This window comes from Callithrix jacchus, chromosome 4 (assembly GCF_049354715.1).
Source record: "Callithrix jacchus isolate 240 chromosome 4, calJac240_pri, whole genome shotgun sequence".
NCBI lineage: Eukaryota > Metazoa > Chordata > Mammalia > Primates > Cebidae > Callithrix > Callithrix jacchus.
Genome location: NC_133505.1, coordinates 138,431,995 through 138,576,173, shown reverse-complemented (window position 1 = coordinate 138,576,173; position 144,179 = coordinate 138,431,995). Strand labels below are relative to the sequence as shown.

The following is a 144,179-nucleotide window of genomic DNA, read 5'->3' as shown; positions in this document are numbered from 1 at the left end:
TGTTTCCCAGGCTGGAGTGCAGTGGTACAATCTCGCACGATCTCGGCTCACTGCAACCTCCACCTCCTGGGTTCAAGCGATTCTCCTGCTTTCGCTTCCCCAGGAGCTAGGATTACAGGTATGCAACACCACGCCCGGCTAACTGCTTGTATTTTTAGTGGAAACGGAGCTCAGGTGATCCGCCCGCCTCAGCATCCCAAAGTGCTGCGATTATAGGCATGAGCAACCGTGTCCGGTCCCCATCCCAGGTCTTTAGACAAACTCAACCAATTGTAAACCAGACAATGTTTAAATTCATCTATAACTTGGGAGTCCCCTATTTCGCACCCCCAATCTGGACCAAACCAATGTATTTCTTAAATGCATATGATGGCTCATGTTTCTCTCAAACGTATAAAACCAAGCTGATCCCTGACCACCTTAGGCACATGTTCTCAGGACCTTCTGAGGGCTGTATCATGGGCCATAGTCACTCATATTTGGCTCAGAATAAATCTCTTTTAAAAAAGTGCTATTATGGTGAGTGAAAGAAGTCAGGCACAAAAGCATTAACACTGCATAATGTCATCTTTATGAGACTGAAGAGGAAGCAAAACTAAATAGTGATAAAGTCAGGATAGTGGTTACTTTGGAGGTGGGGGCATGAGAGAAGTTGGCACACGTTATTAAATGTATATTTCAATTAAAAATTTTTAAATTATATAAATGTATTTAAGCACTTTTTTTTTTTAACTTTATGTTCTGGAATACATGTGCAAAACGTGCAGGTTTGTTACATAGCTATCCATGTACCAAGGTGGTTTGCTGCACCTATCAACCCGTCATCTAGGTTTTAAGCCCTGCATACATTAGGTATTTGTCCTAATGCTCTCCCTCCCCTAGCCCCCCACCCCCTGACAGGCCCTGGTGTGTGATGTTCTCTTCCCTGTGTCTATGTGTTCTCATTGTTCAATTCCCACTTATGAGTGAGAACATGCAGTGTTTGGCTTTCTGTTCCTGTGTTAGTCTGCTGAGAATTATAGCTTCCAGATTCATCCATGTCCCTGCAAAGGATGTGAACTCATCCTTTTTTATGGCTGTGTGGTATTCCATGATGTATATGTGCCACATTTTCTTCAGCAGTTTTAGAAAAGAATTTCACCAAAATGTTAAAAGTGATTATCTAGGGGTTACTTTTCTCATCTTTACTACATTTCATACTTTCCAAATTATTTTCAAAGAGTAGTTATTCCTTATAATTAGAAAACAAATGTATTTTTAAATATTTCAGATGACTTCCTGAAAAATAACACATATGCACATAAGAAGTTTCATTGCATAATTAAATTTCTACAGCACTGTATACATGGGAGATGAGAAGGACTATTTAATGAGGGTAGAAACTCAAAGATAAAAGAACCTATAAGAAGAAATTCCCTCAAAATGTACAAATGTCTTAGGGGTCACTGAATTTCCCATTTAACATCAGATGTGTACTCATGTTCATTTTTATTTAAATATGAGAGGATGGATTGATCTCTTTCAACATTCACATTTGTATTAACTTATCAACAGGCTTATTCATTAAGTCATAGTTCCAAAGTAAAACTAATGATAGAAACTATTGAAACTATATATTTATGTATATATAATGGGATTCAATCAACATCATTTAATTATAAAGCGTGACAAGATTTTAAGGTTTCTGGCGTCCCATGAGGAAAATAACATCTCACTATGTATGTTCCACTTCAGCAATAAGGGTTATCAACACATTACATCATGTGTGTGTATACTTTAGTAGGATACCCACAGGCAAATACATAGAAAATACCACTTTTTGGAAACAAAAACTGCTCTTATCCACTCTACCTTTACCTAGTTAAAAAAAAATACAAAAACTAACAAAACCAAAAACTAGAGACACTATTTCATGAACTTCCTGGAACAGAGCAGGAGAAGCCAAAAGAAGGGAAGAGATAACACTTTCAGTCATTTTTACTCACATGTGAATAAATATTTTAAAGCAAATTCAGCTTTTTTTTCTTAATTACTCTGCATAGACTCACTTTCATACAAGAAACTAGGTTTGTTGAATGTCACTTAGGGCATCTAGGTCCCTTCCCTGCAAAAGCTGGGCTATAAATAAATACTGTAGTGATTACACTTTTAGTCCAAGATACAATAAAGACAAAGAGAATGATAATAAGGCCCACAAATCTAATTGACTGAGTACCATTTTGTATTCAGTATCTTGTGTTTTCAAGTAATTTACAGTCTATCATCATCTTTATAAAAATAATACCAAAAACGCTGAAAGTGTCCCAATTTAAGTGCTGCTGTGCTCCATGAAAAAGTTGGAATTTCAGAAACACAGACACGTAACACAAACCACATGTAATCCAAGAGTCAAAAAAGCAATTTGATTTAGGAAATTTTGATCAACATTTTAAACTTAAAAATCTTCATTCACCACCAGCAATGTTCTCCATTTTTCAATCCAATATATATTCTTGGGACTGAAGTCCTTTAAAATTGAAACAGTTAGCATTAAAAAGGAAAAGAGAAACTGTAATTTTTTTAGTTTTTTAAAAAAATGTCCTTTTATGTCATTCCAGAGGGATTTATTTTTAAATGAGAATAGGACGAACTCCTTATTTTTCTCCCCAATCTGAATTCCTCCCTAGCTAAATTCTTTCTGCTCTGTGTCATCCTTGTTCAGTATTTGTTATACCCTCTCGAGGGAGGTAGCATCAAGCTCTAAAAATGACATTAAATCCAAGGGCTCAGAAAATGTTTTCTACAATGTAAGACTGGTTTGTGGGTGTTTTTCACATTTTATTTATTTGTTTGTTTTTAATCTTTAACCATAATTTGGGCTGATGACTCCCAGTGTGAGGATTGTTTTATGTCACTCATAATTTTATACTCAGCGTTATTAGGCAAGCTTGCATATTTATGTTAAGGAGCCCTGGGAGGTCTGGGCCAATTTCCAGGACTCTGTTTACATAGATGCCTCAATATCAATATCCGGATGTGGTTAGAGAAAGGAGGCATGTGGGGCATTAGCCAATGCTAGGCTTCCTTTGCTTTTGCTATTTGGGGGAAGAAGATATGTGCTTTCTAGTGTGATCTTTGGGAGACAACTTCTAGGGAGGACAGGAGCTCTGCCTGAGCACTGGGAATGTACATTCCTGTGTTTGGCCTTGGTGAACAGCAAAAGAAAGTGGGAAGGGCAACTAGGAATGGGACCCCAGATGACATGACACATACTCGTAGTCCACTACTAAGACTTCTTGTTGGCATTTATCCTTTTTAGTTTGAGTCTGTCGATTTTATATCCGTGGTATTAAAATTGTTGCACTGTCCCTAACATGTTTGTTTAGTGGCCACCCATATGCAGAAGTGGTTCAGCTAACCAGAGTACATAGAGGATCCCTTGATGAGAAAGCACTCACCAATCTTTCAAGCCTGAAGTCCAGAATGTCTGTCTATGGGATTCTTCCACCAGAGGTATGTATAGCAGCTGATGGAGATAATAAAGAACTTTGAAAAAACAGTGTGGCATTCTAACTGCCCCGCAGGGCTTCATAAGGAGCCTACTGAGACCTGGCTTGGGGGTACTGCTAGAAATCAAATGCTCCCTCTAGCTACTGAAGAAATCCAGACATTTCGTAGAGAAGATGTTTTGGGATTGAGATCCTTCAAAGTTGAAGATTTTAGGATTCACTGAATGAGATTCTAGGGGAATGGAAGTCATTAATCACTCGGAGCAGCATTCACCAGCAGGCAGATCTGCTGGGATGTGCTGCTGGTGGTAAGGACCAGGCCAATAGGAGTGGCTGCTGGAAGCTGCTGCTATGGAAATCCATGCTAACCGCTGTTGGAAGGAGCAACCAGTGGAAGCTGCCATGGCCAGGAGCAGCAGCCAAGAGGCTCTACTGGGAGACCTCTGAAAGCACCATTGGGTGTATCTAAAAGAGCTCGGTCAGGGGATCGTCTACTTGAAGAATCTTTAGGGTGGAGGGTATTGTTTTGGTTCTGTTGAAACATGCTTAGGTGAATCATCTTTGATTTTGGAGAAAAAGAAAAAGACTATTGGTCTTATTACCCTCCGCACTAAGATAGCATCATAATTTCCCTCAAAATCAGCTTCTGTGTGATCCTGCATTTCTACTACCAGCAGTACTAATCCACTTGTTACCCAGATAGAAACACTCCGTTGTCAACGAGTCCTCCATTTCCTCTTTCTTAGGTTTAATCATAGTTAGATTTTATTTCATTACAAATCTATCTTGAGGAAAATATAAGTTATAAAAATCATAGACCCTTTTTCAATAAAGGTAATTAATTGATTAATTCAAACACCTGTGGTATTGGGTTGGCATTAGTAGTAACAAGTGGTGAAATTTTTTAAAAGCCAGTTTAAAATAGAGATTTAAGTCAAAAAGTCTACAGTTGGCCCTTGAAGAACATGGGTTTGAATTGCACAAATCCACTAACACATGAATTTTTTCAGTAGTAGTTACACCAAGTGTGTGCACCTCTTCTGCTGCCTATGCCGCCCCAGGAAAGCAAGATCAACACCTACTCTTCTCCCTTCTCCTCAGCCTGCCCATTGCAAAGACAGTGAGGATGAAGACCTTTCTGATGATCCACTCCCATCTCATAAGTAATACATATATTTTTTCTTCCATATAATTTTCTTAAAACTGCTTTTTTCATTTCTTTTCTTTTCTTACTTTATTGTAAGAATTCAATGTCAGATACATATAACACACAAAATATACGTTAATCTATTATTGCTTGTGTTATTGGTAAAGCTTCCAGTCAACAGTCAGCTTGTAATAGTTAATTTTATGGTGAGTCAAAATTTGTATTTGAATTTTTAACTGTGCAAGGGGTCAGCACTCCTCACCCCTGTGTTTTCCAAGGATCAACTGCAATGCAATGTGGAGAAGGGGACTTTGCAATAGGGAGAATACTCTAATTACAGGAAAGTCTAAAGGTCAGACTGAAAAAGGCCTTTCTTTTATAAGGAGAAGTAAATAGGGCTAGCAGGAAGTTTGTGGGAGAGTGGAGCAAGCGAATGGGGTTAAGCAGATGGCATGAGGGTGGCATTTTGACAGTAAATTTTTATTCTCTTTGGTCACTAGGTTCTTGAAGCGAGCCATTGAGAAGATATTCTGTACCTTAGCACTTGCTGAAAAGCTTGGGTGTAAGATAAAATTCTGGGGCTTGTGGGGAGAAGCCTTACTAACATTTGGTCAAACCAAGTCAAGGTAAGTAATGAGCAATTGTGAGGGCTTGGTTTTAATATATGTATACATATACACAGAAACAAATATAGAATGTGTTTATATATCCAAGTAGCTGTATGTGCATTTTCTAGCTCTGTCAACTGAGCTGTAATCAATCCTAGGAGCTGTGACACCCCCAGAACAATTAACATATATAGAACCCAGATTTCAATAATGTCCAACAGAAGGCACTAGGGCCTTTTGGAAAAATGGCTGATTTCACAGCTCAGGCAGAGAAAATACAAGATAAAGCTGCAAAAACTTGTGGCACCAGCAAGTAAGAAATTCTTGAAAAAATATTAGTTTCATACTGAAAAGACAACTTAAAGGAGCTCCCAATAATTAAACCTGAGACAATTTAAGCAAAAAAATATATAGTAAAGACTTACAAGTATCAGAATAACTCCATTTCTCTTTCACCAACACACAAATATTTGAACTTCAATTTAGAGATTGATTTATATAAAAAGTGGTCCCAGAAACAGTCATGTGCCCCCTTTCCCTCCACCCACACATGTTTTGGGGAGTTTTATCTCTCAAAATAGTGGGAAAAAATTTCTTTGCACTTCCAGTAGTAAGAGGAGGAAAGTAACAATTTTGAAATACATCTGAGAACTCTTTTTTGCAGGTCCTACCCGCTGCAGAAAGTATTTTACTAGAGCCTAACCTATTTTACATGGGTTTCTTACAGACAATAATTAGTTGGGTCTTGCTTTTCTGTTTGTTTTTGAGACAGGGTCTCCCTACGTTGCACAAGCTGGTCATGAACTCCTAAGCTCAATATCCTCCCCACTAAGTCTTCCAAGTAGTTGGGGCTGCACAAGTGCACCATCATGCCCGGTGTGTTTTTAATCTACTCTCACAAGCTCTGTCTTTTAATTGGCGTATTTAGATCACTGCCATCTAAAGTGATTATTGATACAGTTGGCTTAGTATCTACCATATTTGTTACCATTTTCTACGTGTTGCCCTTGTTCTTTGTTTCATTTTATGTTCCACAGGGTTTTTGTCTTTTGTGAGATTAACTGAGCATTTTACATGATTCCATTTTGTCTCCTTTCTTAGCATATCAATTCTACTTTTTTTGTAAAACTTTTCTTAATGGTTGCCCTAGAATTTGCAATACACATTTACAACAAATCCGGGTTTATTTCATATAACACTATATGGCTTCATGGGTAGTACAAGTACTTTACAATAACAAGTAATCTGAATTCCTCCCTCTTGTCCCTTGTATCATTGTTGTCATTCATTTTACTTATACATGAACATGCATAAATATATATATATATATATACACACACACAAATATATGTAAACATACATAACTGCTCTAAAATATAGAGTTTATTAGTTAAACAGTAGTCTCAGGCTGCAGTACCAACAAGGCAACTGGTGGGAGGAGATGCAAACAGTCTCTGGAGGAACACACCCTCATCTCATATCCCACCTCCTTCCTCTTCTACGTCTAGTGCCTAAGTGTCAAAGGGAGCCTGGAAGGGTAACAGAAGCAGGTTTCTCCTATGTATCATGTCACATGTAACTGGGAAGGAAGGCATTCCTGGTTTCACTTGGGATGATATGGCTGCTGCTAACAGCTCCTACCGATGAGACTGTGTAAATGTTGGGTCTAGTTTCCTTGGGTTGGCGATCACTTTCTTCTTGCCTGCTCAATCATTGGGAAACCCTTCCCAGAGGGACAGACATGTCTCTCTTTACCCCCACGATCTATCCAGATAGGCAAGCCTAAGTGTGGCTTCCTAAGGAGGGCCGATCACTGCTTAGTCCTATCACCCCTGCCCTTGCTCTAATCCCTCATGAGCTTCAGTGAGCAGTGGATACTGAAGTCTTCTTTCCTATTTCTTGGCTTCCTAAAGTGAGACTGAGTTGGGCTTTCCCCATCTCACTTCCAGGCACAAGGTCCCTTCTCACCCTGATGAGGGAAGTTATCATTGCTGGCCATCCTCTCTTCAGAAATTTTTAGACAACAAGCAACTGCTAATCTTTATTCACATATTCACATAACTGCAAACTCAGAGAATCTCTTCTAAATCATCTCCAACTTTCCATTTCCATAATGGAAATCTTGGACATATCTTTTATTAAAAAAAACCAAACTGGACTTACTCATACTTCCTAAATAGTTTCCACATTTAACTTCACTTAATCTAGTCTCTCTGCCTGAAAAATCCTTCCCTTGATCTTTTCATAATGTGTGTGTGTGTGTGTGTGTGTGTGTGTGTATAAGCACATATACATTTATGTATAAGTCAACTTAGCCCTTCTCAGAAGTCACTTTCATGATTTTTGAATTCTACCCTGAATCCCATAACCTCCTAGTAGCCCTCTTTCCTTTAAGATGCTCTAATAAATACTGTTTATAACTTTATTTTATCATTTACATCAGTTTCACTCATATTCTAGTTGTTGGCTTTCCATAGTAGCCAATAGACAAATGTGGCTATTAAAATGAAATGAACTAAAAGGAAATACAATGTAAAGTCAGCTTCTTTGTCACAGTAGCAATATTTCAAACACTCAGTAAATGTTTGAAATATTGTACGTGTGGCTAGTGGCTTCCATACTAGACAACACAGATAGAGAATATTTTCATCATCACCAAAAGTGACATTTGAAAGCCCTGTTCTGGTGTTTACTGAAGTTACTTTATTCCTCCTCCTTTCAGCTCTGGTTAAAAAGGAGTGAGTGTTCAGAGATGAGGCTGGTAGGGTTAAGGAATTCTAGGTCCTAGGGACCTTGTGAACTATGCTGAGGTTTTGTTTTAAACATAATGAGACTGTAATCCCAGCACTTTGGGAGGCTAAGGAGGGCGTATTACCTGAGGTCAGGAGTCCGAGACGAGCCTCGCTCACATGGTAAAACACTCTCTCTACTAAAAATACAAAAATTAGCCAGGTGTGGTGATGCATGCCTGTAGTCCCGGCTACTTGGGAGGCTGAAGCACAAGAATTGCTTGAACCTAGGAGGCAGAGGCTGCAATGAGCCAAGATCGTACCACTGCATTCCAGCCTGGGTGACAGAGGGAGACTCTGTCTCAAAAAATAAATAAATAAAAATAAATAAATAATAAACATAATGAGAGGTCATGGGAGGGTTTAGATGTTAGAAAGACCATTCTGGCTGCTAATTGAGAAAGGACAGTAGAGGACCAAGAGGGAGGAGGGAGACTGGGGAGGCCACTGGAGAAGTTCAGGTGAAGTCCATGGTGATGGGTGGGGGCTATACTGGTGGAGGTAGATGGAGTGGTCAGATTCAGTGATATTCTGCACATGGAACTTACTGATAGGTTGGCTGTAGGATGTTAGCAGGAAAAGAATTGTACCACCTCAGTTTTTTGCCTAAATGAATGGATAAACTGTGGTGCTATTACTGGCATTGGAAAGACCAGGGAAGAAGTAGATTAATTTTTCTGAGGAGAGATGTGTGATATTTTAGCATGTGCAAGTGTTATATCTAGAAGCAAATGACTTGATTCTTGGGCTGCTACTCTTCATAGGCTTGCTACCATGAAGGCTGTCACCTTTCCTCCTGGGTTCCAAGCATTGCAAAAGCCACCACCTGGACACTCAGTAGACCATTTTAATTTGAGGTCTGGTGAACTTTGGAAGAAAAAGAGCCTTCTAAAGTCATCTGCTATGGCTCTTATTACAAAGAGAGAGAAAAGCTAAAGACCCAGAGAAGCCGGAATATCTATATTATTCCATGCATGTGGTGGACATTTGTTGCTTGTTTTTATTGCCTGACTTCCATTCTGATAACGGTACTTAATCTCTCTCTAGTGCAAGGGTTGGCAAACTATGGCCTATCATCTGAATCTGGCCTGCTCTCTGATTTTATAAACAAAGTTTTATTGGCACACGGGCATGCCCATTTTAAAAAATAGAGTATCCATGGCTGCTTTTGAGCTACAATGTCAGAATTGAATGACAGATTGTATGGCTCACAAAGACTAAATTAATATTTACTATGGGGCCCTTTTCAGAAGAAAAAAAAAATGCTGATTTTTGCATTGGTGGAACCATTATTCCCCAAGTTTCCACCTATGAGCTTCGGGTAAAGCCGACCCCACTCATGGATTCTAAGGCTTGCTGGGCTAAATCAATCTGCACATTCACTCCCACTGTCATGAGTAATGGGTTCAGAGGTAAATGTTGGCCTCAGCTTGTCTAAACCATGAAAACTCAAGAGATTTGTTGGGACTTCGGCAACAAAGACCGCAGCTTTTTGCGCTGGTTCTGAGTCCAGAAAAACCTAGCTCCGGGAGTGCCGATAACCACCTTGGAACAGCTTATCTGAGGCTGAACTTAACACAAGGGGGAAAGAAGAGTTATACAGAGATATAGAAAGTACTCAGTCCTGGTGATATGTCTTCAGCTCCTTTATCCTTCTGTCACAGTAGCAATATTTCCAAAACTCATAAGTGACATGTGGCTTCCATACTAGACAACAGATAGAGAAAATCTCCATCATCACCAAAAGTGACATTTGAAAGCACTATTCTGGTTATTTACATGATGATGATTATTATTATTGAGACTGAGTCTCGCTTATTGCCCAGGCTGGAGTACAGCGGCGTGATCTCAGGTCACTGCCACCTCCACCTCCCAGGATCAAGCGATTCTCATACCTCAGCCTCCCCAGTAGCTAGGATTACAGGTGCACACCACTGTACCCAGCTAATTTTTGTATTTTTAGTAGAGACAGGGTTTCACCATCTTGGCCAGGTTGGTCTCGAACTCCTGACCTCAAGTGATCAGCCCACCTCAGTCTCCCAAAGTGCTGGGATTACAGGCGCAAGCCACTGTGCCTAGCCTATTCTTGTTGTTTATTGAAGTTACTTTATTCCTTCTTCACATGGGATAATGTAGAAATGTTCAGAATAGTGCAATAATCCCAGGCTTCCAAAGAATGACAATCTCTCTGTTTAAAGTTTCATTGCCTGGTCAGATAGTTGCACTAAAAACACTTAAAAGTAGCATTCAATCAATCAATCAATCAATCAATTGATCAAAATAAACCAGAAACAACAAAATCTTAACAGTTTATACTTTGCTATAATTAATAAAAGGTTATGTTCTTCTGAGTCAAGGTACTTCATTTATCTAAGCTCAGTGAAGAGAGAACAGATTCACACCATATGGAAAGAAGCAGTGTGCTAAATGAAGCAGTTGGGAACTGAATTAATTTATTTAATGCTGATTTTCCATGAAGTGCAGAAAGTACGTTGCAAAGAATTCCTAACACTAGCAAAATTGGCAACAAGAATATTTCACACTTGTAAATGCAAAATGCAAATTGCCTACATCAATAAATCCCAGAAGGTGTAATTAGGGACAAAAAAGTAACATTATTGGCTACTCAAATACCTCTGTGACTTCACTCCCAGCATCTGACATGGAACCTTATGGCACTGTGACGGGATTAACTTTATGTGAACTCTTTAATTCTGTTAAAGTGCTGGTTACTGTAAAGGAGGCACAATGCTATTCTAGGAGAGTGGAACATATTTTTTAATCACTGATTAATGCAAAAAGTCCTCTTTTTCAAATTAAATCAATAAAAGAACTACTGGAAAGCTTTCCTCCTGAGCAACTTTATTAATCGGCGTTCCTGTAGAAACAAACAGCCCCGACATTGCAGTGGTTTGTAACAACACATGTTTATTTTTTTTTTTGCACAGTTACATGTTGGCAGCTGTACCTCTGTTGCTGTGGCTTTGTTCCTTGCACCTTCTCATTCCAGGAACCAAGCTAAAAGAGTAGCACCTACTGGGGACATACCATCATTCTTGAGGCAGAGCGGGGAAAGTAAGAGGCAGAGCCAAGTCACACAATTCCCCTTCAAGCTACTGTTTGCCTGTGGCATTGCACACTTCCAATGGCTGAAGCAAGTTACACACCAACTTGACCTGGTGCAGGAAGTGTATACTGCCAAAGTGGGGCGCTACAAGGAACATGGCAATCATGAAAATGCATGATTATCTCACAGGGCTGAGGACGAATCCTTGGAACAGCAATGCAATCTACCACAAGACCAGATTTGTGCAACCAGCTTAAGTGTATCCTTCCCGCAATAGACTATACCAAATTTCATCTCTTTACATTTTTAAATTTTAAATTGACAGAGGGTTTTGCTATGTTGCCCAGGTTTGTCTCTAACTCCTGGGCTCAAATAATCTTCCTGCCTCAGCCTCCCAAATTGCTGAATTACAAGCATGAGCCACCACTCCTGGACACATCAAATTTTGTAAGAATAAGTACTTGATCTTCTGTTCAATTCTACTCTTACGTTCAAGCCTATTCTTCCACAGTGTACAAAGACTTAACCCATGTCCTCTTTTTTCCAGACTGTACAACCAACCCATGAGGTAGTGTCATCTGTAATCCTCCCAGGAAGATCTGCATATTCAAATAAATAAAAGAACAGAAAGGCCAATGAAGCTGCAAGAATTCTTTTTTCTTTTCCTTTTTCTTTTTTTTTTTTTTTTTTTTGAGAGGGAATTTCACTCTCATCCCTAGATGGAGTGCCATCTTGGTTCACAGCAACTTTGCCTCCTGGACTCAAGTGATTCTCCTGCCTCAGCCTCCCAAGTAGGTGGGATTATAGGCATGCACCACTACTCCTGGCTAATTTTTATATTTTTAGTAGAGATGGGGTTTCACCATGTTGGTCAGGCTGGTCTCGAACTCCTGACCTCAAGTGATTCATCCACCTTGACCTCCCAAACTGCTAGGATTACAGGAGTGAGCCACCATACCTGGCCGCTGCCAAAATTCTTACTGCTAGAAATTGATGTGTTCTGCCGACTCTTTTTGACACACCATGCTACCTACTATGTGCAATTGTCCTATTTGGGAAATGGAAAGGCCAGGTATGGCCTGAGTGAAGAGGGGTTTTCAGTGTCATTTTAAGCCCTTAATAAGCTCTGAGAATTCTTACTATTGGGGTTCCTCTCTACCGCATATTAAAAAATCTAAACAAACCCTCGTCCTACATTAAATGTAATTCAGGACTGTAAATTTTTTGAAAGGATGTTTATAATTTTGCTTTTGAAAGTATTTGCCTACAAGTAGCAGTGGATTTACGGTTGGCTATGATTTGTGAGATACCACCACCATGTATACTTAGGAATTCTTTCAAAGTAACAAATCCCAAATTCCAAAATTATTTTCGAATGTAGTGAAATTAGTATTCATCCTAAACTAATACAGCTGACATAGTGTTATAGTCATAGATTTCAATTTAACATTTATTACTTTCAATTTTCCCATTTCTGATATTATTTTGAGCCTATGCATATTTTTTCAGGACTCAGTCATTTTCACGGCCCTCTGAGAAGCCTCTGTGCCTATGCTGCCCAAAGAATCGAATCGCTCCAAAGATGCATTATCCCAAAACTATTCTGGATGAGAAAAAATCCATCCTAAAAATGGGATTTCAGAAATAGAACCTTAAGAAGAAACTAAAATAAAAAGATAGTTTGCAAAGAATAGAAGCTATGTGTGAAACGGCAGAACAAAAGCTAGAAACTTGAAATTAAAACTGAGGAACAGGAGTGAAGGGGAGGAAGTGGGGAGAGATGCATCTTAATTAGTAAGATGCAGACCTTGCACCCCTGTGGCCTCAGGGAGGTGGGGCCTGCTTTTGAAGGGCTTGCTTTTAAGTATTACACATTTTATGGTGATCTGGAGCCAAAAATATGCTTTCACTTTCTTGTTCCAAATAACCGCTCCCCAGACTCCAGAACTCCTGACCTGACACCATTCTCTCTCTAGTTTTCCGAGAGGCCTCTTAGCTCCCATTCCATGCTCCCTGCGAGCTGCCTTCCCTGAGTGGGACCTAGGGGTCCCTCCTTAGACATTGGGCTGTCCTAAACTGAGTTTTCAATTAAGAGTCTCTGACTCTAATCCTAGAAAAGCCTGTATTTTTTCTGATGTGTTTTTCCCTTCTTGATTTGATTCGTCTAAAGCGAATTGTCTCCCCAGTTGTTGAGGCGGATTCCTTCCTTAAGGCAAGTTGCATTTCTGCATCCAAGATTCAAAATGAAGTCTTGCTATCACTTTTATACTTATACTTTTAGCCCCATTACTGTTAGAGTCGGGTGACCTCAGTGATTAAAGGATTTCTCTGACTGTCCTAGAGCATCTCAGTCCTCTGACTTTTCCCATTTCCCACTGAATTCATATTTTCAGTCTGAAGACCACTAAGTTTCAGGTTTTGAAGCAAAGACAATTGTTATACCATCAGTAAAATTATTTCCATAGGTTCTAATAACAAAATTAGATGTAGCTTCACTCAGTCTCAGAAAGAGAACTTCTGGTATCTAATTACTGCTTTTTTTTTTTAAGTTTCTGTTGTTGCTGTTGTTGTTTTACTTTTAGTTATAATGCCCTGATTGGTGAGAAGCAAAAGTGTAAGTCTGACCCTCAAGCCTAATCTCATCCCATCTTCTTCATGGAATGAGTGGGCAAGACACAAGCAGTCTGTGATCACGGGGCCATTAGGAGCTGCTCATTCATGGTAAAGAGCTCTTGTGGAAAGATGTATCAACGTATCAACCAGAGGGGGCATGGCTGCCCGCCCCAATCTCAGGCAGGTTAGGAGGGAAGTTGAGGTGATTGGGCAGAGCACATCGCAAATGAGGCTGATGGAGAAAGAGGCCTGGAGTTGAGTGTGCTGGATGCCCCAGCACACCTGCCCACATCTGCCCTGATGGTATCAGCTGGAGGCCACTAGGAGTGCACGACAGAGTGAGTGCCATCCTTGGAATTACAGCTTGTGCCATATGCGTCATTGAACACAAAGGGCCTGACACAGGGAACGGAGCCTGGTAACAGAAATGATGTTGAAAGCAGGATAAGCTGCCAGGAACCAGAGAAGCCATCCTCTAGGTCTGTATGTGAAAATGCAATTTGAGATGCCATGGAAATCCTTTACCACTGCACTGCCCAGAACCATCACCACTAGCCACACATGGTTACTGAAATGTGTCTAGTGCAACTAAGGAACTAATTTTTTACTTATTTATTTATTCATTTATTTAGAGATGGAGTCTAACTCTGTCGTCCAGGCTGGAGTGCAATGGCACAATCTTGGCTCACCACAACCTCTGCCTCTCGGGTTCAAGAGATTCTCCTGCCTCGGCCTCCCGAGTAGTTGGGATTATAGGCACATGCCACCATGCCTGGCTAATTTTTGTATTTTTAATAGAGATGGGGTTTCACCATGTTGGTCAGGCTGGTTTTGAACTCCTGACCTCGTGATCCGCCCACCTCGGCCTCCTAAAGTGCTGAGATTACAGGTGTGAGCCACTGTGCCCATAAAGAATAATTTTTAAACTTTATTTAATTTGAATTTATTTAACTTTATAAAGCAACACTGTGTTGTTATTGAAAAAGTTTAATATATGACTAAAATAATTTAAGTATATGACTATGTTTTCAGTCATAAATTTTATAAAATCTGTACACAAATCAGTTCTTTTCAATGGAAATTTAGTCTGAGTTGAGATGTACTTTCAAAAGTATAAAAAAGTGTAAAACATATTGACACTTTTATAATGATTACACATTGAAATAACAACATTGTATTAACTTTAAATAAAATATATCATCTTTACCATTGTATTGAGTTTAAACGAAATATATCACCTTTTTTATGCATTAGCATATTAATATAGTATTAAAATATTAATAGATTAATTTAATATATATTTAAATATAAATACACTAAACATTTGTATATTTTATATAAAATATGTAACTATATAAAGGTATCTAGTAATGTATATAAGAATATAGTAATGTGTCATTGAAACTAATTTTAATCATTTCTTTTTAATTTTTTAATGGGACTCCTGAAAAATTTTAAATTATATATACGACTCATGTATTTCTACTGAACAGCACTTCTCTATTACATGGTTGGTATGTATATCCATCTAAATTGTTTAATAAATATAATTTTAATGGTTAAATACTGTACAAAGCATTTGGTAACCATTTTTTCCACTTCTCAATATGTCAAGAATATCTTGCCATAGCAATAGATATTTATCCGCAACCTTACAAAGACTAAAATGAATGAGAGATCCTTATTTTCTGGCGTGAACTTACTGCTGAGCATATTATTTGTGTTTTATCTCATTCCCTAATTAGACCTCCTCCTAAAATACTAAGGGCAGAGCAAAGAGGTAGCGGGCAGGGGAGCCCTGGAGCATGCATTGAGGGGTGTTTCCGAGAATCTAAGTAGAGACTTGGATGAAAGGAGTGTTTACGAACTCAACTTTTCATATTACATCTGCACTAGTTGTAGTAACAATAACAGACAATTATCTGTCGATAGTGTCTGTGGGCTAGTCTCTCATTCAGGTTTATGATCAGGCGATAAATACCATTTTTAGGAGGTGACTATACAGTTGACAAACTGTACAGTACCCACAGACTGCCTCCAAGCAACCAGCACAAAACAGACTGATGAGAGTTGCTGCTCTGCAAGTCTTGTAAGAGAACAGGGAGTAATAAAGTCTCAAAATAGATTCTCTAATAAGAAAATTTTTCCTTAAATGTCAACTTTTGAATTTCAACTCAACCATAGCAAATCTGGACTTTTCTTAAAGAATAATTATTCTTACATGGAAATGTACACTATTTGATATATTGAATATACTGGCACGGAAAGGCTTAATTATTTCACAAATTTTCAGATCCCAAAGGAGTAGTTCACGGCACCAATACTCCTTCTTGCATAGTAAAAATTTGTCTAGAGACAATATTCACCAACAACGCTACTTCTCAAAGATGCAGCATGGTATTGGGAAAAAATCATGGATTTCTAGTGTTTCAACAACCTGCATTTAAATCCTGGATCCACATTTACCAGTTGTATGACCTTAGAATGTAATTTAACCTTCCAAAACCTCAGTTTCCCCATCTTAAAAGGAAGCAGTAATAAATGCCCTGTATGTCAATATAAATATCAAAATTTAGCATTTCGTTCAACGGATTTTTGAAGCATTTATTTTGTGCTACGAACATAGTAGCTCATATATAAGTGCTAAGTAAAATTTTTTTTCTTTTCCCCCTTATGTTACTTAAACATCTAACCCAGCTACATTGGAGAATACACAGGTAAAAAAGCAAGTATAGGAAGAAAATAAATATGAAACATGATATCCTGCCACAAAAGACTAATAAGATTAAATACAGTTTGGGGATTTTTACCCCCTCATTTCACTTGCTCCTAATGATTTTGTTTCAAAAGACATGGCAATGGAAGTCCATGCCATGCGTCATTTGCTCTTTCTTTTGTATTACACTGACATCATGTGGCCAATCTGAAGACATCTCTAAAAATTGACAACTGTCATTTCCAGATTTTTTTTTTAATTTATTTTATTTATTTATTTTTTTAAAAAAGATGGGGTTTCACCCTGATGGCCAGGCTGGTCTTGAACTCCTGACCTCAGGTGATCCACCCACCTCGGCCTCCCGAAGTGCTAGGATTACAGGCGTGAGCCACCGAGCCCAGATTTTTAATCTTTAGCTGCAAAGATACAATATAGGTAGCTGAATCTCTACATTTGAGAACTAAATGACAAAACAAGTCCCTTTTGGAGGCTCTAAACATACTATATATGTGGATAATTCTAAGAATTCATATTAGTTGAATAATTTGACATATTCTTTTGTGCTTTAGTTAATAAAATATTTATTGATTTTTTGTTTGTTTGTTTGTTTGTTTGTTTTAGAGAGACAAGGTCTCACTCTGTCACTCAGACTGGAGCGCAATAGCGTGATCATAGTTCACAGCACCAAATTCCTGGGCTTAAGCCAGCCTCTTGTCTCAGTCTCCAGACTAGCTAGGACTACAGGCACAAAACATCATGCCTGGCTAATTTTTTTCTTTTTTGGTTGAGACAGGGTCTTGCTGTGTTGTCCCAGACAGGTCTCAAACTCCTGGCCTCAAGTGATCTTCCAGCCTCAGCCTCCCAAAGCTCTGGGATTATAGATGTGGGCCACTGTTCTCGGCCCAATAGTCTTGATATGCACTTTAGCATTTTTCTTTTGTGATTTGGATACTTTATAAACATTTTTGTAGGCCTTTAAAATGTTATGTCCATAAGCACTGCATCTAGAGTTCCTGATAGATGAACTACTGTTTTATGACAGAGCTTCACAAACTTTGATCAGAATCATCAAAATCCTTGGCACAGGGCTTGTTGAAAGAAAGATTGGTGGTCTCTATCCCCAGAGTTTTTGACTCTGGAGGTCTGAGGTGGCATCTGAAAATTTGCATTTCTTACAAATTTCCTGGTGATGCTGATACTCCTGGTCCCAGCACAGCATTTGAGAACCACTGGTGGTGTGTTTGCAACTGCTAGAATTCAGTGCAGACCATGAGCAAGGCAAACTCCACTTAGAGGAGCAAGGGTATGTGTGGCTGTATAGGAGATATTTGGTTTTGACCTCAAGCTGCTTACCATGTGGCAAGAGGTACTGTCCAAAAGACATGGTGGTGGTGCAGCAGGCGGTGGAGTTCCAGCTTCTCTATTAATTTGTAGAACTCTCCTGGGAAGGTCACTGTCCCTCTCTGGGCTTCAGTGCTGCCTGCATAGAGTGGGTTTTGAGGATCAAAAAATTATAAGATAGCAAGGCACTGTATCCATGAGAGTTGTTACTTTTATCAGTATTAAGTGAGAAGTGAAAAGAATGTGGAAGCAAAATTTTCTTTCTTTCCCTTCCTTCCTTCTTTCCTTCCTTTCTTCTTTCCTTCCCTCCTTCCCTCCTTCCTTCTTTCCTCCCTTCCTTCCTTCCTTCCTTTGAGATGGAGCCTCACTCTGTCACCCAGGCTGGAGTGCAGTGGCATGATCTTAGCTCACTGCAACCTCCTCCTCCCAGGTACAAGTGATTCTCCTGCATTAGCCTCCTGAGTAGCTAGGATTACAGGTGTGTGCCACCACTCCCAGATACTTTTTTAATTTTTGTTTTCACTTGTAGTAGAGCCAGGGTTTCACCGTGTTGGCCAGGATGATCTCGATCTCCTGACCTCATGATCCCCCCGCCTCGGCCTCTCAAAGTGCTGGGATTACAGGCATGAGCCACCACGCCCAGCCTGAAGGCATAATATTCTTGAAATAAATATATGCAGTCACAACACTAATGCAATGCAAGAGAACAGGAAAACCTAAGTGAGAAAGAGGTTGTTTGGCACAGCATTGGTTATGGCTAAAAAGCGCTCAGGACCAGCTACTCTGCCATAGCTGCAGAATAAAATTGCTAAAAATCTGGAGTGAACTAAAGACGGTAACCTCATTGTGTAAATGAGGGAGGAGTAAAACTGCAAGGGCAAACTGACCGCTGAACCTAGCAAGATAAATGTCCAACAGCGACACCTTGTGGCAATAACTGAGATAGCTGCATTGAGGGACAACAGACTCCAGTTCTCTCTGGGCCTTGGAAGAGGACCAACTCCTTTTTATTTAATAATCCTTAGGAGTTCTTCAATAATTTGGGGAAGAAAGTAAGACCTAGAAAGAGATACACTGTATTCTTTCATAAAGCATAAAATCCAGGCATCTGGATTTTTTTAAATTACACAGAAAAATTGTGACCATATTTATTAAAAATCAGTGATATGGATCATCCCTGTAATATAATATTTGTTTCTGCTGTGGGAGAGTCAGGCAGGACTCAGTCTTCTATATCTAGACCTGTAAAGGGCTCAAATAAGCAGAGAAAGAGCAGCTGTCACTCGTCCTACTCTGTTGTTAAATGTATCTATGGGTGCTTAGGACTGCTTGAGTGAAAGACCTTAGGTGTTAAGAATTTGCTGGATAGATTTATGTTTCTGAGCTGTAGATAAACTGAACATTCTCTGACCACAAACAGAAATTCTGGGTAAAATATAACCAACATTATTTAAAATGCATTGTTGAACTCACAAGAAAAAAAAAAGAGGAATTCTACGGCCTACAAATAAGAAATTTAAAACTATGGCTATGAGTGCCAAATAACACGGTGGCCACCCTGGGAGGTAGGAGGGTTTCTAGTCCCAGTAACCAAAAGTCTGCAGTCTTAGTACCCACATCAGCGCAGAATGTAAAACCCTGAACCCAGCAGATGAAGCTGAAACTATGACCACCACCCAGTGGCCATCCCCTCAGTCAAGCCAATGAACCAAAACCTCATGGAAGGGTGGCCTAGAAAAAATCCACCCACTCGCACAAGGAGAAACAGTTTGAACTGTCTGGATAGAAAAACACTTTCCCCCAGCATCTGTGTCTGAATCTTCCCACAAAACTGAGGTTTGAAATAGCACTATCTATGTAGTCTGAGAACCCCCAAGCTGGGAGATAAATATAAAAGCCCCAAGTTACTAATATCTCCAAGTGTCTGACTAAAGTGAACTGGAAACCTCTTCAGAGAGGCATATTTCCAAGTCAGGTTGTAGAGATTTCCACAAACGAAGCCTAAGATGAGTTCACAATTCAAAATTACAAAACATATTTTAAAATGTTATTTTAAAATAACACTTTAGTACCTCAACATTTATGAGAGAATGTTGGGGTACAAAAGAAGGAATAATAGACCACAGCCCAGGAGTTAACAGAAAGGAGGAGCCAAACATCAGTTAGGAATGGGGACAGGATAAGGACTAGGTCTCCACTCCATGCAAGTGGAAAATGACTGCTAGTGGCTCTCCTGAGCTCTGTGTTAGGGTATTCTGAGGCCTTTTCCATAGAGCCTGGAAAAGCTTCATTGTCATATTTACTGTTCTCTTCCTATTGGAAAAGTTTGTTTATTTTCTCTTTCTTTATTTGTCAATCTTCCCAGAAAAATGAAAACAACTCACTTTACCCAAAGCGCTAAAAAAACAAAAAACAAATCCACACATATTTATCTTTGTGTCTCTCCTCCTTACCCTCACCAACACCTGTGACTGTTTTTGACACACACAAGCTGCTCACCTGTTTTTTTTTTTTATTTATTTTTGTGGGTACATAGAAGGTATATATATGGAGGAGGTACATAAGATGTTTTGATACTGGCATGCAATGTGAACTAAGCACATAATGGAGAATTGGTTACCCATCCCCTCACGCATGTGTCCATTGAGTTACAAAGCATCCAGTTACACTCTTTAAGCTATTTTAAAATGCACAATTACGTAGGTCTCATTCATTCTTTCTATTTTATTGTACCCATTAACCATCCCTACCTCCCTTCTAGCCCCCTTCTACCATTCCCAGCCTCTGGTAACCATTCTTCTACTCTCTATATTCATGAGTTCAATTGCTTTGATTTTTAGATCCCACGAATAAATGAGAACATGAAACGTTTGTCTTTGTGTGCCTGAATTATTTCATGTAATATAATGATTTCCATTTCTATTCATGTTGTTTCAAACGGCTGGATCTCATTCTTTTTTATGGCTGAATAGTACTACATTGTGTATCTGTACCACATTTCTTTATCCATTCATCTGTTGATGGACACTTAGGTGGCTCGCAAATCTTAGCTATTGTAAACAGTGCTGCAACAAACATAGGGGATATGTTGAAATCCCTTCAATATACTGATTTCCTTTCTTTTGCATATATATCCAGCAAAAGTGAGGTTGCTTAATCATATGGTCAATTTCTAATTTTTTGAGGAAACTGCAAACTGTTCTTCATACCGTTTGCACAAATTTACATTCCCATCAATAGTATCCAAAGGTTCCCTTTTCTCTACATCCTCACCAACATTTTTTATTGCCTTTCTTTTAGATATAAGCCATTTTAACTGGGGTTAATTGATATCAGATTGTAGTTTTGACTTGTAGTTATCTGATGATCGATGTTGAGCACCTTTTCATATGCCTGTTAGCCTTTTGTATGTCTTTTTATAACTTTTATTTTAAGTTCGGGGGTACATGTGTAGGTTTATTACATAGGTAAACTTGTGTCACGGGGATTTATTGTACAGACTGTTTAGTCACTCAGGTATCAAACCTAGTACCCATTAACTATTATTCCTGATGCTCTCTCTCCTCTCACTCTCTACTCTCTAACAGGCCCCAGTCAGTGTTGTTCTTCCACACATGTCCATGTGTTCTCATCACTTAATAAATAAGAGCATGCAGTATTTGGCTTTCTGTTCCTGCCTTTGTTAAGGGTAATGGCCTCCAGCTCCACCCATGTTCCTGAAAAAGACATGATCTTGTTCTTTTTTATGGCTGCATACTATCCCATGGTGTATATGCACCACATTTTCTTTTTCCAGTCTATCATTGAAGGACATTTAGGTTGGTTCCATGTCTTTGCTATGATGAACATATAAGTGCAGGTGTCATTATAACAGAATGGTTTATATTTCTTTGGGTATATACCCAGTAATGGCATTGCTGGGTAGAATGATATTTCTGTTTTCAGGAAATCACCTGTTTTGAGTAATCACCACACTGTCAAACACAATGATTGACCCAGTTTACACTCCCACCAACAGTGTAGAAGCATTGCTGTTTCTCCACAACCTCGCCCACATCTGTTACTTTTTGACTTTTTAATAACAGCCATTCTGACTATTGTGAGATTGAATCTCATTTTGGTTTTTATTTGCATTTCTCTGATGAGTGGTGATGTTGAGTTTTTTTTCGTGTTTGTTGCCTGCATGTATGTCTTCTTCTGTTCATATTCTTTGCCCATTTTTTACTGGCTTTTTTTTGGTAAATTTGTTTAAGTTTCTTACAGATGCTGAATCTCAGACCTTTTTTGGATGTAATGACAGTTTGCAAATACTGTCATTCTGTAGGTTGTCCGTTCACTCTGTTGATCGTTTTCTTTGCTGTGCAGAAGCTCTTGAGTTTTATTTCTATCAAACTTGTCAATTTTTGCTTTTGTTGCAATTGCTTTTGGTGTCTTTGTCATGAAATCTTTGCCTGTTCCTATGTCCAAGATGTTATTGCCTAGGTTGTCTTCTATTGTTTTTATAGTTTTGGGTTTTACATTTAAGTCTTTCTTCCATCTTGAGTTGATTTTTGTGTATGCTATAAGGAAGAGGCCCAGTTTCAATCTTCTGCATATAGCCAGTCAGTTATTCCAGCATCATTTAATGAATAGAGAATTATTTCCCCAACTGCTTGTTTTTGTTAGGTTTGTCAAAGATCAGATAGTTGTGGTGTGTGTCCTCATTTCTGGGATCTCTTATCTGTTCCATTGGTCGATGTGTCTGTTTTTGTACCGGTACCATGCTGTTTTGGTTATTATAGCCCTGTAGTATAGTTTGAAGTTGGGTAGTGTGATCCTTCCAGCTTTGTTCTCTGTGCTTAGGATTGCATTGGCTATTCAGCCTCTTTTCTGGTTCCATATGAACTTTAACATAGTCTTCCCTAGTTCTGTGAAGAATGTCAATGATATTATAATAGGAATAGCATTGAATCAACATATTGCTTTAGGCAGTGTGGCCATTTTTATGATATTAATTCTTCCTATCCATGAACATTGAATGTTTTTCCATTTGTTTGTGTCATTTTTTATTATTTTGGGCAGTGTTTTGTAGTTCTCCTCATAGAACTCTTTCACCTTTTTGCTGAAGACTGGGTGCAGGGTTCTGCTGGAGATGGTGCTGGCTTGGCGGCAAAGCACTGATGGGAGCACATCTGGGTGCCTTCTCTGTGCCCTGCAAGCAGAAGTGATCACTCAGGGAGGGAGGAGGATCCACTGTTCTCTGCACAGTATTATCACAAGGGCCAGGTGCTGGGGTGAGAGTCAGGGGAGCTGGCTGGCTCTGTGCCCACCAAGACTCTGTCTTCAGTGGCAGTCAGAAGGGGCAGAGGGGGCAGACTACATGCCCAAGCACTGGTAGGGTAAGGAAAGCAAAACCTGCATGTGCAGACTTGTGCTAGCAAAAAGATATGAAGAGTTTCCTGGGCCAAGGGAAGCTGCAGTATGGTGACAGGTGGATGGGCTGGTGTGTGGCCTAGGGGCAGCCTTGCCGGAGCTCTCCACCAGTTAAGGACTGTCTGTCAGCACAGAAGCTACAGTGCAACCTCCAGGGCACCCAAAACTGCCCTGCAAGCAGGTGTGGCCAGGCTGGGGCCCCAGAATGGCCAGCAGATCAAGGGGTGCTCAGGTCAAATCAGCCCTGTCTGATGGACAAGACCACCCTGCAGAGTTCAGGACAGGCAGTTCCCCTAGGACTAATGTCTCCTATTGGAGCAAGTCAGACCTGGGGACATGGCCATCCCTGGCTGTGCTCCACTGCAGGTGCTCCTGCTTCAAACCCTTCTGGCTCCATATCAGCTGGCTTGCCATCCTACCACTTCTCTAAGGAGCTCTTCCTGCCAACTTGAGTGTCCACAGTGACCCAGGGACCTCCTCCTGCTGTGGTCCAGAGGCCCATGGTGAGAGCAGGTTGCTCCTTGTCAGTTTAACTCACCCATTCCCCTGGAGCTTCTGTGGTCCAAAAGTCAGTCCCAGAGAGCAGTAACTCCAGGCACCATTCCCAGATTTCTTCTCCTGCAGCCCAGCTTGTGTCTTCCCCCTATCCACTCTCAGTGCCTTCCCTCTGAGGATCTGTTAGGAACATGAGAGTCATCTGGGTCCCTCTGTGGGAGCTGTTCCACTTGGCTGTGTCTGCCTGGCTATGTCTAGCCATATTTTGCATTCCCCCCACTCCCCCAGCCATATCTGCATGTCTTCTTTTGAGAAATGTCTATTCAGATCTTTTGTCCATTTTTTGATCAAATTATTAAATTTTTTCTTATAAAGTTGTTTGAACTCCTTATATATTCTGGTTATTAATCTCTTGCCAGATGGTGATTGGTAGATCATGTTTCATGAAACCAACTTTCTGTTCCTCTTTGCTAAGCCACCTGTCTCCCTGAAACCTTCAGCCTGAGTAGTGACACCAGCTGGTTACAGGCATCAAAGGCAGCAATCAGCCCTCAGAAGACAGTCCCAGTGGGGCACAGGAAGTCAGCTAATGAAAGGGCTAGCCGCCGAACCTCCTCTTCTGCCACTTAAAAGCCGCTATTTTTACTCTTTGCAAGGTATTTTCCACTTCAAAATTGCTGCCTTTCCCCCCTTGATATATCCCTTACTTCCCAATTAAATTTCAGGCATGCTTTATTCCAGTTTGAAGCCAAAATTCCCTCTGAAAAGCTATCTCTCCAAACATGGTTTTATGAGGAACGCTAACAGACCTGGACTGTGGGGTGTTGAGAGCACCTTTGATATGGCCCAGAACACAAACAGCCCTGTCTCCTCCAGGGAGCACTGCCAAACAGATGACCACTTTAAATAGACAGAACCCCACGTCGGCCAGCCTTGCCCTCCTCCCCTTCACAACCCACATCCGAAATCTCTATCATCCACACTCTTCTGTTCGGTCTGGACGAGGGAGTGACTTTGACAAGGCTCTCAGAATATTCTCCATGAACGCCAGCATTCCTCTTTGCGGTCTGGTTAACCACAGTGGATGAGTTTAGTTTCCCCTTTTCACGGAATTACAGAAGTTAGTGGACAGATGCAAGACTGTAGAGATCTGATTACTTAGAGTGGCAGAATCAAAAGGAAAAGGAGAAAATAGCTTCACAGAGAAAATGGCATTTGAATGAGACCCTAAAGGAAATGGGAAAGGCAGCCCGTGGGGAGGGAAGAGCATACACAAAGATGGAGAGAGAAGATGTGAGGTGGATATGAGGCAAGCCAAGGGTCACCACCTGAGAAAAATATAACAAATGTCATGAGGGTGAATAATAAAAAAATAATGTTCATAGGTTGGTTGGGGTCAGATCGTGGAACAAAAAAGAACTGGAAAATCATTCTGTGGCAATAACAAAAACCACAACCATTTAATGAGCATCTATCTACCATCTGCCAAGATCTAACATAGCCACTAAGGCTACCATGAAGTCTCAGACACAGGCCTCAAAGTTCCCTCTAGGAACACATTGGCTAATGTCTAGCCACTAGGCTCTTGAGAAACACATGTTATAAAATAAGAGTATTTTACCCTGTGACATAAGAAACTGTTTTAGGAAACCAGGGGCAAGGGGAGAAGAGGTGGTGAGGGGAGAGTGGTCAAGTTCAGTGTCACTGCAGGGGAAGAAGAATTTGGACTGAACTTTGTAGAGTGAGATGATGAGAGGCTTGGGGATTGATGGTGTATTAGTCCATTTTCATGCTGCTATAAATAACTACTGAGACTGGATAATATAGGAAGAAAAGATATTTAACTCACAGTTCTGCAGACTTCATAGGAAGCATGACTGGGAGACCTCAGTAAACTTACTGTATTAGTCTGTTTTCACACTGTTAATAAGGACATACCCAAGAATGGGTAATTTTTAAAGAAAAAGAGCTTTAACTGACTCACAGTTCCACATGGCTGGGGAGGCCTCACAATCATGGCAAAAGGCAAAAACACATCTTACATGGTGGCAGACAGGAGAGAATGAGAGCCAATTCAAAGGGGAAACCCCTTATAAAATCATCAGATCTCCTGAGGCTGAGTCACTACCTCAAAACCAGTATAAAGGAAACCACCCCATGATTCAGTTAACTCCCACCAGGTCCCTCCCACAACACATGGGAATTATGGGAGCTATAATTCAAGATAAGCTCTTAGTGGGGACACAGCCAAACCAAATCACTTACAGTCATGGCAGAAGGTGAAGGGGAAGCAAGCATCTCTTCATGTGGTGGCATGAGAGAGAGAGTAAAAGGGGAAGTGCCACACACTTTCAAACCATCAGATCTCATGAGAACTCACTCAGTATGATGAGAACAGCAAGCAGGGAATCCACTCCATGATCCAGTCACCTCCCAAAGGCCCCTCCTCCAAGTCAACATGAGGTTTGGGCAGGGACACAAATCCAAACCATATCAGATGTGATATATGGGCAGGAAAAGGGATATTGCTCAGGGAGAAAGCAAGTGTGCTTAGATCAGTGTAATATTACTAACTACTGAATGAATAGCTGGAGGTGAGGGAGATCTTGCTTGGTAGAATTACAAGACTTCTATTATAAATGCTTCCACTGTGGATAATTTCAGACTACAGTGTGAATTCAACCAGCTTGCAAAACCTCTGACAATTTATCTATTGACTCCCATGAGTAGGTGGATGTTGGCCCCTGCACGCCACCGATGGTTCGAATATGCCGAATTCGAGGTGACTAGTAAGAATTACAGGTGTGTTGTTCCACCGAGAAGCTGAGCCAAAGCAGGGTCTTCAAAGACTCAGTGGTTGGCTGCATTTGGGGAAGATGGCATTGAGTAGGTAACCTCCAGGTCTAATGCCCTCATTTAACGGAACCAGCCCTGCTGTAAAATCTGTTTATGCTCAAACAGTATGCACCACTTCACCCTTTTAGAGGCACCCAGTAAAACAGTATTACAGTTGATACATAAACGAAAAGCTAACTTCAGATTCGCAGAATGTTAACTAATCCTTCCAAGTAGTCCTGAGTATACTCCAAAGGCGCTTACGCTGATGCTTGGTTCTTGTAATCGCTTACTGCCACCTGCTGGACAAAGAGATGTAGCGCTCAAGGACAAATTGTATCTCAAGAACAAATTTAACCCTAAGCCGTTATAACGTCCAGTTCTTGGTCCTGAGGTGTCACTACAGTTGTGAAGACAGAAGCCGTTGAAAAATGACAGTCTAGACAGTTCAGAGAAATGTCCCCAGAGGCAGCTGCAGCCATTGCAAGTCATTCTGAGAGCTTCACCACTGGTGAAAGTCCCACTGATTGACCCAGACTTCGGTGACCCCTGAGGTATAAGGAAAGGCATTTTCCCGCATATGATGCACCTCTCAGTATTCAAAGATCCCAGTGGATGCTCCAACACACAGGCCACGTCCTGGTTCCCCCAAAATTCCCATGGTAGTTGTGTATCGAGTTCATGAGCACTCTTACATCAAATACCCCTAACATTTCCTAACCTAAAAATATCCAAGGATGATACTTCACTGAGATCTAATATTTAAAAGACTTTGTATTATAAATTAAAAAAAAAATAGCCAGGTGTGGTGGTACACACCTGTGGTCCCAGTCACTCAGGAGACCGAGGCAGGAGAATTCGACATAATTGCAAGGGCTAAATATAGTTGATGACTTACTTTTCTCACTTCACAAGGAAGAGGACTTCATTATAAGAAAGAAACAAAAACACTCAAAAGAAGGCACAAAAGAGATTTTAAACTTACTGATGGGCTAATTATTACTGTGATCACCACTTTTCATATAATTACTACATGGTGAAATTTACGATTATTTATGAATATGCTGCTAATATGGATATTTAAACATTTTACCAGGAGTGCAAGTTTTTCTTTGTATTATTTATTATTTTTTCTAGGTGTGTGTTTTTAAAAAAAATAACTAGCATCTAGTGTGATTCTTTGGTGAGTCACCTACTCAACATCACATGACACCTATGGTTTGAATGTGTCTCCCAAAAATCATGTACTGGAAACTTAATTCCTAACGCAACAGTGTGAAGAGGTGAGACAATGAAAGAGGTAGTTAGGACACGCTCCACTGTAACGAGTGGATCAAGGCCATTATCTAGGGAGTTGGTTTGTTCTAAAAAGGTTAGTTCATTCTTTTCTCACTTGCCCTCTCTCGCCCTTCACCTTCCTCTATGGGATGACATAGCACAAAAGTCCTCATCAGCACTGGCACCTCGATATTGGACTTCTCAGCCTCCAGAAATGTGAGCCAATAAATTTCTGCTTTTTATTTTAAAAATAAAATAGCTACTGTTTAATCCAAAAATGGAAACATCATAAACATAATAACTAACATTCTGATTTACCTTGAGAAAAACTAAATAGAGTAGAGTTTCTAGTACCTTCGAGTGGTGGATAAATTCAGATGCTACATTTGTTTCCAAAAACAGAGAATACTAATATCAACCAAAAAAAGAAAAAAAAACTCTCCAGCTAACATCATTCTTCAGGATGAAAGACAATACATTCTTGCTAGAATCAGGAACAAGGCAAAAATGTCCACTCACCACTGCTTTGCAACATAGTACTAGAAGTTCTAGCCAGTGCAATAAAGCAAGGAAAGGAAATAAAAGGCACACACATTGGGAAGAGAAAAACAAAACTGTCCCATTTTGTAGTTAGCATGATTGTCTATCTACAAAAGTCCCAAGGAATCCACCAAAAACACCTCCTAGAACAAAATTAATTGTATTTCTATATACTAGCAATGGAAATGTGGAAGCTAAAATTTTAGATACAGTAGCACTTATAATTACTAAAAATATTCTTAGGTGTAAGTCTAATAAAAGCATGCAAAAGCTACAAAACAGCAATGAAGGAAATCAAAGACCTAAATGAATGAAGAGACATCTGTGGTCATTGATCAGACAACTCAACATAAGTAAGAGGTCGATTCTCCCCAAATTGATATATAGGTTTATTGCAATTCCCATCACAATCCCAGCAAGAAATTTTGTAGATGTGGACAAAGACAATATTATTCTAAAATTTATATGGTGCTGGGCACAGTGGCTCATGCCTGTAATCTCAACACTTTGGGAGGCCAACCTGGGAGGATTGCTTGAGCCCAAGAGTTCAAGACCAGCCTGGGGAATGTACGAAGACCTTGTTTTTGTTTTTGTTTTTAAGAGACTGAGTTTCTGCCACCAAGGCTGGAGAGCAGTGGTGCCATCTCAGCTCACTGCATCCTCCCGCCTCCCAGGTTCAAGCAATTCTCCTGCCTCAGCCTTCCCAGTAGCTGGTATTACAGGCGCACATCACCACACCAGGCGAATTTTTTGTATTTTAGTAGATCCTGGGTTTCGCTGTGTTGCCCAGACTGGTCTCGAACTTCTGAACTCAGGCAATCCACCTGTCTTGGCCTCCCAAAGTGCTAGGATTACAGGCCTGAGCCACCACGCCCAGCGGAAGATCCTGTTTCTATAAATTAAAAAAATAAAAAAAAAAATAGCCGGGTGTGGTGGTACACTCAGGATACCAAGGCAGGAGAATCTCCTGAGACTGGGAGATTGAGGCTGTAGTGAGCGGTGATTGCACCACTGCATTCCAGCCTGGGTGATAGAGTGACAATTGTCTCAAAAATAAAATAAAATAAAATTTATATGAAAAGGCAAAGGAACTAGAATAGCTAAAAATAAATTTGAAAGAGATGAATCAAGTGGGAAGACTCACTCTACCCAATTTCAAGACTTACTTTGTTGACACAGTACCCAGGTTACATAGTAGTGGTGGAGGGACAGTAGCATACATCAGTGGAACAAGATAAAGGACCCAGACCCAGGAAAATACACTGAACTGATTCTTAACAAAGGTCAGAAAGCATTGTAATGGAGGAAAGATAGCCTTTTTAATAAATGGTGCTGCCAGCTACCGTAAATTCATAGATAAAGATGTAAATCTCAACCTAAATCTCACACGTTATGTAAAAATTAACTTCAATTTTTGAGTCATAAATTTAAAAGTCAAATGTAAACTATAAAACTTCAGAAGAAATCACAGGCAAACCTTTTCAGGATCAGGGGTTTGATGAGTTCTTAAACCTGACCCCAAAAGCATGCTTCCTAAAAAAAAAAAAAAAAAGAAAAGAAAAGAAATGATAAATTAGACTTCATCCAAATTTTAAAAGGTTTGTCTTGCAGAAGACCCAATACAGATGTGAAAATACAAGCTGCAGACTAAGAGGAAATATCTGTAAACCACATATCTGATAAAGGAGTCGTGTCCAGAATTTATAAGAACTCTCAAAATGCAACAGTAAAAAATTAAACTATTCACTTAGAAAACAGGCAAAAGACCTGATGAGGTATTTCACCAAAAAGGATACATACATGTCAAATAAGCACATGAAAACATATACAACATCATAATTCGATTGCGAAATGCAAATTAAGATCACTATGAGCTATCACTGCATACCTATCAAGTCAAATCAATGAAAAACAATAACAACAGTGAATGCCGGCAAGAATTTGGAAAAACACAGACGTTTCCACATCGCAAGTGGTGATGTTAAGTGTGATGGCCGCTCTGAAAAATAGTTTGGCAGTTTCTCAAAAAGAACTCAACATGCACTTACTAAACAACCTAGCAATCATCCTCCTGGACATTTAACTGGACATGCAGTTGTATGGCCACGAAAGAACCTGCATACAGTTGTTCAGAGCAGTGTTAGATGTAACAGATAAGAACTGGAAGTAACTGAAAATGTCCCACAGTAGGTGAGTGATTCGACGAACTGTGGACATCCATACCAGAAATACAACGTGGCTGTAAAAAAGCAATAAACTACTGATACATGCAGAACTTGGTTTGATTACAAGGGAAGTGCACTAATTGGGGGGAATAAAGGCAATCTCAAAGGGTCACATACAGCATGATTTCATTTATATAACATTGAAGTTACAGGCTACTACAGGTTACGAGCTTATTCTCTGCATTAGATTTGCATGATTTAATTGTCTGTGTCTCTTTATTAGATGGCGTCTCCAGAACAGTTGCCAGAGTTTAACGGTGCTAGAGCGAGAGGGTTAGTAGTATTGTAAAGGGGGAGCCCTGGAGATCCCTATATTAATGAAATAGTTCCATATCTTGATTGAAGTGGTACTTATCAACTCTTAACATACGGTAAAAGGACATAGAATTCTGCATATGCTTTTTATCATTATCAATCAACTCCTTGGTTTTGATGATGTAATCACTGGGGAAACCAGGTAAAGGACACAGAGAACCTCTGTACTATCCATCTCTGCAATTTCCTGTGAATTTGTAATTATTTCAAACTAAAAGTCTTTTGAAAAATACAACTAACAAAATAGAGAGAGAATGTCCTTGGACAATTAATATATTTGTGTGCTATGCATGATCAAATTACCACTTCTTGGTAAATTCAAAGGGCAGGAAGGCCAGGCATGTGGCTCACATCTATAATCCCAACACTGGGGGGCTGAGGTGGATGGATCACCTGAGGTCAGGAGGTTGAGACCAGCTTTGCCAACATGGTGAAACCCCGTCTCTACTAAAAACACAAAAATTAGCTGGGCGTGGTTGCAAGTGCCTGTAATCCCAGCTACTTGGGAGGCTTAGGCAGGAGAATCGCTCAAACCTAGAAAAGGGAGGTTTGCAATGAGCCAAGATCGTGTCACTGCACTCCAGCCTGGGTGACAGAGTGAGACTCGGTCTCAATAATAATAATAAAATTTTAAAAGGGCAGGAATCCAATGTATTAATTACACTCCTGGTGAATCCTTTTACTGCCTCCTTTATGCTCCAATTCTTATACTCTAGTACACAGATGGCTTCTTTTACACTTACAACTCTTTACTGAATTCAATTGAATGATTTACAGTCTATCTCCCTCTATCAGATATAAAACCTGGGTCTGCACCAATGTCACCTTTGAAATCCCAGTGTTTAGCACAGCAGTGATGTTAAAAATCAAATACAGGTTGGTGAATGAGTGAGCTATAGTCAAATAAATTGTATATTCATTTTCAGAAGTGGAAGAATTTGGTTTAATCATTCCACAATGTCTACACATATCAAAACTTTACATTGCACCCCGTAAATATATACAATCTGTCATTTGTCAATTAAAATTTTTTAAAGAAATACATGGAAGAATTTATGAGTGAATAACTTCAGATAATAGCTATGGGAGTTTGGTGTCTTTCCAGGAAATATTTTGATGAATAATAGCAACTATATTTTAATGGAAGTTCTCAGGCTAGCTGTCCTTGTTCCTTCCCCAAACTGAACAATTCCAACACTTACCAGCAGGGGGAGGACAACTCTTTAGAGTTGACTTCTAACTATACACTACTCTGCAGCTGCAGGAGTTTCCTATGTTCAATTGTATCTGATGTACAGAGTTAACAATGTTTCTAAAGTGACAATTGTATTTACTGCTGTTCTTTTTAGTATTGCTGTGACAAAACAGTCAAAACAAACTCGCAAATTCTCCATCTGTAATCAGGATTCACCATTTATGTTCTCAACACGACCTCCTCTTCCTCCTCATTCTCCTCTTTCTTCTCCTCCTCATTAAAAAAAAAATCAAATTGTGGTTAACCACAGTTAAAAAAGCAAGACTCACATAACATAAAGTTTCCCATCTTAAATATTTGTAAGTACGTGTTTAGTAGTGTTAACATCGTCGTTCCACAGATCTGCAGAACTCTTTCATCTTGTAAAAGTGAAAATCTATACCCATTAAACAATTCCTCATTCCCCCAGTTCCTCATAAGCACCAATTTACTTTCCATTTCTAGAACTACGACTCCTTTGGATGCCTTATGTAAGTGAAATCATACATTGTCTTTTTGTGAATGACTTATTTTACTTAGCATAATGTCCTCAAGGTTCATTTATGTTGTAGCATGTGTGAGAACTTCCTTCTTTCGTAAGGCTGCATAATAGTCCATAAATATCCCATGTTTTGTATATTCATGTATCTGTTGATGGCCACTTGGGTTGTTTCCACCCTCTGGCTACTGTGAACAATGCTGTGAACATGGGTATGCATCTACTGTGTTCTTTTAAATATGGAATCAATATGCACACCCAAATGACTTCTGTCCCAATTTTTTTTTTTTTTTTTGAGACGGAGTTTTGCCCTTATTGCCCAGGCTGGAGTGCAATGGCACGATCTTGGCTTACTGCAACCTCTGCCTCCCGGGTTCAAGTAATTCTCCTGCTTCAGCCTCCTGAATAGCTGGGATTACAGGCATGTGCCACCATGCTCGTCTAATTTTGTATTTTTAGCAGAGATGGGGTTTCTCCATGTTGGTCAGGCTGGTCTTGAACTCCTGACCTCAGGTGATCCACCCACCTTGGCCTCCCAAAGTGCTGGAATTACAAGCATGACCTGTTGCACGTGGCCTCCAATTCTTTATTTTTTATTTTTTTGAGACAGGGTCTCACTCTGTTACACAAACTGCAGTGCAGTGGCATGATCATGGCTCACTGTAGCCTCAAACTCAAAGATTCTCCCACCTCAGCCTCTTGAGTGGCTGGGACTGCAGGTGCATACCACCATGTATAGCTAATTTGTTTTTGTATCTTTTGTAGACATGGAGTCTTGCTTTGGGGCTTAGGCTATGTCTCAGTTCTTCACAAACAACTGATGGAAAGAAGTAAAACTGGACCTATTATTTTCTGAAATGTTATATTTATGTTAATTGTATTTCTCAAAGTACAGACCATGAGTCTCAGAATTACCTAGTATGTATTTATAAGGAAGAGTTACTGACCGTCATGAGAGTGATAGGCAGGATTCTACCTATCAGTGGGGTTTGCTGAGTTTTATAGACAGTAATAGTAGAGAACACAGCCTCAGGCCAAGTTTCCCCAAGCAGACCATAATTAAGTTCATCCAATCCAAGGAAGAGTGGCCAAAGTGGGCTTAAAATGACACATTGTGTTATAAGAACGAGTGTAGCAGCAGAGTGGCTTATACTCCCTCTTAACTGGAGAAATATGTCAACCTTCTGAAATAAACAGAATATTCTGAATGCAAGAAGCAGAGCCAGAATTGACTCCGAGCTCTTTCCCCTAGCCTTTCAGAACCCTGAGTTTTCTCACTAATTGTCTCAAATACGAAGAAAAGCAAACTGACTGTATGGGTTTACCTATTGCTTTTCCTGGCTACTTTGGAATGGAAACCAGTTGTCTTATTTAGCTAATGCTGCATAACAATCTATATACCCATGTATGGGCTTTGCACAATTTTCTATTTTTCATGATTCTGTGGCTTGTCTGGGCTCATACAGGTGGTTCTTCTTATGGGCTTTTCTGGGGCCACCTGTGACTCAGCAGTCATCTGGCAGCTTTATTGGGACTGGAGGGTATACAGTGGCCTTAATCTCTCATATGGGGCCTTGGTGCTGGGTGAGAGGCTGGATCTCTCTACTGGATAGTCTCTCATCATTCATGTAATTTAACCTGGGCTTTTTTTTTCCATAGTGGTAGGAGCTCCATTTTTGGAACCTAAAGCAGAAGCTGCAAAACCCCCTAAGGACACCTTACAAAATGCAAAATGTCACTTCTGCCACATTCTATTGGCCAAAGCAAGTCCCAAGTCTAGCTCACATGAAGAGGATGGGGAACAGAGTCTGCCTGCTGATGGGGAAGCAGCAAAGTCACATTGCAAAGGAGCATGCAGATGGAAAGAGAAAACAATCAGCAACTATGGAAAATGGGGAACCTGATGGGAAAAGTGGTCAGACAAAAAAAGGGAAAACAAGGCCAGGTACAGTGGCATGCACCTGTAGTCCCAGCTATTTGGGAGGCTGAGACAGAAGGATTGCTTGAGCACAGGAAAAAAGTAATAGAAAATAGAGTTGGCAGTGATGTGACATCTCCTGGGTAGGTGATAAACAAATGTGCCAAAGTATCAAAGCACTTAACACAGGAATTATTTATACCTCAAATGAAGAGAAACTTTATATGAGACACAATTCCAGAAGATGAAAACGGCCCGGGTATCACGAAAAGTCTGAGGACAACCTTAATCCATCCTTTCTCCTACCCCTAACCTGCCTTTTGGCTTCAGAAAAGTTAATAAGTTACAAAATGTTCCTCCCTGACACTAGTTTAAAGGAAGAAATAAGCAACTCAGACACAACTGAAAGATGGTCACCTATCCACTTCAGATTAAAATAAAATGTGGATCATGAATGACATAAAAAGAAGCGGTATTAAACTCAGTAAATATACTATAGGGTTAAAACAAGGAAACAAAGAAAGGAAGAGAGGGAACAAGAAAGGATGGAATGAAAGAAGGAAGGAGGGAAGGAAGAAACAGAGGGAGAGAGGAAGGGAGAAAGGAAAGGCTCATTCTACCTGCTCCACTTAGAAGAACATAAAGGTCAAAGAATGAGAATAAACACTGAAAAAAATGCTTCATGTTATTCAACAGGTTGACAGGAAGGAACACAAATTCAATAAATAAAAAGGAGCTCAAAGAAGAAACGATAAAGAAACAGGAGATTTTAAAACAGGGAATACCAGATCCCAAGAAATAAAAATATAGAAATACTAAACTATAAATAGCAGGTAATCTAATAAGCATTGATAAAACTGAAAGCAGTGGGACATATCAGAATGTTTGAGATATTGCAGTGATTAAAATATTTTTAAAAGAGATTAATGTAATAATCAAGAAGCTAACAAAGAAGGCAGAATGTTAACTGTTGTGGGTGGCCTGAATGCTTGTTATTTTCTTCCTTATACTTTATGGTATTTCTTTTTAATTTTCAAAATAAAAATAAAATCTATACATAGGAAAATCACTATTATTTTTTAAAAGGGAGGCGGGGAGGTGGGGAGGTGTTGGGAGGGGTCAGAAACTGACACATAAAAAACGGAGAGCTTAGTAAGGAAATAAAGACAGGAAATATAAACCAAACACTTATTCGTCCCCTTCTGCAGTGAAAAGAGCTGAGAGCCAGAGGGAGCAAAAGAAACGGGGTAAAGACAACAGAAAAGTGGAAAGACAAGAGCATATTCAAGAAGAGAGGTGGAAGCAGTACAGAGGTAGGAATTACAGGGGTGTGTGTGTGTGTGCCTGTGTGTGTGTGCGTGTGTATGTGCGTGCGTGCGTGTGTGTGTGATTTGAGAAACAAAGCCGTGTAGGAAGTGATGCATCTGGTCTGAAATGAAAAGGGACTAGAAAGAAGATGGGCAGGTTAGAACTCAGAAATGCTTGAAAGCGGAAAGGAAGATGATAAAAAACCAAATGTCTTGTGCTGTACAGCAGAATTCAAGTCAGAGTGAGTCTACTGGAAATCTGTTAACATCGCTGTAGCAAATACCAATATAATGAGGGGATGTTACATATTCACTCTTAAACTGCACCTAATCAGTATCCTTAGGTACTCGATTTTTTTTTTCTTTTTTTTTTTTTTGCTGTTTGTACACTTATTATCACATATATAGAGATGGGTAAAGATACTTCAAGAATTTTAGGACATTAAAAAATATATTTTGCCTAAATGAATTTTACTGATGATTTTTTTCCAGGTTATAAAATTAGTTCATTATAGAAGAATAAGAATGTGAGAATCATTCCAAATCCCACTACTCAGATGTAATAACTCTGAGTATTTTAGTGCATTAAATTCCAGAAAGAAGAATAAGAGGGAAGAAACTGAAGACGAGAGATAAGGAAGCAGAGAAAGAGAAGAGAAAGGAAGTAAGCAAAGAAGAAAAAGTGATTCCATTTGTTCATTCCCCAAAATGGACATATTATCATAAGCTATTATAAGAGATATCATTTTCAATTAAGATATTGTGAAGTTTCTTACTTTAGAAAATTAGATAAACATCAAATGTTCTAATGTATTGTTATGTGAATATACTATGTTGTTACCATTTCTCTAATAAGAATAAATCATTTTGATTAAACATCACTTTGCATTTTTGTAAAACTATACAATGGTTTCTTCAGAATAAATCTGAAGAGCTGAAATATGAGTCATAGTTGAACAAGTGTTGGAGTGTTGGAAATCAATTATCAAATTGTCCTCAGATATGTCATAGTACCTTGTGCCACAAGATGTCCCCAAAGTATGACTGTCTATAATTCCACCTTCATGACACTGGAGATCTGCATCTTTTAAATCTTCTCCCGTTTGGTAAGCACAAAATCATGTCACTTGCTTTTCTTTGAAAAAGAAACATTTTAACATATCTGTTAGTTCTTTGCATTTGTTTCCTATGAACGTCTTAATCTCATCTTTAGCCCATTTTTCATTCGAGAGTTAACTTTTCTGGATTGTTTTTCTTTTTGGAGACAAAGTCTCACTCTGTTACCCAGGCTGGAGTGCAGTGGCGCAATCTCAGCTCACCGCAACCTCTGCCTCCGAGGTTCAAGCAATTCTGCCTCCGGCTCCTGAGTAGCTAGGATTACAAGCATGCACCACCACGCCCAGCTAATTTTTGTATTTTCAGTCGAGATGGGGTTTCACCATGTTGGCCAGGCTGGTCTTGAACTCCTGACCTCATGATCTGCCCGCCTTGGCCTCCCAAACTGCCGGGATTATAGGCATGAGCCACCTCGCCCAGCCTGGTTTTAAGTGCTCTTTTTTACTGGTAATACTTCATGCTATTAGTACACTACTAATATATTTATTTCAATAACTGTTTTAGAATGCAACTACTGATGGAATAGAACTTATTGAAAGAACAGGAACATTTTCAATGTGCTTTCAAAAAAGACAATATAACATATTGTTTAAATATATGAGCTTTGCCAGGTCCTGGGTTCAAATTCTTCCTTAGATAATGTAAATCATTTAGCACAATGTCTGAAGCAAAACAAGCACGCAGTAAATGATAGCTATGATTATCATCGTATTTGATCTATTTCAGAGCTGTTCCAGCTATCACAATATTACCAACTCATTGGGTCTATGAAAATGTATGTTCCATATTTTAGTTTCACTGTCAACTTTCCATCAGACACCTGATGGATGGGATGATTTTGTTTACCTCTAATTCACTTCACTACTATCTTAGCCAATGCTAAACTCCATTGCCCTGAATTTCAAACATAGGAGGGTAAGAAAATGTCTCTCCTCTTTGGCAAAGTGTGTGAAAGTTGCCAAAAATCTATTTGTTCTGATGCCCCAGTGTGTTTGCTACTGGGGCAGTAACACCAATGGCACTAATGTGCTTTTCCTCACAGCAGGTGTTACCTGGAGTTGAGGGATATGAGAACCAAGAGACACTACCCTCCATCTCCACCTTTGCCAGTGAATGTTTGTGATAGCTTGTTGCTGGAGAAACACTACGTGCTGTAGACAGGTTTTCATTTGAGATGTCAAAACTGAAAAATTCATACTTTCCTCTTGAGCTCACCAGGTAGCAGACTTTCCACAGGACAGATTAAATGAAACAATTGTGAAAGACTCTTGAAAAGTATTCTTATTCATTTATTATTATTTTTAAAACTTCTAATTTGTGTGCTGGAAAGGTATCTATAAATGAACTCTTTAAAAAATATCCCATTGAGGCCGGGCGCGGTGGCTCACGCCTGTAATCCCAGCACTTTGAAAGGCCGAGGCGGGTGGATCACGAGGTCAAGAGATCAAGACCATCCTGGCCAACATGGTGAAACCCCGTCTCCACTAAAAATACAAAAAATTAGCTGGGCACGGGGGTGTGTGCCTGTAATCCCAGCTACTCAGGAGGCTGAGGCAGGAGAATTGCCTGAACCGAGGAGGCGGAGGTTGCGGTGAGCCGAGATCATGCCATTGCACTCCAGCCTGGGTAACAAGAGCGAAACTCCATCTCAAAAAAAAAAAAAAAAAAAAAAAATCCCCTTGAAAGTATCATTTAGCACTTAAAAACTACAGAGGCAAAGAATAATTGCAGTGAAATTGTTATCTGACTGTATTTCTTTAACCTTTGATTTTCATTCATCTGGACATTTTTTACTGAGCAACTCCCATGTGCCAAACATTATGCTAGAAATAACAGATGGCTTTGGAGACAGGACTGTATGAAATGGATGCTTTATTTCCCCCCAAATCTCATGTTGAAATGTGATATTTAATGCTGGAGATGGGTCTGGCGGGAGGTGTTTTGGTCATGGGAGTGGCTCCCTCATGAATGGCTTCATGCTACCTTGGTGGTAATGAGTTCTCACTCTGAGTTCACACAAGAGCTGGTGTTTAAAACAGCATGACACCTCCTCCCTCCCTTGCCATGTGACATGCTGGCTTCCCCTTTGCCTTCTGCCACGATGGGAAGCTTTCTGAGGCCTGACAAGAAGCCAAGCAGACGCTGGTGCCATGCTTAATATATAGCCTGCAGAACTGTAAAGAATTTCTTTTCTTTTTAAATTACCCAGTCCCGGTATTCCTTTATAGCAACACAAACAGACACACTGATGAGAAACACATGAAAAGGATTCTATCTCTGTATGAAACATATGCTGACATGGTTTGGGTCTGTGTCCCCACCCAACTCTCATGTCAAGTTGTAATTCTCCCTGTTGGAAGAGGGGCTCACCGGGAGGTGACTGGATCATGGGGGCAGACTTCCCTTTGTTGTTCTTATAACTGAGTTCTTATGAGATCTGGTTTGAGAGTGTGTAGCACGTCCCACTTTGCTCTTGCTCTCCCCTGCTGGTCATGTTACTACGTGCTTGGTTCCCCTTCCCCTTCTGCCATGATTGTAAGTTTCCTGAGGCCTTTCAAGAAGCAGAATCCTGTGCAGCCTGCATTACTGTGAGCCAACTAAACAACCTCTTTTCTTTATAAATTACCCAGTCTCAGGTATATCTTTATAGCAGTGTGAGAATGGACTAATACATATGCTAAAATGCCAATGACAGTTACAATCACTGAAAAAAAATTCCACAATATTGAGCTGTAGCCCTGTGAAACTGCCTTTGCAAAGATTATGACAGTGAGAGAAATCTAACATGGCTGACTCTATCTTTCTTCTAGCCTCACAGGCTGGCTTCTTCACTTAATCCAATGAAGCAAATTTGTGACTTCCTCGGTTGTTGCTATAGGTAGCATCTCTATTATAGAACCTAAGGTTGGTCTTTTGATACATTTTACTGATTTTTGCATTCTGGCAACTGACTGACTTCACCTGGACCCATGACTGATGACTTAAGCAGTCCTGTGGTCTCCCACTCAGAGGTGGACTCAATGCATGAGGACTGTTTTCACACCCCTGATTGCATCTCCAACCAATCAGCAGTACCCATTCCCCAGTCCCATGCCTACCAAACCATCCTTGAGAAATCCTACCCTCTGAGCCATGTGGCTAGCCTAACATTAATTAAATGCTGTCTTTACTGCAAATCTCAGTGAATTGGTTTTGTCTGGTCAGCAGGCAGGAAGAACCCATCAGGTGGTTGCACTTGTGAAAGGGCACACACAAATGTCATCAGGGTTACAGTTTCCAGGAAATATGTCAAAGTATACCATCTAAGCAAATGTAACAGATGTTGACCTAAAGAAAGAAACTGAAGCAAACTTAATTTAAGTAGAGTTTACTTGGGTCCGTTTTGAGAATTGTAACCCAGGGGCATGGATTCAAGTTTGCCCTAAATATATGCTCCAATTAACGCAGTTACAAGTGAGTATTTAAAGAAAAAAAGAGGCAATTCCTAAATTGTTTACCAAGAAGTTACATCAAAATAACAAGCTATTGATTGGCTTGTTCTTTTGAACAAATATACATTGTTCTTTTCATCACAAACTCCAAACATGTAAGGATAGTGAGGCAGCTAATCAGGAATGAAAGGCCTTTAAACAACTGACCCCAGGCATGTGGGAGGTGGGTGGTAAGACTATAGCCTCACACACACATCTGTCTGGGCCTGATAAATTCTACATGCCTCATACAGCTCAGGCTGCTCTGAGCTATTTTTCTTTTCTCATAGGATCACAGGCTGGGAAATGTTTAGGTAGTGTAGCTTCTACGAACTTTCCAGTTTCCTTAAGAGGTTGGTGTTCTCTGTAGGATAAGATCCCGTCAAGTCCCTGGAAGCCCCAAGTGGAAGCTAACAATTCTCTTCCCCCTATAACCACACCACCTTGAAATTATCTTATTTCATGTTACGCTTGCAAAGACCGGTTTTAGCAACTTGTGTATTTGGATTTGGAGTCTGGGTTCTGGGTAAAATTTCTTAATAGGCCACAGTGCCATCTAACAACATGGTGCTTGGGTTGTGGAATAACAAACTGCATTACACATCTGTAGTTGTACTGCAACTATAATACATAACAAGAATGAGACTGAGGGCGTGTGCTGTTACCTTCAATGTTGGGAAAGTCTGACCACACGACCGATGGATCCTAAGGATATGGCTCTTGGCTGGACCTTGAAATAAAGGCCAAATATTGACAAGAGAGCACCAAAGGGGGAGGCAACGCATCTGCCCTGTTCTCCAACTTACTCTAATGCCTGACAAAGAGTAAGTGCATCTTTGAAATCTGTCAACCTTGAGCTGGGGAAATCTATTCCAGTGCCAATAAAGTGTGCTGTTGAGTAAAACTGCAGAGATAGCTTATGAACAAGTACCCAAAGGACCCACAGATTGACCATCTTGCTTCTGTTTGGACTGTAATATAAGTGGGTAACTCTCCAAAACAGACAGTGACATTGTGTCAAGATATAGAATAAAACAGAGAATCCAAAATTGTAGGTGTCATCAGATTTTCTAAACTGTGAAAATTTGAACAAGATCCATTCATTGGAATGAGACAATTTCAGTCTCATTTAAAATCCTTTGAAGTTTGTAGTAAGTTACAAACTTTCACTTCTGAGATCCCTGTTTTATTTCCTTTATGTCACAGCCAGCACCATGCCATCTAAGTATATGCATACATTTTTTGACACTGAAAAATATCTGAATATTGTGGGGCAAAACTATGAGACACTGTAAAACGTGTATTTCCTATATGTTTCTTACATTGTTTTGTATCTCTACTATGTGAAACTCAAAAGTATATTCCATTCTGAGTTCTGAATTTCTGACATATAATTTAAAATATGCCATTTTAATTAAAATCCTAAAATCATCCCTTGAATTGAGAATTTACAGACAAGTAAAAAGTTAAATTTAAAACAACAGCATTGGGTAGGATGAAAGAGGCTTCTTTTTTGTTCCTTCCTTTTGACATCCCATGAGTATAATGCCTCGTTCAGAGATTCTTCCGTTTCTTGTAGACTAAAGCATAGTTCACGTTATCTATGAGTTCTGGTATGGATATGATTTCTAGTAAACATTTTTTTTCTTCAATCACTATAATGGGGGATAAATACAAACATTTCAGATTAAAAGAATCCATGGAAGTTCCAAGTCTGGTTCCAGACCATTCTAAATCCTAAAGTATGTGCCGGTCATTTGTTTTTACCTGGAAGTATGATTAAATATAACTAAAATACCAAGAGCAAGGATATAGGTCACAGATCAGAAATGTTTACTCTATGAACCTGAAATGAACTTTGTATTTTTTTGCCTTCCAACAATACAGCTGTGGTTAACAGTCAACAACCCTTGGACTCCGTTTCATGTCTGCAGAGACGCACCGTCGCCCATGACCCTGCCCATCCTCCACACAGCCACATAGGAAAGCAGCCAGGGTTCTGTATATATGTTTTATTTCAACATCCACATTTCTTACCTTAGAGACAACTCTATTCTGTATACTTTTTTTCTCTCGTACAATATTTAGACTGGCCAAAAACCAGGGAAATGTCCTTGGACTGCAGCCATTATAAAATTTTACTTAATGCTTATGAAAGCACCCTGTGATAAGCTTCAGCATGAAGTGCAATCACCACATTCAGTTTCAAAGTTCAAATGCCCATTCATATGACAAGTAGACATCCACCATAGTGCAAAGGAGGACAGTGATTGTGGGTAATGACAGAAGAAAAGTGAAGGGGGTAATGACCTTTCCCAGGGACAGGGTGGTCCCTGTTCCATACCCAGCTTGTCTCCTTAAACAGGACTGGCCAACTGGCCTAACAGTCCTTGTAGTCTACGCAGCTACTTCCCTGCTGGAACATGAGCATCTGCCTTCTTCTCCCTAAGGTTTGTCCTCTTTCTCTGATTCTTGGAAATATTTTTACATTCTGCCAGGTTCTTTGTTCTTTCATGAATGAACTGATGGAAATTTTCTATGGAGGTTACTTACCTCACTTAAGAAGTACTGACTTGAAGCATGGCAGTAAAATTCAGGATAAATTAAGGTCTTACTTTGCATTTAAAAAGCAAAGAACAGCCTTTATTGAAGAAAGTAGGATAAAGACATTTATCCCACTTTGAATGGTAAATGGGAATTTATCCTACTTTGAATGGTAAATGGTAAATGGGAATTCTCATTTACCATTCAGACTGGGGGAGTAGAGATCAGTCACATTTACCATTTTATCAGATTTAAACTGATTTAAAAAACCACAGATTTAAATTTATTAAAATGGCAAAAGGAGTCGTCTCTTTCAAGACAAGAAAAGAAAAAAAGAATACTGTGTAAAAACCACAAAAAAAAAGCTAAGTAGGAGCAGATGTGACTCTTCCTTAAGAGTCAGCATAGAATGTAGAGTTTGACATTTTCTTTAAGAATCGCTTATTATAACAAAGCAAGTAAAACTATTTGTAAATAAGTTGGTCACAGTGACACTTGTAGAAAATATAGGTAGCTACAGATGGGAAAATATTAAAAATGTATCCATCCAAGGAATATTAGAAGGTCCCTTCTTTGCCTTGCTCATCTGAAAAACTCCAATTCGCCCTTCAAGTCTTAGCCCCAAGGCTGGGAAGCCACTACCTCTACAACCAAGAGGCATCCAATGTCTCTTGTGTGCTGCCTGACACCCTTCCTGTGGCTTCACGGTCACATCTATCACTCTTTAGGGATCATTCACACTTCTGCTGCCTCTTCTCCCTAAGACAGTGAAAATTGTCACTTGTTCTTTTCTGTATTCTTGATGTCCAGCAAAGGAACAGGCATCTATCCATTTAATTAAGCTCTGCTAAGATGCTTTGAGTTAAATTGTGTATGTTTGTGTGCTGGAAGAATATATAAAAATCAATGAGACACTTCTACAAGGACAGAGTAGATATCCTTCTGCTAAATGAATATAAAAATCCTGGATATTATAATAAAACACAGCAAAACTCTTAACAGTAGAGATAAAATAGACAGGCTAGGAACATTGGGGCCCAAGGAACAACACTGTGATGAGTTCCCTGCATTTTCTTTTCAGCTCAAATATTTCCAACTTGGAGCTGAAAAAGTCAGCAACCTGGAAATGTCAACAAATGCAGGGGAAAGAAAAGCCCTAAAAGAGTCCCGTGCTCTTTCTCCTGCCAAAGGACCAGAAAGGGTAGCCAAGCAAGAGTAAAGACGGCTCTACTCCAACCAAACACCATGGAAAAAACACGGCCCCACCCATACCAGGAAAGGCCGAGTGAGGAGCCTAGACCTACACTCTCACCAAGCTGTAAAGAGGTGTCCCAACTCTTTTACCACAGTGGTGCTGGAGAAACCTGTATAGGCCACTGGGAATTTCATTCCCACCTGGTGTAATAAAGCCCTTCCTGGTCACTCTTGTCCCACAGCATCCGTAGAGATTCCCAGGGTGCAGCAAATGGTGCCCCGCACATCCCTGCCAGGGAGGAATCAATAGAGGCCTAATGGGAAACTGAATTCTCACCTTGCCCAGCAGTAACAAGGGGACCCTGTCACTCCAAGTGTCAAGGGAGGCTGAGAAGGGAACCTGGACTCCAAGTCACACCTGGTAATAATGAGGCAGTGCTCCCAATTCCCCTGCTGTGGTGGTATCAGAGAAACTTGACTAAAGCAGAAGATTTACATAAGATCTACAATTTCATAACATAATACTTAAAAATATCCAGGTTTCAATCAAAGATTATTCCACACACCAAGAAACTGGCAAATCTTTCAGAAGGAAAAAAGACCATCAGCAGACGCAAACAATGAGGTGACAGATGTTGAAATTATCTGATAAGGATTTTACAGCAGCCATCATAAAAATGCCTCAACAAGCACGTACAAACACACTTGAAACAAATAAAAACATAGAAAGTCTCAACAAAGACACAGAAAGTCTCAGCAAATAGAAGATAGAAAGAAAAACCAAATGGAAATTTTAGAAATAAAACATACAATAACTAAGATATAAAAACAGGAATAAATGGGCTCAATAGCAGAACAGATTAAACAGAAGAAAGAATTAGTGAGCTTTAAGACAGAAGAACAGAAATTACCTAATCTGAACAGCAGAGAAAACAGACCAAAAAAAATATACAGAGCCTGAGGAAACTGCAGGACTAAAAAGAGAAACTTCCTAAATTATTACATAATTTTCAGTTGCAAACTGTATTTTTCAAAGGTCTTTGCAGCTGGCCTTTAGGTTGTTGAAGAATGGTCATACGAAGAACATATAAAAATCTTTGGTGTACTAATATTATACCTAAATTGGACCTAGGTAGCCTAAGAGTTAACGAAATCTTAGACGGTTCACAGGTAGGGACAAAAAGGTACAATCAAGGTAGTAATCAAGGTCATTGTGTCATTTGTCATGTCCACCAAGATGTGAGGTGATTGGTGACATGTTCTCTTTAATCTATGGAACTTCAAAATCAACCGCTCAAAAGAGAACAGCTCTGCTGCTGCTAGAGTAAGTCTTGTGCACAGAGAGAAACACTCCCACCATCTCAGTAAAAAATGGCACCTTGCATGTATTGACCGGTGCTCTGAAGTTTTGCCAAGATAAGATACAATTTTAGAAGTCTAAAGGGCCACATTTAAAGCCATTTTAAACCTGGTTAATTACCAGTAAGCAAGATGGGAATATATATAATTTTAATACAGAGTAAGATTTTATAATAGGTATGTAGAGTCAAAGATCTTTGACTATAAGTTCAACTTTCCTCAAAGTTGAAGTTATTTGAATCCTTAAATCTAAAAAAATCCAATCAAAAAAATTAAAAAAGGAAAAACAAAAACCCAAGATTAATAATTTGGCTTTGGAGGGGATATACAGCAAAGACTGAAAGAGTGTCTCAGAAGTATTTTGGCTTCTGTTAATTTTTTTTTTTTATTAAAATGAAAAGAAATGAAATTCTAAGTTAAAAGAAATCCTGACCACTTTAAAATTCTCATAAAGATAGTCACGTGACATGGGCTACCCCAATCCTACCGACAAATCTACTGTTTGCCCAATACATCAAGGTTTATTACCGACAGTAAGATTCAAATATCTGGTAACCAGACAATGTTCACAGCTACTTCTCCCTTAAGAGAAGCAAAAAGGCAGTTTTAGGTGTGGTCTGTTTTTATTCCCCCAAACTTGATCAATGTATACAATGCTTACACATTCAAATATGTGCAAGATTCAACAGGAACACTCTCTCACTGCTGTGCTGAGTAGGCAAGTTTCCCTGAGATGTCCGTATCACCGAGGGCTCCGTTCTAACTCTGGTCGATAGTTTCTGAACAATGCAATAGTGTAGATAGAGTACTGTATAAAATATAAGGTTCTCTCAAAAAGATTTATGGGGTTTGGGAATTAAAAAAATATCAGTCTTCTTGGCTAAAGGTTAGCAAATGTGTTTTCAGCTTTAAAATGTCTGAAACTGGCTCTTTTCTTTGTTGATAGAAGCTGAGTCCAGTGATGTGCTCAACATCTGTGATTCGTGCTCTGTGTAACATTAACAACTCTTCAACCCATGAGGATTCATGCTTCCCATGCTAGGAGAATAGGAAATATAAAAGAAAAGTTACCAAGAGAACACTCAGTTCACTTCTATAAGCACTCCATCTCCCCAGTTTAATCATTTATGAGATATCAGCTCTGAAGTGGAACATGCCACATGATTTGTTAGGCATTATCTCTCCTCCTGAGTAGCTGTCCTTCTAATACATACCACGCATGTCTGTTTAATTAGATGTATAAGTTTGGGGAAAAAAATATATACCTGGAACAGATGATCATGCATTACATGGGTTTAAGAAACTTCAATGGTATGGGATTAAAAAACAGTGAGAAAACAAATTACATGGCATGATAGAAAGAATATGGGAATTAATGTAAAGAATCTGGTTCTCAGAATGGCTACTATAAAAAAGTCAAAAAACAACAGATGCTGGTAAGGTTGTGGAAAAAAGGAATGCTTTTACACTGTTGGTGGAAGTGCAAATTAGTTTAACCACTATGAACTAAAGACAGTGTAGCAATTCCTCAAAGACCGAGAAGCAGGAATACCATTTGGCCCAGCAATCCCATTACCGGGAATATACCCAAAGGAATATAAATTGTTCTGTTATACAGATACATGCAAACATATGTTCAGTGCAGCACTATTCACAATAGGAAAGACATGGAATCAACTTATATGCCCATCAATGATAGACTGGATAAAGAAAATTTGGTATATGTATACTATGGAATACTATGCAGCCATAAAAAGGAACAAGGTCATGTCCTTTGCAGTGACATGGATGAAGCTGGAGGCCATTATCCTTAGCAAATAGGAAACCAAACACTACACGTTCTCAATTATAAGAGGGAGCCGAAGGATGAGAACACATAGACACATGTTGGGGAACAACATACACTGGGGCCTGTTGGAGAGCAGGGGGTGGAGGGAGGAATATCAGAAAAAAGAGCTATTGGATGCTGGGCTTAATAACAGGGTAATGGGGAAATCTGTGCAGAGAACCACCATGGCACGCATTTACCTATGCAACAAATCTGCACATCCTGCACACATATCCCTGAACTTAAAATTGGAAAATTTTTAAAAAGAGACTGGTTCTGTAACTATCAGGTAAACGAAGGCAAGTTTTTTAACATACAACTCTTGATTCCTTAATCTGTATCCTCCTCATCTGGTTGTTTTGAGGATCAAATGTAATGATGTGTGCAAATGAACTACACAAATACTAGTTCTTATGAGAATGTGTTATTGATACAGATGCATGAAGATGGGCTTGGAGGAAGCGGTAAAGCACCATTTCATTTCTGGTGAGATGGTAAAGTCTTAAATGATATGAGATCTGAAAAGAATTAAAGACTGATATTCTGGAAAATGGAAGGAAAGGTGGTCACTGAAGCAGGCAATAGAAATGGGAATCACATATCCATGTGTTAGCTTAATTTTTCCTGAAATTAGCCACTGGGGGAAAGTTAGACAAAGAATATACCCATTAGTCCACAGGCTATGATTGTACTTTAAAGGCATTCTTAAAAAGGTTCATGTAACTCTTGGGACATTACTCACTGAAAATGATAAACATAGATATTTCACATATAAAACAGACCAACAATCTCTGTTTTCCCATTAGCCTCCAACCACCCACTACCCCGTACTCACTTTCCCTCTCTGTAACAATCCTTACTCTAGCTCTAAGGGCAAACATTCCTGACTCAGTGGACTACCTGACAAGACAGTAATTGCCATCTGTTCCAACATTCACAGGAATAGATTAAAAAGTACATGCAAGGCATCTGTTCCTACTAATCCTTAGTCATTACTTTAAGAGATGAAACAGAGGAATCAATACGTTTGTACGATATACCTTAAAACAATCCCCCTCACTGGTTCAAGTTCAATATTTAGTATCTCCTAGGTACAGTGCCATTGTAGAATTTAATTAATGTTCTCATTACGGTAGTGGCATAATAGCACTGGGAATGCTGGAGTTGGGAAAGGAACTCAATGCCTAACTCACGGCACTTGACATCATTTTGCTCAATGAGATGTAAGCATAAGCCTGTGGCTGCCTTCTTTTTCAGGTGAATTGGGGGCAGAGCTGAGATATGATTTCAGAGAAGCAGAAGCCACACTTCAGCCCATGTGGGCCAAAACCACATGCTAAGATAGGCAGAGCAAAAAAAGGGAAAAGGTCTGAGTCCCTAATCATGCTGCTGACCCAAAGTGCCATCCCAGCACTGTGTACAGCTGGACTTCCTGTTCCAGAAGGAACCCCTGACTTGCTTAAGCCACTGCAAAGGGGTTTCTGTTATTTGCTGCAGAACTCTACTCCAATTGATATACTCAATGACAATATAATCTCTTAAAGGAAAGAAAATAATGAAGAAGGAATAGCTGCATGTGTCTAAGAATGCTCACAATATTGACAACTTTCAGCAGTCAGATAATCACCAGGCAGCCAACTAGTTAAAGTCTTGCTATTCTGTATTTATTTCTGAAGAATAAGAGGAAAATAACTTGATGAGAAACGTGTTCTATAGGAAAAAGTAATTCTGAAAACAATTAAGGAGAGACATCTCTTCATAAATTTTAATGATACACAGAAAGATTACCACATCAGGGATGGCAAATGGAGCACTGTATTATACTTGTATTATACTGCTGGGCCCAGAGAAGAGCTCACTGTTTTGTTCACTTCTGTGTCCTCAGTATAGCATCTTATTATAAATATCAAAGGAATGAATGAATGGCTGAATTGAAGAAGTAGTGAATGAATGAGTGAATGCAGCACTCTTTCCTGCTGAGTCATACTAGGTCTCAAGATCCTAACTCCAGTTACCTACAACTTATCCATTGGAACTGGTATGAAAGTTAAATCTTTTTGCAGATTCAGGTCTGCAAAGACTTACTTGGTGTCACTTCAATGAAAAAAAAATAGGAAATGTGGGAAGTACTCTGAAAGAAAAATATTTTGGCTCATAAGAGAAAATTTTAAAATTGCTAAAATGGGCTGGGTGCAGTGGCTCACACCTGTAATCCCACCACTTTGGGAGGCCAAGGCTGGCGGATCACCTGAGGTCAGGTGTTCAAGATCAGCCTGGCCAACATAGTGAAACCCTTTCTCTTCTAAAAATACAAAAATTAGCTGGGTGTGGTGGTAAATGCCTATAATCCTGGCTACTCAGGAGGCTGAGGCAGAAGAATCACTTGAGCCCAGGAAGTGGAGGTTGCAGTGAGCAGAGGTTGCACGACTGTCCTCCAGCCTGGACAACAGAGTGAGACTTCTTCTCAAAAAAAAAAAAATGCTAAACTTTTATGCACTCTTGATGTCCAAATCTACAATGTACATTTTAAAAATTGATAATATAAAACAATTATCCCCAAACACACTGGGATGACAATAGGATAAGAAATGGTAAGATTTTTATTAAGTGATATATAGAAAATTTGAAATGTTGTCTAACAACTTGAAGAGTGATTTATAACAGTGCTGACACTCTGAAATTATAAATCCAGTTTTGAAATACGAGAAAATCCATACTTCAGATAAACCTAGAATTTAGTGGTTAAGCCATAAAAAGTGTGATTCTGATCTGATTTTTACTATCTTTACCAGACAAAGGGGTCAGTCATGGTGGCTTATGCCTGCAAGCTCAGCACTTTGGGAGGCCAAGGTAAGAGGATCATTTGAGGCCAGGAGTTCAAGACAAGCCTGGGCAACATAGCAAATCTATCTCTAAAAAAAAAAAGAAAAGAAAAGAAAAGAAAGAAAATGAAAATTGCAGACACTCTGTACCACCCCCATCTTCCATCCCATGCCTCTTACTAAGGAATCAAAGTTCAAACCAGACTCTGAATTGGGGATGGGTGAGATTATTAGACCAAGTCAGTTCTTTAGATTGTTTAGAGGCCCAGAAGGGTTTTAAGCCCTTCAAGGGGCATTTGAATGGCACGTTGAATCCTTTGTTTCTGGTAGCAAAGTGCACTCAGCACTCTCCAGGGGACAAGGGCTTTCTCCCATCCTTGCCTTATGGAAAGCCGTCCCGGATCAGGTCCCCCATTTCCCGACTCTCAGAACAGACTACAAACATGCAAATTAGAATTATTTTAATATAAAAAAAGTACAAAAAAAAAAAGAGGGTAGTCTTCCCCAAAGATATGTCATCTTAAAAGATCGAATTTTAAAGCATCCTGTAATTTCAAAGTCCACGTGTATTCAAGTGCTGTGTCTTCTCTCACTGGAATGTCAGATATATGACACAAACAAATATGCATATGCTTAGATTTTCAATATGCAAAGTAAACATACAAAAGCTACTTACCACGCAGCTCTCACTGTTATCAGACCTGTGAGGCAAAATGAAAGCTAAGGTGTCTAAGTTTTCACAGTGCAAAGGAGTCTGAGATGGATCTTTACAGCTTGTTAGCACAATAAAGAAGTGAGTTGGAATCAAAATTTCTTGATTACGGATGACTCTTCTTTTTCTGTAAAATATGAGTAAAATATTTCTGTAAAATATGCCAATATTCATTTTAATAAAGAAAGAACTATCTTTTTTCTTGATGAATATTTCAGTAGAGCATGCTTTACTGAATTTTACATATAAAACTCAAATTCAAACAAATAATTAAATATAAGAAGCTAGTAATCACAATCCCTCAACATATTCTGCCAGACTGAGAGTAATAATTAGAAGACAGGCAGATAAACACAGTCCAAATACTTTTTATTTTCTGTAGAAATTTATTGACTTTTGGAATTCTTTACTACCTAAAGACACTGAAATTGAAACACTAAAGAAAAGATCATTTTTGAACACGTATGCCCATTATTGATAGTCTTAACTTCTAGGCCATTATAGACAAACCGTGGGCAGAGAAAGAACTGGTCAGAGATTTTTTTTTTTTTTTTTGAGACCGAGTTTCGCTCTTGTTACCCAGGCTGGAGTATAATGGCGCGATCTCGGCTCACCACAACCTCTGCCTCCTGGGTTCAGGCAATTCTCCTGCCTCAGCCTCCTGAGTAGCTGGGATAATAGGCATGCGCCACCATGCCCAGCTGATTTTTTTTTTTGTATTTTTAGTAGAGACGGGGTTTCACCATGTTGACCAGGATGGTCTCGATCTCTTGACCTCGTGATCCACCCTCCTCGGCCTCCCAAAGTGCTGGGATTATAGGCGTAAGCCACCGCGCCCGGCCTCACCTAAAAATATTTTATTAAACATTGAGCAAAACATCAACATTAATCAGATATTTCAAGAGGCTTCCTGTGTAGTCAGAAGTGTCATACACATAAATACATGACACTGGATAAAAAAGATTCTGTTGACTCAACTGGATGGTAATCCCATTTGATACCCATTTTTAAGAGTAATGAAGTATGTACTTACTGCCTCAGAATCTCTGAAGGATCATAATGTCCATCATAATCAAAGTCAAATACAGGACCACTGACGACATTGACACCATTTCTTTCTTCAGCATACTTTCGCAGTAGGGTGTCGTGAAAGTAGCGCCATATAACTGAAACAAAATAGAAGATGGTGTACTTTCAGAAGTACAAGGTAGTACCATGTTGTCATGTGAAATAAATTAACACCATGATTCAAAATTAGCATTTATAGTAAATAAAGTCAAGTTTGGCTTCAGTCTTTGTCTTGCTTTGTTTAGAGACAGGGTCTTGCTGCATCACCCAGGCTGGAGTGCGTGGCACAATCATAGCTCACTGCAACCTCAAACTCTTGGGGTCAAGAGATGCTCCTGACTCAGTCTCTAGAATAGCTAGGACTACAGGTGCACATCACCATGCCCAGCTAATTAAAATTTTTTATAGAGACTAGAGACCAGGTGTCACTGTTTCCCAGGCTGATCTCGAACTCCTGGCCTCAAGCAGTCCTCCCGAGTTGGCCTCCCCAAAGTGCTGGGACTGCTAGCATGAGCTACTACACCCAGACTTGGCTCTAATCTTAGTGTCAGGCCAAAAATTCATTGTTCAGCTTTGGCCTTTGAAAGGACTCACAGACAAATGTTGAACTGAACTCTATTTGAGGCATTCCTGAACAAGCACATCATGCTGAAATTGTGATCATTGTCATCACTAAAGCACAGCAACATCACAAACACAAATGAGGTATATTATTCAGATTTCCTATTAATAGCTGAATATTAACTTTGAAATATTCGCAAGTATTCTAGATACAAATTAGACTAAAAACTCCTTACATGCTAATATTTTGATATTCTATATATCAATTATGTGTGACTATTTTTATTGCTTTAAAAGTCAAATGCTGCAATAGTTAATGATGATATAAAAGCTATTCATTTGAAAACAAAAACAATTATCAAGAACTTCCAAAAAGTTAAGCAAGAAAGCCAAATGAAAGTTAATATAAGTGTTAGCACACTGTTATTAGCTGGATAAGTTTAGGAAGAACATCCCATACTTTCTTACCAAAGATGTTTATAAACACTTAAATATAAAGCACAATGGATACTGAAATATATGACAATTCTAGTATTTGTAGAATTTTTGTGTACTAGTATTCTCAATGTTAAACAAACCTTTAAGAATGTATTTGGTATTAATTCATTTAATTTATATCAAAAGTCCTATTACAAATGAATTATGCCTACATGTGCAGAAATTCATTAAAATTATCAAATATAGAGTTAATATTTTTTACCTTGAAAACTCTGGTACATTGGCACTATATTTGTAGTAAGCAAAGCTTCAGAATATATTCCACTTGAATTTTTATTTAGTTCTACAAAGAGAAAAGAGGACAAATTAGATACCGCGTGGTAGGGGGAACATTTTTAAAAACTAGCTGAGTACTATCTTAAACCTGTAAAACTTTCCCAAGTACTGGGTCAAGGGAAAATGTAATGTGTTTGCTCAAGTCCTTTACAAAAATAAGTCTTTACAAGATGTTTCAAAGAAACAGAAACTTTAATAACAAGAGCTCCAAATTAAACATATTCAAATTTTATTAGGCTTATTTCAACTAAAAGGAATTGTGCTGACAATCTTCTTTCCTTAAACTTTTTCATAGTGAAAAGAAAAAAGAGAACATCTGGCTCCAGAACAACACCTGCTACCCAGAAAAAACATCACAGGACGTCTGTCTCGAAATGCCATACAAGGCTTTTTTGTATGAATCTGAGGCTTGGGCCTGGTCTATTTTTACAATGCAATAGCCAGGTTCTAACTTCAGACACAATATCTGGGGATGAACTGGATGCTGATGGTATTTGAGTACCTGGAGCTTTCTGATGTTTGCCTTTTAAGGCTGGCCCCAAAAATGGCTTCTCATCAACATAAAAATTTGCCATTTCAAAAAACAGAATACTTAGCTTCAAAAAAAAACCATTCCCTAGAGGTTCTGCGTCAGTGAAAAAGCAAGCATACTTAAGCCTCTACCTTTACCCAATTCTCTACCTTTACCCAATTCTCTGACAATTGCATTTTCTTTTTAAACAACAAAGTTAGATCTTCTTCCTAAGAGTCTTGATATATTCTTCCAACTTTACAGTTTTCTCTAATTCTGTTTAAAAGAAATGCAGAAGGGAAACATGAACTGTTCTGCCTATTGTATCTGCACAAAATCAACTACCCTCCCAACAAAAATACAGTTTTATAAAATTCAAGTTTTAGATGATTAAAATTTTCTCCTTGGTAGTTATAGACCAAATTCACAGTTTTTCACCAATAAATAAACAAAGCTACATATATTACCCTATAATGTATGGTAGGATAAACAAGAAAGAAAATGAAAAGGAAGAGAAGAGGATAAGAAAAGGGGCGGTCAGGAGAGGAAGGAACTTACGTGGTGGGGAGAGGAACCCGTAACTCACTTTGGTGTTATTTCTATAAAATGAACATTTATGGACAGGACTAAGAGAAATTCTAAAGTCCTGGTAGAGACAGTTAGAAAAGTCTTCTGTAGAGAAACTGTCCTAAAGAACAAAATGAAAAAGAACTCTCACATATCAGACACAGAAAAGGAAATTGCTTTATTAACACTTAAAGGTGAACTACCTCATGAAATGATGCAGGTCTAGCTGTCAGGTCATGTCCTTCACTATTTTCCCATTTTCCTACTAGTATAGTCACCTTTTTCCTAACTAAAATGTAAAAATCCTTCACAATATTAAAGATAGTAATTGTCATATATATGTAAATATCTTCAGATTCTGCTGTGCTAATATGAAATAATGTTTATGTTTTGATCTATATAATTTTAAGCCCCTACACAGTAAAATGTTGATTTTTAGACATCTGAGTTTATCTTCCACAGCCAACTACAGTGCCAAAAGTTGGTGGGACAAGGGAGACAGTCACTGAACAGCAATGTAAAAACCTCAAGCATCACGATGACTGTCAAGTCATGCATTTTAATTATAGAAGAAAACAAAATGGAATCCAGGAACACCGTAATTCAGGTATAAATATTAATAAACAGGATGAGGTGCCTATAAAAAACGGTGTAGACTGATCACTTACAAAATCAAAAAATTTTGTTGTTTGGTGTTTAAAGACAGTCTTGAAAAATTTTAAAGATCAAAGTTCAAGAAACTTTATATAAATATATGTGGTTATCATATATTTTTAACATAGAAATTATATATAAACACACATATCCCTATCTTTTATTTAGCAGTCTCGCTGATTAGTAAATAGTTTTATTTTTAAAATTCAACAGCTGCCCTCAAGGATGCTCTCTCAAATCCCTCTGTCCTTCCCTTAAGGGCATCCCATACCTTCCCATCACTTTCAGTTTCAGCCCAGTTTAAAATTTTATTCCTCGTAAAAGATCACAAGCTCATCTCTCCCCGCTTCTCTCCTTCCAGGACCATCTCCTTCACCATTCCTCCTTCTACCAGAGCACCTGGGAGGCCAAGAGTAAGTGGGAAGGCTGCTCTTATTCTGAGATATTTGCTCTCACTCAACTTTTAAGTCCTAACTCCTCTGGTGTTGGTGGTAGGCAGGATTCTGGCCTCTCCCTGGTGAGTCTTCCTATAGGTGTCTTGTAATGATGTTACTGAGCGATAATGACGGCTTTGCCCCTTAGATTTGAGCAACTGAAGGAAATACTTGCCCTCACATAGCCATATATTTAGAAATGGGTAACCGTGACTGGTCCTAAGGCTGATTTCATGCGATTATAAATCGAAATCATAAAATATCAAAACTGGGGGTGGGGAGGCAAAAGAGAATTCTTTACTACTCAACCCTCATTTCACAGAAGAAATCTGGTCTGAGTTCTCAAAGTCAGGCAGCTGCTTCGTGGCAGAGCTTGAACTGGAACTTAATTTTTCTGACTCCCTGTTCAGTGTTCCTCTAATATGGGAACTGAGGATAAAGCCAAGGTTAACAGTCAGAAACTATGCATTCAATGTTCTGCCTAATCGTTCATTTGAAATAACCACACATAGAGAAAGAGGTGACAAATACTTGCATTTCTGTCCACAGTATAGGATGTCCAAAGGGGCATTAAGATGTCTTGGCTGTATCCGCTCATAAACTGGTGCTGGGAAAGAAGACAGATGGTGTTTTTCTTCTGGAGAACTCTGGGTCTTCCATAGGGTAAAGTTTCATGCTTAATAATCTTCTCTTGGGTCATAGGATAAAAATAAATGTAGTTAGTATACATTATATGACAATATATGGTGCGATACACTCATCTAATCCTTTCCTCCACTTGACCATATTGAAGATTTACTTTTGACTATTTAAAAAAACTAATTACAAAGAATAGAAGCACCAACAATTAAGAAGACAAATGAGGTTCACTGTAATTTTTGCCTATAAAGATTCTAAAGTCAATATAATATCGAGATACCACAAGGACACTATATGGAATTGCTAAATATTCCAGTTAATTCAAAGTTATATTACTAAAAATTATTTAGTATTATTTTAATTACTTATTCTTTAGGAAACACTTCAGAAAGCACATTTTTTGGATGATATGTGTACTTGGAAAGCAGAAGTACAGAACTGAAATTATGAGACTAAACTATATAAAATAATAATAATATAGATATTATTTATTGCCCTTTTCCCAAATGTCAAGTACTTGGTACACATCATATCACGAATTTTTACATCTCCCTATGAATTAAGGTTTTATGCCCATTTTACAGATGAGGAAACAGCAGCTGACAGGGAATACTTCATACTCTATGTTCCATATAACGTATAGTACCTAAGCTCATATTCAAACTTGGATCTACTCAATTCTGAAAGTGCCATCATTCACCACAATACTTTGCCACCTTGGGGATATCAGAGATTTTTCTAACTCCAACATTTACCTAGGGATTTTATACAGACAAGCTTACATCAGAATTAACACAGAATTTACTTCTTTATTCCAGTAGGAAAAAAAAGTGTATGCCAAGTAACATAAGGATGAGAGAATATATTATGGTGACCCTGAACATTCAAGTCATAAGTGTAAACTTTCATCAGCTGTCTGCATATTTTTTACTTTTAGTCAAAAGGAATGAGAAATAACTTTAGATCAATAAATCAGTAATCTTGTATGATTAAGAACCAGGGGAGACAGAAACTTAGGTATTTCAAATGGGAATCTGAGGCTCTATCAACTTAGAGAAGTCATCAAAAATTTCAGAATACTTCCATCATGTTCATAAAGTGTGATTCGGCTTCCACTAAATATGTTACATACAATATCCACTGCAAAATATCTCTTCTTTCTTTATGCCTAACAGTCTAAACTGTCAAGCAAATAAACCTCTATGTTTCATCAGCTGGTCCTCCAGAACTCCCTTCATTTTATTGGTTATTCTCAAATAATGCCCCTAAACCAGTTCTCTGCATTTCACACTGTTGAGAAAAAGCCTGCTTCACATTCCACACACACTCGAGAGTAGCATGCCTTACCTTCTGCTGCAGTCAGATTAAACTGTGTCTGAAAATCCTCAATTGGCAAAATCTAAAAAAGGTCATAAACTATTTTTAAGGACTGAGAGACATGTTTTAACTTTTGTAACACAGAAACGCTATAGACTGATTAATCCAACATAGAACAAAGATCATTTACAATAGTCTTGAATCAGTGGACTTTTTTTCTCTCTTTAAAGACAAGAGTCTCACTGTTTTACCCAGGCTGGTGTGCAGTGGTGCAATCATGATTCACTGCAGCCTCGACCTCCTGGACTCAAGCAATCCTCCTGCCTCAGGCTCCCGAGTAAATTGGATTCCAGGCATATGCCACCATGCCTAGCTAATTTTTTTAGTTTTTTGTACAGATGGGGTCTCACTGTGTTCCCCAGTCTGGTCTTGAAACTTCCTGGTCTAGGGCAATCCTCTCACCTCAGCCTCCCAAAGTACTGGGATTACAGGTGTGAGCCACCACACAAGCCAGAGTGATTTTTTTTGATGAGTAGGACAGAAGCAAAGGAATGACAGCTGTAAAAATTGTTAGCATAAGCATCACACCAGTAATTAAAAAATATGATTGCTGCCTTATAATTCTTATCTATACACTACAGTCTTTCTTCTAGCCTAACTCAAGTATAAAACCAAAGGTAAAGCATAAAATAAACTATTCTCTAAATCGCTATATTTGTGGATTTTATCAATTTTGTTCATAACTTGTCTAGTATTTTTATCTTTTTACAATAATGATATATTAACATGGAAGTGAAAAGGGACTGTAAAATATTCATATTTCATATATTCATTTCAAAAAGATATTTTTTCTTCCTACATTTAAACAACTTAAATTGTATTTTTAAAAAGGTATATTGCAATTGGTTTACTATGTGCTCATGACCTCACTGCTAGAGTAAAAGCACAGATTCCCTAACTCAGGATGCTCAAGGATCGAACCAGACTTCTCCACACCTGCACTCAAGTCAAGTCACAGCACCAAGCAATTAAAAATAGAGCTGCAAATGCAAAAACTAGAAGCAGAAAAGATGTATTACAAAAGTTCTGCATGTGCCTTCTAGAAGTAAAATATATGTTTACCTACCCCCACTCCTACATTCTGACTTTATGATTAAGTATTTCTACAGCACATGCTATGCAGAGGGTGCTACAAACCATACATACTGGACCAAACTTCTTGATACTTACCGAAGGCTTACATGAGCAGCCAAGGTTATCTCTGGGGTTTCTTGTGAAGGGGCACTGTACCAAGGGATGAACTTCTTTGGGATGCTTTGGGGTATAAACAGGATTCTTTAGAAGGTGGTTAAGACTTCCATGAGTTCCGTTGTTAGGAGCTGGTGTCAAATTCAGTAAATCTGCATAATTTTAAGAATGGGAGAGTTACTTAGATGTTTCAAAACCAAACAAATAGGAGACATGTACCATGATCTTTACTTTTTAAAAATCAAATATATGAGTCCTTTATTCTAACTAAAATAAAAGTATAACACTATCTTGGGTTTTAGAGTATTTAAGACTAAGCTATCTTTAATAGAAATACTGATATGCATGTTGTACTTCACTACAAAATTTCTGAATTTTAATGTGGACAATAACTACAGTCATTGGCATATTTTATGCCAATCATGGTGCTAATATATTTTCTTATTTATTCCCCAAAACAATTTAAGCAGTTATAATCAATATTTGGTAGATGAGTAATCAAAGTGTTTTTTCCCAATTCTCAAAGTTATTAACTAAAAGATCTAGAATTCAACACCAGCTTTGTCTAAGACTCATGCTCTTAAAAGTAGTAACAGCAAATACTTCTGTAGTAAGCACTTACTATATGCCAGGTGCTTTTAAGTATTTTAGGATGTTAACTCATTTAAACTATACAGTCTCCCACTAAAACAATTGTACTTAAGACATATTTAAGGCTTTGCAAATGCTTAGGGCCATTATCAGAATAAGAAACTAATATTTAAAACACAATGCTTCACTCTAAAAGGACTATTTCAGAAAGTACAAAGTAAACCAAGAATATCCCTAATGTGTTCCTCCTTCATTTCTACAACCCTGACATTGACCTACATCCAACCATTACGGCTACCAGAAGTTCCACCAATTTTGTACACCTTTCACTGCCCCCAGTCTCTTCTATGACTTCTATCACTGCTCTGAGTCAAGAATCAAATCATTAAACCAAGGGCCTAAGTGCTGGGCACTGGGGTGTGCAGACCAGCCTGCTGTGAACAGTGTACTTTACCAGCATGCAGCCTAGTGAAACAGATAAGTAATAAGATGACACATTCCCCACATTTCTTCAGTGAGTCTGAGTCAGGTAAAAGGTAAAAATCTGTCTTATCTCACCATCATCTCCACAAAGTTGCCTACAATGTGGCTTGCTTTTGATAATCCTATTTCAGGTCTGTCTTCAGAAGGGAAAAAAGTTGTTCACACTTACCACACATTAAGTTATAGACTTCAATGTTTTCAAAGGTGTCAACCTCAGTGCCATGCTTGAATCCGGGTCCATAGCCAATAAAGAGGGCCTACATGGCCAGAAAAGGAAGTTTATCAGTGCATTTCAGCTGTCTACAAGTTGGTCCAAAAAATTCTGTTATCCACATTGTACATATACAAACTGGTTATGATAAGAGGAAAACTACCATGCCTGGGAGACTTTGTGGGAAATATAGTTTTAACCCTATCACACATATAATCTAAAGACATCCAGGATGTCTCTTAGTTTTACTACAATTCTTGACTTGACAATCGGAACTGAATGAATGATAAAATTTTTTTTCATCTATGACACTAAATACAAACCTCACCCTGCCCACCTTACACAGTGCTGCAGAAATCAAATTTGATAATTATTGTAAGTTTATTTTGAAAATGTTAGAGTGCTGAGTAAATGTAAGGTATTATCTCTTCTCTGAACATAAGTATGACAGTTTCTTATCTATTATACTGCTGGCTTTCTTCAACTGTAAAGCAGTATTCTTATCAGAGCACAAAATATGAAAAATAATTATTAGAAATATAGGATATATAAGTCATATGTTCATGAAATATGAATAAAAATTTTATTAATTTTCTAATTTTTTATAGATTTAGGGGTATGAGTATAGTTATGTTACTTGGATATACTGCATAGTGGTGAAGTCTGGTTACCCATCACCTGAATAGTGTACGTTGTACCCAGTAAGTGGTATTTCACCCCTCACACTCCTTCTACTCTCCTACCTTTAGGGAGTCTCCAATGTCTATTATTTCACTCTGTATGTCCAAGTGTGCCTATTGTTTAGCTACCACTTACAAGTGAGAACATGTGGTTTCTGGCTTTCTGTTAGAGTTATTTCACTAAAGATAATGGCCTCCAATTCCATCCACGTTGCTGCAAAGGACATGATTTCATTCTTTTTTGTGGCTGAGTAGTATTCCATCGTGTGTGTGTGTGTGTGTGTGTGTGTGTGTGTGTGTACACATACACATATATTCACACATACGCCACATTTTATTCCATCATATACATATATATGTACATATATACATATATTCACACATATACCACGTTTTTAATCCAAGCATCCATTGACAAATATTTAGGTTGATTCCATGACTTCACTTCTGTGAACAGTGCTGCCATAAACATACAAGTGCAGCTGTCTGTTTGTAAAATGATTTCTTTTCCTTTGGGTAGATACCCAGTAGTGAGATTGCTAGATTGAGACATAGTTTCATTTTTATTTCTTTGAGAAATCTCTATACAGTGATCCATAAAGGCTGTACTAATTTACATTCCCTTCAACAGTGTATAAGTGTTCCCTTTTCTCCAGATCCTTATTAACATCTCATGTTTTTTGACTTTTTAGTAATAGCTAATTAATATAAAATTTTAACAATATTCTTTAAAGTTCAAAGAAAAATAGCTTTATGAAAATGTTTCATTAATTCTCATTCAAGAAATATAATCATAGTCTGTTTTCAAGTCTCAAACTTCATATATCATTTTTTCTTTAGATTTAAGCCAATTAAGTATCACAGGTTTACTCACCTGCATATTTGAAAATGTATTGTCAGAGCCATGAAATCCACTTCCACAATATTTCCTTTCTGAGGGATTCCTAATTTTGACATATATGAATTAAAAACGTAAAGTCCCTTCATAAAACATAATTGATAATCATAACATTATTTTCATTAATAAAAAGTATGTAACTATTCTGATAAACCAACATAAAAGTAAATAAAACCACCTGGCTTTGAAAAGCATTAACAAGTCACCTCTATCTTTTATTTCATGGACAAATAAACTATAATCAATATAGTATACAGGAGAAAACCACTAGCATCAAGAGAGAAGTGGTTTTGACCATTGGCTGTGTGATTAACTACCTGTGAATTCACACAGATTTAACGATCTTCTTTGATTTCAATTTCTCATGTTGGTTATTCGTAAAAATAATGATGTAGCCTAAAGAAATGGTTGCAACATGGTATTTAGATATTTACTAAATATTAGTTCTCCCATGAGAGTAGGACCATTTCTCCTTTTGTATTCTTTCTTTGAAAACTAAAAGCCCAGCTCTCCAGTAAGAGTGGAGACAGTATAATTCTGTTTACTGGATTTTAGTTCACTGCTTAGGTTTTGCTTGAAGGGGGAATGTATCATGACTAATTTCTTGGCAACCACCAAAACAGTTAATGAACTAAAGTTTATTGATTGTGTATAACAAAGATAGTTATTCATTATAAAGTAAAGTGTTTTCACCAACGGTTTGCTGGGCTTTGGAGGCACAATTAGACAAACTGTAATGTGTAGAAGAGATGCAACGGCAAGCGGTAACAAATGTAGATTATAAGAAGTAATCAATACGGACATGAAAGGCCTGAACGATGGTTCTTAGCCAAGGATAGTCTGGGTGATGTCTCCTCCCCAGGGAACTTTTGGCAATGCTGAGGGGCATGTTTGATTGTCACATTGGAGAAAAGGTGCTACTTTCAGCTAGTGGGGAGAAGTAAAGGATCTTTGTCAAATATCCCACAGTGTGCAGGACAGCTCTCCACAACAAAGAATTATCCAACTCAAACATCCATAGGCCAACATGAGAAATCCTGGGTTAGAGTGAAGAGAATCATACTTACACAGTTTTCACATAACAGTATTGTTAAAAAAGGGCTCAGTGGTTACCCCAAATCACTAACAGATCAGGCTAAGTTTACCTCGGAGACTGTCAGAACTTACAATGCAAGTTGCCACTGAGGGTCCAAATAGAATGTCAAGGGCTCAATTCTATCATTCTTGGCAAAGTGCAAACGCTTAGGTAAGAAATGCTTCAGGTAAGGTTTGAAGTGCTGGTTTGGTTCCCGGCACTGAAATTACAAGCAGCAAAGAAAAAATATTATTTCCCTAGTATCAAACGTGTCAACTTTTCTTGAAATTGCCAACTTTTTATGAAATTTTTCTTCACAAACATTTCATCAGCCTGCCCAATAAGTCAGAGATGGAAAAACAGCTAAAAGTTCTTACTACTTGTATAAAGTACAAGGTAAATCTTCCAAACTACTTGAAACATTAAGCGGAAATTATAATTATTACTGCATAAAAGCCCCAGAACTCAGACTGTCACTAGATCACATTCAAGTTGCCACTGATGATTCTATTTTCAAACATCCTTGTAACTGCAATTGTGTTTTCTTGCAGGCTTAAAATGTATGAGTATAAAATGTAGTATAGATAACTCAGCATTAGTATAGAAACTTATTTTGTTAAGGCATAAAAAAAGACTGGAAGGAAATATATCATAATGCTAATGGTGTTTATGGTGGTACAGCTATAGGGGTTTTCCTTCTACTTTAAAAATTATTTCTTGTAAATAGTTTTAAAATTATTTCTTCTCATATAAATTTTACAATGCCAATAAATAAATTCTTAAAAATTTTTCAAACTTAGATTATTGGGACACAACCTTAAAGATCTTTCAACTACACAGCATTTACATGTTGGTCCAGATTACTAAAATATTCTAATCCTTCAATTCCAATAATAGATGCTCAAACTTTTCTTTCAATATATATTATACAAATCTAAAAACTAGATAATGGAAAATAAAGATACTCACAGAAAGATTTCGAGCGATGGCTTCATAGTTAACTGGAAGGAAACATAAGAATCAATAGTAGATGGTATGCTATAGTTAAAAGATAATACAAAAACGTACAGTGTCAGATTCAAACTCTATATTTAAATACCAAGGCAGGTTTTAAACAGCCCATTTAAGTCATTACATGTTAGCCACTGAAAGGAATTAGACAGAACTTTAGGTATCACCCTGTAATGACTCCCATGACATAGAGTCATATTGTTAAATGAAAAGACAAGTTACAGAACATCTACCTATTCCTCCATCTATTAACCCACATATCCATTCACCCATCTAACTATCCATTCACCTGTCCAACCATCTCTCCATCCATTTAGCAACGAATATCCATCCATCCCTCAAAGGATCTATCCATCTAGATCTGGTATGGTTTCACTGTGCAAAAATAAAAACTGTATGTGTTTTATAAATGCATTGAAATATCTGGGAAGATACAGTCCAAGCCTAACACTGGGTGTTTCTAGAGAAGGAAAATGAGTTGTCCAGTGGGAGGACTTCAGGTGGGAAGCTGTTACTTTTTACTTTGTATAATTCAACGTTCAATGATAGTTCTAGAATTTTTAAATAAGAGGGGTATGAGGAAACTTCAAAGAGAAGGCAAGTAGACTAATTTAAAAACTGAATTTGCATAGTATGGCCATTGATTTACTAAGGGTAGTTTGTACTACAATTCAGTAACTGTCTAGCTTCCTAGATTTTATTTTAGCCAAACATTATATAAGTTTGAGAAAATTATCAAGATAAAAGTACATATTTTACAGAGATACATTTTATTTCTTGTATTTTATGTATTTCTGTAAAATGATGTACACATATAGTTTTGCTTTAATTTGGGAAATTTGAGGGTATAACTGAGATAAGGAAATGGCTACAGCTTAGGTATCCCATCCCAAACATCTCTGGAGACTACTATTCTGGAGACTCCTATTGCCTCTAGAGTTTTTTTTTTTTTTTTTTTGAGACATAATCTTGCTCTGTGTCACCAGGCTGGCGCGCAGAGGCGCAACCTCACCTCGCTGCAACCTCCACCTTCTGGGTTCAGGTGATTCTCCTGCCTTAGCCTCCCAAGTAGCTGGGACTACAGGCGTGTGCCACCATGTCCAACTAATTTTCGTATTTTTAGTAGAGACAGGGTTTCACCATGTTGGCCAGGATGGTCTTGATATCTTGACTTTGTGATCCACCCACCTCGAACTCCCAAAGTGCTGGGATTACAGGAGTGAGCCACTGCACCTGGCCGGTCTGTACTGTCTTTATAAATAACAGGTTTTTATAACAGTCATGTACTACTTTTCTAAATTTAAAAAAATACTAGTTAAAACCCGATGTTATGCATGTGGAGCCTGTGCTTTGTGACACTGTGTAAATATATCTGCATAACCGTTTTCCTGCAGTGAAATCTATTTTCTTCATTAATAGACAACAGTATCTATCTATTGAAACATACCTTACCAAATAGCCCAACCTAAACCAATTCTGGTAATTGTCAGAAAATTTTATTCTCTTTCTGTTTCAAAGTTAACTATATCAAAAAGACATAATTTGCTCTACACATCTGAAAACTATCATGGATGGTAATCAAAAAGACAGGTGGGTAACAGAGGTAGAAATAGTTATGAAATACACTTGACTGGCAAAAGAATAAATATCTTAAAACATTTTTTGGCAGTTTGTGTTCCACATGTAGTCAAGAGAGAACATGAAATTCATTCCTCCCTATTTAAAAGATACATTCTTTATTGTGTCTGAAATGGTTTAAGGGAGGCATTTCCGAGGACAGGAATCAATTGCCTGTAGAATTAATCATTTCTGCCAGCCTTCCTCCTCACAACAGAATATTATTCCCAAACTTAGTAAGTCATTTTAAATTAAACTTGAATAAATGTAGTTGGATTTTTCTCTTCAGTTTTTTTTCTAGTATAATCTTTAATCTGATATAAAGTAAACACACACTTCAACATAAAATTGCACCAAGCTCATCAAATAGTATGCTTAGCCCATGAATAAACAATAGGTAAGTGGTTAGAGTTGTGTTCTCACATCCAGTCCCATAAAATCAATTCCCATACAAAAGATCTGCATTAGAGATTTAATCATGAACAAAATTAACCCTGATTTCCTTTAGTTTAGAGACATAATGATTTAGAGGAAGGTATTTTTTTTTTTCTGAGATAGAGTCTCAGTCTGTTGCCCAGGCTGGAGTACAGTGGCATGATCTCAGCTCACTGAAACTTCTCCCTCCTGGGTTCAAGCAATTCTAGTGCCTCAGCCTCCCAAGTAGCTGGGACTACAGGTACCCACCATGACGTCAGGCTAATTTTTGTCTTTTTAGTAAAGATGGGGGTTTCACCATGTTGGCCAGGCTGGTCTCGAACTCCTGACCTCAGGTGATCTGCCCACTTTGGCCTCCCAAAGTGCAGGGATTACAGGTGTGAGCCACCACATTCAGACTAGAGGAAGGTATTCTTAATATGACCATATTCAAAGTTATCACAGCGATATACTTACATGAAAAGTATTTATCTGGGACATCAGAGGGTCTCAATCGAGCTGCAGGTCCATAGATAACTTTAATATTTTTAACATCCCCCAAATATTTATTCAGATATATGTATTTCTTACAACTGCCTTGTTCCATGCCTAGGAGAAAAAAAATCCCAAAACATGCTGTAACCTTAATAAAAAATTAAAATGCAGAGCAGATTTTTTTTTTACTTCCAGAGTTAAATATGGGTGTAGCACTCATATTAGTTGAACATCTGATAAGTAAGACAGAATTTCAGATGTATCTCTTACTTCACTTTTTTCAAAATCTTTTCCATCACCCAAATTTATTTTAATGTTTCTTTTTTATATTACAATATCATTATGTGAGCAAAGAAGAATGTCTTATCACAGTTTTAGACTGAATATGAAAGCCCAGTTATTTGCCCCAAACCACCTAGGATATTAACTTGGAATGTATGTATGTGATTCACTCTCATTCCAAGACTGGAGCTTCTTTAGCATGTAACTTCTCAGGACTGTTTCTAAACATAGATTTCTCTAATTATTTCTGAGGCAAACAAGAACAAAACCAAAAAGAACCTACTTTCTGTATTGCACACTGCTTCTGTAGTCCCGAAACTGTACATAAGCATGTTACAAAGATCACAGTAAGTAAAAGTGAAATTAAAATATTATCAAAATTAATACAGAATGTTTCTAAAGTCAGATTTATCATGCTAAAGAAAACTGAAAACAGATTTATCATGCTAAAAGCATTGTGTCTGGGCACAATGCTTATGCCTATAATCCCAACACTTTGGGAGGCGGCAGTGGGAGCTTAAGGCCAAGAGTTTGAGACTAGCCTGGTTAACATAGCAAGATCCTATATCTACCAAAAAATATTTTTTTTAATTAGCCAGATGTGGCGGCACATGCCTAGTTCCAGCTACTCAGGCGGCTGAGGTAGGAGAATCACTCGAGCCCAGGAAGTCAAGGCTGCAGTAAGCTGTGATCATGCTACTGCACTCCAGCCTGGGTAACAGAGTGAGACTATCTCAAAAACAAAAGAAGAAAACTGAAGACATAATAATCAGCTCCAATTAAATCTAAAATTGCAGAGTTACAAAAATTTAATGTTGAAAAATATATTTTTTAACTACTCAAATTCTTGGTGTATTCCTCTCTCAAATCAGAAGATACAGGTACATTGTGCTTGGCAGACACTTAGGTTTCTGTGAATTCTGTATTTCACTTACATTTTATATTTAATGTAATGTTTTCCTGAAGACTTTCTACAAGAAACTACATTTTTCAAAAAGAATTAACTATAACATTCAGAAGAAATGAGAAAACAATCAAGTAAACTTTCTTCGACTCTTTCACCTGAAGAGTAAATAATGCAAATTCAGATTACCATGATCCGAAATAAGGATGAGGTTCAGGCATCTGTGCAAGTTCAGCTCTTTCAGACCATCCATCAGCATACCAACCATGCTGTCAACCCTCTGCAAGGCTTTGATGACCTAAGAATGGGAAGCAACCTCATGTGATGCATTCCACACTCAGGGCTATTTATGCATAAAGCTCTCTGTTAGAAGAAGAGGAAGAGGAAGAAAAAGAAAGAAGAAAGAAAGAGAGAAAGAAAGAGAAAGAGAAGAAGAGAGAGGGAGAGAGAGAGAGAAAGAAAAAAAGAAGAGAGAAAGAAAGAAAAGAGAGAAAGGGAGAAAGAAAGAGAGAAAAGGGCAACTATGGTGAGCTAATTTACATTAGACTAAGACAGGTCAGGGCTGAGATGTAAAGAACAGTAAGTAACTACAGATCATTAACAATGCAAGAGTCCTAATTCTATACATGTTCAATTTTAAGTTTTGGGAATGACATTAGCTGATCTATTTGTTCTCCCTTCCTAAGGTCAGAATGCTGCTACTTAGATTAGACCCAATTTAAGTCAAAATAATAATGGCTCAAATCTACAGCATCTGGTCAGAAACCTATATGTTCTCAATTACCACTTCATTTTCTACAATTAATTTATTCTTATGCTTTCTGATCATTCAAATGGTTACTGTATAAATACATTTCCTAATTTTCAAATGTTAAAAATTTTCATGAAATGCTTCTTATAATTCAATGTATTTAATTTTCCAAATTAGAAATCATAGGAATACAACCCATTATTTCCTTACAGACTGCATGTATTTTACCTATAAATATAACAAGAACACAGAATGACAAATGATATTGGCAAATTGCTTTCTGGCACTCATTTTATCCTCTCTCCTTGCAAAACCATTTGAGAAAAATTATTGTACAATTTTGTGCATTTTCTGTAATGTGTGGAATCAGCTTAATCTGCATTCATTGTCAAGTATATTTCACCGTAATATGAAATAAGCTCTTTCACCATAATATGAAACAAGACAAAATCTTTCATTCAAAGATATCCAAGCAACAGGAATAGGAATTTTTAAATATTAAGACACAGTGGTTTCGGTGTGCTAGTAATGTTGGAGTTACAGAGTTTGCAAATTGATGGCTATGATTTAAAAAGTAATGGGCTCAACCTTAAATGAAGATGAGTCAGCAAAGCAGGTGCTTTGGCACATTGTTAGTGAATTAGAAAAGGCAGCAATGATTTTAAAATGTATGTAACCTTATAAACAAGAATAAAATGATCCTTGGACTTTTCTCTAGCCAAATTGACCTAGATACGAGTCTTGGGTATCAGTGACTTTAGCAAAAAGGGTAAAAATCACACTACATGTAGCTAATTGTTCAAACCAAGACAACAGCTACAAGAAACTTTTCCCTTTGACCAATTTTGAAATGTCCACGTTGCTGGCATGCGTCTTCCTTATTCTCCCTCTAAGCAGGAGCATTTCTGCTAAATTGAAGTACAGAAGGAAAGGAAGGCACAATGGAGTTACTAACTACAGTGGAGCTGCTGGAGATGGATTCCGATGGAAAGAATACAAAGGGTAAAAACAGACCTAGGTGAGAGCTTCCTTCTCTCTTCACTCTTTTATCCAAGGTAATAGCTACTTTTTAAGAGGGGCAAAAATCTAGGGCAGACCCAGGGAAAGGGAAATGAAGGGAAGATGGTTTAGGCAGTTGTTGTAAATTCAAGTGAGAAAAATAAGGATGCTTTTTTGCCTTCCTTCCTTCCTCTGCTGTTGTTCAATTAGGAAAACAATACACTCAAAAACCAGGATCACGATAGACATGTCAGGCCAGGCTTTAGTCTGAACTCCATGCTGAAGAGTCCTTAAGGCTCACCAACTATCCAGCTTGGGCTATCTGGGCAGGAAAACTGATAGGAATTTGGAAGTGAGGCCCTAGAAATTAAGAAAGAGTGTTTTTTAAAATAGCGTATTACCCCTTGGAATACCCATGGGGCACAAGATAACTACGTAAGGTTCTGACAGGAGGGATGCTGGCATCTTTTCACTTTTATCATGACTAAAAATAGTCAAGTTCCTTACTTTTTACTTCTTTTAATATCTTAGGTAACAGACAAAATATATATGCTCGAATCATTTGGTTTTTTATACGGAGTCCCGCTCTGTCTCACAGGCTGGAGTGCAGTAGTGTGATCTCGACTCACTGCAACCTCCCCTGCTGGGTTCAAGAGACTCTCTTGCCTCAGCCTCCTGAGTAGCTGGGGTTACAGGCACACACTACCATGACCAGCTAATTTTTTTGTACTTTTAATAGAGGCAGGGTTCTGCCATGTTGGCCAGGCTGGCCTTGAACTCCTGTCCTCAGGTGATCCATCTGCCTCAACCTCCCAAAGTGCTAGGATTACTGGTGTGAGCACCGTGCTGGGCCTTCAAATCATTTTCTATTCTAATGCTTTCTGTGTTCCAAAATATTAGGTTGGTGCAAAAGTAACTGCATTTTTTTTTTCATTAAAATGGTAACAAAAATAATATGGCCACGTAAAAACTGAAAGCAGTATTTGCTGTTTTAAAGTGCTACACAGATTAAAAACATAGCCAGGAGCTGGCTAAATTCCTGAAAGGGTGTCTGGAGAAACAAGATGTTACACTGGAAGTGTTAGTCCATGAGCTCTTTCCTATCTCTAGTTTCCTAGGGAATACTCAATAAAAATAATTATTCAAATGTCTCTATACTTTTGACAAAATCTCCCATCCTTCTGTGGGACCTCTGTTGTAAGCAAGGTCTCAGGTGGCAAAAGACATATCTTCTAAGGAAGAGAGTTCATAGAAGGCTTCCTCTGCTCTTTGACTTGTTACCCTATATGTTCATATTGGATGCTTAGCTGTTTACAACATTCTCAAAAAGCACTTGGTATTTAGGCCAAGGTAAAAGGCCATGGAGTGGATAAAGGCTTTCAAACTAAAAACATGGAAGTTAATTTATTATCAGTTCAATTTAACACTGTGGAAAACATAAGCTAAACAATTCTCCCAACTCTTATTTTGTTTAAAGTGCATCCTTTTATTTAGTAATATTGTGCATAATACTCGCTATTTCCAGAAGTCACAGATCTTAACAGAATAGCCTAGCAGCCTCCTTCAAAGCGAGGTTCAGTTTGATGACTGGATTTAATGAAGTAATTACTGATAAAAATGTACTTACTTCACTGCTGACTGGTCCATATGAATGACCTGAAGAATCTGGTTCTTCTAAATACAGAGTGTAAAAGTGTGGTCTAAATCAAACAGTATCAAAATGTAATATTTTACGAACACATTGAAAAACAGAATGGAAAAAATAATTCATCAATTGATAGGGATTAAATTTTCTAACACTAGGTTAACAGTTCTACTGAGAAATAATTTACAGCTTTGAAATTCTTCAAAATGTGGTGTGGTCATTCACTAAAGAATTTATTCCAATATAAAACATCATAGCAAATAGCTAAGTTTTGTTGCATCCTATTTTAAAATAGAAATACTACATTTCTACAAAAAAAAAAGTATTTATGATAGAAATTAATTGCCTACATACCTTTCATCTTTAGGAAGCTGTAACCACTGAAGAACAGCTAAAATCCTTTCTTCAAATGGTATTGAACTAAAATTAAGAATAAACAAAAATGAAAGATGTCTGACAATCGTTTAAAATACAGATTTTTTTCACTAAAAATGTCATCAAAACCTACTAAGTGCTATTTAGCATCTATTGTGTTTGAAATCAATTAAGGGTTTTATTTGAAAATTTAATTTCCCAATGAAGGAATGAAAGTTAGGTTTTACACAGAAAAAAAGGTTGCAATTGGATTTAAAACGTTGCTTGCTGTCCTCTACTTGAGGATATATTCATGGACCTGACAATAGTCACTGCTTACCACGTGAATAACTCATGTGTTAATATATTTTGCAAAGCATGTATCACGAAGAACTCACTCACTGATGACTCAGCACAGCTGGGGAGTAGGCACCTGAGGAGCTGATAGCAGTTCTCGAGGCAATATCGCCTGAGCAAAATTGATTATGCCTTCCTCTGGACATAGGTTTTGTTTACACACTTCCAATCAAAGTTCTTGCCCCACCACAAGTACAATGAATTGTGTACTTTACTAAACCTTAGAAAGTCAGAGACCATATACTATTAATCTTTGAATCCCCATGCCTAGTGCATAACCTCTTTGTTTTGTTTTGAGACAGAGTCTCACTCTGTCACCAGGCTGCAGTGCAGTGGTGGATCTTGGCTCACTGCAATGTCCACCTCCCAGTTCCAGGGATAACCCTGCCTCAGCCTCCTGAGTATCTGGGACTAAAGTTATGCATTACCATGCCCAGCTAATTTTTTTGTTTGTATTTAAGTAGAGATGGGGTTTCACCATGTTGCCTAGTCTGGTCTCAAACTCCTGACCTCAGGCAAACCGCCTGCCTCAGCCTCCCAAAGTGCTGAGATTACTTGAGCCACCACATCTGGCCAATAAACTCTTAATTACTGTCCATGGAATAAAAACAGTGGCAAATAAGAAGGTGGAGAAGAAGCATTGCACCATGCTCATGGAAACCATAAGAACACAAACTAGCATAAGATCACAAGGAAAACTGCTATGCATTTTTTGTCTGGGATTTAAGATATTTTCTGTTCACCCTTCTAAACACCTTGTTGTATTGATTTTGTGATAGAGATTTTATAATTTTAAAATAAATAAAATTATTTTGATAATCTTGCTCAAATTTGCCAAAGAGATTCTTCCATTAAAAAGTTTCTGTTTTTTCTCAATGCAGCATGGATTTCAAATATCACAAAGAGGTTATTCTAATCAGTTTCTTACCTTAGAAAGCATATCTATTAATTTAAAAATGGAAATCCAGGGGTACCATTAATGTCATCTTTTAAATAGTATTTCCAAACACAATAGATGCTAAATAGGAGAAAATCATTCCTACCTGTGTCCTCTTTAATACATTCATCTTTTCCTTCTCTTGGTTCTGAAACCACCTTTACAAAAATTATAACTGAGGAAATTATGACAGTGAAAGAGTCACATCTAACCGATTCCATCTTACTTCTAACCTTTAAGCTGTCCTTGTTCATTCCTGAGCATAGGCTGAACTAACCTTCAGAAGGAATTTAGTTCATAGTTTAACTCTGACACAAAATTGGTAATAGCTCTTCCCCTCCCCCCAAAAAAATTCCCTTCTTGCCTGGGAACCGGTCTACCTTAATGGGACTAACAAAGCTACAAGATCAGAAAGTATGGTTTAGGGGACATGCAGCCTCCAGCTGTAAGAGTCTAAACTTCCCCAAATTGCTCTTGAGAATAACATCACTAGCGTAAAACCTAAGATTAGTGCCTGAGATATTTTGCAGACCCTATAGTCCATGCACCAGCTGACACCACCCAGACTGGTAATCTGGCTCAACCAGTTCTGCAATCCCACCCAGAAACAGAAGACAGCAAGAAAAACTCACTTGACCCCCTATGATTCCATCTCCAACCCGACCCATCAGCACTCACCACTTCCCAAACTCCTATCTGCCAAATTATCCTTAAAACCTTATATCCCAAAATGCTCGGGGAGGCTGATTTGAGACTATTAAAACACTGGTTTCCCACATAGCTGGCCCTGCATGAATTCCATTTTTTCCAATGCAATTCTCCTCTCTCGATAAACCCACTCTGTCTAGGAAGTATACAAAGTGAACCTCTTGGGCAGTTACAGTTCTTTCTCTTTCTAGAGTTAAGATGTGCAGTACCTCCACTCCCAGATGGCTACCTTCATCATGATCTCATTTTTCATACCTGCCCTAAAGATCTGAACTAAACACATTATCAGTGTTTCTAGAAAGGCTCTAGAAAACACTTGTCTAGTTTCACTGTCCATTTACCATTCACCTAAACTCTTGGAGAAAGAGTTCTTCAGTTCTCATTTTTCAGCCATCATATCACTCAAATGCTAAAGCTTAGGATTCAATAAAAAGGCGATTACATAAGAATAAGCTGTTCTATGTTACAGATTCTAGAAAAAGTTCATTTTACATACCCATTATACATTTTATAGATGTCTGGGAAAATTCCATTAATTTCCACATCTGATCCTGGCCAGAAAAATGTGCCAGACTTGAGGCCTTGATACTTAGCAGTGAGCCAAATCTGGAGCAGATGATGAAGGAAAATTAAGAAATCCTGCAAACATTCCTCTCTTAGGAAAGTATATGTTCATGCAATACCAACGCATTCCTTGTCTAAAAGTGCAAGGTCAACGAGCTTCAGCAGTTAGATCACAAGAACCATGTCATATGACTCTTATGCAGCAACAAGATATTAAATAGTCAGAGATTAACTCCTGTAACTTCTGGAGCTAGAACCCTAATTAACAGATTTCTCTTGAAAGAAAAAAATCATGAATATACATGTCTTTAATTTGCTGAGATCTCTGTGTATGTAACTAACTTTTTTTTTTTGAGATGGAGTTTTGCTCTTGTTGTCCAGGCTGGAGTGCAATGGCACCATCTCAGCTCAGTGCAACCACCCTCTCCAAATTTCAAGCGATTCTCCTGCCTCAGCCTCCTGAATATCTGGGATTAGAGGCATGCACCACCACACCCAGCTAATTTTGTATTTTTAATAGAGATGGCGTTTCTCCCTGTTGGTCAGGCTGGTGTCAAACTCTCAACCTCAGGTGATCCACCCTTCTCATCATCCCAAAGTGCTGGGATTACAGGCATCCGCCACCACACCCAGCTGTGACTAACATTTATTAAGCACTTATTATTTCCAATCATGGCTCTAAATAGTATTCCTACAAGTATGCTACATTATTAATTCACATAATCCTCATAATAATCCTACAAGGTAGTAAACAGTATTATCTACAGTATGGATATGATAAAACGGAGGCACAGACAGAATGATTTGTCCAAAGACACACAGCCTTAAATGTCAGAGCTAAAATTTGAATTAATAACCTTCAAACTAACTATCATGCTCTTTGTCCTTCTAAGAGGAATATTATGATTATTTAAATAGAACCTATATAATTATTGTGACAATTTTAAAAAGTAAAAAAAGGAGAACACAGTTAAATCACAATGAGAAAAAAACCTCCTAAATTAGCATATGTAAATAAAACCAAGGCTTTCAAAAACAGTGTAGTTTGTGTAGATTCTGGTAGAAGAATTGATCAGAAAAGAAAAATGGCCCAGTACAATCCAAATTCACCTCTGAAATAAACTACTCTCCTTTTACACAATTATATAAGTTATGTTTAAGATTATCAGCATTCATCTCCATTTACAAAAGAATGGCCACAGATACATCAAATGAAATAGGTTATTAAAAGCTCCAGAGAATCTGGTTATTTAACTCTGATTGGAAAAGATGAGAATAATAAACTATTTTAGTAGATAAAACAAAGAACTCACCGGTTCTCCTTTGTACCACTCAGGATTAAATTTCTCTTTACTTTTAAGTGAAAAGGAAGCATTCATTTTGGGATCATACATTTTATTGTCAATTATGCCATGAGATTCTGGATACAATCCCTAAAAAATATCAAACAGACTTTATGCAAGTTGTGAGTTTATTTAACGTTAAATAAAGTCACAGAAAAAAATCATCCAAGAGAAACTGATAACTGAAGCCACATGGAATTATAGTAAGTTTAAGGAAAGAAAAACACAACAATCAGGTAATGTCAAAACACAATCAACCACTTAAGATTTTATGTTGTATTTGTGATTTAAACTATGTAATAGGAAAAAATAAGTCCGTAAAGATCTATATAAAAAAGGCAGCCTCGGCTGGGTGCAGCGGCTCATGCCTGTAATCCCAGCATTTTGGGAGGCTGAGGTCAAGAGATCAAGACTATCCTGGCCAACAAGGTGAAACCCTGTCTCTACTAAAAATACAAAAATTAGCTGGGTGTGGTGGCGCACACCTATAGTCCCAGCTACCTGGGAGGCTGAGAAATGCTTGAACCCAGGAGGCAGAGGTTACAGTGGGCCAAGATCGTGTCACTGCACTCTAGCCTGGTATTCTGCCTCAAAAACAAAAACAAAAACAAAACAAAAAAATCTGCAGCCTCCCAAATTTTGAAACAATACTGCTGTTTTTTTAAATTGCTGAGTAAAGCATTTCTGCAGAACAAATTCCTTTTTTGGCATGGTCTCAGAGTAGCTTGTATCAATATAAGCTAACATACTAATTTTCTGGCTTCAATTCTAAAGCTTAATGAGTTCTACTGTTTTACTTGACTCAAATTAAATATGGAAACTTTGAAACAAAAACAGTACTGTAATCCTATTTGGAGTCAGGCAAAGTGGCTTGCTTAAATTCATCATCAAGATGATTGGAAAGACAAGTTGTGGACACAGGAGTTTAGGGCAGTTTTTTGGCTCAAATAAAATAAGCCACAAAACTAAGATACAAGAATCAGAAAATCTTGACTCTTAAAGGAAACCAGGAAATCATTTCTTGAGGACTTGAGTCATCTCTTTTCAGAGATGAGAAAATGGTGACCCAGCAGGTAAAGTGACCTTTCCAAAGCCACTTTCAGCTAGTTCATGGCAGAGCAAAGATCAGAACCTCGGTTTCTTTGCTTAACCACATATGAGAAGATAAGTCGTTTTTCTTTGATCTTAAATCGATCCCCTCAAAAAATGTTACAATTCCATCTCACTTCTGCAAAGAGATCAAAGTTGAAATGCAGAGCTTACGGTGACAATGCTGTAGTGATTGGGAAACGTTTTTGTTGGATATACCGGTCTTATGTTTTTAGTATACGTTCCACACTTTTCTAGAAGGGAAAAAATAAACATTGTTATTAGACACATACAACAATTGGCTTACCTCATTTAGTGGTAGTACCACAGCAGTCTAAACCATGTAAAATAAAAAATTAGCCCAGGAGGGATTATAATCAGATGAAAATTCAGGATGAATTATAAAGCAACACTGTGGATACAATTCAATGTTAAAGATGACCTCATTTCTCAGAAAAACATTAAAATAATGAAGTCAATTAAATAATGATCCCATACTTCCCCCATAACATTACTTCATTCAAGATGAACAAGTTATAATAAAATGATGCATGTGAGTTGTAATAAAATGATGCAAGTTCTTTGATACTACTTAGTGGTCAAACACCTAAATTATAAGAGCTAGAAAAAGAAAACTGAACTAGTAGCTAAGTCTATAAATTAAAACAAGGGTGAAGGAATAGCTGGGAAGACAGTGTCCCAGGTCATAGACCTAGAACCGGCTAACCTTGGACAAACTCAGCTGCTTTAAAGACAAAAGGCATCTTGTGGCTTCAGATCCAAGAAAGCCCAGAAGTCCGATTATTCCTGGTCCCCTGCTGATCTAGTTCTGGTACCTTATTCTTTTTCTTTTTCTCCTGCCTCTACTATTGAGGAGGAAACACATAACTAATGATTCCAGCGGTCAAAACTCCATTACCTAAAAATGTCCCGCAGATTGGCATATGTCTATATATCTCACTGCCTTCTAGCAGTTTAGAATTACAGGATACATGCCCTAATTCTTCAGAACTAGGGCTTGGGCTCATTGTTTATTGATTTATTTTAAACTTCATATACAGGTACCCCCAGCTGCTTAACTCTAAAGTCAGGATGCCACATTTGGCACCACGGAGACAAGCTCTCCTGATAATGGGAGAAAAGGGCTGTATTTACACTTCAAAGGCCATGGGCCTGCTGGGAAGAACACATTTTGGCCATGTAAAGTTAAAGCCTTTTTATGCAAAATATTTAAAAAAAGAAAAAAAAAACTATCTTCTTCCATGTAGAAATTAAAAACTAAAACATTTTAAAACTCTCCCAAAATTATTTTGTCACTTCGTAAGACAAGCATAATGACATACACATAAATTTACAGAGTGATTTTAATGTTTAAAGCACTTCACATAATCAAATCTGTTAAATAATATTTTAGAATTCCAGAAAAAACTAAAGTAACTGTATTCACTTACTTCCATTTTAGTCCAGTATTACACTGTAGTTGCTTAAAGGTTGTTAACGTGATTTAAAACTCTGGCATCAATATTAAAAAAAGACCATTCTATTTCATGGGAAATTGATAGAAAAACCATTTAATTAAGGCTTGATTGGGATTTCAAAAAACTGGAAGAGTCCAATTCAATCCAAAGGAGAATACGGGATAACTGACAAATATTCTATGTCTGAACTGGTAACATCTCAGAAATAACCTTTAGTTTTTAAAATTCTATTTTTTAAATAAAATATTTGTAAAACAAGGCCAGGCATGGTGGCTCACACCTGTAATCCCAGCACTTTAGGAGGCCAAGTGGGGCAGATTGCTTGAGCCCAGGAGTTTGAGACCAGCCTAAGCAACATGGCAAAACCCTGTCTCTACTAAAAACACCAAAATTAGCCGGGTATAGTGTCACATGCCTTTAATCCAGTTACTTGGGAGGCTGAGGCAGAAGACTAGCTTGATCCTGAGAGGCAGAGGTTGCAGTGAGCCAAGATTGCACATAAATAATAATAATAACATTTGTAAAATAAATAAATAAATAAGGCACTCTTTCACAAGGAATTCAAAATTCTGAGAAAGAATAAAATACATACAAAAGTGGCCAAAGGTTAAAATTCTAAGAAACCGTATTAACTTAGAAGTATTTGAAGGGCAGCTTCAGAGTAATCACGCTATTAAAGGTTAAGTGCCTCATCACCAGTGAAACAGTTAGGTTCTGCCAGTACTTTTCCAAGAAAGACTGCCTACCTAGTCTACCTCACTGAAATTGTGATATTCCAGCAGTAAACTCCAAAGTTACTCACTTAGTTTGCTAATAACAGGAAGAAGTCCACCCCAAGTGTGTAAATATTCTGCCCTGAATCCATCCAAAGAAAATAAGAGAGTAGGAGGCATTTCAAACCTGGGCAATAAAAAAGAAAAAAAAATGTTTAAAAAGCAAAGAGAAGACATATCCAATGAAGATGTATTCCCTTCTGGGCAGAGGTCCAGTGAAGATTTTCCATTAAGGTCTATGTGATCTAAAGAAACCTAAAGCTTGGCAAGAATACTTATAAAGGATATTTCACATGCATTTATATTTGTATACAAGCTCTGTAATTTCATAATACATATATATCATCAAATAGTATATTTTAAGCATTCATATCATTTTGAGGCACCATACAAAGAACATCATTCATGGTTCCTCCTGGTCCCAAAAATTGCTACTAAACCAATTGCTACTAAAATATAATATTATTTTCGCGATTTGCAGGAAAATGAACAAATTAAAAAATCAGCATTGTCTACATTATATTTTAGACATATACATTATGGAAATATTTATTTCCATAAATATTTTTTCCTGAACCATCACTTTCTGATATGGTCTCTAATATAGTAAATAATACTTCATATAGTATATATTATACACTATTTTATTATTTAATTTATTTTAGCAGTTCATTTTTTTTTTTTTGAGGTGGAGTTTCGCTCTTGTTACCCAGGCTGGAGTGCAATGGCGCGATCTTGGCTCACTGCAACTTCTGCCTCCTGGGTTCAAGCAATTCTCCTGCCTCAGCCTCCTGAGTAGCTGGGAATACAGGCACGTGCCACCATGCCCAGCTAATTTTTTGTATTTTTAGTAGAGACAGGGTTTCACCACGTTGACCAGGATGGTCTCAATTTCTTGACCTCGTGATCCACCTGCCTCGGCCTCCCAAACTGCTGGGATTACAGGCTTGAGCCACTGCGCCCAGCCTTTAGCAGTTTATTTTTATTTTACTTTTGAGACAAGAGTCTCATTCTGTTGCTCATGCTGCAATGCAGTGGCACCATCACAGCTCACTGCAGCCTCAACCTCCTGTGCTCAAGCAATCCTCCTGCATCAGCCTCCTAAGTAGCTGGGACTACAAATATGCATCACCACGCCTGGCTAATTTTTAAATTTTTTTTGTAGAGAGGAAGTCTCACTATGTTGCCCATGCTGGTCTCGAACTCTTAGGCTCATGCAGTCTTCCCACCTCAGCCTCCCAAAGTGTTAGGATGACAGGTGTGAGCCACCGCACCCAGCCTATATACTGTATTTTTAGGCTTAATATACTTAAAAGATATAAATAATTAATACAAAAGTTTGAGTGATACTATATTTAAATATATAAACAACAATGAAATGATTCCAAGCTGGGAATGATCTAACAATGAGGATTCAACAATGCATGCATACATCTACAAAGAGTTAACGAGCAATGCGGAAATCCAAAGAGGAGGCCAAAAACCACATAGGATGCTAATATACTTGGCAAATGAGAATAGCTATGGACAGCGGCTACGTGGCTACCCCAACACAGCCATGGCTCAGAAATTTTGCAGCATCTAATGATACGTGGTAGGTGGTAGAGACCTTATATAACACTGGATAACTGTGAAAAAACTTCCCACTGAAAGTTTGCTCAGCAAATTTAAAATGTGACAGCAAATACCTAACATTGCCTTTTTAACTCTGCCTCCTCCCACCTTACCCGCATTCAAAAACACAAAAGCAACCCCACAAGGAGGAAATTTTTATACAGTTTTCACTAGCTACTATCTGTAACATAGCTCTACCGAGAGACTCTCTAGAATCAGTGTATATAGTCTTAATGGTCCATATAAAACTATATAAAACTAGTTTTATTCAATCAACAGAAATCATTAAAGCCGTTTAGTGGGCCATCAGGTAAACGTACTGGTAAATTTTCTAGTGTAATAATAATTATTATTTCTAGTATAATAAATAATAATAATAAACTTACGATCATCTTGTAAAGAAAGGGTTATGTTTTCCACTAAAAGATTCAGCATTACAAATGAAAAATAATGAGCAATATTTAGAAGAAAAAGAGTCAAAATTCACTAAGTCTCAAATGCCCTCCTTGGTCTTAAAACACAGTTTAGGGTATATGAAAATTTTTCCTTAAAAAAAGGCTCTTCTGAAGAAATTATTTGGTTAAGGTTTAGTTTTTGCTGCTGTTGCTACTATTTATTTAATTCAAAAAGTACTCTTCCTTCCAAAAGAATAAAAAGAAGAGATATAACAAAAATTATATACATGAACAAAACGAACTAAAATACAGCTTTAAAAATTTTACTAGTCTGGAAAAACTAACGTTTTAAGGAGGCAAAAATTTATTTCTGAAGATGAATAATTCAAATTTATGAGATGGTAGACCTCAAATGGAACAAGGATAAATACACCTAACACCTTTACAAAATCTTCACCCTTTAATTCCACACACACTCTTTTTGATGGTGTCATGTATGAAAGACCCTGTACAAAATATTTGAAGGACAAAAAAATGAATTATTTAAAAAAATGTATCATCTCTCACAAACAGGTTGTCTATCCCGAAAATGTATAAATGGACCAAAATACAAAAAAAGAAAAGAAAAGCTAAATTTTCTACAAGTTTAGCAGCTCTTAAAACTCCAAATGAAAGTCAAGATCCTTCCTTCCTACAAAGAAAAATGCAAATATTTCTATCTAGCATTCATCAGTACTAAGGACTAACTATTCATGGTCTCTCTTTTCTATAAACTCCAGAATAGGGATAACTCCAAACATCTCTGTACCATCATTGCCAAATACAAGATCAGGCTAAAAACACAGGTTGGGCATCCCAAATCCGAAAATCTGTGAAACTTCAAATGCTTCCAAATTCAAAACTTTTGAACACTGACACGATGTTTAAAGGAAATGCTCACTGGAGCATTTGGGATTTTCAGATTTGAGATGCTCAAACTGGCATAAAGCAAATACCCCAAAATCCAAAAACATCCAAAATCCAGAACAGTTCTCCTACCACATATTTTAGATAAAGGATACTCAACCTGTAATGTGTCATAAACCAGTGATTTTATTATTTTTATCATCTTAATTTGGAAAGAGAAAAAAATGATACTGTACTCCTAAAAAGAAGCAATTAATACCTCAGAATATAATCTTACCCTTCTGGGCACTGTGGCTCATTAATGTTCTCACATGGTTCTTCTACCCAACTTTTCTCACCTAGAATATTTTCAAGAAAATAAATTGAATTGAACATATTTCACATAATAACAATTATGATGCTTATGAGATACATTAAGACAGATTCCAAAAACAAAGTATGTGAACAGATCCATAGATAACATGGGACATGACTCTAGACGTGTATAATCAATGAAGAAAATTATTCTGTTTCAAAAAAAGAGTTAGTTGATATCAGGAATTAAAAATGGCTGCATAATTATAAGACTAAAACACACTACTGTATTTGTGAGAACTTAAAGGTATTGTTCTCAATTTCAAATTCTTTTATTTTCAGCCAAAATTTACAACCCTCTTCTTCTATCCACTCATCAAAATCCTTGGTATTTTAATGTCTTAGTTCTTTCTCATATAGAGTCAGGTTCTGTCAAGAAATTTGAAAAAAAAAAATAATAATAACACCTGGACAAGCATCATAATAGCATCACCTTACAAAATGCCCTTGAATCTTTCTAAATAATTTCACATCAACTCTCTAAGTGCACAGCAGACAGTGTCCCCATTTACTAGGAGGGAAGTTGGGACATAAAAGTCAGCCAGGACTGTAAGAGTGATCTTTCCACAAATACAGCCTTAAGTATGCTGTTATTATCAAAATAACATAAGGCAGGAGAATGAATGGCTATAGATAATATAAGATTGGCCATGTGTCCATAATAATAATTATTAAGCTGGGTGATGGGTACAATGTACATTACATACTCTCTCTCCCCATGTATATATTTAAAAGTTTCTTTAATAAAAAGTTTTAAAAGTATTTTTTTCAGCTAATATAGTTGGCTAATAACCATGACTCCTAACATAAAAGATAACACCTATGTAAAACCCAGCTAAGATGCTGGAAGATGCCAGGCTGCTGCAGAACCCAACGAGCACCTGACCTTGACACATAGAACTGTAGTTGATGCAGCAGTCCCCCTGGTCCTTGCAGTCATCTGAACAGGCACAGAGGCTTCTGGTCAACCTTTTCTCACCACACCTGAATTTGTTGCAAGTCCATATATGTTCTAGAAAAAACAACAGCAAAATGTGTTTCATGTCTAAAATTCAACATATCCAAAGTGAACACAGAATTGCTGTCCTCCTGAGTATGATCCATGAGCAACAATGAACCATTTCACAGCTCTTAATCACTCACAGAATCTGCCACTACCAGGGCCACTCTGAACTAATGGGGTAAAACATGTAGGAAACAATTACTATTATTTCATTAAAACTCCAGAATTTTGTCATTTTCAAATTTAGACACAGCTTATCATTATACAATTCATATGTAGACTTGGCTTCTTCCACCTACTAAAATTTAATCTAGGTCTAACTCTCAGGCCAAGGTAAGAGGATTGCTTGAGGCCAGGAGTTTGAGATCAACCTTGGCAAGGTAGTGAGACCTCATCTCTACAAAAATTTTTTTAATTAGCTGGGCACAATGGTGCAAGCCTGTAGTTTCAGCTACGTGGGAGGCTGAGGCAGGAGGATCTCTTGAGCCCAGGAGTTCAAGGATGCAATGAGCCATGATTGAGCAACTGCTCTCCAGCCTAGGGGACAGAACAAGTCTGTCTTTAAAAAATAAAAAACGAATGAAAAATAAATAAATCTCTATCTCATTTAAATATTATTCCATGCCATATACAGAGAAGTCCAAATCTAACAGAAAATTCTCAAATTCTGATAGTTGTATTTTTAAAAGTATAGATGGTCATTTAAGATCTCTTGCTGTCAGAGAAGCATAATGAAAATATTTCTATATTCAAGCAGGCTTTTAGAATTTAAGTGCAAATCAGACTACAAAGGCTTACAGCATAAATTAAAAGCAGGCAAAGTTTTGCTATCTATAAAATGTTTAACAAAGAAATTCTATAAATTTTTCTCTCAAGGAACTGTTGAAAGAAAATATAAAAGCTAATGTCAAAATATGTACGTATACTAAACTAAAAAAAAAAAAATCACATACCTGCAAGACACAGAACTTTTCTTGATCTTTTTCTAATGACCATAACTCCATGTTTTCCCTGCACATCCATACCTGGTTCTATACACGTCTCCTGGTAATCTAAACAGCAGTTTCCAAGCTCAACACAGGCAGCATCACAGCGACAGTTCCCAAATGTTCTTTCAAAACAGCGACCTTTGCAACTTTTAACTGAAAATATTGAACAGTAAGTTAGATGTTTCTTTCTTTCTTTTTTTTTTTTTTTTAGTTGAACAATCTATTGTCATCATTCAGTATCCATTTGATGTATTCAGGGGCTAGAGTGACAAATTAAATAGAGATATGAGACCTCCATGAGGGGGCTATCAAGCTGACTGAGACAAAATCACAAGAGGTGGGAAAAGAACCAGGAAAGAGAGAAGCCATGAAAAGCAAGGGATTAAAGCACTAACACTAGCAGAGAAACAGCGTAAGGTCTGAAGATGTCCATTGAATTTGGTGAACAGTGTATCACTCATGGCCTTAGAAATGGCAATTCTAGTCAAGTCATTCACTCATTCATTTTAACAAATATGTATTGCATGTGTCACAGGGGAGGAAAGAAAAGGAGAGGAGAAGGAAGAGAAGAGCTCCAGGCAGTTGGGATAGGATGTCCAAAGCTCAGCAGTTGATGAACAGAAGAGCCTGTTTTTCTCTTCCAGTTACATTAATTGGTGGGGAAGGAAAAAGTCTGTGAAAGTTATGTATGATTTCCTCAAATTCTTAATGAAACAGGAGCAGAACCATCTTCATGACAGGAGGTAGTCTCATGGTATCTGGGCAGCCAGGTATGGGTTGGTTGTATTCAAACAAAATGACCACACAGACTCTTCCTCAGCCTAATGGGGATGGCTATTGTATCAGATCAGGTTCATTCAGGAAAACAGAAACCAAGAAAACCAAGCTAGGTGTTACAAATAGAGGGCAATTAATACAGAGAACTTGTTGCAAAGATGATGATGGAAGCTTAAGAAAGCAAAAAGGCAAGCAGGGACAGCCCAAATATTGTTAACTACAGGAAACAGCTATTAGTCAAACGTTAGGGAAACAAAGGAGAAAAGGTCTAAACCCTAGATGTTTCTAATCATTATATAATTCAAAACAAACATCAACTAATACAACTAAATTAGGTGTACATTAGGTTCAAATACCGCTTTAGAAAATACAGATGGGGTAGCAAAGGGACCCAAAAATCTTTTCACAAATACACACAAAAAGCGATACAAACAGAAAGCAACCTTTATTATTATTATTATTATTACAAACCTTACTGGGTCTGATAAGACTTAAATATCTATGGTTAAAAAAAAAAAAGAAAATATCTATGGTATGATAAAGTCAGAATAAAGGCTTGTTCTGAATATTTTATGCTATGAAAAAGTTAGCTTAAGCAGGCAGGGGGTTCCCTAAAATTTCAAAATGTGAGAAAAGAATTTTTTTAGAAGTGATTATGAATATTTTAGAAAGGGACAGATGACCTATCCTGCCTCACTCTCAATCTTGGTGTAAAGAAGCAGTGGGTTTGCCAGAACATTTTCCTTGGCACTGCTCTACCCTCCCTGACCTCAAACACCCATTTCACCTTTAGATTCAGCCTGGCTCCCTCTAAAAAGCTTTCCTAGCTCCCCAGCTAGGCCTGATTTCCATTTTTCAAAGCTCATATAAAACCTGCTCCTTCCCCCTCAATCACTTAATTCCACTTGTAACTAGCTTACTTGGTTACCATCCCAGTTAGACAGCAAACAAAGACCACATCTGGCTTTTGCCCCACATATTGTAGCCCTAATGCCCAGCCAGGTGCACGTCATACAGCTAAATGAATAAATGGCAGATATGGGAGAAAAATACTTTTCATGACGAACAACAATTTTACTGTTGAAGTTCATTACTAGATACCTTAATAAACCAGGTTTCGGTGAAGTCCTAGAAAACTAGAACAGTGAGAAAAAGAAGAAAAAATGGAACACATGGAAAATAATGAACCTCTAACAATAATAAAAAAGAAATAATCTTAGTTCTTGACTTTAATGGTATCCTGCCCCAAAGACACTGGCATGGAATTTAACTCTCACTTGATACTGGGAAATCAGGCAATTTTAAGAAGATGAAGCAACAGTAATAATTTCTAGTGTCAGAAACATGAACCTTCCTGCCTGGAGTGTGGGTGGAGGAAGGCTATTAGAATAATAGCTATTATTTGCAGCTCATTAATATGTACCTAATAATTTTTAAAAACATAATGCATGCTTTGTTGGGCGTGGTTTAAAATTGCTATTTTTCAGTCCTTCATTTGTTTGTGTCAACTTGGAATTGAATCACTTCATGCTAAAAGATGACATATATCAACACTAAAGTCTGTGACTTTCTACTTTGGTCAAACTTAGATACGTGTGTTCTGAATAGTTTACTGATTGAATACATTAAAATTACTACCTTTCAACAGTACATGATAGCTTAATAACCACTAAAGTTTTTAAAATAATTAATATTACAATCACAGAATAGCCAAACAGAAGAATCTGTTCAATTTTCAAAACTGAATTCTCTAGGATGACCATCAATGATTTTATTGTGAGGGGATGAGGGGAACTACCTCAAAGACAAAATAATAACCGCCACAATTTACTGTGATCCAGTTGAATTATTTACTGTAATTTTGTCAGTGCTGGATAGACTTCTGCAACTGATGGAAAGAAAAAACTATATAACTAGATGTTTAAAAAATATCACTATGGCTTTCAAATAACCAATATCTGCAATTTACAAAACCCTGAAAGCACATACTGATAACTTTCTTGTTGCCCAGGGGTAATAACTGGTCACCTAGTAACCTACAGGGCTGCTTCAGCAACTAACTCGTAAGGGGAAAAGAAGGGTAAAGAATGTCCTCCAAGTCCCTGAAGGAAGTCAGGGAGCGAGGGCTCCAGGGCCACAGCATCCAAACACCCGGCCATGTCTGCTAATGCATTCTTAATTTTTTTGTTATCTCGAGATGTTTGTTGGTGGATCATAGCCCCTCCTCCTTGTTTTGTGATAATGGTTCATAAGTTTTGTAGGTAGAATTTTATATGGCTAATACAAAAGCTTCAAGAAGAAGGCTCAAACCAGCACTGAATTTACAGTATCTATGGAGTACCCATAGGAATAGGAGATAATGTTTACCTCAATCACATTCTTATTAAGGCTGTGCGCACACACACACACACACACACACACACACGATTAGTTACCTTCTTTGGCACAGCTTGGTTTCAGCCCAAATATACAACCAAGTATTGTTGTTAACACACATACTGACAATACCTGTAGGGAGAAAAGAGAAAATTATATGGTTTATTTCTTATTAATATTTTATTTATTTTATATTTTTAGAGATAGAGTCTTACTCTGTTGCCCAGGCTAGGGTACAGTGGCACGATCATAGTTCACTGTAACCTTGAACCCCTAGCATCCAGTGATCTTCCTGACTCAGCCTCCCAAAGTGCTGGGATTATAGGCAAGAGCCACCATGCCTGGCCTTATATAGTTTCAAAATCCATCTATTTCTCTAAATGTTTCTAAACTTTTTGTTGCGGTTCTTTTTTCCAGTCTGGGTGTTAGTCATGTAGATGTGTTCATTTTTTGAAAATTCAAATTGTACACTTGTGATTTGTATATATTCTTGAAACTATTTTATACTGCAATAAGAAGTTTTCTCAAATGTCATTCTAAATCATCCAATGTTAATGTAATTAGAAACTCTCCCAGTTAGTATAAATTAGTCAGAAAAATTATAATTAAGGGAAAGAGAGAGAGAAAATCCTATTTTATTTACAGTCTGAATTTCCTATTTATTAATCCATTAAAGGCAATATATGAGACTATTATTATATGCCTCTTTTACCAGTTCTACACAAATCCCAACATAACATCCTCACATGTACTGTGGCACCTGTGGGAACAAGACCTGAAGAGGATCAGCTGACAACCTCCCAGACCAAGTGTTCAACAAATAAGCTTTCCAGACACCAGCTTATTCATCTATAAAATTTAAGGGTTGGATTACATGATCTCTAAACATCTTTCCAGTGCTAACACTTTGCCACTTTCTCATTCTCCCTCTTCTGGCTTTTGACATTTTAAAATAAGTGGACACACACTACAACCCCTAAGAACCATGCCAGAACTTCTATGAGTTAGAAGACAAAGAAGTGGAATGACCCACAAAACATTCCTCAATTTTTTTTAGTGAAAAAAATTTCCTTGAAAGCTCCCTGGAATTTCTGATTACAAGGCACTTCAATAAAATATTAATTGAGTACCAATGATGTGCAAAGACTGTTACACACTGAAGGAAAAAATAAGAGCTAACTCAAGGAGTTTCTATTTGGGTCAGAGAAGTTAAAAACAGCAGCATCAGTGGCCCATATTTGGTAGACCCTACAAACCAGCTGCAAAGTTCTACAGTTGCTTAAAGAAGGAGAAAGGTTAGGGTGGTTGGGGAGAGGGAGATCACAAAGCATTTCCTGGAGCAAGCCCTTAGCATAGCTCTGAATGGGGGGAAATAATGTTGCCAGGCAGAATTGGAGGAAGGGAAGAGAGGACAAAACACAGCAAGCTTCTAGGAGAAAGCGCAGCATAAAGAAGGGTTCCAAGAAGGCAGGCATGTGGAAGGTGGCAGATGAATAATGAGCAGCCTATCCTAGCTGGAACCAAGAAAATGTAAAGGGGAATGGACAAAGGGTGGAAGTATGGAAAGCTGTCGTAGCATTTCTGGAAAGAAAGGTAAGTTGAAGAGATCATAGAGATGGGAGGAATGGGTGAATAGGACCAAGTGGATGGTGGGTGAAGGCTCTTGAGACAGGAGGAATGGGTGAATAGGACCAAGTGGATGATGGGTGGAGGCTTTTATGAATTCATTCCATCAAATGAAGAATATCAAGCACTGACAACATACTGGAAACACACCGTCTGCTCTCAAGGTGCCTACTGTCAAGTGACCGCAGAGACTTAAGAGGAAGTGAATGGTAAGAAAAATGAGGCAGCAGGTCTAACTTACTTCAAAATAAAATGGATAAAGGAAAGGAAAGCAAGCATTTTTGCAAAGAGAGCAAAAGGTTAGCCTTTTCTTAAGGATACAGAAACATGTGTTTTTGTTCATTAAACAAGAAACATGGAGGTATCAGAGGAAGAGCTTGAGCAAGTAAGTTAACATGGGCAAATAAGCAGAACAAGGTATCAGAGGAGAACAGTATGGATTTTCCTAAACCTCTGATGGTGGTATAAACTGACACTGAGGGAGGAGACCCTTAATCACCCTTAAGCATCTAAGACCATCCCCCACTTGACTTCCACACTGCATTTCAATAGAAGTAAAGGCTGGCAGACTGGGCACCACCCTAATCACCCTCCTGTAGGTGGCAGGCATGGTGTGGAGGAATCTTTCCAGAAGGCATTGTTTACTTACACAGGCTCAAACCCCCACCTAAGTCACTATACCCCAAACCTACTCCTAAGCCCAAGACCCTTTCACATGTAAATTCTAAAGCTATAAGACCAAGACCCTTTCACATACAATTTCTAAAACTGTAAACCCAAGACCCTTTCACATGTAATATCTAGAGTTATAAGCTTATATAAAGGCAGAGGTTTCCTTTGTTAAACGAGCTTGGCTGTTAGGCAACTATGCCACCTTGCTCCCGGCCAAATAAATCACCCCTTCCTTCCCAGTTATGCTTTTGAGAGGTCTGTTTCTCGAGGCTGCTCCTGCTACAACACAACTCTATGAAAAGATAATGTCTAAAAATGTCCATCAAAAACACCAGGTGAGTTGGCTCATGCCAACACCCTGGGAGGCTGAAGGGGGTGGATCGCTTGAGGCCGGTAGTTCGAGGTCAGCCTGGTCAACAGGGTAAAATCCCATCTCTACTAAAAATACAAAAAATTAGCCCAGCATTGTGGTGCCTGCCTATAAACCCAGCTGCTCGGGAGGCTGACGCAGGAGAATCACTTCAACAAGGGAGACAGAGGTTGCAGTGAGCAGAGATCAGGCCACTACACTCCAGCCCGGGCAACAGAGCAAGATTCTCAAAAAACAAAACAAAACAAACAAAAAACTGTTTTACTGTCAATTATAAATGTATAAGAAAATAAAACAGTAAAACATCTAAATTTTGTGTATTATAATTTAAAACTTACATGAAGAACTGAAATTGTACTTATCTGTAAAACTTATTTAGAATAGTCCAAACAGTATTTACCTTCTTCTCATTATCACATAACTCACAATACAGAGTGAGAATATTTTCTATGCCTTGGAGAGTTGTCATATTCCATACTCCTTTCTAAGTTTAGATCAGTTTCCAATGTTTTAATGTCACCTTTGCACTTTCAACATTATGAAATGTCTCCAAGAGGAAGTTTTGTGCCAGTGTCACTTCCTCTGGGATATCTTCACTCTTTTTCTCACAACTACTCTCCTCATGTCAAAAAATTCAGCTTCACTAGATTTCCTCTGGCTTCATATCTGGAGTCTGTTGCACCATGGCAGTATTAGCATTCCTATGGTTAGCTGTTTCTTTCACAAATCCATTTACGTTTAACTTCAATTTCACTTTCAGCATTCTTATTTTTTCTTTTCTTTACTATACTTTCATTCTTTATCATTCCATTCACTTTTTCAGTGATCTACTTTTAGAAAAATGTCATGTAAGTTCACCTCTGAGACAAAGCAACAACACAACTACATGCTTTGCTGTCTGGGCATGAAATGACTAAAAGGTACCTAAGGGCTATTCACTGATAAGACTTTGAAAGAAATGATGCAACTGGTAACTGACCAAAATTTGCACTTGCTATTTGCACAGTGATTTGTGGATTGATGTGCTAGCAGCAAAGTTTGTACTTCACGCAATTACTCACAGTTAATATACCTTGGTAAGTGAAATTTGAACTATGTTGTTGGGAACTGGTTTTATTTAATAATACTATGGTAACTAAAATTGTACATGTCAGAGAATTATGAAAAGATAGTACTGCCTGTACTCTCACAAGGGGGCAAAATAGTTGTCCAAGGGTGTTCATTTCAAAACTGTTTTCATACAAAAAACAAACAAACCAACCTAGAAATGACCTAAGCCCGTTTTAAGGAAACTGGTTGAACAAGTCATGTTTTACCTATACAATAAAATACTCTCAGAGGGTTAGCCTCAGAGACAGGCATGTCAGAAGGCTGAGAGGAAGATACACACACACACACAAACCACATACACCAAAAAACAAAGGTATAACAATAGGAAGCTAGAAACAACCGATGATCAACCTCTTTGATCATCTTGGCCAAGTAAGAAACATCTGGGTGAGAGAGTGGAAGGAACAGAGAGGGCTTAGGGCAACCCATGTGAAAGATGGCAGTAAACCAGTGGGAACAATGAAGACTAAGTCAACGAGGGAAGAATAAAGAAACTCTCAAGCTCTGGGAACCCAACTTAATCTGAAATCATGGAAAGTAACAAAGCTGAATGGCCTGAAATTCTAGGAGTGGAAGAGGGAAAATGGGGTGAAAAAAGATGACTTGCCCTGTGAAAGGAAAAGATGGGGAAAACAGAAAACAAAAGGGGTAAAAGAATTAAGGCATGAATGGAATGGATGAAAGGGGCAGGACCAATTGAATATGGGTATTTGAATAGGAGAACTAAACGAACAGGAAAGCTACTATGGAAAAACTAGGTGGTAAGTAAGCATTTAAACGGTAACCATTGGTTTAAAATACACATGGTTTATATACAGCTCTTTATCCTCTTGGTAAGCAGTCAAAGACACATGATTAAAAATCACCTCTTTATTGTTAAAAAGTTCTTAGATTTACCTTTTATAAGATGAGGCATAGCACAGAACTGAAATAAAAGTATGACAATAGAAATGATCGTTTCTCATTTATAGTCACATCCATAAAAGACAAAATTTAGAATATCTACTACTCTGTTACAGAATACCTAATCAGAATGATTTTTAGTAGGAAATTTCCCTTCAACAATTTTCAGAGTTGTAAAATCTAATTCAGTTTGAATTTTCTTCTCAAAGCAGTTTAATTCATCAATGTCATAATCTACCATCCATTTCAATCTCCATAACAATCTAGGTATTTTTCAAATTTTAATATCTTCCAAGCAACCATAGAAAATATCTTATTTTAGAAAACCAGAAACTGGGAGACAGAAAATAAAAGCAAAGTTTTTGAAATATTTGGAGTTGACTGCTTGTTAACTAAATCATTGGTTCTTAGACATTTAGTGAGTCAAAAGAAAGTTAAAAAAAAAAATTTGTTTTCCTCACCAGTTCCCTCAAATACAATGGTGTTAGTATCACGTGTTACTATGTTTTCTGTAGTAGGTGTTCATTGAAATATGAGTGTCTCTTGTGTGCAGTCCCTGTGCTAAAGACCAGAGATAAAAAGAAAATAACTCCTACCCTTACAGAGGAACAAATGAAGTTGAGTGGTGGGAACGTTAAAATAAACGATTGTAATGGACGTTGGTAGAAACATGTAAAAAATGTTAACATACTAACAACACAGTGGAGAGCAGAAAAGAAGAGAAGGGTTTCAAGCGGCTTTACGAAGAGAGATTTGGAAAAAAAGGGACCTCCCCTCTAACAATAGACAAAGGTTTGAGTATCTGCAAGATGCAATGTATTTAGATTCTGTGGCAAAATACAAAAACAAAAAAAAAATTAATTTGTGCTGAAATCCTAATATCAGAGTTTATAAATCTAATAAAGTCAACGACTCTGAAATGATGCCATAGGTTGATGATAAAAATATGACATGGTTAGAAGCAACCTAAGAATGACACAGTGGTGAACGTATACTCCATGGGGCTTCGTGCAAAGCCACCAAGGTAGGGAAGACAACACCAGCCTGGGAAAAAGAAAATAACAACAATCATGGCTGTCACTTCTCTAGTAATTCCTATGTGCCCGGCACTTTTCTAAGAGTTTTATATTAAATCATTTAATCCACACTGTAACATCACAAGATAGATTATGATTAACACAGTTTAAGGAAGCTGAGCTATAGAGGTTAGTAACTTGCCAAGGTCTAGGGGCTTGATAAGCATCTGCGGCAATATTTGAACATAGGCAGGCAGAGTGTAAAGGAGACATGTAGGAGGGGGAAGGGAAAGGGGAGAGAATAAAAGAGTCCTGAGGTAGCCTGGGGGCAATAGGTGGAGTGTGTTCAGGCATTGAAACATGAAAGTGACAGGACTGGATTTACAAATCCCAGAAGGATCCCTTGGGATCACTGTGGAAAGCTATGTTATGAATTCAATGGGAAATGAGGCCTTGGACTTGCCAGCCCCTCTTCACCCAGGAGATGCCACCACCGTGTTTCTCTAGGTCTTTCTTCACCCCTAGTTATTGCAGCTCTTACCATGCCCTGTAAGATTTGTCTGTCTCTGACTAGACTGTGAGTTCCCGAGAGGCATGAATTTATTTACTCACTGCTGGGTTTACCATGTCTAGTATGGTGCCTTGCACAAAGCAAACATTACTAAATAATCATTAAGCTGAACATTAGCAAGCTGTGATTTATTAAACATAATTGATGAGAGACCATAAATCCCCTAATTTTCCTCATCTGAGCTGACAAAGTCAGTTTGTTAAGTGTCATTGTATCTGCTTTACATAAAGGATACCTACAATAAATATGCACACCAAAAATTTTTTAGGGAATGGGAGATTGCTGGATGTGGTATTCCAATGTGACAATGGAACAAAAATGCCAACTGAAATGAATTAGCTGACTACATTGCCTATCAGTCCTCTGACCCTTGACCAAAGTTGTGTGCTTTCTGAAAAGAACTGAGAGAATTCAGACCAGCGTGATGCTGGGAGTCTTCACGGGATTACATTTGCTGGCGGATGGGAATTCAATCATATTGAGTAAATCCAGTGCCAAGAAACTTCTACAAGAGAGTCAAAGGGAGACTCAAAGACAATACATTCCTGAAGAACTTTCAAGCATTACAAAAGCTCAAAGCAGAAGTTAGAATCTCTTCTTAAAAAAAAGTTTCTAAGTTCACTCAAGCAGTTGCTCATGCATGCTTGGTCTCATGCACTCAGTATCATTTTAGTTACGCTAGACTTATCTGAAGAAGATCCTCCAAAACTGTAGTGAAATTTGATGTGAAGCCATTGATATAATTAGTCACAAGAAAATCAGGAAAAGAGCCGTCTAGCACTGAGAAGCACGTCATGTAGAGACAAATCTCACAATCTCTCAGTGACACACTAAAACTGAAGGAATTGACATCTGCCTGGTAAAAAGAGCTCCAGGTTCAAAATGACTGGTTCAAATACCACCTATGAACTCATTTATTCAGCATTGAACAAATATTTCTTGAGACCCTACTACATCTCGAGCACTGACCCAGTGTTGGAGGTACACCTGTGCACAAAATAACTGCAGTGCTCTCAGCGGGGGTTGCATTCTTCTGACTTCTAGACAACCAGCAGCTGTGAAAGTAGGGCATGTTTCAAATCCTCACTAAGCCTCATTTTTAAGTCTATGAAGTGGTGATAATACCCACCTCAGAAAGTTGGCAGGAGCCTTGGGCGGAATGTAAAAAACATGCCTAGATTGGCAATGGGGGCACAGGGTTACTGAATAAATCATAGTTCCTACTAGAAATATCCAATCACTGAAAGGACCGAACCCACTATAGATTCTTCCAAAGGGACAGTGCAACTTTAACAATGTTTGCCAACTGCAGGACAGCCTATTTCCTATTTTTTTCATGCCATAAATGAGTGCATTAACATTTTTCTCTCATCTTATGTTTTAGTTCTACAGTGATCTGTTTCAACAGTAGCTGAAGACCACGCAGTGGCAAAGAAATCTGCCCAAAAGATAGAACACAGTGAGAAGAAATACAGCACATTATTTTGCAGGAAATGATGGTACTAGACATTTTAGTTATATGTATACAGTGGCCTTCCAGCTCATGCTACTGAAAAGGGGATCCATGTAAACACGAATTTGTATTAACATACTAGAGATTTCTACTGATACATATCTATCTGTACATTTAATATATTGCAGCCTTAGACTGATCCAAGCATTTTGGGTACACGTAGCTATAAGAAAAATCCTAAAACAAATGCCATAAAACATCTATGGTATTTGGCTCAAAAATTATGCTTCTGGGAGTTTATACTAAGGTTAAGAAAGTATGTACAAATATTTAGATGTAAATATATATATCACAGTACTATTTATGAGAAAGACACACATATAATGTCTAAAAGTAGGAAAATACCTAAAGAAAATATAGACCATTTATATAACAGACTGTTATACAGCTATTAACAGTGATGATTTAGAAGAATATTTAATGAGATGGAAAAATGACACACTATTGAATACAAGTAACAGATTATAAAACAGAATGGGTAATAAATATGGTCCCAATTTTTGGTTATACATGAATCTACAGTTGATGGATTGGCTTACAAGTTATTTTGTCATCTTCTTAGTGTTTATATTTATTTTCCAACGTTTCTACAGTGGACCCATGTACTTTTGGAATCAATACACAGGACAACCACAGGACTAGCATGGGTATTAGTGACCCAGAATAAACTCTTCCTCATTCTGGCATTTTAAGGGTTCTCAGTGTAACAGTAAGCTCCTTCTCTGCCTATTTACCTTAAGCACATTCCAATAAACAAATTCTGCTGGAATATTCAAAGCTCCATGAATCTACCTAATCCCTCATTCTTAAATATAAATGAACCACCATGATTCACCAGTCATTTGAGGTAAGCCTACAACAAAAGTCTAAGATCAACACAGAAGGGTAAAAGGGACAAAGGAAGAGAAAGAAGCATTAGAAATAAAAAGATATCTTATTAAGTATAGATATGCTTATTGCTATTTTATTAATTTCTGATCTTCTTATTTTTCTTTCTTTTCATATCTAGGTTTAATGTTCTGAGTTTGGGTTTGTTTTTTCTTTTCTTACTGTTAGAATGAATGCTTAGATTATAGCTTTTCAGGCTTTTTTTTTTTTTTTTTTTTTTGAGACGGAGTTTCGCTCTTGTTACCCAGGCTGGAGTGCAATGGCGCAATCTCGGCTCACCGCAACCTCCGCCTCCTGGGTTCAGGCAATTCTCCTGCCTCAGCCTCCTGAGTAGCTGGGATTACAGGCACGTGCCACCATGCCCAGCTAATTTTTTGTATTTTTAGTAGAGATGGGGTTTCACCATGTTGACCAGGATGGTCTCGATCTCTTGACCTTGTGATCCACCTGCCTCAGCCTCCCAAAGTGCTGGGATTACAGGCTTGAGCCACTGCGCCCGGCCCAGACTTTTCTTTTAATATTACTATAACTGTAACTTTTAAACCCCTTAAGACATCATTGTTTTATAAGTTCATTTAGACGTACCAAATATTTACCACTTTCTTTATGCATTTTTTTCTTCTCAGCTTTCCTCTGGAATCATCAGCCTAAAGTACATCTTTTAGATTTTTCCTGATGGCAGACTCTCTCAGCATTTGTTAGTCTGTACATGTCTTTAGTTTGTTCTGATTCTTGAAAGATATTTCTACTGGATATACAAATGCCAGTTTGGCAATTATTTTCTTTTGGCACAGTGATGATATCATTACACTATCATGCTTTAATCACTGCCACTGACAATCTAGCCATCAAATTATCATACTTTTGAAGTGCATCTGCCTTATTTTCTCCAATATCTTTTTTATTTTCAACTTTGTGTTCTACAAAGTTATTCTGTTGTCAACATGTATTTATTTTATCTATTTTGTTAAGATTCAATAAGCTACATGAATCTAAAGATTGGTGTCTTTCACAAGTTCTTGAATTGCTATCTCTTCAAATAGTGTTCAAAATAAGAAATAAGGAAAGATAGATAATAGTAACAGAAAAGAGTATATTTTCTTTTTCTCTTTTTTTTTTTTTTTTTGAGATGGAGTTTTGCTCTTGTTACCCAGGCTGGAGTGCAATGGCGTGATCTTGGATCACCGCAACCTCCACCTCCTGGGCTCAGGCAATTCTCCTGCCTCAGCCTCCTGAGTAGCTGGGATTATAGGCACGCGCCACCATGCCCAGCTAATTTTTTGTATTTTTAGTAGAGACGGGGTTTCACCACGTTGACCAGGATGGTCTCGATCTCTTGACCTCGTGATCCACCCGCCTCAGCCTCCCAAAGAAGAGTACATTATTTTAAAAAAGATCTAGAAAGCTAAAATTTCTAGAAATACACAATAAAATGAATACAATTAACTCAATGATTTAAGAGTGAAAGAGACATGGTAGAAGACACTAAAGATTAAATATTAATGCCTGCCTATGTAATGTCTGGCAACATCTAATATATGATAATTGCCTTAGAGCAGAATGCCCTATATCCTCATAATTATGTTTGTCTTGGAAATTATGAGAATAGTAATAATTATTATCTCATTAACAGGTCTCAAAATTCATAGAAATAATTATAGGAATATCTATCAACTTAGAGCTGGTATAAGTTGAAAATGACAATGATAGAAGGAAGGGGAAATAGTAAAGAAGTAATGAGTAGCTGGGATTACAGTTGTCTATGTTCACGTCTGGCTAATTTTTTGTATTTTTAGTAGAGACGGGTTTCACCATATTAGCTAGGAGGGTCTCGAACTCCTAACCTTGTGATCTGCCCACCTTAGCTTCCCAAAGTGCTGTGATTACAGGTGTGAGCCACCGTGCCCGGCCTAACTTTTCTGTAAGTGAAAAAGAAAGATAATCACAATTATATCTTTTTTAACTTTCAAGTATTACATTATATGCATGAAAGAGAACACAATCCCCTAAATCTAATAAACGTTAGGAGTCACTGGTAATAGAAAAGGCAGTTCAAAGTAATTATTTTAAATGATGAGTATACATGGACACATGAAGGGGGACGGGGAGTAACTCATGTAGGGGCGGGGCAAGGGAGAGCATCAGGAAGAATAGCTAAGGGATGCTGGGTTTATACCTGGATGATGGGAGGATCTACACGGCAAATCACCATGGCACATGTTTACCTATGAAACAAACCTACACATTCTGCATATGTACCCCTGAATTTAAAATAGAAGTTGAAGAAAAAAATAATAAAAATAAACAGTTATTTTAGATAAATACAGTACAGATTTGGTTAAATAAATAACACTATTAGAGTCTTCTCGAAACTAAAATTAGCAATCCAGAAAAAGGTATTTTAGTATTTTAGTACCTCTAATATTTAAGCAAATAATAATTATATCATTTATCTTTTTAATTAATTATCCTGATAAATAAGCTTTTGAAGAACAGACTCAAAACTCCTATCAGTAACTCACAGGAGCTGGCAATGACAATCGACAAAATAATTTTTTTAGAAAGAAAGGTTAAAAACAAGCATCAAATTAAAAGACTGGCTTAAGAAAGCAGGAATGTTTCACATTTTACCAGTTAAACTGCTAGTAAATTACATATTAAAATTCCAGCCCCTTTCAGTTAAAAAAAAGAAGTTTGGTGATATTGTGACCATAACCGCAAAGGGACCAGTAATTCTCATGCTTTTATATCTGAATTAAGACATGTATTACTTTTAGAGCTTTGTGACCTTGAGAGAGTTACATTACTTATGCCCCTTTGCCAATAAAAATAAAGAGTTGGACTAAATATTTTCTATGGTCCCTAATACATATAAAATGTTTACAAATTTACTTCTCCCTGGAAATTAATTCTACCTTTATTCGGATAACCCTGACCCTAAATCCTGTACTCTCGTCTCTTAAAGATTATTAACTCCGGCTGGGAGGACTGGCTCACACCTGTAATCCCAGCACTCTGCGAGGCAGAGGCAGGTGAATCATTTGAGGTGAGGGGTTCGGGACAAGCCTGGTCAACATGGTGAAACCTTGTCTCTACCAAAAATTCAAAAAAAAAATATCCAGGCATGGTGGTAGGCACCTGTAATCCCAGCTACTGGGAGGCTGAGGCAGGAGAACTGCTTGAACCCAGGAGGCAAAGGTTGCAGTGAGTTGAGATCACACCACTGCACTCCAGCCTCGGCGACTGAGCAAGACTTGGTCTCAAAAAAAAAAAAGAAAGATTATTAACTCAAATACGTATATTCATAAGATTCTTGGTTGAACACAGGCCATTGGAATGAGAAGCTTGTCATGAGAAGCTCCTGAAACACCAGCCCTGGAGCCTCACTTCCCCAGGCAAAGCAGAAAAGAGGTCAGAAACTCATCTGCAGCAGGCCCTTTACATTTGAAATATTTCCTGGATTTCTTCAAGCCCTACAGACAGCTGATATTTCAAGGGCAGTGATTCTCCTCTCCTATCATGCTCATTCATTTTTGTTTCAATAAGTATGAAACATTTTCAAAGAAAAAGAATAACCAGCACCTATAAGCTCTGCCTCAGTGAACAAATCACTTCTTTACGAAGATCTCACCACATGCTATCACAGATCATTTCTCTCTGAAGTTAAAGGTCAAAGAATAAAACCTCCATCTCATAGTATAAAGCAATGGTTTCATCAAGCTTTAATGTCCACCTTTACTCCATGACTCACAGACTGTCACTGAATCTTGAGACACAAGCATTTCATCAATAAGGAGAGTCACAGAAAACACCTCAACTACACGGCTGAATCACTCTTAAAAAGGCTAAAGGATCCCTCCTTGGATACAGCCTCCAGCCACTGGAACTTCTACTTAGATTTGCAAATAGTTAACCCACAGAAGTGACCACAGAATTATTAAATATCAACACTTCTGTTTTGGTCTGATGGTTTCACTGTCTCCTGTCTTGAGTAGGACTGTCATTGAAGCAATGTGCTTTTTTTGTGGCCTTTCGTTATGTATTCTACTGATTTACTTTGGCAGCTTAAGAAAAGAAATCTATTGAGAAAAAGGATCTTGAGGAAAGTGCTTAATGAACTAGATTTCTATCTCTTGCCTGATAACAAAATGAAATGGCACATGGAGCAAATGTTTAAAGGTACAAAATAAAGTCACCAGAAGAAAAGATGAGCAAATATTTTTATAATTTTGCTTTACAAGTGTGACTCAAAATCCAATAATTATAATGAAAAGGTTGACACATTTGAGTTCATAAAAATTGGAAATTCCTGTAAAGCAAAAAAGAAAAAAAAATCCACTACATTGGGATAGAGGAACCAGGCTAAGACATTTTTGGTATATCACAATAGATAACAGGGTATAAAAATCAAGTGGAAAAAAATAAACAAACCAATTTTTTTAAAATACCAAAAATAATAAACCAACTATTTAAAGAAAATAGCTAATAAAAATATAAAACATTCACCTTCATTAAAAAAATCAAAGAACTGCAAATCAATGAGTCCCTTTTCTACCCAACAAAATGAACATTTAAAAGACTGATAATCACAAGTGTTGACAAATGCATGAGGAGAAATAGACTCTTTCACACTGTTTTCACAGAAGTGTAAGTTCCTTTCTAAAAGGTTATTTCAATGAATCTACCTAAATTCAAAGTGTGCATAATACCACTCCTGCAATTCCATTTCTATTATCTGCCAGAAATATTCACAAGGATATATATAGAGAGATATTTATTGTAACAGTGTTTGGAACTGCAAAAACTTACAAATAGCTTAAATTTCTGTTTATAAATAATGGAGCAAATATAATAAAATGTGGTAAATCCAAACAACATAAAGTACTATCCAATTCTTTTAAAGTTATATAGATCTACCATGGGAATACTTACTCTTAAAGCCTTCAGCCTCCATGTAAGCAGTTACCCTTACACAGAGGCCACCATGCTATGAGGAATCCCAACTATTCTGTGCATAGAGACCACATGGGAAGGCCCTAAGACTTCATAAAGAGAGAGAAAGATGCCTGGCTAGCACCTAAATGCCCCAACCCTTGCTGTTCCAATTCTAAGTCACCATCTAACTGCAGCTGCATGAGAGACCCTGAATCACACAGGTCCAGTCAAGTCTTTCATGGACTCCTGACACATCAAAAACCGCAAGAGATTTTTGAGCCTACAGAGCTGATGACCAGGTGCTGAACAGAGATCAATTTACCAAGTTGGTCACACAAACAGAGATGGCTCCCTGCCCACACGAGGAAGCATGCTTGCCTTTCGCCTTCTCCCAGATTTTATGCCTAAATCATTCCCCAGGTAAAGTGTGCATCTGGCCAGCTTCATTCTGAGGTAATAACCTGGTTGTTCATCACTTCACTGGAGAAAGGGAGATGTCTAAAAACTAATCCACACACATAGTGCTGTGGAGATATGGGTGGGTATGCCCATCTCTGGTAAATGCACAGAGTTCAGGCACAAAGGTTTATGTAAGTCCACTCCTAATTTGCAGGGTGGATAATCTGACTTTCAATTATACACACTAGTTTTATGGTTATAAAGAATATTAAGAAATCTGTAAGAAAAAAAAAAAAAAGCAGGTCAAGAGAACCTTTCTGTAGTGCCAGAAAGTAACATGTCAAAGCATCACAGAAATTAACTGCCAAGTGGCCATGACTGGAACAAAATGAGCAAAAACATAAAAAAAAAAAAAACAGAGTACTGGGTTATAATTCAAAGTATGAAATACACATTAATGAGTCCATACTGAAAAAGACTGAATAAATAAATGTAAGGGGGAGAACAAATTTCCAATTCAGAAGAATTCCAAATAATTTATGCAGATACTCCACCATCAAGGAGGTAGAATGTAACTCTCTACCTTTAAGGTGACTTCCTTCTAAAAGTACAGTATGGAAAGGGACAAAAAAGAGCTTCTTTACAGCAAAGAAACCTGAAAAAGACTATAGCAGCCAGGTAGTCAAGGTTAACATCATCAATGAGAAGACATAGTAATAGCAGATACTCTTGAAATGATGTGTTAAGAATGGCACTTTACCCTCTGTCATGTGCCTCCCAAAAATACGTCAGTCAAGTATAATCATGAGAAAAACATCAGACCAATCCTAGTTAAAGGACCACAAATACATGACTCATACTCTTCAAAACTGTCAAGGTCATCAAAAACAAGGAAAGTCTGAGAGGCTTTGCCAAGAAAAGCCTAAGGAGACATGACAACTCAGTGTAATGTGGTATTCCTGGATGGGGTACTGGAACAAAAAAACAAAAAAGACATTAGGGAAATAACTAGTAATTCTGAGTAAAGTATGAACTTCAGTTAATAATCATGTATCACTGTTGATTCATTAGTTGTAACAAATGTACCTTCCTAATGTAAGATGTTAATGACAGAAGATTGGGTATAGGGTATATGGAACTCTGCATGAGCCTCACAGCTTTTCCATCAATCTAAAACTATTCTCAAACAGCGTATTTATTGAAAGAAAAAAAAAATGAGAGAGAGAAGAGAAGCAGGCATGAATTCATATTATTCTACCAAAAATTTTCTATTTCACTTTAAAAAATGTTGATGTCCTCTCTGTCTTTCTCTCTCTCTGTCTGTCTCTCTCTCTGTCTCTCTCTCTCTCTCTCTCTCTTTCTTTCTCTGTTTCTCACTTGCCCACAGTGATCCTTCCATCTCAGCCTTTCCAATAGCTGGGACTATCAGCACATGCAAACATGCCCAGCTAATTTTTGGTATTTTTGGTAGGGACAGGCTTTCTCCATGTTGCCGAGGCTGGTCTTGAACTCCTGAGCTCAAGCAAGGCCACCTCAGCCTTCCAGAATGCTGGGATTATAGGTGTGAGCCACCCAGCCTGACCCTATGTTCTTTTAATTATTTTAAACGCATTTACACACTCAAGCCAATATATGTATATAACTGAGAAATTATTCTATATGCAATTTTTGTTTCATCCTTTTGCATGTAATACTATTTTGTAAACATTGTTTAATTTTATCAATAAATCTTTTAACATATACAGGTCGATCTACAGGCTGGGACATGAAAATATATAAATCATAAACAGAATTAAGTGAAAAAGGCAAACTGAACTTTCACTTTATACATTTCATCAATGTATGATTTTTCAAAATCACATTGTTTTCACATCATTTCCCTCACTGTGATAGACACTGTGGTGGGCTGCCTGGACTCCCCTTCAGAGATGAAGGCACTGCTCCTCCAGCTGCTGGGAGTGGTCCCCTATAGGGATTATCTCAGCTAAAGACAGGCACTTAGCCCAAAGTCTCTTCTTCCTGGGGAGCTTGCTCCCTCCTGAACCACTCTAAAGGGTCTCACACTAGTTTAAGAAGGTCCACAGAGCGGGCGTGGCCTCTAATGAGGATCACATCCAGTGAGCCTTGCAGCTCACCTTCACCCTCTGCACAGCCCTGCGTCCTTGCCTTGCCTTGCCTTTCACGGCTGCAGGGCCAATAAGCATCACACCCAATGAGCACTAAGGCTCACAGTCATCCCCTGTACAACCCTAATCCCTCGTCTTGCTTTCCATAGGTGCTGATCTCAAGAGCATACTCTCATGAAATCCCAGGCACGCTCATTTCATCTAAGAGTCTGTTTCCCAAGAAACCCAAGTTGTGACACTCCTTTCTTTTGATCTGCCAGCTCAGAGAAATAACTTTGACTACTACATTTCCCAAGTTCCCAGACTCAAAGCATCAGGCCAGAATAAGCCAACAGGAAAGAGAACATTGGAGAGCGGGAGGAAGGGAGAAATCAGAACGTTATCTACCTTGTCCTCTCTGCTCCAGGTGGGACCCATGCACCGGCTGCATCTCCCCAGGGTCCCAGCTGCTACAGTGAAGCCTAAGCTCTCAACTCTGGTTTCACCACCTTTTTATTTTGCCCTTCCTGCTCTCCGGGTGGTAGTGGCTTCCTTCCATTACTCTTCTCAGGGTTGCCTTAGGGTCCCACCATTCCGTTTGACCATTAACTCTTCCAACACTTGTGGTATTTGTTTCCTATATTAAATTCTTTTGAGTAAGTTACTGAGTATGAGCTTCGTTTTTCTAATTGGACTCTGACTAACAGTCAATAATCAGACCAAGATAGATAAATACATGGTTGGACGGACAGAGACAGACAGACAGACATCCCAAGGTACAATCTAAACTAAATTTAATACAGGCAATGAATTTTCCATTTTGAGGGTTATCCTGTTTTCCAATTCTCAAATCTCTTCAATGCCAAAAAATATTTTAGGTAGATCTCGCTTCAGTTGGATTTCAAAAAAAAGAAAAATTGTCCCCCAATCCTGAAAATAGCTGGTCTCTTTTGCAGCAATTATCAAGATATGTCATTAAATAAAAGTAATAATAAATTAATTGAGAAAAGAATTGTAAAGCTCATAAGACAGGAAAGGGAAGAAAGCAGCTTATTAATGATGCAGAACAGCTCTTTCTGCCCTCGGGCAGAGGACCCAACAGATATACCGAAAGGAGAAGCCTTAGAAATCTTATCCAAAAGACAGTTTTTCTTGCCTAGGCAAGTATCTTACCTATGCGGAGAGTCAGAGACGAACAATAAAGGGTAGAAAGAACATAATCTGCAGTTGAGTTTCTGTAGTTTAATTGCTGTTTTATTCTGAAATAATTTTTGGAATACAGTCATTCAAGCACCTTGTGTTTATCCTTGAAAGATAGGCTCGGTAGAAACAAACAAAAAGACAGCTAAACAGAGGATTTCTAGTCATTCTTCCTGCAGACAGGAAATGGGAGCTACAAACCACCACCTAAATTCTGTAAAGGCCTAGTATTTATTCCACCGCAATGACAGTGACAACTTAAAGACAGAATTTTAAAATAGGTAAGGAAGGGGAATGCACAGGTGCAGGGCCCGGGGCTGGAGTTGTGCAGGGCTCCAGCTTGTGCTTCCAGCTGCCTAGGAGACCTCACTACCTGGATTGCCCACAGGTACTGCAACTCGTTAGCTCCATCTACCACTGACCCTGTGGCCAAAGATAGGGAAGTTTTCAAATTGAGACTAATTGCAGGGTTCCAGTTGACCAGCATTTGTAGGAATGAAGACAAACACAGAGATGGTGTGTCTAAGAAACTTCGAAAGGTGTAGACCACCTGACTGAAGCATTTTTGATTTATTTAATATTTTTTCATTATATTTCTGTTCTCCTAGAAGGGAAAGGCATGATTACACTAAATCATGTTTCTTAGCAGATGCCCAGTCATCTTATCACATCTTAAAACCATGGTGGGACGTCTTCTGGTATCACAACACGTTAATTATGCTGTTGCTGGTGGGCGTGCTGCCCGGAGCTCTCCAGCTGACGCAGAGCAGGGTTCTCCGCTGTCTTCATACAAAGCGGAATTTGACAATCACTGCGCCGTGCCTTGGGACATCCCAAAAGCCAATATAAACACATCCTTTAATCCTGGGACACGACTTTCCGCTCCCACTCCGAATCCAGAATGACCTCCACTGACAGCAATACTCCCACATCAATGTCATCTGTTACAAGAAACAGCTCCATTGGTTTGCAAAGTGTTTTCCCTACCTCTTGCACACACTCTTCTTTGCAGCCTGCAGCAACTTTTGGCTTCATTACCCTAGCACTAGTTCCAGGCTTGAGCATTTTGTGGCCATCCTTTACAAGAGCTTCAATTCTCCATGGACCACCTGCATCCTGTCGGAAACAGTAGCTGAGCAGTCAGTGAGGCCTCTGAAACTCTCTGAGTCCAAGATTTTGCTTTCATCCTCAGGATGTTCAGCTGACATAGATTCCAGCAGTCATTGTCCTACCCGCAGTCGGGTTTGGAGTCAGCTGGCATAGAAAGCCCAACTTCCAGTGGTCTGGACAAGAAGGAGGGGCAACAGGTCAAAGCCATCTTTGAAAAATGAGAAGATCTGGCATGCACGTGGAACAGAAGGACATAATTTATAGAGTGCATCTGACGTGGATAATAGTCCAAGTCATTTTGTTTGTGCTCATCATAACTTACGTCCCATATTTTTTTAACCTACATCACTCTTGAAATTGACTGTTCAGTTGATATGCAGGTTTTTATAGGATATAAGCACTATCAGTGTGTCCATTCCTTGGGAGAAATCTTTAAGCTTCTGGCTTCATTTTATGTCATTCTGGATATACTCTGTGGTCTGACCTCCTCCTACAGGGTGTGGTGGATGCTGAGGAGTTCCTTGAAGCAATATTCCTTTGAGGAGTTAAGAGAAAAAAGCAGGCTGGGTGCGGTGGCTCACGCCTGTAATCCCAGCACTTTGGGAAACTGAGGTGGGTAGATCACAAGGTCAGGAGTTCAAGACCAGCCTGACCAACATGGTGAAACCCTGTCTCCACTAAAAATAAAAAAATTAGCCAGGCATGGTGACGCATGCCTGTAGTCCCAGCTACTCAGGAGGTTGAGGCAGAAGAATCGCTTGAACCCAGGAGGTGGAGTTTGCAGTGAGCTGAGATCGTGCTACTGTACTCCAGCCTGGGCAACAGAGCAAGACTCCAGCTAGAAAAAAAAAAAAAAAAAGAGAGAGACAGAGAGAGAAAAGCAACTACAGTGACATCCCTGATGTTAAGAATGACTTTGTGTTCATCCGTCATCTGGCTGATCAGTATAATCCTCTTTATGCCAGACACTTCTCCATATTCCTATCAGAGGTCAGTGATCTCAAGCTGAAACAGATCAACCTCAATAACAAATGGACAGTTGAGAAACTGAAACATAAGCCTGGGAAAAATGCCCAGGACACGATAGAATGGCACCTTTTTATGCTCAGTGGTCTTCCACACAATGTCTTTGGGTTCACGGAAATGGAGCTGCTAAGCCTGGAGCTGATCCCGGAGGTGAAGCTGCCCTCTGCTGTCTCACAGCTGGTCAACCTCAAGGAGCATCATGTGGACCATTCGTCTCTGGTAGTAGACCATCCTGTACTGGCTCTTTTGGAGAATTTTAAAATCCTGTGCCTGTAGTTTCCTGAAATGGCAAAAATCCCACACTGGGTATTTCACCTGAAGAATCTGAAGGACTGGTATGTTTCCCCTGTGTGGGAACCTTTTCTCTGCCACACAGGGAGGCTGTGTTCTCCTTGAACCATTGAGTACTATGCATTTGGAGAGCTTTCGGGACTTAAAAGGTCTGAGGACCCTCTACTTGAAGAGCAGCCTCTCCCGAATCCCAAAAGTCATTCTAGACCTCCTACCTTCAACTGCAGAAATTGTTCCCTTGATAATGAGAACTGGTTGTGCTGAACAACTTGAAAAAGATAGTCAATGCAAAAAGCCTAGAATTGATCAGCTGTGACCTGGAACACAGTCCATACTCCATTTTCAGCCTGAATAATATGCATGAGTTAGACCTAAAGGAAAATAATCTTTAAACCGTGGAAGAGATCATTAGTTTCAGTGTCTTCAGAATCTTTCCCGCTTCAAGTTATGGCACAATAATATTGCTTATATTCCTAGATGAATTGAGGCATTATCTAACCTAGAGCAGTGATTTTGGGGTCATAATAATATTGAGAATCTGCCCTTGCAGCTTTTCCTATGCAGCAAACTACATTATTTGAATCTAAGCTATACTCACTTGCCCTTCATTCCAGAAGAAATCCAGTATCCAAGTAATTTGCAGTACTTTGCTGTGACCAACAATAATATTGAGATGCTACCAGATGGGCTGTTTCCGTGCAAAAAGCTGCAATGTTTACCTTTGGGAAAAAATAGCTTGATGGATTTGTCCCCTCACATGGGTGAGCTGTCAAACCATACTCATCTGGAGCTCATTGGAAATGACTGGAAACACTTCCTCCCAAACTGGAAGGATATCAGTCCCTAAAACATAGCTGTCTGACGGCTGAAGAGAATTTGCTCAATACTTTTCCTGTAACAGAATATTTACAGATGTGTTTAGACAGATGTTGACCTAATGAAAAGAGACCCATATTTCAAAATCACTTTTTAAAAGTATGCTCCAGGACTTTAAATAAGAAGTAAATTTTTCTAAGTTAATAAAGATGAAAAATGGGTATTATGGAAAAAATTAGTAATTGATACGTGAGTTTACAATTAGAAAGGGAACACAATTTTGGAAACACATCACTTCTTCATGTATATATTAAGGCTTAAGTCAACTTAATCACATTTGATAATCATTTGGAGAAGGAATCTTAAAATAATATTTATAAGAATATTGATATCTTAACTTTTTTCATTTTTCTTCTAGTAAATGTTTCTTGAACAAGTGCTTTTCATCACTGTTAACTGGAGAACTATCAAGGTATTTTAAAAAATACTATAACATCACAATTTTTTACATGGTATCCAAGAGAAGTTTTGAAGATGCTAAAAGTGTTCCACGCATCTGTATTATCAATATGAAAGTGACTAGCTATGTGCCACTTCACAGCACTATGGATGTGGCCAACGTGATTGAGGAACTCAACTTTTTGCTTCATTAAACTTTAATTAAATTTTAATTTAAATAGCCACATGTAGTTAGTGGTTATCATCTTGGAATGAACAAGTCTATGAACTTAAAAATCAAGCAGAAAAAAAATACAAAGTAGTCAATTAAAAAAAAAGACGTGTGCTCTTTTTTATTCAGGTTGCCTTTGTTTGTGCCACTAAAACTATTATAAAATGACTTTTCCAAAAGTAAGTCAGACCTTGTATTGTCACTGAGAACAAAAATTAAAAAGAAACCAAACAAACAAAAATATTTCGGTGATTTCCCATCTTTTTTTGAAACAGTCTTGCTGTGTCACCCAGGCTGGAGTAAAGTGGTGCCATTTCGGCTCACTGCAACCTCAACATCCCTGGGTTCAAGCAATTCTGGTGCCTCAGCCTCCCAAGTAGCTGGGATTATAGATGTGCGCCACCACAACTGGCTAATTTTTGTATTTCTTAGTAGAAATGGGATGTTGCCCATCTATGTTGCCCAAGCTAGACTTGAACCCTTGGACCAAGTGATCTGCCCACCTCGGCCTCCCAAAGTGCTGGGATTACAGGTGTGAGCCACCATGCCCAGCCTACAATTGCTCTTAAAACAAAATACGAAATCCTACCTGGAGATGGCTCTGGCAACATTTCCCACCTCGTCCCCATTACACTCCACTCAGCGCTGCACAGGAGCCATCCTGGCCTCCTCCAAGCTCTAGGTTAGACTGTGTCATCTCCCATCCCAGGGCCTTTTCCCCTGCTGCTGCCTTATCTCATAATTTTCTTCTGCTCGCCTGTCACTTCCCAAGAAATGCCTTCACATACCTCCTGGACAAGACCAATTCATCCTCACTATTCCCTCTCTAACTCCTGTACAGCTTCTGGGCTGCACTAACTTCAGCTGCAACTTGAGATATTCTTTTTTTTTTTTTTTTTTTTTGAGATGGAGTTTCACTCTTGTTATCCAGGCTGGAGTGCAATGGCGCGATCTCGGCTCACCGCAACCTCCGCCTCCTGGGTTCAGGCAATTCTCCCGCCTCAGCCTCCCGAGCAGCCGGGACTACAGGCACTTGAGTAATTCTTTGATAAATATCTGGTCCCCTCAAAATAAACCCAAAAAAAAGTAAGTAAACTTTCCCTTTGACCTTTTAGCCCCCAGCCTCTTGTACCAGACTGGCCACACAGTAGAAACTCTACACATTTGTTAAATAAGTTAAAAACCATAGCAATTACGATATTAAACCCTGATCTAGCATCTACTATCAGGCACTCTTCTCATTAGTTTATAAATATAAATAAATGTAACCCTCAAAACAAAACTATGAGGTACCTACTATTATTATCCCTATTTAATAGGCAATGAAGCTACGGCACAGAGAAGTTAAGGGACCTGCCCAAAGACACAAAGCAATTATTGACAGAGATGTAATTTATACTCCAGCAGTCTGGCTCCTTAGTCTGGCCCTAAGCTCTATGGCCTCTACAGGATTAAATAGCAATTGAGTGGTTCTAGGACAGGGAGATGGTGCCAAAAGCATCCAAGGAATGTTTGATTTGAGGATACATTGAATTGGGTCTTGGGGGTGCCTGCTATTGAGTGAGAAAAGGAGAGGTTTAAAAAAAAAATCACTCTGGGCTGGGCATGGTGGCTCATGCCTATAATCCCAGCACTTTGGGAGGCTGAGGCAGGTGGATCACCTCAGGTCAGGATTTCGAGACCAGCCTGGCCAACATAGTGAAACCCAGTCTCTACTAAATATACAAAAATTAGCCAGGTGTGGTGGTGTGTGCCTGTAATTCCAGCTACTCAGGACGCAGAGACAGAAGAATTGCTTGAACCTAGGAGGTGGAGGTTGCAGTGAGCCGAGATCGCGCCTCCACACTCCAGCCTGGGTGACAGAGCAAGACTCCATTTCAATTTAAAAAAGATCACTCTGGAGGTAGAAAACAGATATAATCTGTACAAAGTGTGTTTGCAGAACCATACAAGGCTGAGCAGACAGTCTCGGAAGGCGTGTTTCAGAGGTGTGGAATGCTAGAGAGAGACATACATCTTCAATACTTTTTTGACTCTCTAAACTGGGGCAAAGTACCATCAGAGCAGCAGTTGACTGAAACAAATCTGAGCCCTACAAACTCCTAAATACAAATTATGCTGATAATACATACATGTCCCATACAACATATGGGACACTGAGTCCCGCTGAGGTATGGGAGCTAGGCCAGATACTCCCAGACCAACAAGTTTGCTCCCTCCTACCTCACAGAACGTACCCATTAAAGGAGGTAAACGTTTAGCATAGGGCCAGACAAATAGTAAACACAGATAGGTATGCATATATTTAACAAACAGTAAATATAAATAGTTAATGTATGTATTTAACAAACACACATAGCACTTACTACCAGCAAGGATCTACTCTAAGTGGTTGACAAATATTAACTCATAAATGAGTGAACATGTGTCACAGACTTTCAGCACGGCTACAAATGGATGAAACTATTCATGGTGAGCCCTACAGTAATTAAGGTCTACTGTTATCCCGAGTGTGGGAAACAGAAACTAATCTCAGCTTAGGAGTATATATTTTCTCATGTGTTGTGGCAGTCCCAGAAAAATTCTGAGCACAAACATAATGCAGAGAAGTTATTATTTTAGAAAAGTTGATAATCTAACCATGAGAAAGAAACATCAGCAAGAGAGATGAAGCTGAGGAATAAATAAAATGGAAAACAAACATGTACCAAAAACCGGAAATTCTTGGGTACTGAGAATGTCTAACGTATGCATAGAAATAGTTTCAAAGATTATCTATTGAGTTGAGGATACAAAATAAATGTCTCAAAATCCTACTTATGAAAAGTAATTAGAAAGCTGTCTATCAATGGTAAAATTTCAATAATGGAATATAAATGAAAAAAGACAACAGAATAGTATGCACAAAGTGATCTCATCTTTGTTTTTGTTTTTTCTTTAAAGTAATACATACACATAGAAAAGTCCTGGAAGGGAAAAAACCCAAAAGCAAACAATAAGATAAACGCAATTTTTATTTTCTTCTTTATAGTTTTTTATATTTTTGGAATTTTCTGCAATAGGTAGTATTTTTATAACAAGGGAGAAATATAAGCTCTCAATACAAATATTTTAGAACTAGAAGGAACCCATCTAATCCAACGCCTCATATTATGGTTAAGGCAACTGAAAGTCAAAAACAGAGTAATTGTTCAAAGGTCACAAGCAAATGATTCTTGTGACTCAAGTTTAGACTCTTTACATGATCCCTGTCTCTGAAGACCTTTGCTTGAATCATTATATAACACTCACTATTTTTAGAAAGTTTCTAAGAGATAACAAATGTTTAAATACTTATATATGTCAACATTCTTCACATTTACTTTTGCTGATTAGTAAGGTATCTAAATAAATCATGTACAAGTAGAGTTGTTTTCTGCTTATTTCCCTGACTAATTCAAAAGTAGGTAAGACCAACAGAGTCTATTCCTACTGCTCCTAAACCACCCCATTCTCACATGAATATTTCATTCACCTGTTTCCTCCTCTCCCAGAGATTCTAATCGAAGTGGTGCTGCTGGGTGGCACTTTACAGGTGGCTACTGTGTTTGGATGATGAAGTATTATGGAATAAACTCTGTGCCAAGGACATTTAACCTACTTAACATCGCCTGAAAAAGCATTGGTGTAAGATTCCTTTGTTTTGGTTTTGTGTCAAGCGTACTGTTGATTATTGAGAAAGGACTGCAGTGGAAACTCTGAATTGAAGAGTTCCTTTGATGGTGCGATGGAAAGCACCATATACATGATATTCTGATAGATGGATGGCTGAATTGGAAAAACAACTGAATGTTATCAGGTAACAGCAAAGACAGAAGATTGGCTGAGGGCAATAAAGAGCAATTAAAGGACAAGCCAGTGCAGAGTAAAGGAAGGCAATTAAATTATAAGTAACAAAGGAGAGCACAGGCAGGTTCCTGAAAGATGGAGACTGCACATGCGGAGGGAGGAGACTATACAGTGTTCTGTGCACACAAGAGCAATGGGGCTACATGGACCAATGTGCTGCTGAGGTTCATGGATGGAAAAGGGCCCAATGCAACCAGCAGTAGCACCAGTTCAGCCCAATGCAACCACAGTTGAGGTCATGGAGGACCACTGCATCTTTTCATTTTGTTTTATGTCTCTAATCACAACAACATGTATGACGTCCATGGCACAGCGAGGGTTAACTAGAATTCCCAGCTACAGAAATACCAGGTGTGGTGCCTTCTGTACCATCTCACAGCCTTATGGAGTGCTGATCCTCAAACTTAATTGTGGAGACAAACCTCTGAGGATCTATGAAAATGCAGATCTTGGTTTGACAGGTCTGGGGCGGGGACCAAGATTCTGCAATTCTTACAAGTTCTAATGCTGATATGTCAGTCTGCAGACCACACTTTGGGTGGTAAGGATGTAAAGTGCTTTCTAAGTACGGAAAAATAAAAAATTCATAGTCACATTTAAGCTCATCAGCAATAATGAGAAAAACAACCACTTATTCAGGGCATATTATGCGCCATTTTGTACATGTTATATGATTTACTTCTCATAACACACCTGATATAATTTTGTCTCTATGCTATAGTTGTGGAAGCTGATATTTAGGAAACTCTTTTGTCTATATTCAAACAGCTAGCAGTAGTACCAGGATTTAAACCTGATTTTGTTTGACTCCAAAACTATTCACCAATAAACCACAGAGATGAGATTAACAGAATTATTAATTTTGTGATCTTAAAAAATCCCCAAAATTTCTCTGAGCCATAATTTTTCATCTCTAACATGGGGACGGATAATGGCAGAGCTGTGGTTTGGACCAATGAGGTAGGAGATGTAGAATTATTTTGAAATCTATAAAAGAATGTAAAGATACAATCATTGTAACTAGGTTTTCACTCTCCTCTCCCTAGTTCTTGAGGGTTTGTCTGCAGATTGTAGCAGAGCAGTGCAGCTGCTCATATACCCTTGACCAAAGGCTGGTCCTCATCTATTGGAGATGGTCGTCCTCTTCAACTGAGCGCATATCTTTGGGAGGGGCACACGTGGAGCAGTGACACCCGCCTAGCCAGCCAGATCAGCCAACTCAGCCCTGGTGATCAATAGGGTGATAGATGTCAAAGCCAGATCACCCTCACATCCCCTAGTTCTTAAAAATGTTACTGAATGTACACCTTTCCTAAAAGCATATGTTCACAAAATTTTTCTTATCAGGATCCTATTATATTTCTAAAAATTATTGACAACCCTAAGATGCCTTTTCAGCTGACTATGGACATTCTTTAAAACCAAAATTCTAAAAGTATTAATTTCTTAAATGGCCACTTGCTCTGAAGCAGAGAATGGGGGTAAGATGGTTTACCTCTTGAATGGACAAGTGTTGGACAGCTGGAGTCCGTCTCCATGGAGATTATCTTGGGTAACAGGTTTCTTCTGGGGAATAGCTGAGTTTGTGGATTTTGCTTTTGAAAACTCTGCTTCAGCAAGATGTGAAAAAAAGAAGCAGCTATGGAAACTCATCTGATTCCAGATATGATGATGAAAGAGGGCCACCAGAATGGGTAGAATCAATCATCTGCATGGCCCCAGTCCTCCTCTAATGGCTGGTGGATGAGAAAGGAAAATGTCTGCTCCAAGAAGCAGACAACTGGACATGCGCATTCACAGCAGAAGGAAACCATCAATAAGTGGAGGGCCTGCCATGCTGGAGCAGTAGAAGAATATGCGTGTCTAAAGAAGGACCGCTCTGTGTCCTCACAAATGAATGAGGTCATGCTGGGAATTCCCTCTGCAGGCAACTGGCTGACTGACATGCAGTTCCATAAATGCACATGTCTATCTCTATCTTTTCTGTATAGTTTATTAAAGAATTAATATTTACTTATTTCAATAAGTAAATATGGACTCCTCATCTTCATATTAAATTCACAAAAAAAAACCTGAATCTGAAGAAAAAAACAAAGGCTGTGTATTTAGCAGTGTTAGTGTAACCTTTCAACTTCAGAAATACTGTTCATTGGTAATTTGCTCTCATTTATAAATCACCTTGTATTTATTTCAATAGTATGCATATATCTGTGGTCCTGAATTGATTTTTATCTTTGTCTTATGAAATAAGATATTTGTCTTATGAAAAAAAATGGCATAAAAATGGAAAAGACACTACTGAACTTTTCATACTGTGACATTAAAATCTTTTAGTCTATCTTGCACTTCGAATGGAAATTATACCAATGCATAATTTTGTAAAATCATCTTACTTGTCCTTTGGAAATACTGGTTCACTGAGTTCTATCTTTCTTCCATATGTTAATGCATGTCATTAAACAACATTAAAAAAAATCACATTCCTCACTGTCTTCAATTTCATGTAAGAATCAGGAAGCTGTGACACTCAAATGGCACAAACAAGTTTTTCAAAATCTAAGTTTTGCTTGGAAGCTCAGATTTTATCATAGACAACTGACAGCTTCATTCGTTTTCCTTGAAGGGACAAGCTAACATCACTCATTTTTGAGAAAACATGCCAAATAAATAAGTCTAAACAAAAAGTTTGTTAGTTCTTTCAAATAAAAACGGTGTTCCTTGAAAAAAATTAGCTAGCTCAGCTTGCAACTTAAACAACTGCACAGCTGCTTTTCCTCTAGAACAATTCTTCAATATGCAGTAGATTTGCTATACCCATACTTCCAACTGTGTCACACAGAATAGAAGATGGGTAATCTAGGTTTGAGATTACTAAATCTGCTTCACCAAAGACATTTTTATTGCTTCATCTAAGGTGTTTTTTTTAGTCAAATGGCTTTTTTTTTTCATTGCAAGTGCATGACTTGTACAATTGGTGCCACTGCAATGACTCCTGCTAAGGTGCCATCACTCCTCCAATACCACGGTATAAAGCTCATTGCAACAGCACAGTGAAAGGGCAAATAATGTCTTACTCTTGTTGTTAAAGTAATTTTGAACTTAAGGTCCCCTTGAAAGCTTCTTCAGAGGCTAAATGCTGTGGCTCCTGCCTGTAATCCCAGCACTTTGGAAAGCCGAGGCAGGTGGATCACTTGAGGCCAGGAGTTAGAGACCAGCCTGATCAACATGGCCATACCACATCTCTACTAAAAACACGAACATTAGCAGTGCGTGATGGTGCACACTTGTGATTCCAGCTACTTCGGAAGCTGAGGCATGAGAATGGCTTGAACTGGAGAGGTGGAGGTTGCAATGAGCTGAGATCACACCACTGTACTCCAGCCTGGATGACAGAGTGAGACTCTGTCTCAAAAACAAAAACAATCAAAAGCCTCTTCAGGAACCCCCCCAGGGATCCCTGGGTCGCACTTTGAGAACTGCTGCCTTAAATATTTTAGCTCAAATTTTGTTCTGTGTTGTCTTTTGCTTATAAACGTATCCAGGGTCTATCCTCCGAGAATAGTAAGTAAAAATAATAAATAAATAAATCCAGAGTCACTCCACAGCTTCTGCACAGCAAAAGAAATAGTCATTAGAGTGAATCGGCAACCAACAGAATGGGAAAAAATTTTTGCAGTCTACCCATCTGACAAAGGGCTGATATCCAGAATCTACAAAGAACTAAAACAGATTTACAAGAAAAAAAACAAACAAGCCCATTCAAAAGGGGGCAAAGGACGCCTGTAATCCCAGCACTTTGGGAGGCCGAGGCGGGTGGATCATGAGCTCAGGAGCTCGAGACCATCTTGGTCAACATGGTGAGACCCCGTCTCTACTAAAAATATAAAAAAATGAGCTAGGCATGGTGGTGCGTGCCTGTAATCCCAGCTACTCAGGAGGCTGAGGCAGGAGAATTGCCTGAACCCAGGAGGCGGAGGTTGCGGTGAGCCGAGATCGTGCCATTGCACTCCAGCCTGGGTAACAAGAGCGAAACTCCGTCTCAAAAAAAAAGCAGGCAAAGGATATAAACAGACACTTTAAAAAAGAAGACATACATAAGGCCAACAAACATATGAAAAAATGCTCATCATCACTGGTCATTAGAGAAATGCAAATCAAAACTACATTGAGATACCATCTCACGCCAGTTAGAATGGTGACCATTAAAAAATCTGGAGACAACAGATGCTGGAAAGGATGTGGAGAAATAGGAACACTTTTACACTGTTGGTGGGAGTGTAAATTAGTTCAACCATTGTGGAAGACAGTGTGGCGATTCCTCAAGGACCTAGAAATAGAAATTCCATTTGACCCAGCAATACCATTACTGGGTATATAGCCAAAGGATTATAAATCGTTTTACTATAAGGACACATGCACACAAATGTTCATTGCAGTACTGTTTACAATAGCAAAGACCTGGAACCAACCCAAATGCCCATGGATGATAGACTGGACAGGGAAAATGTGGCACATATACACCATGGAATATTATGCAGCTATCAAAAATGATGAGTTCGTGTTGTAGGGACATGGATGAACCTGGAAACCGTCATTCTCAGCAAACTGACACAAGAACAGAAAATCAAACACCAAATGTTCTCACTCATAGGTGGGTGTTGAACAATGAGAACACATGGACACAGGGAGGGGAGCATCACACACTGGGGTCTGTCAGGCAGAAATAGGGGAGGGACAGTGGGGGGTGGGGAGTTGGGGAGATATAATATGGGGAGAAATGCCAGATATAGGTGATGGGGAGGAACACAACAAGTCACATTGCCATGTGTGTACCTATGCAACAATCTTGCATGTTCTTCACATGTGCCCCAAAACCTAAAATGCAATTAAAAAAAAGAAAAATGAAAAAACAAAAATAAATCCAGAGTCACTAAAAAATGCTCTTGACCAATGAGCATTATTTGAAAAAAATTTCATGATGGTTATATTTATTTTACTACACAAGTTATTGTGTAACATCATAAAAAACCACTGAGTTTCTTTTCAGTTCTCTCTCTAACCATAAGAGATCACAGGCCCTAGATGCTTCATCAAGACCCCCCAGATGCTTGCTAATGTCAAAAAAAAAAAAGCTTTCTAAGGAGGAGGAGGGTTGGGAAACACACCTTTAGCAACAAGCTGCTTTCTCAAAAATATTCACCTGAAAACCAAGATAGAGTGATTTTGTGTTAAGACTCTCAGATCACACCTGTGATAGAATGTTTGCCAGTTAAGTCTGTGCAAAGTCCTGAAATAATGGTGAGAAAATGGTCAATCCATAAATGAGATATACTTGTGACAGCTCACTTCCTCCAAAATGACTTTCTTACATGTATATATATATAAAATATAGAGATATGTATACATACACATATATGTATATAATATGAAGAACACATGTGTGTGTGTACATATGTGTGTGTGTGTGTATATATATATATGGAGAGGGAGGGAAAAGGAGAGGGAATAAGGGAAAGAAAAAGAGACAGAGAAAGAGAGAGAGAGAGATTGAGAGGGTGAGAGAAAGAGAGAGACGTGGGGTCTCAGTATATTGCCCAGGCTGATCTTAAATTCTGGCCTCAAGTGATCCTCCTGCCCTGGCCCCCTTTAGAGGCATGAGTCAACTCACCCAGCCTAAAATGACTTTCTATCACAACTCTCTGTGTTTCTATTCTACTGCGTTTAAAAATAAGCCAAGAAAGAGACTCAAACTAAGAAGAAAAACACAATTTCCCAAAAGTATACATACTTTGGAAGTTCACAGAAACAGCTGATTATTGATTTCACATTAATAAAGTGCACTAATTTTGGTTTCCACCCAGGGAAATCTAGTCACTGAACTACCAAAGACACATATTACATCTCACTATAGAGGCAATCTTTAGCATCATGACACCAGAAATTTCTTAGATTCTGATTACATATTGTTATATTGAACCAGGCAAAGGAGAGTTGGAAACCCAACAGCAGGCCAAGCTTGATGACTAGGATATAACACTGAGCAAATGAATGGAATAGCATTAGCTATTATCCATGATAAAAATCTGTAATTAAAAGTCCTTCCAGTTACCATGATAGTCTATTACTTACTAATGGTGTGGCTTTTGCCTATAAATTTAGCCCACTGTTTCTAGAAGTGGAGTAAATGAACCACCTACATCTGAATAACCTGAGGTACTTGTTAAAAAGTGCAGATTCTTTGGGTCCATTCTAAATCTAACAACCCATATTAGATCTAATGTGGAGCCTAAAAATCTCTGTCTTTAACACTTTCCAGGTGGCTTTTATGCACAATAACAATTTCACAGAAACCTGGCTGAATTCCTGACTGAGCCTCAGCTTCCTTATCTGTAAAGCAGAATTGACTGTCACCACACTTTCCTATTTCACAGTTGTGGAGTATTGAGGATCAATCAAAAATATATGAGAAAATGCTTTTTAAAACTGCCAAGTGCTACATAAATGATTATAATCATCTAAACTTCTACCACCTACATTTCTACCAACTCTTCTTCTAAAAACTAAAAGTAAAAAAAAGGTAAGAATAATTTTTCAAAGATACTAAAGATATTACCTTAATTGTAACTAAATCTCAGATAACTAAAATACTCAGAAAATAGAGTCTTCTCGTTAATATTTAACTGAATGTTCTGGTCACTCTTTTGAAAAACCTTAAATGTGTTACTACACTGTCTTTCCTTCGTAAATGCATAACTTAGTTTTTATCTGATGATAAGAGATTTTTGAGTTGGGTCAGAATTTTGCATATTTATGCTTAGAAGAGTAATCTATGTTCTGCCTTGAGCTCATCTGCTAAAATGTTTCTTGTTTATCTTTTCTTGTTGGGGGATATCTTATGGTTGATGGAGGCATGTTTATTTTAACCAAAAGCAGATCTCTAATTACCAGTTGTATTCCAAAAGCTTATTTGTTCCTAAGTTGTCTGGAACTTAAAATGCCTCTTCCCCTAGCAAGAAAAAAATGAAGTTATGAATCATGATAAAGTTCTCTGGCTTGTAAAAAAAAAAAAAAGCCATAATATAGATGAAATATATTTCTATCTTAAATATCACACAAATATCTTACAATGGTATTCATCAAACTAGAAAGCAAAATTGAATATGAAACTATTTCATTTGCCTTTAATATTTCTACTTAAGGTAAAGAGTCAGCTGGATGAAGATGAAAACCTGATAGAGCCGGGCGTAACAGCTCAAACCTGTGACCTCAGCACTTTGGGAGGCCAAGGTGGGCAGATCACTTGAGGTCAAGAGTTCAAGACCAGCTTATCCAATGTGGTAAAACCCTGTCTCTACCAGACATACAAAAAAAAAAAAAAAAAAAATTAGCCAGGCATGATGGTGTGTGCCTGTAATCCCAGCTACTCGGGAGGCTGAAGCAGGAGAATCACCTGAACCTGGGAGGCGGACAGAGGTTGTAGTGAGCCAAGTTCATACCACTGCACTTCAGCCTGCGCGACAGAGCAAAACTCTGCCTCAAAAAAAAAAAAATCTGATAGATGAAAATTTCTGTTCTAGAAAGGTTAATGGCCCCCAGTTCTTTATTATACAGAATACACAAGGTCTCTCAATGTTACCACCAGGGATTTTCTTCAGAGTCCTGATTGGGCAGGAGATGACAAAACTGAGTGTCCAAAGTTAACTAAACAAGTGAAACAGAAGAGAAATGAGCAAAATGTTTTTGAAACAATAGGTGCATATCCCTGAGAAAAAAGACTAGATGGAGTAGAGACAGCTGAGGTACGAATGGTGCCAGAGAAATACCAGAACATGATTCAAGTCACAAGAAAGGAGGTGACAGAAAGCAATGCTGAAGAAGAGGGCGCCATCTACAAGAATCACAAAGACTGAATTCCGGGTGTGGCAGCAAAAGTTACCAAAACCAAAGAGGCCTTGGTGACAGTGAAGGAGTAAAGGAGGCTCTCGTTCACACAGGCCGACTGCCACACTTGGAGTGTTTGTACCTCAGGGAATATTCACTGACTGGATTTCTGATTCTAATCCAAGTTTTCACCGAGGTGCTGTATGCCCTCTTTTTAGGCACACTCACCTTAGTTGGGTACTTCTGTTCATTCACTACCTCCTCCATCTCCCTATACCCAAATAAAAGAATGTCTCAGTTTAAATCTTACCCCTGAATTTATACCCAAGTGTCATCTCTATTTGGATTCCTGACCATGACAGGCCCATGGGTCCCTGCTTGTGTGTTCAGTCTTCCCATCTTCCCCTTTTCCAAGTTAAAGTGTGGTTCAGTCTAACCAAAATGCAGGACGTTCATCCAGCCAATTAAAAGCTGACACTGAGTGCCAGGTACCATCTTCGGCCTAATAGTAAATACAACAGTCTTGGGTTCCTAGGAATCCTTTGTGCATTTTATTAGAACATGTGAAACAAACACCATAAGGGACACAGAGGACACATCTCTGGCCTCTTTAGATGCTTTGGTTATTTTGAAATAAAATGTTAAACTACAGCTAGAGAGATAACACATTTTATAAACCAAAGAGCAATGTCAACTCCAAGTCTGATTAAGAGCAGAGACTTAGCTTGAACATTCTTCCTTCTGTATTCTAGAGTTAAGATAATGGATTGTAAGGGAAGGAAAAGGAAGCTAACTGAATTATAATTTTTACACCCAAAACTCAAATAATACCAGCTTCTGAGATTTATAAAGAACTTTCAGAGCATATTCTCAGGACAAATTGAATCTAGGCTCCTGGGTTGCATTCCTCAAACTTGGCCCAAATAAAACTCTCTACTTAATTAATTTTGCCTCAGTTTTTCTTCTTTAGGTCAGCAGGATTCACAGTGACTTCCCACCATCACCTGGTGTTTTTCTCTAAAATCAGCGATTGGTACCAGCATGAACCCACCGCACTCTCCATTTCTGAAGGTCCTAACATATGTTGTGGAGAGGAGGTCTCACCATGTTGTCCAGGTTGGTCTTGAACTCCCGGGCTCAAGCAATCCTCCCACATCAGCCTCCCAAAGTACTGGGATTTGAGGCATTAGCCACTATGCTCAGCCTGAAATCTTATCTTGTGTAGTTGAAGCTGACTGAGATCGGACAGATCAGCCTTTCCACTGTGCAAACCCCACCCAGTCTTTCAGAGTGGAAGAATAAATAAATGCAGTAATGAAAAGTCAATTGGCAAAGCTCACAGAAAGCTTTAACTTTCCCTGGCCTAAGGCGGTTCCATTTGCTTAACTTACATTCTACCCTCAGCTTTCTCCCTTTCAAATAAGAATGTGAAAATCCTCGCACCCATCTTCCCAGCTTCCTTGAAGAAGCTTATGAACCTGCTCACCTGAAAAGCTGTAAACTAAAAATAAAATCCAAAGCCCTCGACCAACTGAACGGAACTGCTCTTGACCAAGGAGACTCCAGAGAAACCTTAAAAACTGAGTTCTCAGTCAAAATAGGCAGAGAGGTCAAATGTACCTCATACTCCCTCCCTTTTGGAGTTTAGGCACAATTGACCAGCATTAATGTTACCATAGAGATAAGACTGCAAAAAACGGTCTGTGGCAATAAGACATCAAGTTATAAACAAGACCTTAAGGCTATGCAAGGAGAAAGTTAAGTCATGTCTGCAAACCATAATATTGCTATATAGCATGCTTAACTTACAATATCCTTTTTTTTTTTTTTTTGAGATAGTCTTGCTCTGTCACTCACGCTGGAGTGCAATGGTGCAATCCTGGCTCACTGCAACCTCCACCTCCTGGGCTCAAGTGGTTCTTCTGCCTCAGCCTCCCAAGTGGTTGGTACTACAGGCATGTGCTACCACATCCTGCTAATTTTTCTTTATTTTCAGTAGAGATGGGGTTTTACCATGTTGGTCAGGCCGGTCTCAAACTCCTGACCTCAAATGATCCCACACACATCAGCCTCCCAAAGTGCTGGTATTACAGGCATGAGCCACCACACCCAGCCACAACATCCCTTTCTATTGATTCTAAGTTTTAGACAGAGCCTTACCCCTTTAATCAATTGCAAATTAAAGGATCTCTGAATCACCAGGCTCAGTGGCTCACACCTATTATCATAGCACTTTGGGAGGCTGAGGCGGGTGCACTGCCTGAGCTCAGGAACTTGAGACCAGCCTGGGCAACATGGTGAAACCCCATTTCTACTAAAATACAAAAAATTAGCCAGGAGTGGTAGTGTGTGCCTATAATCCTAGCTACTCGGGAAGCTGAGACAGGAGAACTGCTAGAACCCAGGAGGGGAAGGCTGCAGTGGCCCGAGATTGCACCATTGAACTCCAAACTGGGTGACAAAGACTGTCTTAAAAGAAAAAGAAAGATTCTCTGAATACACTGAATAAATAACCGGTAAGCCCTTGCTCTAAGACATCCCACCTTTTCATATGGAATCAATGTATACACCTTTCATGTGTTGATGTATGTCTTCGCCAGTAACTCCTGTCTCCCTGAAATATATTTTAAGAAATGGTAATCCAGGCCAGGCACGGTGGCTCACGCCTGTAATCCCAGCACTTTGGGAGGCCGAGGCGGGTGGATCACGAGGTCAAGAGATTGAGACCATCCTTGTTAACACGGTGAAACCCTGTCTCTACTAAAAATACAAAAATTAGCTGGGCATGGTGGCACGTGCCTGTAGTCCCAGCTACTAAGGAGGCTGAGGCAGAAGAATTGCCTGAACCCAGGAGGCGGAGGTTGCCGTGAGCGGAGATCACGCCACTGCACGCCAGCCTGGGTAACAAGAGTGAAACTCCATCTCAAAAAAAAAAAATGGCAATCCAACTGCCTCAGGTGCATGTTCTCAGGACTCCTTGAGAATATATTTCCCTGAACCACAGTCACTCATCTTGGCTCAGAATAAACCTCTTTAAAATATTTTACTGAGTTTGGTTTTCCCATTAACAAGGTGATATTCTTCATTATTGCCAAGGCCTTATAAGTTTCTCACTGAAAATTCTGAATTAATTAAGGATTCTTTTAACAGCAAACTCTCAGGAGACAAAAATATCAAAGATCATGGCCTCTAACCTGTAGATTGTGTTTAACGGAAAATGCCATGAAATAAAGGACCCTTTCCAATCACGTTAGAAAAGACAGTATCAGGCTGCCCTGCCTGAGTGGACATCTTCCTCAGTTGAGATCTTCAACACTTGGTTCTTTAGACCAGGACAACAAGTGGATTAAAATATTCATTTGGTTACTTTCAGGAATAGGAACACTTCTCATATTTGTATTTCAAGTTGTTTTGTTGATAATTATCCTTATTTGTGTCATACTTTTTATTCTTAAATTGATTATGCTTTGTATTTCTAGATGTCTACAGTCTACCACAAAATTCTATAACAAAAAACTAATCAAAATAGCTAGATGTATAGAACTGATCCAACATGAGTCAACTCCAGTGTAAGTGAATGGCCTGAGATCCCACTCCTCTGTCCCTTTCTTGTTCAATCCAATCCCTGAATTGTTGCCAACCCATTTGGCCCTGGAACCTCACAAAGTTCTTAAGTTATAGTACTTCTGCTCATTCCCTCTGACATGGGACAAGATTATCCGGAATGAGCCTTCCCTGCAACATGGGACAAACTTACATCTAAAATGTTGATCCTCAGTATTTTCAGAAGAGAAAGATTTTATCAAAAGGAGGAAATGAGAAAGAAAAATTGCTCAGAGTAGTCTGAGAAATGCAAACTATGCAAAATTTATCAGGCCCAGAGAGACAGGAGCATGGGACATCAGTCACATCTCACTGCACCCATTCCCGGGGGCAAATCTTTTAAAGTATTTTGTTCCTGACAGCTGCCTCACCCACTATCTTCATGTTCCTGGAATCTGTGATACAAAGAGCAATGTGTAGCCAACTAATAGCTTGCTATTGTAACAAAAATGCTTGATAAACAACTTAGGAACTGCCTCTTCTTTTTTCCTTTAAAAACCCATTTGTAACTGCTGCTAATACTAGCATATACTCAGGGCAACTAACTTGAATCTGTACTCCTGGGTTGCAGTCCTCAAACTTGGGCCAAACAGATTCTCTACTCATATTTAAAAAAAAAAAAAAAAAAAGAACTCTTTCATTGAAACACGAAAGTAGTCTTCAGGGACCACCGTCCACACACAAAGCCCTTTACACATACACAGATACACAGATATATGTATTCATAAGTACAGCAGGTCACAAACACACACACGAAATAATGCTTTTGAGGAGCTAACTGGAGAAGTGTATTGCAATGTCGTTAAGAATTACATGATCCTCTAAAATCACTCCAGGAAACAAGAGGGATATTTAAATACATCTACAAGTCAATACATCTCAGCAGAAGTCTACATTTCAGTTCAAAACTTCATTTACAGCAAAGGAAAGGCACCTAATATTTAACATACCTACTGATGCATGTAGAGAACAATACTTGTTTTTCCCTCTTGCAGTTTTCCTCAGTTTGGCTCAATGCCTAGGCATAAGCATTCCCAGGGCCAAAGGCCAAAAGCCTCTAAAGCAGAGCTTGGTGACCCTCTCCTAGGATCAAACACCACACTGGGGAGAAGCCATGTTAGGACAGAATCCTTATTTCTTCATCCACTCTCACACGTCTACATTTTAATTTATCTGAGAAAACTGCAGAATAATGTAACAATTACATTGCCACTTCAGCATGATTGCCTCCACAAGGCAAGGCAACTCTTCTATGTATCCTCCTAAATTAAAACAGTGTAGGTGAGGACCACTGTGGTGGGCCTCTCCTAATCCCAACCCCAGGGTGCAATTAGTTCAATTCATTTCTGCAGCTTTCTAAAAAGTTTGCTGAGGTTTAATCTGAAAAAAATAAAAAAAGGAATTCTATAACTGTAGCTCTTCTCTAGAAGACATGGCCCAGAGCTCTTGGATGACAATTGTCAGGTTCCTTTTGGGGCCTTTTCCCTTTGGAGCCCATTATGTGGGAAAATTCTAGGGGGCATGGGGGTTGGGGAAGAAGGTATTGAAGCAGGGAAGAGAAAGAATAAGAGTTTGCAATTTCAGTTCAATTTCTAAATAGCAATTTCAACAATAAAGGGTCTCACTGTGTCACCCAAGCTGGAGAACGGTGGCACAATCACGGCTCACTGCAGCCTTAACTTTCCCTGGCTCAGGTAAACCTCTCATGCCAGCCTCCCAAGTGCTGGGAATACAGACACATGCCACCATACCCAGCTAATTTTTGTTATCTTTTGTAGAGATGAGGTTTTGTCATGTTGCCCAGGCTGGTCTCAAACTCCTGGACTCAAGCAGTTAAACTGCCTCAGCCTCCCCAAGTGCCAGGATCATAGGTATGAGTCACTGCACCAGATCTATTGGTGACATTTTATGTTAATGTCTCACAGTATTCCATCAAAAGATATGAAGTAGGAATTCTTTCCAATTCAATAGATGCAAAAGACCCCAATTAATGGAATAAAAAAGGTCCACAATAGTCCTACTTGTGGAAATCAGTCCTAGGACACTTCCATGTCAAATGCCCAGAGTTGCATCATCAGACCATAACGGAATGCTGTTTGACCAGTTGACTGCAGTTCTTAAAGACTAGAAAGCTTGTTCCAAAAGTAGACCTTTGCTGGTATCTGTTGTTGATGTATAAGTAAATGAATTTAAAAACTGAATTTTGCATTTAAAAACCTTTAAAGATTTGTAGGCATGTAGAAATGGTTTTGCACTGGAGTTACATACAGACTCCATGTACACTTACTGACTACCTCATCATGAGTAAAATATCTGAAGGTATGGATACTAAACAATTTAAGTGATCAGCTTGTAAAAGCTAAGGTCTTCCATTAACAAAATTTTAAAAAGGTGGCTCAAGAGACTAAGTCCTACTCAACATCGTGTTATTATAGACTCAAACAGTGATACAATACAAGGTGCAAAATTTTATCTTAAGATGCAAACATCACGTGGCTCGGGATTCTTATTCTTTGAACCTTAGCCTTCTTTGTAAGTACAAAGTATATGACATCATCTCTTAAGTCTAGGAAGATTGATTCCTCAAAGTATTGTAGCATCTCCATGATATCCCAAATACAGTGAAAATGGAAATGCATACAAAATGAAAGGAGACTTTAAAAATTAGAAAATTTTCTACAAAGTATTGTTCACTCATATGTAAAGGGATATATTTTAGGGTACACTATACATAGAAATCTGTGATCTCCACTTAATACAATAAAAATGATTCTATTTCCTGGGGTTTCCAATTTACTTCCTCACATACATTTTGCAGCTTGATTTTCACAATAATCCCATGCAATGCACAAGGGAGTTGATGTTCCCATTTTAAGAGAGAAAAAAATGAGGTTTGGCAAGTGTTAGGCCTCCATTGCAAGCCCGGACCCAAAAAATCTAAAGCCCTGCCTGGCTCGGCTAATCACTCCCACCCACTGCCAGCGTTCTCCATCCTCCCTGATCACCCAGTGGAGCTTCCCCCCAACCCAACATCAACCCACCCTGCCATTTTAACTGGTATTATGATAATGTGAATACTCCTCACCCCACCCCGCCATCTTAACTACTCTTCCGCCTTACCCCACCAGCCACTGAAACTGAACTTATGGTAATGATACTCCTTGCCCCTACCCCCATCACTGTAACTAATCTTACTCTGTAACACCCCTACCCCCTCCCCCAAAAATTTGCCCCAACCTATAAAACCAACTCCTATCCCACAGACCTTCAACATTAGCCCACCTGCACCCAGGTGAATAAACAGCCATGTTGCTTACACGAAGCCCGTTGTGGGGGGGGGGGGTCTCTTCATTCAAAGCGTGCGTTTTAACACGGGGAGTTATGCAAGGCCTTAGCAATCAATAACAGCCAGGAATTCAGGCCTTCTCTCAGTCAACACTTTCCACCATGAATTAACGATAAAAACCAATCCCCACATTTCATCAAGTTGACTGTGGGTCCTGCAACTAACTGCCATAGCAAAATAGCAGAGGAGTAATTGGTAGCTTTTGTTAGCAACACAAACCGTGTGACCTACGGTTAGGAGAGAGGGCAAAGAATCATAAAGGTTTCTTCAGCCACATAACTTGAATATCCATGGAATTTCTGAGCAGCTGCAAGAAAATTCCAAAACGGAGCCAAAGGGAAAAAGTGTTCCCTATTCCTAATAAAACTTAAAGAGCACTGCTAACTCTTCAACTGGAACCAGTTAACCCAAGTAAAATCATGCATACTGCACTCAGAGCCCCCCCAAAAGAAGCAACACATCGATGCACCTTCTTAAGCCCAACAACTTTTTGCGTTTGTCATTTTTCTCCTCTTAAAAACTCCTACTCTCCTGGGGCAGGGGGGCTAGTATTTCTAAGGATGAGCATTTTGAACAGCGAGCTTTCACAGGCATCCGCTATTCAAGTGAGAGTGAACCATCCTGCCCTACCAGGGTACCAGGCAGGGGCGGCGGGGTAGGGCACTTGCAAAAGCTGCGGAGGAGAGCGCACGGGCGAAGAGGCGCTCCCGGACCACGCCTCCCTCCGGGGACCCGGGCTGACCGCGCCGAGGGCTTAGGAGCTCGGCGCCGCCCTCTCCGTCCTTCCAGCCCTCCCGGGCGCCCGGGCCTGGCCGCGCACCTACCAGCGAGAGCACTTTATAGGTGTTGGGGTCCTTGGCCGTGCGGGCGCGCACCGCCTTCTCCAGCGGCTCCTCCCCCACGTCCATGGGGGCCAGCAAGGACGCGGCCGCTTGCGGGTCCCTGGGCGCCTCGGCGGCGTCGCTGCGGCCCGGATCGCGGCCGTTCCCCGCGGGGCCCTCCCAGGGAGCGCGCCTGCCCTCGCCACCGCGGCTCCCACCTCCCGCGCAGCCGTCGCGCTCCATCGTGGCCCCGGGCGCTCCGGCCCCGCCGCCCGGCCGCGCCTTTAATAGGCCCGCGCCTCGCGCCCCGCCCCGCCCCGCCCCGCCCGCCGCGCCCGCCCCTCGCGGTCGGACCCTTGGCTCCCCGCCCTACGCCTGGCGCTCGCTGTCAGGGAACAGCGACTCAACGCCCCGGATTACTGGGCTTCCTGTCTGATTTCGGGCACTCTGCGTGTCGGTTATTTTGGGTCCCTTACGTGGGCGTGTCTTGAACTTCTCCCCTCCGAGCCGTCCCTTCCCCGCACCCCGGCCACCCTCCCGACACTTGAAGGAATCGCCCTGCGTGGCCTCGCGGCGCGGCCCGTACTGAAATTGCAGCGTGTGGTCTGCAGAGGGCATGAGATCATGGGGCCCCAAAATAGAAGCGGGGAGGAGGAGAAGGATGCAGCAGCCGATGCTGCTCCGGCTTCTCAAAGGCGAGAGAGTGGAGTCTTGGGGGCAACCTGTGAGTCTCTGGATGGAAAAGCAAGTAAACCATGGAGGAAGGCGACTTTCCGCATCTTCGGCTCCGAGCCCTGACCCCCACCACTACCTAAGCTACACTGAGAGAGAAATCGTCCACGTTAAAACACGTAGGTTTACGTATACTATACACACATATAAGAAATAGTTCGTTTTCCACGGTTTTATGTGGTTTCTGGAGTCTTGTCGCCATTGGTTTTATGTATATTTAATTCTTCTAGGCTTTATTGGAAGTTTCAAGAGTTGGTGTTGCCCTTTTCTGAGGTTGACAGTGATACTCCGCAATATCAAAAGTCTTCATGCAATCTGAAATACTCCGATAAGCCTTATTTTTGAACTAGGATATTAACAAGCTATGATTCTTGAGGCGTTTGTTTACCTTTGATTCTGGAACTTTTACATTTGCTGGCTCATCAGTTAGCAAAATCACCAGTGTGTAGTGAAGTGAGACAGAGGGAAACCAGTGACTTTGAACTACTTTGCAATACCCAGGACTGACTTCAGGGACCAAGGAAAACAATTAGTTTTCAATACATTTAGACTGCATGAATATATACAAATATTTACAAATGAGGATGAATGTTTAACAAATATAAAATACATGTTATCCCTCTTTAAAATAGTCAACTTGGGATGCTCTTCATTTATACTGACTCATCCATCCACCCATCCATTCATTCATTAAGTAATGAATCCTTCAACTCAAGCTTTTGGCCTCCAACTGTACATACCATATAAAAAATGAGTTAAAATGTATCTTTCCTCAAGTGTGGTTAAAGCAGGGGGGAGGGAGGGGAGGACCAACTTGTAAATAAAAAACAATTAAAACCTAAGGCATATATGCACAATAAAGTCGCACATAGGATATTCATACAGGAGATAGAAAGGCATTATTTAGGCAGATAATGAGGACAGAAGAGTCCTCGGCAGAACTTCCCTTCTAACTAAAAGCATCCCAGGAAATCACTTCCTTTCTAACAAAGGCCAGCCTGGAAGATTGGGCTGCACACATAGGTGAGGAAGCTGGAAGCTTGCTCGGGGATGTGGCACAGATAGAAGGGGCTACCTGGGCCAGGCCTGTCCACCATGGGGAGTCCACCTCCTCTTTTTTAGTACATGCACAGTAAGACAGAAATAGGCAACATGGAGTAGCTACCCGCCTATATAGTAGAAGATTGGGGCAGGGGCTGCCAGAGATTTGAGCCCTATGTAGATCACACACCTGATCCTAACGGGTTTTTTGTGCCGTGTGCAGATGGCACACCTGGTCCTAATCGGTTTTTCACTCCTGATGTAGATCAGACACTGCCTCCCCACTGCTCATCTATAAAAACCCTTATATTTCACTATGGATCAGTAACCCCTTTTTCCGGGACCCCTCTCGGTAGCAGAAAGCTATTCTCTTTCTTTTGCCTATTAAAAATTCTGCTCTAAACCTCACCCTTTGTGTGTGTCCACATGTTTGATCTCTGTGATCGTGAGACCAAGAACCTTGGGTGTACCCCAGACAATAAGGCTGCTTCAGTATTATGAGAGCTTAGTAGAAAGGGCAGTTGACATCTGGAAGAAGTAAAAAGCCTTCCCTCAAAGCACTGAACTTTTTTTAAAAAGTTACCTTTGAGCCAGCTCACAAACCACTCAAGAGAAACAGGTTTTCACTATTTCGTAGTCACACATATTTTTCTGCCCCAAACTTGGTTCCAAATTTTCCTTTGACTCTTTCCAAAAACCAGATTCAAGAACAAAGATTTGCTCCACTGAGACTGGTCAAATGAGGGTCAAAACTTCTAAAAGCAGCTCAACAGAGACATTATCCAAAGTGGCTTTGAACCTGACAAAACAAGTAGAAGAAGTGTATTGTCTGCATGTTAAGGCAACAAACCACTTTAAAGACTTAGCATTTGGAAAAGACAGTATACAGTGTGCCGTGTCACAAACATCTTAAACATCTAGAGGCCTAAGGAAATCATTTTTCTGTGGCATTAATTTATTTTTAAGATTCTATATGATATCCTGGTTTTTCTTTCTTTTTTCGAAAGTACAATACGTCAGGAGCCACATTTGACTGAGGCAACAGTATACACATCGCAAAAGGTGAACCATGTGCCATGTTAAAGGTTGCAGCATCTATTCAACAGGATTGTGTGCCTAGTGTGGACAAATGGTCAGATTGTTCAAAAGAAGCAGGAAATTTACATGTTTGTGTGAATTCTCCAAGTTGCAAAATGTTGTCTACAAAATTCAGAGAAACAGTTTCTTCAAACAAACAAAATGTAGCACATTTAAAAGCCACATCTGCAGGATGGACCTGGCACACACGCTACCAGGATGTGGCCTCTGCCTAATGCTCATGCCTCATCTGTGCCAGTTGGGACTTTTATGAGTGATTATAAAAGCTCAGTTGGAAGTCTAAAATCAGAGGAATAAAAATGAGCCAAGGCCGGGCACGGTGGCTCACGCCTGTAATCCCAGCACTTTGGGAGGCTGAGGCGGATGGATCATTTGAGGTCAAGCACTCAAGACCAGCCTGGCTAATGTGGTGAAATCCCATCTCTACTAAAAATACAGGAATTAGCAGGGCATAGTGGCACATGCCTGTAGTCCCAGCAACTCTGTAGGCTGAGGCAGGAGAATTGCTTGAACCCGAGAGGTGGAGGTTGCGTTGAGCAGAGATCATGTCACTGCACTGCAGCCTGGGCAATGGAGCATGACTCTGCCTGAAAAATAAATAAATAAATAAAATGAGTCAAGTATGCTGTTCTTAGGTTTAGCTATAGACATTGCAATGCCTATAGTGAGATACTGCCTCACAGTCTTCTTTATTCTAAATGGTCTGAGGGACAGCTTCACCCTCACATTCCAAAGTACAATAAGGTAATGAGACATAAAGCCACAACACAAATTTTTGGCTTAATGCAAAGGTGAACAATGAATATTTCATGATTAATTCTAAATCACTCTGTTTTAGTGATTGCATACTCTAATCTGGTACAGCAGTAAAGATGATAATTTAAGATTTTATTTAAGTTTTATTGTAACATAAATATTTAAACATTTCTCCCTTGGTACTGAAGCTTTAGTTGTAGATAAGGCCAAAACACAAATCAAAAAAAATTTATCTGTGTTTAATTATTACTTCGAGGTTGGGAAACAACTTTTCTTAACTATTAAAAAATGAAATATGCTGTAAGGTAATTATTTTAGCAGCTGTCCCAGAGCTTTTCCAGCTTTCTTCTAATTTGCCAGTAAAACAAGAAAGACATCTAGCCAAATCTAAAAGGAAAAAAAAAAACCACAAGCCTCTTTAATCTTTGTGAAGCCTAGAGAAAACATTTTTCTGTGACATTAATTTTTATTAAGAATCTGTATGACATCTTGATTTTTCTTTCTTTTTTTGAAAGCACAAAAATATGTCCTCTGGAGCAAAGAGGCTTGGATAACCATGTGACCTTGAACAGATTACCAGAAGTCTCTGAGCCTTGGTTTCCTTATTTGTAAAATGCTGTTTCAGATAATATCTCTAAATGCCAAAAAAAGTTTGACATTTCAACTGTACATAAGCATTTAAATCTGTCCTTTCCATTTTAAATCAACCACTGACTATCCCTAAGAGATAGAATAAAAAGATTTACTTTTCTCCTAAATTATGCATGGTTTATATATAATCTCTGGGAAGATCTGAGAACTGTGATAGGGCCTGCATCTACAAAGAGGGCCAGGAAGGGATACTTGCTGCTCTAGGATAAGGGAGAGATGCCTATAGGAATCAGTTAGGTAACAAAATGAATAGAGTGAATTCAGAAGTATAAGATCCCATGGAAAGTAATTGAAACTGGGAAAATGGAAAATACATACACCATTTTTAAAAAGTATGGAGTTCTAATTAGCAAAAAGGAGTCAGGACGGTGGGACAGAGGGAAAGCAAAAAAAGAAAGCAGATAAGCTTTAAGTCTGCCTTTCTTCATGATCTAGAACATAGCCCTCTTGCACAAATTACTAACAATCTTCCTGCATCCGGCTATCACCAGACCCTTGGGTGATAAAAAAAAATGCAAGCTAATTCATGGCAACCATGGTATTATCAGTAGTGCACAAAGCCCTCTTCAGCACACAGCACAAGCACCATTCTGTAACATCCCCAGCGAGCCTTCATCTCCTTACAGTCAGCTCCTCCCTTGCTGGCCTGTCTGTTGCAACATATTTTCATACATGCTATAATAAATATGACTTTCTTTACCTACAAGTATCTTCATAAATTCTTCTTATCCCCACACCACTGGCCCCAGATCATCACTGATCACCTGCTACAGGAAGCTGCTGTCCAGTCCTTCACTTTTTAGTTGACATTCCTTCATTATCTCTTATACCTCTACTTTTTTTTTTTTTTTTTTTAGAAATGGGGTTTCTCCATGTTGGTCAGGCTGGTGTCAAACTCCCAACTTCAGGTGACCTGCCTGCCTTGGCCTCCCAACATGCTGGGATTACAGGTGTGAGCCACCGAGCCTGGACTTACATCTCTATTTCAAACAAAATGTAGGGTTGCCAGGTAATCTGAATTTTAAGTGTTATTTAAAGTACCATTTACAGATTATAATATCTACCCATTATATGCATACAGTTTAGTGATTTTTAGTAATTTATACAGTTGTGCAACTATTAATGAAGCCAGTTTTGGAACAATTTCATCACCTCAAAAAGTTTGTTTCTGCCATGTGTAATCAAAAACTGCTCCCACTCCAGTCCCAACCAAAGACTTCTCTGCTTTCTGTCTATAGCTTTGCCTTTTCTAGAAAATTCATTTCAATGGTATTATACCAAGTTGTCTTTTGTGTCTGGCTTCTTTCACTTAGCGTAATGTTTTGAAATTCATCCATGCTGATGCAAGTATCAGTAGCTCCTTTTTATACATAGTAGTAATCTCATATTTTATCTTTTCACCAGTTGCTGGATGTTCATATTGTTTCCACCTTGAGCAATTATAAATAATGCTGCTATGAACATTCATGTGCATGTCTGTGTGTGAACCTGCATTTTCATTTCCCTCGGTTAGATAACTGGGAGTATGATTGTTAAGTCATATGCAAAGCATATATTTAAATTTTTGAGAAACGGGGTAACTGTTTCCCAATGTGCTTTACCATTGTGCATTCCTACCAGCAACACTTAAGGAATCCATATGCCCTTCTAACACTTACTATTCTCGGGATATCAATCTGTAAGGAGTCCACATACTTTGCAACACTTCCTATTCTCAGTCTTTTATAATAGCCATTTGAATAGGTGTTTGGGAGTACCTCAGTGTCTTTTATTTGAATTTATCTAGTGACTAATTATGTTGAACATCTTTTCATGTGCTTATCTGCCACCTATACATCTTCTTTAGTGAAATGTCTACTCAAATCTCTTGCCCATTTTTATCAGATTTGTTTCTCATGTAATTATTAAGTTATAAAGTTCTTTATATATTCTGGACACAAGTCTTTTATCATATTTATGATTTGAAAATATTTTATCCAGCTTCTTTTTCTTAATGTTGTCTTTTAAATGACAAGTTTTTAAATTGTTTTTATAAAATCCAATTCCTCAATACTTTCTCTTATGGAACCTGATTTTGGTATTACATATAGGAAACCTCTGACTCACCCAAAGCCACAATAGTTTCTTCAATGTTTTCTTCTTAAGTGTTGTAATTTTAGCCCTTACATTTGGGTCTAGGATCCATTCTGAGTTAATTTTTGTGTAATGTGTGCGATAATGGTCTAAATTAATTGTTATACACATGAATATCCAATGGTTCCAGCACCAATTGTTGAAGACTTTCAGTTCTCCATTGAATTACCTTGGCAGCTATGTCAAAATTTAATTTAATTTACCGTAAACGTTGAAATTCATTCCAGTTGTGATTGGCCCTATGATGAACATTTCCCCAACCACGCCACACCCCACACCAGCCCCTGGTTACTACCATTCTACTTTCTACATCTGTAAGTTTAAATTTTTCCACATGTAAGTGAAATCATTTCTCTGTTGAACTTTAGCTTTTGTAAAAGTTATTTTCTTAGTTATTGTTCTAGGAGTTACAACATGTATTTTCAACTTATCACCTACGTCAGATTGAAACTGGCTTAATTCTGGTAAGATACAACAATTTTTATGTAATACATATCCATTTATTCATCCCTCTTTTCTGTTGTTATTGTCATATATTAATCTATATGTCTTGTAAAGTCAGTGTTGCAGTGTTACAGTCATAGCTTTAAATAATCCTATGCTTTTTAAAGAAATTAAGAAAATAGAATATGTATATATGTATGTGTGTGTATGTGTATATATATGTATATATGTGTATGTGTATATATATGTATATATATGTGTATGTATGTGTGTATGTGTGTATATATGTCTATATATATGTGTGTATGTATATATATATATCTGTATATACATACACACATATATGCACATTCACATACACATATGTATATGCATATATACACTAATAATTCCCTGAGTATAAGTCACAATATCTTCTTTGCATGAATTGTAGTTTTCATTGAAAACTTGACTTTTAAATAATATGTTACAGTAATTCTGAATTCCATTATTATTCTGTTTTCTGTTTGATTTACCAGTGTTGCCACTTTTACAAAGCAGTTTTTTCACACCTCACCATGATTCTACCAAATTAAGTCTATCCCTACAGTGACTAAAAGCTACAGACTACCACTGTTGCTATCTAAAGCTCCAGCAGTTTTTCAGGAGTAAAAAGTCCAGCTTGACTGCCTATGGTCAATTTCCAGAACACTGAAATGGATGTTACTGAGAGTACTGTCCATTTTAATACTTGCATTTTGTGGAGAGAATTTTCCACTCTTTTCACTTTCATATCTGAAAATCTATTTCAGATTTTTTAATAAACACCAGAAATTTGTGTTTTTTTTCAATTTTTAAATATTGGCAAATGAGTCAATATTTTTAAAAACACCATGGAGGCCAAAAGTAAAAACAAAAACAAAAAACAAAAATGTACCCATGAGACTATTTATCCTTAGGCTTCTAATTTGTAAACTCTGTCCTAACGGTGTACCAGTTATGTCTGCAGAGGATTAAAATTTTTCCCAGCCTTCATTTTAACTGTAGGCTAGGAATTCCCTATCAATGCCAGGGAATTTTAAAGACTAAATCTTTAAAAGACTAAATCACATTCTCTCAATCCCTTTCTATCCCTTTGGATAACTCAGTGATTGGGATATATAGAAAGAGCCAAGCATGTGTTGAGCTTAATTAAGGTTTAAGATGGTTAGGAAGGGGCTGGATCCTCAATGTATAATTGATGTGTTTTTCCAGAGGAAAAGGGGTTTCATGCTGGAAAGAAAAGATAACAAATGTTCAATACAATTTCACTGGTTCCTATTTACTGTTGAAATTCTCTAAACATTATGAAGTCTCCATGGGCAGTTTCCTTTGAGGCAAATTGCTATAAAGGACCATTCTTTCTACTTACTGTGGACATTGTGTCTATTCTTTGGATATTACTTGGAATTTTAGGAAGTGTATAGAAAAGACAAAAATTTACACATTTCTAGTTAGATGTGTATGTATAATGGTCCATTGTCCTCATCTCTCATCCCACTGGGTAAGAAGGGATTGAGATGATAGATATAGGGGAGGGGAAACTAGATCATATCATCTCAGCAGTTTTCAGTATCTTTGAGATAACTCAGTGTTTGGAGATAGATGTGTTCACTATTCCTGTCTTATCCCCTGCCTCTAATCTCTCCCAGGATTGTGTCTAGATGTTTACTGGCTGGAGCTGGACAGGGTTGTTGTGGCAGCATGAGATGGGCCTTGCATTGGCTTGCTTCTCCTTGAGTTTTCATTACGCCCTTGCTAATCTGTGTGTTAAGTGTCTGGTCTGATATCGTCCTAGGGAACCTTCCACTTGTGTCTCCCGAGATGCTGCTGGCAAATTTCTGACTTGTTTTCTTAGCTCCATCAAGGCTCAGAGGTCTTTTATAGCTGATTAAAGTCTACCCCAGTTCATGGTACAGCAACAGTCGCTTCTGAATATAGCCACATTCTCCATAAAGCCATGGTCTAAGCTCTTTATATATTTGGCTCTCTGGGTTAGATAACTTTAACTGTGAGGTCCACAGTATTGCTCCAGTGGCTCTCAACTCAGGTACCTTCCATAGACCCAAATGGCATGGAGTTGCTTCTGGATTGCTCTCTTCCTACAGGAGAGTCAATGAAGCTTCAAAGTGCTGCTTGGATTCTGCCTAGACACACTGTGCCACTGTTTATTCCTGGAAGTAGCTCCTGCATATTGATGAGGGGAACATTCCTCCAACAGTCTCCTCCTCCATGAGATCCAATCAAAACGCAGGGTACAAACATCTGTACTTCAGGCTTTCTTCTAACCTTACCAAACACTTAGCCCCATATCTAGGATTTCAGCTTTACCAGAAAGTAAAGGCATCATAAAGCTGTGTAATTGGGAGCTCCCCTTAACTCTTTTCACCCTTTTTCCACACTCCACAGAGTCAAAAGGGTCAACTTTCTCTCATCCCAGTGTAGCAGAGACTTCCTGTACATCGTCTCCTGACTTTTTTGTAACTATGCTTTGTAGTAAACTGAATAGTCACATCTTTCAGGCCACAGTCTCAATAATTCTTGTGGGAGTTTAAGAAGTTTAGAAATCATTTTCTCTCTTAACAGTACCTGGCTTTGAAGATTATTGTTTTGCTGGGTAATAAAAATTATAATTTTTTATTATAAATATAACAACAGTTATAATATTGTTATAAATAGCTAACAATAACAGAAAGCTAACCATAACAATTTCTTTGTCTTTGTATATGTGGCATAATGAAGCCAAGCCTCCCAACCTTATCTCCCTCCCCATGCTCTGAGGCAAATGGAAAATTCTGGTTGATTAGAGATCAGGAAAACAAAGCCAAAGAAACCCTCACCATTCTTGTCAAAAATTATTACTCACTTATGCCCCTGCTAGTATATGACCACATATGATATATATATAAAAAAAATCTTAACATTAAAAAAAAATTCATCAATATGGGATGTCAATTTTTTTCTACCATTGTATGCATCAGAGCTGGTTATGTGTAATCATGGGAAACAGCCAAGCCAGAGGCAAGGACATGGCCTTCCTTTTCACTTACTTAGAGACTATTTGCTGCAAAGAAACTATGCAAAATAAGCACACAGAGAAAAATAGGACCAAAAAGAAATTAGCAGAGTACTAGTTACCTTGTCTCTACTAAAAATACAAAAAAAAAAAATCAGCTGGGCATGGTGGTACATGCCTTTAGTCCTAGCTTTGGTAGGCTGAGGTACAAGAATCACTTGGGCCCAGGAGGCGGGGGTTGTGGTGAGCTGCGATCCTACCACTGCATTCCAGCCTGGGCAATACAGTGACTCTTCCTCAAAAAAAAAAAAAGAACTGCCCCAATTAAAAGGAGATTTTCTAACTGAATAAAATTACAAGATCCAAATATATGCTGTGAGCAAGAAAGCTACTTTCGCTATGATAAAAGATATTTTACTACAATAAAGGGACCAGTTGATCAATAAAACATAATGTGCAATTAATAAGAGAGTACATGAAGCAAAACCTTATAGAATGAAAGGAGAAATAGGTAAATCTACAACAATGCTTGGAGATTTCAGTATTCCTCTTTCAGTAATGATGGAACAAATAGAAAATCAGCAAGGATATGAAAGAATTAAATAGGAATATCAACCAATGACATAGTTGGCATGTATCATAAATTCTACCCAACAACAACCAAATAGGCATTCTTTTCAGGTGCTCATAGCCCAACACAGGTATAGATACTTAGATAAATCTTAGTAAAGTTTAGAGGGTTGAAATTATACAAAGTGTGTTCTCTGAATACAACAGATTTAAGCTAAAAATGAAAAAAAAATCTTCGATACTTGGCAATGAAATAGCATACTTCTAAATAACCCTTCAGTCAAATAAGATATCACAAGAGAAAATGGAAAATATTTTTAACTTAATGAAATTTCAAAACATGTATCAAAATTTGCAATGTATAGATAAACCAATTCTTACAGGTCAATTTATAACATTACTATATATTAGAAAAGAAAAAAGTCTCAAATGAACCACCTAAAAAGAGATGAACAAATTAAATTCAGATAAGCAAAGGGAAGAAAATAAGAAAAGAAATTAATGAAATTGAAATTTTAAAAAAGTAGAGAAATCAATAATATCCAAAGTTTTGTTTTTTTTGTTGTTTTTTGTTTGTTTGTTTTTGAGATGGAGTTTCTCTCTTGTCATCCAGGCTGGAGGGCAATGGGGAGATCTCAGCTCACTGCAATTTCTGCCTCCTGAGTTCAAGCAATTCTCTTGCCTCGGCCTCCCAAGTAGCTGGGATTACAGGCACCCACCACAACACCCAGCTAATTTTTGCATTTTTGGTAGAGACGGGGTTTCTCCATGTTGGCCAGGCTGGTCTTGTACTCCTGGCCTCAGGTGGTCCACCCACCTCAGCCTCCCAAAGTTCTGGGATTACAGGCATGAGCCACCATGCCCAGCCTCTTCAAAAAATTTTTGTTTGTTTATTTGCTACCATAGAATCTTACTCTGTCACCCAGGCTGAAGTGCAGTGGATAGATCATGGCTCACTGCAGCCTTGACCTCCTGGCTCAAGCAATCCTCCCACCTCAGCCTCCCAAGTTGCTGGGACCAAAGGCACTCACCACCATGCCCTGCTGATTTAAAAAAAAAAAATTTTTTTTGTAGAGGTGAGGACCCACTATGTTGCCCAGACTGGTCACAAACTCCTGGGCTCAATTCATTCACCTGCCTTGGTCTCCAAAAGTGCTGAGATTACAGGCCTGGGCCCCTATGCCCAGCAAAAGATGTTTCTTTGAAAAGCTTAATAAAATTGATAAACTCTAATCATACCTATCAGAAAAACAGAAGTCACAAATTTCCAACATTGTGAATGAAACAGGTGGCACAAACACTACAGATCCTACAGATCTGGGACTTCAACATAACTTCTTGGGGAACACAATTCAAACCACAACTACTGCATGAAGTCAAGACATGATGGACGTGAAAGACTGAGAGGAAAGAAAAGAGGTCATGATAATGTCAAAGAACAAGAGTTGTCAGAAGGAGGGTGGTTGAAGGAATAAGTGGCTTTAATAAGAAGCTGAAATATGGAATGCCTAGGTCAAAACCTGTTGAATAGTACACCTAACATCAAAATGTTTAGTGTATATAAAATATACCTCACTAATTCAGATTTTTAAAGATGAAATAATGCAAACAGGGACTTCTGGAAAAAGAGGATGGATCTACTATACACATTTATATTCACTTTCTTGATTTTTTTTTAGGAGACTGTATCTTTCTCTGTCACCCAGACTTGAGTCCAGTGGTGCAATCATATCCTTATTGCAGCCTTCAAATCCTGGGCTCGGGTGATCCTCCCACCCCAGCCTCCCGAGTAGTTGGAACTACAGGTGGGAGCCAATGCACCTGGCTAAGTTTTAAATTTTTGGTAGGGACAGGGTTTTGCTTTGTTGCCCAGGCTGGTATTTAACTCCTAGCTTTTAGCAATCTTGCTGCCTTAGCCTCCCAATGTGCTGGGATAACAGGTAGGAGCCATCACACCAGACCTACTTTTTTTTAAGGGCATAAATCCACAAAAACAAAGAGGGCGATTAACAAAATATTAGATGAACAAACAAATGGACACTTGGTAATTGCTTTAGGAGACCCAAGAAAGTTTAACCCTAAAACAGAGGTCGAGGCAGTCAAGATGCTACCAGGGACCAGGCATGGTGGCTCACACCTGTAATCCCAGCACTTTGGGAGGCCAAGGTGAGTGAATCATGAGGTCAGGAGTTTGAGACCGCCCTGACCATAATGGTGAAACCTCGTCTCTACCAAAAGTACAAAAAATTAGCTGGGCATAATGGCGGGTGCCTGTAATCCCACCTACTCGGGAGGCTGAAGAAGGAGAATTGCCTGAACCTGGGAGGCAGAGGTTATAGTGAGCCAATATCGCACCACTGCATTCCAGCCAGGTGAGAGAATGAGACTCAAAAAAAAAAAATTGCAACCAGGTTGGGCTGTACCAGGTAGTTCTGTTAGAGGATGAAGGTAAGACTAGAAAATAGGAGAGCTGGTTGAAAATCTGTTTAAGAAGTTGTTAGAAGGCCAGATTCTATTTCTGCCTCCTTGCAGCTGGTGACTGTCTCTTCCCTTTTGTCAACAGAAAACTAGAGGTCTAGTCTATGAATATAATAAAACCAGAGCCTTTGGACTCTAAGATTCCAGAACAGAGAAGCAAGACATTACCATATTAATATATTTAATTAATTAAAATATCATTACCATAATTATATGGAAGATCGATTGCAGATGTTTATACTGAATAATAATATATCTACCCTTTGAACACATTGCATACCAAGGACTGTATTAGAAACAATAGGGATAAAGAAGAGAAAAAAAAGAGTGGCCCATTCTTATAAGAAACTTGTAATCTAGTGGGGAAGACAGAGAAATATATTAACAGCTAATTGCACTTCAGTGTGTTAACCCCTGTGAAAGAAAAGTACAATGTATTAGAGCCCATAGGAAAGGTACCAATTCCAAATTGAGGACCATAGTCCTTTCGACCATCATTGTTTACATTTATCCCGTAGTCCACTTTGGAAAACCTATTCTCCTGATAGCCACTAGAAGGGGCAGTCCCAAAGATCCTGGGACATGGTATTGCCCCATGACTAGTTTGAACAGAGAGGGAGGCCTCACAGAAATCCAGCAACCCATTGACTCAGCTGGGACTGAGGTTTCCTTGGCTTGGTTTGAGGTTTTCTATTGCTTGAGAACTTTGTACCAGACATAGCTGGAAGATCATGACGTATTAAGCTGGTGCAAAAGTAATCATGGTTTTTACAATTAAAAATAATGACAAAAACCATAATTACTCTTACATCAACCTAATAGAAAAAGGGGTGAGGGAGACCATGCTGTGTGCTGTGCGTAAGTTGAATCAGCAGAGGAATCTGGTATACACAGAAAGGCAGGCACAGAGCGAGCCCTTGGAAAGAATCAGAGACAGGAGGGAACATGAAGTGACCTGATTGTCAGGCCTGAGCCCCGACCTGTGTGGCTCTGCTCTCCCTCACTTACTGTATTTGGGTTTTAAATATTTCTTTATTCTTAAAACAATATCCCTCCTGTTTGCCATGATCTAATTTTAGTTGATTTCTATTATTACATACAAAAAATACTGAAGTCCTCGAAGACTTCCTGTAGAAAGAGGTGACTCAGCAAATCTTGAAGGACCAGCAAGATTTAGGCAAAGAATAAGAGAGAAAATAATATTTCAGAATGAAGAAGCCACGTACACAGAGTCTTAGGCATGACAGTGTTGCTTATTCCAAGAACTAAACTCATCTGTCCATCAGCTGGACAGAGAGAGACCAGAAATGTGCAGCTGACATCTAGGCCCTGAATGAATGAGGCGATTAAGTGAACTCTTGGCCCACCCGTATTTTGAAAACTTTCTTTCTGCAAGTCAGAAAAAGATAAATAAGACTACTGGAAAGTTTGGCAAGCCAATTAAAGACAGGATGAGTTGTAATACTTGGTTCCAGAGAAAGATTTACAGAAATAACGCTATGTGTAAATATTCTATTTACAAAATTATTCCAATGAGAGAAAACAGCTTCCAAAAATCTTCATTGTCTATGAGCTATAAGTAAAATCATTTTAAGAAATTAGTGTAAGGTGAATGGAATAATTATGTACAAGTTGCAAATTTTCCATGAAAATCTAAAATTAAGTAATTCTGAGACCTTGCTATCAACAAACAGAATCACAAATTAAAATTGACTTTATTGTAGCAGAAAAACATTAAATATCTAACAACCTACCATATTATTTGGATTATCATATTTTTCTTTAAAAAGTGTTAAAACTACAATAATTTTATTAAACTATTCAAATTAAAATGAAATTTGAAGGTTGAAAAATGTTGAAATAACTTAGTTTACTCTTGGTAATATATTTCCTGACTAGGAAAATCACAATAAGGACTGAAAAAAATGTACATAAAAACTGTTTTAGCAAAATGACTTAGAAAATCAAGACAAAAAAAGCATATATATATATATGGATGGAGTCTCGCTCCCAAGCTGGAGTGCAGTGGCTCGATCTCCACTCACTGAAACCTCTGCCTCCTGGGTTCAAGCGATTCTCCTGCCTCAGCCTCCTAAGTAGCTGGGATTACAGACATGCACTACCATGCCCAGCTACTTTTTGTATTTTTAGTAGAGACAGGGTTTCACTAGGTTGAACAGGCTGGTCTTGAACTCCTGACGTCAGGTAATCTACCCACCTTGGCTACCCAAAGTGCTAGGATTACAGGCATGAGCCACTGTGCCTGGCTGACTTCCAGTTTCTGAAAGCATCATCACATCTTCCACAAACTGAGAGACTCAGCAAATTGATCTGATCAGGAATGGGAACTAACAATAATGATAGCTATCATTTCATTAAGTGCCACCATGTGCTCATCATGGTGTTGGGAACTTCAGCCATTCATTTATTTTCCACCTCTTTGTCCACTGATTTTTTTAAACATCCATTTATTCACCACATACTTACGGAGTTCTAACTACGAGGCAAGCGTTATTCTAGGCACACTACCCAAGAGTAAGAGAACATCAGCCTCCTCAAGGAGTTTAGTCAAATGAAGAGATATAGATATTAATCAAATTAAGTGCAAAGAATTATACTTCTAAAAACTGTAATAAATACTCTGGTGAAAAAGTACCAGGGGCAAGGAGAACATATAACTGGAGTAGCTGAACCAATCTGTGGCAGGAGTTGGATGTGGTCAAGAAGGATTCCCTGAGGAAGTGATGCTTGAACCAAGATTGAAGTGATAAGTAGGGCTTGGAAATAAAGGAAACGGAAATAAGGCCACAGACCTAGACGATTTTGAAACATGACTTTTGTTGGTTGTGTAAAATCTGTAAATATGAAGAAATGAGACAGATTGGTCATGAGTCACCAACTGGAGACTATTTACACATCAGTTCTTAAGGCACCAATTTTATGGGTTTTCTTTTATAAATGAGAACAATTCAAGGTCCCCCAACATTGCCAGATATAGTTTTATAAATCAGAGAGGAGGGAGGCATTTAAACTCATAAGTAAACCAACTTCAAAGGGCTAATAAATGAAAATATATACTTGAAATATGATTTGGACATTTGCATTTGAAAATTAGGGAGAGAAGGCTGGGTGCAGATTCTCACACCTGTAATCCCAGCACTTTGGGAAGATGAGGCAGGAGGATCATGAGGTCAAGAGATCGAGACCAACCTGGCCAACATGGTGAAACCCTGTCTCTGCTGAAAAGAGAAAAATTAGCTGGGCGTGGTGGCACGTGCCTGTGGTCCTAGCTACTCAGGAGGCTGAGGCAGAAGAATCGCTTGAACCCAGGAGGCGGAGATTGCAGTGAACCGAGATTGCGCCCCTGCACTCCAGCCTGGCTACAGAGCAAGACTCCGTCTCAAAAAAAAAAAAAAAAAAGAAAGAAAGAAAGAAAGAGAAAAAATAAGAAAATTAGGGAGAGAAGCAGTAAATTATGTCACATGCATTCGAAAATAGGTTCTAATATATATTTTGAAAACAATGGAAGTTGCAGCAAATATTTAAAGTTATACATTTGAAAGGAGACTGGAAAAGAAAGCAAGACAGGATGATTTTGAAGAAGGAAATCAGTATAGATATTTTTGTTTTGATTTAAGTTCTGAGATACTGTAAGTAGCAAGTGTTCTACTAAAGCCTGTAATAGGGAAATTAATGCCTTTTGCTTTTTCTACTCAAACATAAAAGTTGAACTTGCATAGACATTTCATAAGAATAAGTGCTGT

The 144,179-nt window shown here is 38.6% G+C and overlaps 1 protein-coding gene and 2 pseudogenes across 3 annotated transcripts; 2 read left to right on the top strand and 1 right to left on the bottom strand.

The window, feature by feature from the left end:
* Positions 1 to 46,114: 46,114 nt before the first annotated feature.
* On the bottom strand, positions 46,115 to 127,739 carry ENPP1 (ectonucleotide pyrophosphatase/phosphodiesterase 1). 3 transcript variants are annotated; one of them, XM_078370794.1, is made up of 25 exons: positions 127,482 to 127,739; positions 86,778 to 86,850; positions 83,530 to 83,718; positions 82,460 to 82,585; positions 81,497 to 81,557; positions 78,334 to 78,431; positions 76,228 to 76,307; positions 74,935 to 75,054; positions 73,554 to 73,663; positions 71,056 to 71,121; positions 70,684 to 70,756; positions 67,496 to 67,604; positions 66,103 to 66,234; positions 63,553 to 63,584; positions 62,676 to 62,803; positions 61,485 to 61,554; positions 59,889 to 59,976; positions 58,628 to 58,797; positions 57,428 to 57,479; positions 55,977 to 56,131; positions 54,345 to 54,474; positions 53,202 to 53,282; positions 51,906 to 52,038; positions 50,837 to 50,999; positions 46,115 to 46,548 (listed from the first exon to the last, which is right to left on the bottom strand). In XM_078370794.1, the coding sequence occupies exons 1-25, from the start codon at positions 127,719 to 127,721 to the stop codon at positions 46,378 to 46,380; spliced, it is 2,850 nt and encodes a 949-aa protein (XP_078226920.1). In that variant the 5' UTR covers positions 127,722 to 127,739; the 3' UTR covers positions 46,115 to 46,377. The 3 variants fall into 3 exon arrangements, with proteins under 3 accessions (XP_078226920.1, XP_002747012.4, XP_078226921.1); XM_002746966.7 differs by having other exon boundaries at positions 83,602 to 83,718; XM_078370795.1 differs by lacking the exon at positions 46,115 to 46,548 and adding an exon at positions 50,147 to 50,250.
* On the top strand, positions 103,886 to 107,386 carry LOC108591039 (volume-regulated anion channel subunit LRRC8B-like; annotated as a pseudogene).
* Positions 113,288 to 113,938, top strand: LOC100412460 (selenoprotein K pseudogene; annotated as a pseudogene).
* Positions 127,740 to 144,179: the final 16,440 nt, after the last annotated feature.

Bases quoted from the DNA above. Each gene is read 5' to 3' on its own strand.
- ENPP1 (XM_078370794.1), bottom strand. From the start codon at position 127,721: ATGGAGCGCGACGGCTGCGCGGGAGGTGGGAGCCGCGGTGGCGAGGGC. The intron at 75,055-76,227 runs GTAAGCTCTGCA...GATATTTTTTAG, and splicing joins ATCACTACAGCATTGTCACC to GGATTGTATCCAGAATCTCA. The intron at 70,757-71,055 runs GTATGTAGGCAA...TGTTTGATTTAG, and splicing joins CAGCTTCCTAAAGATGAAAG to ACCACACTTTTACACTCTGT.